The sequence below is a fragment of the Artibeus jamaicensis genome, unplaced genomic scaffold (assembly GCF_021234435.1).
Source record: "Artibeus jamaicensis isolate MK-2021 breed Jamaican fruit bat unplaced genomic scaffold, CSHL_Jam_final contig_465, whole genome shotgun sequence".
In the NCBI taxonomy this organism is placed as follows: Eukaryota; Metazoa; Chordata; class Mammalia; order Chiroptera; family Phyllostomidae; genus Artibeus; species Artibeus jamaicensis.
Genome location: NW_026521843.1, coordinates 19,475,345 through 19,619,523, shown reverse-complemented (window position 1 = coordinate 19,619,523; position 144,179 = coordinate 19,475,345). Strand labels below are relative to the sequence as shown.

The window sequence follows — 144,179 nt, the reverse complement described above, 5'->3', positions numbered from 1 at the left end:
TGTTTCATCCAAAGGATCTCTGTATGAAGGGCTTTGTCTTGTCCATCTGTATTTCCAGCACCTAACGCAGAACCTGCACATAATACCACAAGCCCCAGAATAGAGATAGCAGCTTCAGATGGAAAATTTAGTGAAGACAATGAAAGTAGTACCTTTATACTGGACCTGAAAAAATGGGTAGGATTTCATCAAATATTTCATTTTGAAGCATTGTGGACATTAATTCAGAGGAAAAGGCAAAGCACTAGCAGAGATGCAAATTAATGAAGGTAGCCCTCTTGGGAAAAAATGATCTTTTCACTGACTCCGTGATGGGATAATGTGCTGCTTGTATCCTGTACATCCCAATATTGTGTGCCACAGACTGGGAACCTAAGTTTCTAGCCCTAGGATTGATCCTACTTGCTGTGCCCACACATGGCATAGAGGGCTAGAATGTGATGTGTTCGTTCATTTTCTGCTTGTGATGTACGTCCTAGAGGAGAAAAGGACTCAAGAAGAAAAGCAACATAAATGTGTTTGTGCGGGGAGATTTTTACCATTTTTGGTTTCTTTTTCCTATTGGAAAGAATAACAACAACAACAACAATTGTAGCAGCTTTAAGGTTCTAATCTTTGGATCATGGTGGCCTGCACCTGCACTAACATTGCCACCTCCAGCTGGGTGCCGGGACCCAGGTGTGTCCCATCTACCATCGTGGCTCCAGCACTTCTGGTCTCCTTTGACATGTAAAACCTTCTTGGCTCTTCACTTAAAGACCCCCATAAAACGAACTAATTTACTTTTCCAGGACTACCTCTGTACTTTACTGCATAAGTAACTTTAGCTGAGTACTTAATTCCTTTCTTCTGAAATGTTTCCACCCCTATCTCCACCTGTCAAAGTTCTCTCATTTCTTGGGACCCAATCTCCAACACTGTCTTTCCCATGAAGACTTTACTGTGCATTAATTAAATATACTCATCCCAACAACATGTCATATTTCCCTAATGTCAATTACCATGCTCCACAGTACTATACTCCTTTATCTACCGTCCTGAGAAAACACCAGCTGACAAGCAATTTATAAACTAGGTCTATATTTAGGGAGTTAGTGAAGTATATGGGGGGGTGATGTATCAAATCTGATGGTTGTGTATGAGGCCCAGCTGCTGTGCTTGCTAGAGGTTCTCTTCAGGCCTTAATTTCTGATTCATTGAAATATACCGAGATAATATTAACAGCCTTGAACGCAAATTGAGTAACAGAGGGTTGAGCTCATAGCAGGTGCCAAATAAATCTAGTAAGTTCTTTTCTTCACAACTCTTGAGCCTCCTGGCCCCAAACACAAAGGATGTTCAAAATGAATTTTCAGTTCCTTTTCATGGGGATGTAGGTCATCATAAAGGTTGTCACACTGAAGGACAGTATCAACCGAACGACCCTACTGGAATCCCTAGTCCAGCAAAATTTTTAAAGGACTAAATTTCCCAATCTGTTTCTCTGATAGGGGGAAACAAAATACAAATGACTCTAGGATAAATCTATTGCTTCCAATTGTGAGTGCATGTGTGTGTGTAGAGAGAGACAGAGAAATGAGAGAGGAAGAAAACTAAAAGAAAATGGGAGAGAGAAAGGTGCATGGGGGAAAGGATTGCATTTTTAATCCGTAGTTTCCAAAATCAGACAATTATTTGGAGTTTACATTTATTTTTCTTAGCTCATTTGGCACTGTTTCTTAGTTTGTTCAGTTCAGTTCAAGGTTTAGATGGAAACATATTTGCTCTTTGATCTGCTCTCTACTAACCTTTCTAGCTTTCTTTTAGCTTTATTTTTCCCCTTATTTTGCATTACCTCCCAATCCAATGAAATTACTACTATCAAACAGCAATTTTATTTGTGTTTTCATTTCATAGTAAAAAGTTGCTTAAACCACACAAGTTGATTTAATTGAACAAAGAAATGAAATCCTGAAAATTGTGCGTACACTGAATTTGTTTAATTGAATGAATGAATATTTTAACATTAAAGATTTCTAATATAATCCTTCAGGAATAAATATATCATTATAAATAATTATTTAGGCAAGGTGAATAATTTTACATTGATGTATCTCTTTTTCAAATTGGGTTTGAAATATATATTTTGTTTCATGTGGGATAAATCTGTAACCCCAATCCTATCTACTTGATATTTATTTCCATGATGACAAAATATATATTGGCTTCTGAGAAAATGAAAACCATGTTTAATGAAATAAATAAAGGGTATAAGTCATGAGCTGCACTAATAAATTTAGCCCACAGCTTAGAAAGGGAAGCCGAATCGAGTGCCCCGTTTCATATTCATTTGGGAAAGACCTCAGAACACAGGAAAGAAATATAACTCTATTAAAATCTCAGACACAGGCTGCTAACCAGTTGGATATGAATTTATAGAATTTTTTAGACTTGAATATAGAGAGACTTTTGCCTGCCATTTCTTCAGTAAGATTCTTACAAATGAGGGATGGCCCGTTGCATTGTGGTATACACATGTGCGGCTCAGACTGCTACTCAGGAGTTCACTATGACAATGAAAACCGCACAACGGCATTTCCCTTGACATAAACGCTCATCTATGAAAGAGAGATTATGTCTTCAGGATCACAGAATGTTTGCGTGAATGGGATCATAGAGAAGATTTACTGTAACTTTTTGCTTTTATCTTTCAGGATGTCAAAACCCAGAGGTAATGACATGCCCACGATCAGCTGTTGTTGGTGTCTTTACCACAGGAACTTCAGGACTATGTTTCTTCCTTTATTCCACAGCTGAAAGCATAAAAGGAGAATTCTAGTGCATTCAAAATTCAAATTTTACAGCTTTCTCTCTCCCCTACTTGTTGAGGCCCTGAGCTGTTTTAAAAATTCTGGCACCTCATCCTTCTGCTGGAAGACCCAGAATGACTGGTTGGTTAGTGCAGTTATCACTTGACTGGCTGCTCTCTTGTCTTCTAAAGGGTTCCTATTCTATTCTCTTTGTTCCTCTCTATTTATGGCTTTTTTAAAAATCACTTTGTTATCATAGTATTGACAACTGGGTGGAAAAAAGCTTCAACCTGATAGTTTAATCGTGCCCTGGGATACTCTGACAAGCCAGAAAACCCTGGCAGGTCAGCGTACTCTGAGACATATCAGCGCTAAGAGGTAGCCTGGTCTGTCAGAAGGATGAGGACCTCTAGGATCAAAGGAACTGGGATCCACTCCTAGCTTTGCCATTGTTACCTAGGTCATATGACGTAGGTTAAAGTTTTCCCTGAATATACATTTTGTAGGTTCTTGAGACAACTGGGTGAGACAATATCTGTAAATTACCAGGACCTCTTTGACTTGAGTTGTGACTCACAAACGTTAACTTCATTTTTCTTTCCTTGAAAGCAGATCTAGAGTCCTGTTACTCAAAGTGCAGTCCGCGGAGCAGCAGCGGCTGCACTGCCCAGGAGCTCATTCAAAATGCAGAACTTCAAGACCTGCCTTAGGTTGAATCAGAAGCTACATTTTCTCAAGATCCCCAAGGCACTTGTGTGCCTATTTTTATGCAATTGAAGTCTGAGAAGGCCTGAGTTGGAGGCCCATGGGTACTGACTAACAGCTCTTGGAGTGCTATTGAACTGGAGGCCATTGGGGAGGTGTACAAATGCCACTGCAGAATATTCTGGGGCAGATTCACAAGTTTTGAGCAGAAAATTGTAAAAAGTGTCTTTATCACTTAAAAGCATAATCTCCTTTCAGTTTTTACTCTTTCCCATCAATAAACGCACCTAGAGATACCAGAGCATGTGGTGGCATCTTGTGACAGACCTGTCGAATAGACGAAGTTTCTGGGCCCCAACACCATGGAGACGATGGAGATGGCTCCACTCAAGGTGACTGATCCATCCAACTAGCATCGTTTCTTCAGGAAGTCTCCCTGTGGCATCTGCAAAGTGAATTTTTAAATCTACAAGCATACCATGAGTGTAACTCTTCACGCCTCAGCCCGCATGCACATCAGCACAAGTTTCCTGCATCTACTGTTTGGAAGATACTTCACCTCTGTGTTATAAAATGTATCCCTAAATCTGCTCCTTTGATTTCTAGGGTCTTCAATTTAAGACCCTCTCACAGGCTCAAGCATTTTGAAGGCTGTTAGAAATATCAGATACGGTTCAGTCAAGAGATAGTGTCAGAGGAAATAGCCACGCAGTGTACATGAAAGAAAATCTCACAACTCACTGTCTAAGAAATCCCCCCCATTTTAGTGCTCAAGGTGCTGATTCCATTTAGGAAATTAATTAGAACAGTGATTGATAGATGACTTAAAGCACACCTACTGTGTACCAATACGTTCTTAGGACACAAAGGGACAAGGAGAGTGTGTTGGAGCAAATGTTGGAGCCTCAATGATTGTCATGAGTGTTTCACACTTCTATTTAAGTGCCCTATATTTTCTTTGTTTAAAAACATTCAGCCTTGGCTGATGTGACTCAGTGGATTGAGTGCAGGCCTGTGAACCAAAGGGTCACTGGTTTGATTCCCAGTCAGGGCACATGCCTGGGTTGAGGGCCAGGTCCCCAGTAGGGGTCATGCAATAAGCAACCACACATTGATGTTTCTCTCCCTCTCTTTTCCCCTTTGTTCCCCTCTCTCTAGAAATAAATAAATAAAATCTTTTAAAAATGTTAAAATTCTTGACATAGGAATATTTCAAAGCAAAATAGCTGCCATCATACTCGAAATTACTTAAAGCACTCATTTAAAGTTTGGACTCTGTGAATTCAATTAGCCACCAGAAAGAATTAGGAATGGCAGACTGATGGCACTAACTATTCTCCAACAATCTTAATCTAACCCCAAACAGGATCCTCTCTTAATCACAGGCTCAGGAAAGTGATTAGTATCAGCTTTTCAACCAAATAGGGATGCAAAATTGTAAAACTGCTTTGGATTAATTCCCACCTTTAAATGCCTGTGCCCAGGAACTCAATAAATGTGGAAACAGAGGACTCAGTGAACCCCAGTAGTTGCTGAGAGCGCTTCACCAGTACATCTAGAAAAGCCTCTACCCTCAGGACCTTGTTTGGCTGACCACTCATCTAGAGCCTTCCAGATCTCATCAGCAATTGCAAATGTTACCTCTTTGGGTAAAAGAAAAACTCAGCCAGTTGTAGTGTTGACAAGTGTATCCATGGAGACATTTCACTGCCAAGAGAAGAGGTTGAACTGGATGTGAGGAATTTCTTTCTGCACACATTTCCATTAAAAATAAATAAATCAGGGAATCAGAACCAGCTCTCCTAGGCACATCCCTGACCATCAACCCCAAATTTATTTAGTTGTTGCTGTTGTTGTAATGGGATTGTTTTCTTCTTGCAATAAAACTTCCATTAAATATTTAGCAAAAGTTTTAGATGATAGCATTCAGCCAAAGTATTTGTCAACAGGTTTTCACTTCTTAGGTGTATTTGGAAGATTTGAAAAAATTTTTTTCCACGTGTAAGTCTCCAGAGAATATCTAAAGGCGTAATTATTAGGAAGTTTCTACTCCAAAATTGATTTTATATTAAACTTGAAATTCTCAGGACTCCCTCAGGTACCAGAATATGCAAATGGGCGAACAGGACACCACAGGAATACATGCTTATAGATTTCATGACCGAAAGAAAACACCAGTTTAAATGAAAGGAAATGGACTATTTTTCTTAGGAAAAGTTTAAAGAAAACCAAAAACACTGAAGTTTATTGAGCTTGATGTTAATAATAGTATTAGTACAATTTATTGAATTGAAATTGCAATCCTGGTCTGTCTCTCTGCTAACTTAACTACCTCTATTGCTGCAGCATAGAAGGACATCCAGCTCTTTTTGGTGAGAGAGTATATACATTTACTCTGATGGAAAAGTCAAAGTTTATTCAGGGAAGAAGAGTGTGGTTCACTACAGTGCTTTTACCCCAAGGTGCTGCATTATAGCTGAATAATCTTGATTCTTTCTCAGAACCTCACATTCCTCATTTTGAAAAATGCAAAAAAAGCCCAATGCCCTCACAAGACTGCTGCGCTCACAGGCAAAGCATTTGTACCACATGTGTACCTAACAGGCACTCAGCACCTGTACATTGTCTCACCTTGCTTTCCCTCCACAACCTCAGGCCATAAATGGAAAATGCCTAAGTGGCCTAGAGATTCCCTGGACTTCACCTGGTCATTCACCTTGCCAGTGGCCATCATTATCAACCGCACTAGGAGAGATACGTGGGTATGTATCTTATATTGACTTGATGCATAGGCTCAGGATTCTGTGGCTGCTTATGTAGAAATAAACTTTAAATCTAAAAATAAGAAAATATGGACACCTGGGGGCTTTAGGAAAAAGTTCTGAACCCAAAACCACATCTGTTCTCCAGGCTTGTTTTCATCACCATGTGACTTGTGCTTTCACTTTTAAGACTCAAAATCTTTTGAGACTCAATTTCCTCACCTGAAAGACATGGTTGAGAATTTTTTAGAGTTAACTCCGAGTTTTATAAGGATCCAAGAAAGTATGGAAAGCTAAAAATCTACACAACTACAAAGCAGAGGTAGCAGTAGAACAACAGAAATTGTCCAGCTCCTCTGAGTAATTCTATTGTTATCAGCAAACACGCAAATAAAGAGATTTTTTAAAGTGGATCCTTGGTGACTGACATTTTGCTCATGCTGAGAATCAAAATGTCATGGGGATGGGGAGGTAGACAAATTCCCTCCAGGTGAGACCAATGGGACTGTCAAAGGGTAGGAGTTAGATCTCTGTACAACAGACACATGAGAGTGTTAAGAAAAAAGAAATGAAAATCAGTCACAAGTATATGTAATATGACACTGTGGGTCATAACATAAAACTAGATAAATATTGAGAATTTTGTGAATATGAAAAAGCAATTTGAAAAATAGAAAAATTTAAGGAGGTTGAACTTCTTTTCCCTGATTGGTAGCAGGAATTTGTTACCTCATGCAGACCAATAGGCATAGAGTATTTGCTCATATGAATTTGTACATTGGCTAATTCATAAGGAGACAGGGGCCATGTTGGCCTTGGAAAGGTGTGGATGGCACAAGCAATTCTTCTGGGGTCACCCCCAGCATCCGGGCAGCGGTCTATCTCTGAACCTTCAGCAGCTCTATTAGAAACGGTTTCACAAAGGAGGCCTTCCTTCTCCTTGGACTGACCTTTCAAATGAACTCATGAAGCCTTGCAAATGACCACTAATGGAGTCCTGCTACTTACTGGCAAATGCCCATCAACCTTGCACCCCTAGATTCCTAATGGATGTCCGCTGTACACCATTAAAACTACAGCTGTTACTCAGCCACGATTTATGTTTTTAAGGCATGATTATTTGAGGTGTTAGTGACTAAGAGAGAGTCTTCGTGACTCTTCTGTTTAAATATCTGCATAACTTTCCAGATATACACAGGGGTGGGTTAATAATAATAACAGGCCAATAATCATGAGTGATAAAATAGTTACTAAATAAATAATAATGCAGAAATGAACTCTGTATTTCACATGCTTGCAACCATAAACCTACTTCAGACCACCCCTGTGTGCATACACCTCCCATATCACTCCAGAGTAAGATTCATAAGAGGATGAACCAAACCTGGAGAGAAAAGTGACTACCAGTGGAATAGGAATTTCTCTTCAAATATCTTCTTTTCCTATCATTCAAAATTCCCACCCCAAATATCACGTTTCTAAGGACTTAAAGAACTAAAGCCAAGGTCCATGCAGAGCAAACTTTGCTGAACTCTGGTCACTCTCTGAGAAACAATAGACTATGATACCTTTACACGTTGAGAAAAAAGCTTCCAGAACCCCAGAAGTGACTACAAACTGACCCAGAATCATCTTCTAATACTAACAGCATTTGTTTTCAAAAGACAGATAAAATCTTTATGTCAGCACATGGCATGGGGAGGCAGGGGAACACAGAATTAACACTTTAAATGCCTTGCTTTCTCTCTAGCTATTAGTACATTATTGGGCAAATCACTTTCTTTATTTAGCCTCTGTTATCCCAAGTGTAAAATTGAAAGGTTAAATTGTGGTCCCTCGTGTTCCATCCCACTCTAGGTTTCAATGATGTTCATGCACCCCTGTTCAATAGTGACGAGACCAACCTTAGGGCCATGCAGGGAGAAATTAGTTTCATCTTCAATGATGCAATCCTTAAAAATGTCACCTTTTTCTTCATTTTTGTATTAAAAAGTGCGTATTTATTTATTTGGTTATATTTAACAGGTTAATCCACACCAATGAATCTACTAACCAGATAAAATCTTAACAACAATGTAAGATTTTTTTTTCTTTTCTCAAGGAAGCAGAAGACATACCTTTGGGTTCAGGGTCATCAATGACTCCATAAGACCTAAGGGTTTTCTCAATCTTGCTAAAGTGCAGTAAAGTGCACATTAGTAATATTTTGGAAAAAAATGCCAGCCTAACACTCAGTAATTTGGGGTTGGACCCAGCTGCTAATAATTTGCTCTGTGATCCTGAGTATATCACTTTAACTGCCCAGTCTTAATTTTATCTACTCTACATGGTAGGGATTAGAATATGTTCTATGCAACCTAAATATTCTATGATTCATTTAAACAACTGATAGAAAAAAATGATTGTGATATGCAGTGAAAAGATATTATCTCTATGTCTTCATTCTACCCTTACTTTACCTTCTCTTCTAGGTCATTCTTGCAATGATAGCTGAATTGCTAAACTACAAATACGTTCCCTCAAGAGAAATTCTATAGCACCTAGAGCAGTGCCTGACACATAGTAGGCCCTCAGCATGTGTTGGTTGAACGGATGACTGCAAGGAAAGTACAGATGAACAAAGGGAAGCTTCAACTTTTACATGAACTCCAACCAAGTTCTACACAATCTAAGACAAGAAACTTCTAAACTGGAAGTTACAAGAATTAACCAGCATTCTGAGATGTATGGTTATGTATGTACCTATTATTGTAATATAATCTACAGCTACAGCATAATTCCAACAGAATGGATGTTGTTTAAATCTAAACTAATATCGTCCTTTAAATCCAAGCAGCACAGTGGAAATTTCATATATTAATTCAGTAATTAGGTGAACTTCTGGCCAGTATTTCATTACTGGTTCATTGATAAAAGCAAGTTGCAGCTCTAATTTAATTCTATTTGTGTCTGGAAATCTGTGTTATGCTCTAGTTTGAAGAGTTATTACAAGGGAGAGGGAAAGGAAGAGCCGTGAGTCAATGGCAATAAGACTAGATCCTGGTTCCTTACCTAGAGTGATGTAACCCGTACTTGTTCTCAGGTTCTGAGTGTAAAATGACACCAGCTAAATTTTCTCCTGTATACCTACTTCATGAGTATTACTGAGTTACTGTTGATTATCAACATGAAGGAATATGAGGTCTTTCTAGAAAAAAATCCAGCCATCGTTGATACAAAGAGAATGGTTTTGTGTGACATTGATGCTATGCATCTATAAGAAATGAACAGGGTATTTCTAAAGGAGTATGTAGAAGAGAAGGTAAAATTGTTCAAAGAGATCTGTAGCAAACAGACAGCCTGAGCTGTACTGAAGTATGCGGGGAGAGAGGAGAGAACACTTAATTTTAGAAATTTGACAAGTATGATGAGAGTTATGCAACATTTCTCTGCATTAAATACACAAACCTCAAGCCATGAGTTGATGGAAAATTTTCAGATAAACAATGGCAACTAGAGCAAAAATGAGGATGAATTGACATCTTCTAAAGAAGCCAAAGAACACATTTCCCTTTTGAAAAGATTGGCTGTATCCAGCAGTGCCTCGGGGATAGTACAGATGTATTAAAAAGATGCAGTTATATTTAGCAATTTGCAAGGGTCGAAATAAAAGCTTCTATTCTAACTCACATCTGTATAGTAAGCGCCTAGCAGGACAACAAACAAGAAGAACTGTTTACCAAAGTAAGATGCAGGGCACAGGGCAATGCAGCAGGTTCAGGCTAACGGCGGATTTGCAAAGGACAGTCCAAAATGGAATTCCTAGTGGGACGATCAAATGGGTGGAACCATCAGCCAAGCATGACTGCACATAACAAATCCATCAAGACCTATGATATCCCTGGCAAGACAAATAGCAAGGAGCACAGAGACTTAAATGGTGTTTGAGAATATTTACTATCCGCCAGCCTCCAGCAGGGTTGGGAGGCAACACCATTCAAATTCCCATCTATTCCAACAATGCAATCAAAATACTCTTTTCCTTGGCTAGTTGAATTTATGGCCTACTATTTATTTATTTTTAACTGCATTTTATGGATAGCTATATAAATAAAAATATGTTTGTATATGTTTTCATGTATTTCTGTTTCCACATCAACTAAAATCAGCTTGACAGATTTTTGTGAAATCCGGAGTGTATGATTTTAAATAGAGGTTATGTGGCATGCCTGAAATTTGCTTTGGGGTCCTCTGGGGGTCAGGCAGGCAATCAGTTGCTAGAGCAGCTAAAACAGAAGTGAAATAAGAGGCCCATAAGACTGCCAACGGGAGTAATGGGCCATAAGTATGAAGATGCATTAATATGCCAAGGACAGAAAAAACAATCGGTTGTTGTAAATATGAGTCCCAAACTGATCATCACGAAGGCAGGTGCAGGTTGCAGTCTAGCCACTCCTCACCTGGGTAACTCTAAGTAGAACAGTTCAAGTTAAATACCAATGGCCTCAGTGCTCCTATTTGGTTAATCGTGATTAATACATGTTCCTTCAGCAGCTCTGGGGAGGCATTTTTGCAGAGACTTAATGTGGGTGAACCCCACCCCCAATCCTAGTCAGAGGAAGGAAATGTCAGCCCTCCACCTCACATTGGTGAGTGTGGCTTCAACAGAACATCGGAGCCCTTCTCCCCCACAGATACAAGGCCTCAGGGTCTGGTGTCTGACTCCCTCCTGCAAATGTCCAGAGGCAAGCTGACTAGCCACTAATGACCAGTCAAAGAAATGAGGGCTGAGTTGGGTTCAGCCTGAACTCACAGAGTTTTTGCCTCAAAAAATGCATAAACATTTGCCATGAACCAGATGTGTGCCAAACAGAAGGAAGAGAGCCAGAATGCCACGGAGTCCTGTCCCAGTGGAGAAAAGACTTGGATAGAGAGAAACTGTAGGGAATACCTGATTTCTGGTGGCTGTGGACGGACTAAGTTACCAGCCAAAATAAAGAAATACTTGCTATTATTAAGGGAGCTACAGGTAAGATATGCCCTTTAATCTGAGGGTAGTGGGGAAGATTAACTTCAAAGAACACTTGAGTATCCCCTGAGAAGTAGAATCAGTTTTATACACCTGCCAGATCCAGAGGACAAAAGCCAGCTCTCGATGGTACCAATTATGTAGGATTTCCTCCATGACTAGAGTAGTCATGGACCACTAAGATTCTCATGCAGAAGCAAGGAAAGAATGAGAACCAAAAATATTTCGAAGGGTCCAGGGAATAAACATAGAGTTGCCTAATGATTATACCCTGGGAGGCATGCTTGTTCCATATACCAGACGAACCACCACACATAAACAGCAGTGGAATGGCACGCTCTCACGGACAACACAAAGTATGATTAAATAAGGTGACTTAAGTGAAGAAAACAATTTAAGAAGCACTTGATGTCTGAGAACTGTACTGCTCAGGGACTGATGAGCGCTCCCAACTCTCTAGTAAATCCTGTTTCTATCCTTTGATCTGATATTCGAGACTCTACTACCAGACCCCTGGTGTCCACTCTTCTTCCTCACAAATCTCATTTCTCATCACTCCCACATGCACACCCTTTGGCACAGCCAGGAAAACTATTTGCTACCATTCTCACTTGTGTCCAGTTTTCTATCCTGCTACATCTATAGAAATACTTCTTGTTGTTCAAAAGAATCCCCAGGACCAGGGAAGATACAGCTATTCATTTTTAGCACTTGAACATGTGCTTTAACATTTAACATTTGTGACTTCCATTTGCATGGCTGTTGATTTTCTTGCCCTGTCCAAGTTCAGTAGTGTTCAAAACTGGCTACATATTATTACAATTGCCTGAGAATTTAAAAAATAATACCCCTGACAGGGGCCCCACCCCACAGAAACTGAGCCAGAATTTCCAGGACTTGGTGCTGGACGAAGATGTTCTATTTTATTTGTGATAGTTTCCAAAGCTCTTCAAGTAATTTTTAAAAATATATCTTATTGATTATGCCATTACAGTTGTCCCGTTACCCCTCTTCATTCCCTTCCACCCTGCACACCCCCTGTCCCCCCATTCCCTCCCTTTAGTTTATGTCCCCCCCTTTATTTTATGTCCAGTTTACAAGTTCTTTAGCTTCTATATTTCCCATACTATTCTTGCCCTCCCCCTGCCTATTTTCTACCTACCATCTATGCTACTTATTCTCTGTACCTTCTCCCCCCTTCTCCTCCTCCCACTCCCCTGTTGCTAACGCTCCATGTGATCTCCATTTCTATGGTTCTGCTCCTGATCCAACTGTCCACTTAGTTTGCTTTTGTTTTAGGTGTGGTTGTTAATAACTGAGTTTTCTGTCCTTTCACTATTCATATTTTTTATCTTCTTTTTCTTAGACAAGTCCATTTTAATGTGCAGCCAGGTTCAGGTCTATGTTGGCTGAAATACAAGACAGCTAAAACTTTTTCTTAATGTGGACAAATGTATAGGTTTTCTACACTGGCCTCTCAGAGACGAGTTGATAGAACATCAACTGGCTGTGTAGGTTTTTAGTTTTCTATGACAGGTGAGAGTTGAATCAGACATGGCTGTGAATGAAATGTTGGGCCTAAGAAAACCAAAAATGCATTAAAAGAGGGGCAAAAGGTTGTGCCAGAGCAGTGACTCTCAACACAGGATGCACAGTGTTGTCACTGGGAACCTCAGACACATCTGTGCTGGTGTCCCGGCCCCCACAGATGGCGAGTGCATTGATTTGGTGAGCTCAGACACTGTTGTCTTTAGAAGCTCCCTAACTGACTCTGATGTGCAACCAGGATTGTGAATCACTGCTCTGAGGGATAGATAAGGTTAGGGCTGCCTGGTGCTGGTTGTCAAACGAAGTGAATTCTTCTCGAAGGACAGTTCCCTAAAGAATGGAGAATGGATAAGGATGTTGCATCTATAAATGTTAGTTTAGGGGATTTCATGTTCACGTCCAAGCTCCATATTGCAATAGATTTGCTCGCAGGATGTCTTGGCTGTCCACGGAGGCCTCCTGTTCATAGTCAAGTATATGGACAAGAAAGAAACAAGACCTCAAGAGGTCGTTTTGCCTCTTTCTAGTAGACCAGGGTTCCTTAATGAAAGATGGGGCATTGTGGGATTCTCTACTCCTGCTGTGGTAGAGTCGAGTCTTGTTCTGTGATATTCCCTCCTCTCCAATACCCGTACAGCCTGAAAGCACTTCCCCTTCTTTTTGCCTTCAGACTTAACTACATGACTTACTTTGGCCACTGGGATGTTAGCAGGCAAGACGTAAGACATGGTAAGTACTTGAGAGATAGGGTTTGCTCTGCCATGAACATGGGAAGATCACATCTCAATTTTCTCACAGGTCTAAGAGTCGCTGCTTTGGCCACCCACTGACCTGTGGTGGGAGCCTCTCAGCTCCCGGGACCTGAAGCTCACCGGCCTGACAAAGCCCTGCCTAGATCAGATGAGCCCAGCCAATGCGCAGATGGATGAGCGAAATAAATACTGATTTTTCTGTGGTAAATGTTTGTGGATTGTTGGCTATGTAGCTAGATTGTGGCCAAAGCCAAACAATATACTCACTTTCCACACCTTTCTTCACCTGGAATGTGCTCCTATCCTTGATGTTTTTCCAAATTGGCTCAAAAACTACTTATTTAGAAAGCCCCAGAACATGTGGGAGGTGGTTTTATTATCTCATTCCCTTACTGTCCCTTCAAACAAATATCATATTAGGTTTTCTTTTGAAAGATGCTCCATGAAACACTTCCGTCAACAAAAGAACTGTAAGTCTAATCCAAGGAAGACTCTTACTGTCATTCCAGGCCTTACTAATTGGAGGTGCTACTTGCAGGACTATTTATAATAGTTTGAATTTAGAAAAAAATCTATGTGACTAAAATCAGGACAATGGTTAAGTCACATTTTAATTTTAATAAAATAAAGGGTTGTCTCACATTTTTAAAATATGCCCATGGAATTTGGGTATAAATCAGTATCTTTATCACAAAGCAAGACATAAAATTATCTTAAAATATGGTTTCAATTATGTAAAATGAAAATATATAAAAAATCTAAAATAAAGTATATCAAAATGTTAACTAACGAAGATTTTTCCTGAACAAGTGTATTAAGAGTGATTACTCCCTTTTTAAAGACATTTCCCATACTTTCTAAATTTTCTTCAATGAGCAGATTTTACTCTTACTTTGATGGGGAAAAAAACTGAAAAGGACAAGAAAAGAAAATATTTCCTGAGAGGCTTGGAATTCTGGAAAACACATAAATCAAAGGGGGAAAATAACTGGCAAAGACCCTTCCTTTTTTTAACCTACTCAACAGGCAAAATGAGATAAAACCGGCCTCTTCCCAACTGGTGAAAGACCTCTAATTCTAAGACCTCATTCGTGGGGGACCCCATCTGCATAGCCTTCACACAGAAAGGGTCTCAGGTGTGTTTTCTCAAATCCTGTATACTTCACCATATAGAGTTGTTTCTTCAGATCAGGGGCAGTTCAGTACTAACAAATGGGGCTTTTTGTTTATTTTTGTCTTTATTTCACTTTTCCAATTCCACCAAACTGCATGAAGCCAAAGTTTTACAGGCAGCCAATGTATAATTAAGCAAAAGTCTCAATAAATGTCTAATTCAGCATTAAGTTTTGGATTTTAAAGGCCATTGTTTATTTATATTGTGACCTTCATGCTGTTGAGTGATTGATCCCAATGATATATTATACAATTGAAACCATACCATATCATCAATTTTATGTCTCGCTTTGTTCATTTAGATACTCTCATACTTAAAATTTCATAAGCATATTTTTAAGCCAATGGATTGTGAGTTTCTTCAATGGAAAAATCTCCATCACATTCACCTTTGTTATTCTCACCACCTAGCAAAATGGGCAGCACAGCACAGGTGGGGTTGACATTGACAGTGCTCATTAATCACTGTGTAGGTAAGATCGAGAACACATCTTGCTTTTCAAGGACCTTGAAGGTGGGTGGGGCCAAGTGACTACTTCTATCCAGTAAATTACGCTGGGACATGACACCTCTCATTTTAGAGCTGAAGCAAGAAAAAGTCCATGAACTACCCTCTAAAGTCTCTCCCCTGACTGCTGCAACCTGGGAGCCTTTTGCTGAATGATGCTGCTGCTACAAGATGCAAGCAACTGCTGGGAGCCCTGAGTCACTGCGTGGAAGGGAGCTCTGTGGGAGGACTTCTGAGCCTGCAGCAGATTTGCTTCTGCAGGGAACAAATGTTTACATGGTGAGCCACTGAGATATCAGGATTTATTTGTTCTCACAGCACAGTCTAGCCTACTCTAACACTGCAGGCATTCTTTAAAGTTTATTTGAATTTAATTAGAAGCTTTTCATATTCCACTGTTGAATGTGTTTGCTGGTATAACCAAAAGTGCCTATCTTTTTGTTTTTCTACTAAATGTTTCAGCATTTGCTGAATTTAACAAGGGGGAAAGATAGCTTCTTTTTTTTTTTTTTTTTTTTTTTTTGCAATCTACTCAATAACAACAGCCTTAGAGGTTGCAGAAGGGATACATAAGCTGCTAAGCCCAAGCTCTAGGCCCAAGCTCTAATGTCTCATTCTTAAGCTGCAAAGGAATTTTTCAACCAAATTTCTAATCTATCACTACATATCTGGTAGTGGTCTCTAGTCAGTTTGGGCACTGCACGAGGTAGAAGATATGGGCTGTAACATGGACCATTCTTTGAATGTACAAAAATAAAGAATAATGTTTGGTGAATTGTTTTTTTAAAGGAAATTAGGTAAATAAGAGCTTCAAACTCACTTACACTATTTCAAGCTTGAGAACTGTAGGAACGTCACATTTCTGTATAGCTAGACATCTGTAACTCTCTCTTCCCACTGGTCCTTTCTATAACAACTAGCCTTAGCTAGTGGACCCATTTTTCCAATACTAAACAAGATGTAAAAGATCCAATACATCTGGGGGCATGAGCATATGCAGCTACAAACGAATATGTGTTTAGAAACCCTCCTCTCTGGACCATTGACTTTCCAAGGCCCTTTATAGATGTGACTCCTTTTACTGCAATGGTAGATTCATAAACCAGTTCATAACTAGGCGATTGGCTGAATTCCATGGTTGCTAACTGATTCATTACCAGTTAATGCAGACAAAAAATGATCAAATCACTAGTTCATTTTAGGCTTCATAACAATAAAAAGACTATTACTCCTTTAAAAACATGGTGCTCATAAGCACCTGCAGATTTAGTAACTAAATTAAGTACAATTGTGTCCTTCAGGGTCTGTCTCCAGCTGCCTTGGCATCTGTTTCAACTCCTTGCCTTGTCCTTCTTCCTCGAATCTTTGAGTTCCTTGGGTAGAGGCAGGTCTCAGCAATGCCAAATCTTGTGCTCACTTTTAGAAACTGTAACAGCAGGAACCTGCTGAGTTTCACCTCCTGGGGTGTCATAGATGTTTGCAGCTTCTCAGGTCTGTTCATCATCTCTGCAGTGTCCTCACTTGGACTGCCTGCTAAGACTCGAGAAAGTTAAGTGTTTAATCTTAGCACATGACCAAAGTGATGAAAGCTACTCTCTCTTATTTTTAAATACTTTAGGGATTCAAATTAAAACCACTGAAGTCCAGCTATATTAACAGGTATTGCAGTATAATCATTTCAAATGGGACAACAAAGAGTTTAAAGAAATGACATCCTACCAAAGTCTAAAGCAGGGCACAGCCCAGCACATGGGTTTTTGAAGACCTCATACCCTCAGGCCTGAAGAAATCAAGGTTAAAATGTCATAACAGATAAGAAAAGAAAGAAAAATAAAGCATTTATATACACATAAGGATGTATGTCCTCCCCTCATACATGTAGATGCATGCACTACAATGGCAATTACATGACATTATTCAAAGGGCCACTGTCCTGTTAAAATGGCCCACCTCTGAAATTGTATAACCCAGATGACCTCCTGGTATTATCCACAAAGATTCTACTTCTAAGCTCACTAAGTGGTCTGAGACAGAAACTTGGCAGTTTAATATTTATTCTTCAAAAATAAGATAGGAAATATTTATATAAAACAGTGGTATTCTCAGGACTCCTACATTATCATCCCAAACAATACAATACTAATAAACAACCATCTCAGTATATAAATAGTTATCAAACTATGATCATCTAAAGGTAGTTTGATATAGTCAGATCAGCTAGGCAACACCACCTCTGTTCAGAGATAACTTATTCAGAAAATGTAACACTCCAATTAACTGTTTACCTAAGTTTGCACTACTGGTAAGTGTAAACATGTTGGGGACCACTTTGTATGGTAGCAGAGACTGTATCCCTGCTCCAGCAACGCTTTGAAAAAGGCCTGTAAGTCTCTCCCAGAATTCCAGGAATGCTGGAGGCAGGCATGACCCAATACTAGCACAGAGGGTCCCTGTGGGAAATCAGGCCTAAAGAATGCATTATACCCCTTGAGGTTTGCTTTGCTTTGTATAGCCCTGTTGATATAAACCAGATGTTTAAGTTCAAAGCATAAGGGAGTGAACTCCAGGTCTCATGAACCACACTTTAACAACCCCCTGGCATCAACATGACTAACAGACCCTGACCTGAGGCAGATCTTTGTTTCCTCAATTGTTATCTATAGATAATATGTTTCTATAACTATAGCCTTTGGACATTGATTGATGTCCAAAGGCTATGCATACCTTTGCATGCATACCTTGCACCCCTGCGCATACTCATCCCAGTAAAAGCCATTTCGGGGAAAGGCTCAGCACATTCTCCCCTAGAGGGAATCGCCACCCCCTTTCCTGCCAGAATAGATTGTGTCCAGAATGACTCATTTCATCCCAGCAGGGAAGGCTCTGCAGGATGGGGCTTCTCACACAAACATATAAATATTCTACTTTTCCAGTTAAAAATACTTAATCTGCTATCAAGCACGAGAGCACAATTAATTATTATATAATCGTCAAATAATTAAATCACCTCCAAAGGGGGCAACCTCAAAATGGCTATTTTCTGCATATCAGACAATGGGGTCCTCCGCGCTTGCTTATCCATTTAAGAACTCAAAATTCAGCATCTGTACAGGGTGTTTCCTTTAGACGAGTGAAGGCATGTGGACGGAGCTCAAGAGGGGCTGACTTTGCCCAATTCCCACGCCCACTGACCTATGTAGAATAAACATTTTACAGATAGAGAAACTGAGACCCTAAGAAACTGGCGTAATTTTTCTTTTATCCTTCTAAATTCTTCTGGCTGGTCTAATAATCAAATTAACATGAGCAGGATTAACAGGAGAAAATAACCAAATTTATTATGTATGTACACCTACAGGGATTCCAAGTTTCTTTCTGAGACTTCAGTTTCTTTCTGAGACTTCAGTTTCTTTAAAATAACCAATTAAAAATAATCAATATTCCAAAAGGCATATTTTGGGGTAGTAAACTCTGTTTCCCCTCATTTGCAAAGGAGGATAATAAGAACTATATATATATATATAGATAGATAGATTACAGATATATAAAGATGTATCTCCATAAGTTTAGAAAGCTCATACTTTTATTTGTCTTACACAAAAAAACTTTCATTGCTTTTCTTCTTCTCTTTCCTCCCTTTTCTACAGAAAAGTTCTGCTCTGTCCCCATTAGTGGTTCAACCTTCCTTTGCAGGTGGCTTTCTGAAGTTGCCAGCAGAAAAAGAACAGCATTGAAGACTTATCAGAGAATTAGGAAGGCCAGAAATACCCCAGCTGTTAAAGATGGGGGATGTGAACCTGAGAAGGAAACAATCAACCCCTCTGTGCCTTCTCAGAAAAGCCCAGCTCTCGGAACCCAAACTGCCACCCTGCCACTCTGTCTCAGGCACAGAACATTTGCTTCAACTCGGCAAACCTACATTGAGTGCTTGTTACATATACTTGCACTACCCACCCCCCCCACTCTTCCTTCCCAACTTACCAGTAACAATTTCTTAAAACAATATGTGGAGTAGTAGGTTTCAATATATTATGCATATACACATACCTCCCAAAATAATGCATACTATAAAATTTCGCAATCCTACCATTAAAAATTATACATACACACAGTATTTTTTGTGTGTATCAGTCTGTTGAGCAGCAAATGAAGGCAGAAAAGAATTACACTGGATTTCATAGAGGCCTTTTTTAATCGAGTACAAAGATGCATTGTCACTAGATGCTTGTTTCATTTCAGATTTCTGTCTGCCATACTTTGTAAGATTTTAAATCAACAATGATAACTACAAGGAATCCCCGATAATAATGTACCATACGGCACAGGTCTGCTCACTCTGTGCACGAAAGCAGTCTTGTGGGAGAGGAAACAGCGTTGCAATTAGAGCTGGATGGATTCAATAAACATTAAGCAGTAAACAACATTATTCATTTAGCCATTTCCATCTCAGCAGAACCTACAACTGAAGATCATCCTACTGTCCAACCCCTGAAATTAAGACGAGAAGGTGTTACTGAGAGAGAAGATGCAGGGAATTTCAGTCAGGGCTTTTGGAAATTCCACTGTGCTTTGTGCAGTTGTAAGTTGCTGCTTCTGCCCCTCCCCACAACTCAATGGTAAACAAGAAATGAACCCTGGCAGAGGGACAAAGGAAAGCATTTCACTGAAATCCGTTTATACTTTTATGAGTTACATTTTTGTTATTTGAATAGAATCAGGCTTCAAAATCAGGCTGCAAATCCAACAAGCACACATTTTAAAGTATTTTGCCTGTATTTACAACCTGTTTGATCAATTCGAGCATTTATTTTCATCAAATTGACTAAATTGGTCAAGCTAGTCCAGGGCCCCAGACCACCCCCTGCTTTTTTCTCTTTGGGGGAAGACCTCCATCCCTCCATCCCTCCATCACAAGCAAAGAAACTCCGATGAACTCTCTCTTTGATCGAGTCTGTCTCATTTTCTACCAGTCTCAGGTTTGCCTCCGGGCAGCCTGAAGCAGCAGGAAGTAGGCCAAACTGGCTCTCTCTACCCAATCTGATAAACTAATCTGACAGAGATGAATGCTTTTTAGGGAAGTTTCGGTTTTGGCTTTTTGGAAAATGAATGCTAAAGGCAGCCCAGGGATAAGAATGAGACTGGGTCTGGATCTTCAAGTCACATGGGTCCCTTATCAAAGAAGAGCTGGCCAAACATGACTCTGATGGTAATTAACTATTCTTCAAACACTTTTCAGTAAATCATGATAATCTTAATAATGATGATACATAGCTCCATTTTTTTTTATTTTACCAAAACTAGGCATTTTACACATTCCCTAAAATAGTAGTCAAATCCATCTTGCTTTTTGGCATTTTGCTGATAGAAAAAAAAAAGCTGTTATTAAGCTAATAAATCACCAGAGTTTTTTCCAAGGTTTGGTTTAGGAAATTGCCTCCCTCTGTAAGTGGCAAACTTACTCCCTCCTAGAAACTCCTTCTTCTACAATACTAAAAGCATCCCTGAGGTATGTTAACAACAGACATCTGGCCTCAGGCATTCTAATGCTTTTTAAAGGTATAACTTCCCAGGGCAAGCAGGCCCTTGGGCCTGGGGCGCTCTGGTGACTTGCAGCCTCTGTGGTCACCATTCCACCTGCTCAACCCCAGGCATTTTCACGGCACTTCTAACCTAGCTCAGCAGCCCTTCCCATCTTCTTTGTTTCAATGCCTTGGGGTGTATATGTTTAGAAGAGAACAGTTTATGGATATACTCAGGTCCCCAACATCAGACTAAACTCAAGATTTAGTTTATAAAAAGAGCAGAGTAAGAAACAGCAGAGAAGGAAAATAGTCAAAAATCTGGAAGAGGTGAATGGAAGTAAAGGCCAGGCTCGGAGGAAAAGAGTAAGTCAAGGGAGGGACAGGGAAGCCCTCCGTTAAGACTGGTTCACACAGTAAAGCTGGACAAGCGACCAGAGATCACGAAGAAATAAAGGAAACAAGGTGAGGCAATGGGCTCAAGGGCACAGAGACAGACAGGGAAGTAAGGAGACCTGGGCTTTAATTTCACTCCACTCTCAGTCTCCATTTCCTTTCTGTGAAATGAAGTTTTAAAATGAAATTACCTCCATCATTTAGCCATTATGAGTCTGTGAAGTCCACACAACTGGCCAAAGCCATAAGTACTGCACTGTTTAGAGACCAAAGCATAAGGCAATGAGTTGGAACCAGTTAAGCAGTCAGAGAAAATATAGATGGAAACAAAAGCACTTTGAAACCAGGTAAAAGTCTGCCTCAGAAAGAAAGTCTTTCATATGCGTCCTGTTATCTATATCCTTCCCGACACTGTACTAGGTGTTGTAGATCTTTTCACTCTATGTGGTTGCATCTTTGGATGGAAAGAAAAGGCTCGCTTTTATACAGTTAGACAATAAGATATATATTGTTCAGAAAAACAATGAAATGGCAACAAATAATCAGTGTTAGAGTCATTCATGGGAGAGAGCCCAGGACTTGACCCTTCCAGTATGTTCTGCAGCCACTACCAACCTCCATATACACTGTTTTGATTGGATCTTATGAAAAATCTAAACCAGACGGCAGACTCAAGTATCACACCTGGATAACAGCAAGATACCATTGGGCAAATACCTGAAGTCTAGGTCAGAAGTGGGTCTAGGCCAGTAGAGGGCCATCATTACCTGACTTAGGCCATTGGGGGTATATTCTGCTAAGACTGGGAATAAGCAGAAGCCTTGCGTTCAAATTTCAGGCAGGCTCAAAGGCTCAGGGGTCAGAGATGGAGCTTGGGTCCCCCAGTGGGAAGGTGGAGCTCTGGGGATGGAAACTGTGGCCTGCCTACTTGGCTTTTAGGCTAAGTCTGAGTGCTGATGATGGCTATAGGCATATCAGAGGGCCTGCACACTAATTCTGCTCCTAGCTGACTTGGAAAAACCAGCTTGGATTTCATAGCATCAGCTCACTGATGAGAGAGTTTCACTTTTCTTTCCCTTCATGGTATCCCCTTCTTAGGCGAATAAGAAGTTGTCCAGTTGCACAAATGGCAGCAAAACCCTAGGATCAGAAATATTTAGAGAACTAAGGATTCCAATTACTTTTTAAGTTCATCATATTTCTGTTGGTCCAAGGTCCCATTTGGAATCCTAGAAAATATCTCCACTAGAAACCCAATCAGCTTTCACAAACTACCTACTTCTAAGCTTGTCAGCCACAACATACCGAAAGGAGGCTTTATGAAAAAACTTCTCTCACTTAGTATTTTTTGTCACTTAGTTTCTCTAACCAAGTGAAATATTTGATCTTATGAAACCGAGACATCACGTTGATTTAAAGTTAATAGTGACTTACAATAAGCAACTCCCAGCATCACCCATAGCTGCTCAGGTTAAAGGCCTTTCATTTTGGGATCTGCCCTCTACTGAACATCTCTTTCTCGTACGTCCATGATACTGACCTCATATGGTATATTTCCTCTTATCTGCGAGAGTGACCGCAGTCAGCTACCTGCTTCCTGTGGGTCTGGAGCCTCCTACAAATGAGCTATACCTTTGTGTCTTGTAGGAGCCACTGGTCCTCTGTCCTGATGGTATTACTTATCATAGAGACAGGTTTATAGCTTCCTCCCACTCCCACCTTCACCCCACCCCCAATCCTGGACATTGAACATTGGCACCAAAAATCTGGGAGCTTTCTGCCTGTCCTTAGTTAAACAAGGGCATGGAGAGCATCCACCCTATCTGGAGTCCATCGGTAACTTTAATTCCACACAAGATATAGTCACTGAAGCCTCCCAACTGTATTAGAGGTATCAAAAAGTACAACGTATTCCACCATATCTCCCCTTGGATAGCTAGCTCACCTCACAACTGAGGTATCATTCGATAGCATGGCAAAGCTAATTATACTAGAAGTGGTTAGTTGACTGAGGCTTATGAGAACTTGAAACTGGAACAAAGAGCCTCTAGCCACTCCCTTTTGGATGCCTGAACGTGGAGGTCACATTCACCACTTTCTACTTTTTTAAAAGAGTAAATAACTGAGAAGAAACAAGGAACTTGCAGGACAGAGAGCAGAAAATGCTGGAGATGGAGAAATCAACATTGAGTGTCTGACCTTTGGATCATGTTACATACTCAACACTAGTCATCGGGGAGTTTTTGTTCTTTGTGGTCTTTCAAGTACACTGCCTAACAGGAGATTGATCTTGACATATGCTTCCAGGTCACTGAGACAGGAAAAGGAAAGACAGAAAATTACACACCAGCTCTGGTTTCCACCCCAAAGTGACAACGCGACATCTGCTTACATTTCATTAGCAATACCAAGTCACATAGCTCTAACTTCAAAGAGTGTGAGAAAGTAAAATCCTACCCCATGCCCAGAGGGGAGGAAACTGAATATGACTTCCACATCAACCTTAGGTTCTTTTCCCCCAAAGTATCAAGATGTAACCATCTTTTCTTGGCCTCTAGCTCTTCTCTGAAACTGTTCCTACCATGGTCACCTGTGGTTGAGGTGTTGTTAAATCCAGTTAACACTTTTCTGCCATTGTAGCTTCTCTCTCTCTCTCTCTCTCTCTCTCTCTCTCTCTCTCACACACACACACACACACACACACACTGCTATAAATTATTCCTTAACCTCATCATTTTCTCCAGTTTTAGCTTCAGTAATACCATTGCATCTTTCCAATCTCCTATGCATTTCTTCTCCTTCCCCTTCTTATTTTGTACGCACATCCAAGCTCCCCCTGCCTGCCACCGAAATGTGCTCCTCCTCATTCCTGAGTGAATTATACTACCATTTCCCAGTCACCCAACTGAAAGTCATCTGTAGCTTCTTCCTTTCCTTTTTTTTTACGCTGTATTTTTGGCTACCAAGACCTCACTAAGATTTCTCGCTTGGTTGGCTGTAACAGCCTCCTAAAGTTTCTTTTGTCGTAAACACTAGTTCATGACTCTTACTAGTCCATCATCTGCACAGATGATCAGGGTCATCTTTCTGAGTATAATTGTTTCTTCCTTGCTTAAAACCTTCAATGTCTTCTAAATGCCTCTAGGCTATAGTCTAAAATCCTTCCAGTGGTTTATGAATTTTTCAAGATCTATGCATGATTATTCCACCAGTTTTATTTAGTCTCCTGCCTCTCCCTCTGTGCATTACCTGTATTTTCCAGGATGGTCTCTAATGATTCAAATCTCCATGTCTTCAAGATAGAATATTTAATAAATACTTTCTTTCCTATTCTTTGCTTAGTTAACTCCTTCGAGATTCGGCATTCCTCCCAGTCTTGATCAGGTCTCCCTATTAGTGTTCTAAGAACAACTTGATTTCACCTCAATCTCCGTAGCAGATTATCGTAATTATGTTTTTCTGCTGAACATTTCATCTTTCTTCCCTCCTGTGACTTCCATAGAAAAGATTCAGTTTTACTGTTGTAAATCAGGAAAACAGACACCAAGGTAAATCAGACACCAGGGTCTGATGCAGTATTTCACCCATAATAGGAGCTCAACAAATGCCCATTGAATGAATGAATGAATGAATGAATGAACGAACAAAGTCCCATATTCTTGTGAGAACCAAATTCTGGAACTGTGCATAGGGAGAAAAAGCAAGGAGTAAAAAATATGGCTCATGCACATATATAACTTTATATATGTATATAAACTTATATACATATAAGGGCAGGGCAAAGTAGCTTTACAATTGTTCATATGAAAAATAATAGAATAATTAATAAGTAACAATATAAGAATGTACTCTGCTTTCTGTACTCGCAACTATAAACCTACTTGTGCCCCATCCTGTATGTATAATGTGCCTGTATAACTCCCCCAACAGAACTGGGCCAAATCTCCCAGCAACATACCTTTTCCTGAATCTCTGGGTAGTTCGTGCTGCAATTTGCCTTTCTAAAATACGTCCCTTTCTTTTTGTTCTTTGAGATTCAGTTTGAAGAACAAATGACTTATCTTGTCCTCAGGGTTCATACTCCTTAGCATTGTGCATGAATTTGTTCTTATAAACTAAAGACTTATCTATTGGAGGCCTGTGTTGGTTTCCCTGGCAATGAACAAGTCCTGCCTTCAAGGAGCTGTAGCCCAGCAAGGAGCTAATCTCTCAGCTGAAAGGAAGAAGCACTTGGTAAAAAGAAATGGCTTTGTGGAATGTGAAAGATCTCGAGAGCCAAACCTGAATGTCCATGGATAGATGAATAGGTGAAAAAAAACGTGCTATACATACAATAGGATATTAGCCTTAGAAAAGAAGGAAATCCTTCCATTCGGGACAACATGGACGAACCTGGAGGACACTGTGCTAAGTAGAATAACCCGGACACAGAAGGTCAAAGACTACATGATTCCACTTATGCGAGGAATCTGAAATAAACAAACTCATAGAAGCAGAGAGTGGAATGGTGGTTGCCAAGGGCCAAGGGCAGAGGTGAGCTGGCAGGTATTGCTAAAGGGTGCAGAGCCTCAGTTATGCAAAATGAGTAAGTCTTAGAGATCTACTATACAACATAGTGCCTATAGTTAAGAATATGGTATTGCGTACTTAAAAGTTCTCCAGAAGGGTAGATCTTATGTTAAATATTCTTATCACAAAAAAAAAGAAAAGAAGGAAATAAACAGAGGCTGGAAGGAAACTTTTGGAGGTAATGCATAGTTTATGGCACAGGTCGCAGTGATGGTTTCACATGTGTATTCTCACTTCCAAACTCATCACTAAAGCTTTCTGAATGCTGATCATACTCCCCAAAAAAGTGCTTGTTAAAAATTAATATAAAGAGTAATAATAATAATAATAATAATACTGACCACTTTGTTGTTACTTATTTTAACTCAGAAAAATATTCTTGTTCTATAAATAAGCATATGAATACAGAAATAAATTTTCTCTTGCTTCTCAAAAACAGTCACTGTGTAGTGAAAAGTTTGTCTGACTGAGGTCGAGGTCAGCACACCCAGGTCACCGTGACACTGGCCATGTCCATACCGCTATTGCTTTGGGAAAATCCCTGAAACTGCTCTGCATTTCTTTCTTGATCTACAAATTAGGGGGGTTGGATTAAAGGATCTCTATGGTTTCTTCTGGCTCTAAATTTCTAGTATTCTAGCTCCCCTCTGACAGCAAAGGAAGCTAACATTTACTGATCACCAAAGGTTCAATATTTCATTCATTACATACACACACACCCCATAGACACTTATTGGCATTTTTCTTCTTAGCATCAGCAGAGAAATAACCCCATGTCCCAGGCCCCAGGATAGAGGGAGGAGTGCTGTCTGAGATGAGTATAGTTGCTTCTTAAATGGAATTCCAGCTCTCACACACCATCTGAGCACCTAAATATGTCCCCCACCCACTGAAGACAGTAACCACAGGGAAAGCAGTTAACCCTGGCCCAGGCTCCATTAATCCCTCCTCAATTGCTAGTACTAGAAGTATTCAGGGTGCTAAGGGAGGGGCAGCCCCCAAGTTCAACACAAAGGAATTAAGCAGAGCCACACAAATGTGTCCAAAGCAAGGACTGGATCCATGAGGTCATCTCACAGAGAAGCCCTGTCTCTGATTCTCTCTGTTTTCATATTAATTGCTAACCTCAACTGTGCAGACAGGAAAGAAAGGAGTACCTGAGGATTCCAGGCAGCCACCTGGCAGCTGAGACTCTCAGCTCCAAGGCCATCGTAAGTATCTCTCGGCTAAAATTAGATAAATCCTGTCCTGGAATCTCAGCAGTCAAAGAGGCAGAGAAACCTGGCTTTGAACAGAGACCTTCCAGGGGCCCTGGATGAACACACTAGCGCCTGATTCTTCAGATGTTGGAGATTCACTACAATATTGACATAGCAGGGGGAGTGGGGGGTGCTGAGTTGGGCAGTGATCACAGAGAGGGAAGCTGACAGTAAGATACTAGTATTTTAATAACTCAATACAGTTGAAGGGGGTCCAACCAACTGTACCTTGCATTAAATTCTAATTTTTTTTTTTGCTATGCCTCACTGTAGCTCTGGTATAGACCAATATAATGTCACTATTGGGCAGAAATAATTCATAGAGTAGAAGATGTCTGCTGTATACTCGTTGTGATGACTAGAGTCCTCTCCAGGAGACATTTCATGCGTAAAGACACCAGGGCATTAAACAGTCTGTAGATAATCTCTTCCGGCACAGAGCTACTTATGAATTTAGGATGAGGAACCCGAGACCCTGCTGTTACACCTCATTACGGAAAGCCAACGTGACATGCACATTCTGTGAGATTTTCCTCCCAAAACGATGCGGACAGAGCTGCCAGGACACATACAAAGAGTGCCACTGTGCCTTCCCTAACTGGCACAACACAAAAATGAACATGAATCAAAGCTTGTTGGAAAAAGGCAGGATTCTAATCATCTCCCATTATTCAGAGACGCCTTGCCAGCTGGCAGAGCCAAATCCAGGCATGTCCTCCTCCAGTGTGCATCCTTGGGATGCAGTGGGGTGAAAACAAAGGGATTCACCTGGATTTCAGATCCATTCAGATTTGCAGTTCACTCCTGTGCTCCCAGGTGTGCTGTGGGCCCCTTCTCTTCACAAACCTGGGACAAGAGCCCAAAAACCCAAAGGGAAGCCGGGCCAAGGTAGTAGATGAACTGGTGTTGCCAGAGTGAAATTACTCAAAATCGGAGCAAAAAATCTGAGTCTGAGGATGTAACCTATCAAAAAAATTTTTTTCTACACATACAAAGTGTCCTACTGAAAAGATATTTATTATAATTTTCAAATGTCTAAAATTTAAAAACATGAGTGTCCCAAAATAATTATTAATGAGCTATGCAATAGCCATCTCATAGACTATTACGAAGCCATTGAAATATTTACATTGAGTTCATAATAATAGTAAAATCCAGGAATAAAAAAGACATACAGAATTGTAAATGTACAACATTATGCCACATAAGTGAAAGAGTAAGTATATTAAAAAGTTAAAAACAGCCCAGAAAGAAAAAAAATACCAACGTGCAGGAATTAAGTGTTCTCCTTTGGTTTGGTAAGGTTCTAAGTGACTTTTTTTCTTTGTTCCATTTTTCTTCATTTTCTAAGTGTTTCATAAAATCTGTTGTTTTTATAATGGAATAGAAATAAAAAGACTTTCAGTGGAGTTTTCGGTTACACTCTACATTTCTGCGCGCGTGAGCTGGCCTACAAATTCCCAAGGTGCCTGACGCTGGGGGTTCCCACAGCCACAACCCCACCCCCACACACCTCTCCCTTTCCCCAATAAATCTGGAGGAGTTTAAGGAGTTCCGGTTGCTCTCCGAGGCACCAAAAGAATATTCAGTTGTCACGGGGATACTTTGACGCTGCAGGTGAGCCTTGGATTTGAGAGCCCGAGCACTGGGGAAATGACTATTGGGGAAGTGCCCTTTGTCTATGCCACCGACTGAAGGCCGGCCAATGGCTGGGCTACCAGCACAGATAACCACCACGGAACGGGAGGGGAAGGTGAGTGAGCTGTGGGAATCCCAGTGAACCTGCTTGTGGTTTGCTAACGCTCGCGTTTGTGATGGAGTGGGGAACAGATTGTTCTCTGCAGCGTTATTAAAGGCAGTTGAAGATTAGAAGCAACCTCAGCATTGATCAAAGTTGATTGGTTAAAAAAATTCAGTGCAGCCCTACAGTGGAAGAGGTAGGCATAAAAAAGAATGATAACGCTTCGTGGAATAATGATGTGAAACAGCCTTTGGTGTAGGCTAAGTGAAAAACAGGCAAGCCGTGGAACTGTGTAAACAGTATGCCACCATTTGTGTAAAAAATAGACAAATAATATTTATACATGAAAGTGTTAGCAGTGAAATGGTCTCCTTGTTCCTCTCAGTCATTACTTCTGGAGTTGGGTAAAGCCACAACCCCACCCTGAGGCCTTCCTGGTCATTCACCCATGAGGAATTTCAACGGCGACACTTAACGCTGTTCTGATACTACTTAGCATGTAATTCATTGTGTAGAAGCAGGGTTTTTGAATGGGCTCAACTCAATAGAATAAAATCAAGAAAGTATTCCAGGCTACCACCCCTGATTTCAAACACTCTTCTGGGTCCCCCTTCTCTGATCTTACACGGTGTCATGGGCAAATGCTACAGCCTCCCAGGCCACCTTCAAACATGAGAAGGTTGCTTCTTTTTCTCTCCCTGTCCCACAACTTCCTTGGTCATGCTGCAGTTTCTTACCCATCTAGATAGAGGCAGGGGTGGGAAGAAGACAATTTAGTCAACATCCTCTTTAATAAATGCTGTTGTAATTTAGGGCCTTCTACATTGAGGCTACACAATGCTAGTTCTCTCCTTGGAACACTTTCTGTGGCTTCTGTAGAACTGCTTCCGCTAGGAACCTTGACATGTCATATTGTACCCTCCGCCTAAGGTCTGTTGGCAACCATTCAACTACAATACAGTTTTCAGCAGTAGGCTCTGTGCATCCTCTTTTGGCTCAGATTCTCTCTCTGTGGGCAGTTCTTTGGGCAGCATCTAACACCATTGTTATTCAGAGCACGCACTCCTTCCATGGACACTCACCCACTCTTGTCCACCAGATGGTGTGCGTATCATGTGTTGAGCCAGGAAGCATACCCCTTCTTGCCTTGAGAAAGGGGAATCTCTAGCCAGTTTCTGACCTCAGGTGTCTTCAGATCAGAATCCAGCACCAGCTGCTCTTTCCACAAACTAAAGGAGACGGTGGCATGTTCTCTTAGGAACTGTATCGGTTCCCCTCTCCAGGCACTCTTCTGGATTTCACGAACTTTTCCACCTGTCATGACCTTTTCTATCTCTATTTGTCCCTGCCCCAAACTGTCCACTTCAGTAGGGTATAAATCTAGCCAGTTCTAGTGCACAAAGTAGTCTTACTGCAGTTCAGGCAACATCTGGAAATGATTGCGTGCCATATTCTGCTTCTGAAAAACACCACCTCATCTCTCAAAGGGGTTCTCCTGCTTCCCACTGACATTTATTGGTGGTTTTCTCCCCCAGTTTGATTCTGTCCCACAGGTGAGAGGTCACGGACCTCTACAATCCTATGGAATTTCTACAAAAATAAAAAAAAATCTCGCCTCATACCAATCTCTAGACGTCTCTTAAAGCGCCAAGTGAGAGAGGTAGCAATTGATTAACATAGGCTGTTTTTTTCTATTTTAAAACATGAACATACTCTTTATCTGATAGCCTTAGCTTTAAGTTCTGATCAATTTCCAACAAAAAGATACAGTCCATTTTTCATCCTTGTATTGGCTAATATTGCCTCCTATCATTCCATATGCATTAGTTATGAGTGCCCTCCCTGAATGTAAGCTCTTTCATGCCAGAGAACAGGCTTTATCATTCTTCTGCACCCCAACCCACTCAGAGCAACTGCTACAGACCTGGGTAAAAACCACTTAATGACTATGTAATTAATTATCATGTTATACATTTATAGCTTGTAGGGTTTATAGATTATGTAATTAACAAATTATTTGAATAATACACATGTAATTATTTCTCATATTAAAGCTTTGTATTTTGAAGTTTGATGAAAGTTGACTGAATTCATCCCCAAGGGACTCCACTGTAACCCTGGCTACCAAGCCTTTTCCTTTACAATTTTACAGAGGGACCAGATACATCCTGGTATAATTCAGGCCTCTGCTACCATGAGACATCTTGCTTCTGCTTCAGGGGTACTCCTGTGAGGCAACCTATTAATGACGGGCTCTTCTGATACCTCCAGAATACCTGTGTGGACATCTTCTCTACTCTAAAGGACACCTAGCAATGGTGGTTAGCAACCCCTCCTTGAGTTAGTGTCAGTTCGTATATAGGTATTGAGCTCTTCCTTTCTACCTGTTCCTGAAGCTGTAAGATGAAGATGTGGAAGCTGAACAAAGGAGCTCAGACCATGGGAAATACAGATATGTAAAGTAATCATCTCCCTGTACTTTAGTGAGTACAGAATGTTGCAGAGATGAAGATACAGTCGGTTCTGGTGGGCAGATGGTCTGAGAGGTTTCACAGAGGAAGCAATATAAGAAGTGGGCTTTGAATTAGCCCATAAGATAAAGCAAGGGATCCTCCCAAACAAGAGGAGGGAATGTGCAAAACCACCAAGTCAAGAACAACAAGTCCTCCTCCAACTTATGGACCCCAAATTCCTCTCAAAAGAATGAAAAGATAAACCAGAAGCTTCCCTTATAGAAGCTACACATGGGAAAAGATGACATAAAAATCTGCTCTGTGTTTGTATAGATCTCTTTTGTGTTTATGTCTATTTTTAATCAAATCTCGCTTTTCTTTTAAAGTAACACCCAAATGTTAATAAGGAAGTATATATTTAGATTTTGGCAAAGCTACCAAATTAAGAGAAAACATAGAATATATGCTCTAAGAATTATGTATTTAGAATGGAAAATTTGCCAAATTCTCTTACTCATAATAAATAAGGAAATAAGATAGTTACCAAAATAAATGCAAGGCATATATTTCAGTGTCTCTGAAAATATCTTAGTTTGCCTTTTTTAGAGGCAATCCAAGTTGAGTGTGTTTTCAATTACTTAAAACAGCAAGATGCTGGGAACATTTCTCAGTTAAAGTGTTAAGTTAAAACATGTCAAGGTTCTTCCCAAATCCAGAAAATCACTTCAGGATTTGCACAGACAAATCCACATAATCCTCTTGATTTTTAATCTACCCAAGTCAGTGACAGAACAAGAATTGCCTTTTGTTCTGCATCCCCCAACAATGGCTAAGCATTCTGACCAGTAATTCTTAACCATTGCTGTGGAGGAACCCCAGGCTACAGAAATAAATGAACACACATTCCCAGGCCCAGAGCTGTATTTAGTCTCAACCTTCACCCCATGCTCCAAGGACAGCATATTGCTTTGAAGACTTCTCTCTATCAAAAAAAATTCAATAGAGTGTTTTCACACTCCAGGTAAATACATTAAAATGTAGTAAATACCAAGAAATGTACAATTCAGGAAGATAGCTATAGCGCCCTTATGGTTTCTTGTTCCCTCTGGTATACCTGGACCTACTCCCAGCTGTGTCCATCTGGGAAGCTGAACTTGAGATTGTAATATGTAAAAGCCCTCATCCTAATGGCCAATCTAAACCAGTGCTCTCTACATCAGGAATATCACCTCCTCTCATTCTCACAACTACCTTATAAAGAAGGTACTATTATTTACTATTATTAATGACCCTCTCCAACAGATAAGGAACCTGAGCCTCAAAACATAAAATGTCTGCCCAAGTTTACCATTAATGGTAAACCCAAGAGGTCTTACTCCAAATTCTATGTTTGTTGCCATGTTTTGATGTCCCACTGCCTTTCTTAGAGGAAGTATTTGATTTGTATTTTTTCAACTTAAAGTGTAAAAAGAAAGTTTGAGGTTGAATTTCAACCAGTAATATGTATATAACATTATATGAGTAAACACTATATGAGTTAAGCCCTCCGTACTCCCTCAATAAATACTGTAGTACTCACCAGCCATCATGATTGTTTTTTAAAAAGTGTACGATATTTCATAGCTCAAATGTGTGATGACTCAGAAAACACTGTCAACATAAGTAGTTAGTAACCCAGTTTCATGAACAAGAAAGCAGACCAAAATTAGATGAGCAATTTTTCTAGCATCTTACAACCAGTAGAAAAGGTGAATTTCTACAACAGATAGGCACTTCAAAGCAATCTCTTGACACATATTTAGTTATTACTAATTTGCCAATGGCATCATGCTCTCTCTATGTATTTTTTTAAATTTCTAAACTTGATTCTTAGAGTGTCACTTTATTTTAGTCTACCCCTCTAACTCCACAACATAAATTCAGGTCATCATCCTGCCTTCTAGGTGCTAACTTTTTCAAACATAGTCCCATTTACATGTAATATTTTCTTACAAATACTAATGAGGTAAGTAATAATGAATATTCATCTGTTTTCCCATAAAAATGGAAACCTCACTTTTTCTAGTGTTCAGCTGATCCAGGGACCAAAATGCTTCTTCTTTATGACACCTTTTTCCTTATTGCCAACAATCTTGAAAATGTAATCTACATGTATTGCCCACAAGTTTTCATTTCTCAGTCACATGTCAAACCATTTCAATCTGACTTCCAATCCTACCAACCTCCAGAGACCACGTTTATAAAAGCCGCCATTCACCATCTAATAGGGTAAGTGGCCTTTTCTCTGCTTTTAGCTCACTGAACTCTGCATCTTTTGTGACTACTGATAAGCCTTTCAGTCTAAAAGGAGTTCCTCTCTTGATTTTCTTGACAATACTCCATCCCATTTTTTCTACCCTCTGACTTTTCTCTTTAAATATTGTTGGTACTATAATTCTATCATTAGTCTATTTCCTTTATTCTCTGCTTTGTCTCCCCAGAGGATCACTTTCACTTCCATGTCTTCACCAATCACCTGTATGCTGATGACTCATGAATGTACTCGCATATATCACATTGACCACTATGCTGAGTTTCAGATCTATATTTATAAGTGCCTCTAATTTTAATGTAATATAAGCATCTCAAAATCTTTCCATAAAAACATACTCTTTTTGCTATATTTATCTTAAAGGTAGGCTACTAATAGTACTAATTTTGTAGAATCATTAAGATAACAATAGTTTCTTTAACAGATAAATCCAGAAATCTCAGTGGCCTAAAGCAACAAAAAGTTATCTCCCGCCTCAATTTTTATGGCAGGAGAAATAAAACTTGTGATGCTCTGCTCAAATATGCATTCATTTGAGGGACTCAGGAAAGAAAGAGAAGATGCTATTTTTAACATATTCTGAGCATCAACTTCAACTGGTAGACAAAAATGAAAGAAAAAATATAATTTCTTAGTTTTTGTTTTTACGAACCAGACTTGCAAGGGTATATATCATTTCTTCCTACATTCCTTACAATCATATGACCTAATAAATAATAATAATAATAGTAAAGTCTGGAAAATGTAATCTGACTCTATACAGGAGAATGGGAAAGTGAGTTTGGTGGACAGCTAACCAGCCACACCCATCGCTGTAAAGATGAACACGCAGATAGCTCTTAGCCTAAAATATTATAACACAATGTTGGTTTAACACATATATGCTCAATCATCTAAGCTAGAATTCTCAAATTTATCTTTTATTGTTCACTATTCCATTCTCTACTATCATCAGATCAAATAATTCTGTCTCACAATTATATCTTAAATTTGAACCTTTCTCTCCACTTATATTGCTTTGCTCCATTGTTCTGAACACTTGCTTGAATATAGGGTCACCTGTGGTAGTCATAGTAGAAAAATGCTGATGCTCAGGACCCAATCTGAATCAATTAAATTAAATATTTGTGGCATTAAAAGCTATTAAAGTTATCAGTGCAATTCTACAGGGCAGCCCAGGTTGAGAGTTGCTGCTGTAACCCAACATCCTTTTTGCCACACCCAGGGTGATCTCATTGAAGCACCCATTTAATCGGTACGTCTCTTGCTTAAAAGTTGTTTTTGAACTTGCACTGTGTAAAACAAGGTGTGCAACTTCTTTGGGACTCTCTGAGTTTTCTGGACTTGCTGGAAGTCTATTTTCTTTGCCAGATTGTGGAAGCTCTTTATTATTTGTTCAAATAAGTTTTCCACTTGTTTCTGTTCCTCTTCCCCTTCTGGTACCCCTATAACTCAGATGTTGGAACAAAGAAGTTGGACCCAAGGAAGAACACACAAAGGCACATCATAATTACATTAGCCAAGATTAAAAAGAAGAAGAGAATTCTAGAAGCAGCAAGAGATAAGGGGACAGCCACCTACAAAGGAGATCCTATCACACGGTCAGCTGATTTCTCAAAAGAGACTTTACAAGAAAAAAGGGGCTGGAAAGAAGTATTCCAAGTCATGAAATCCAAAAACCTACATCCAAGATTGCTCTATCCAGCAAAGCTTTCATTTAGAATGGAAGGGCAGATAAAGCGCTTCTCAGATAAGGTCAAGTTCAAGGAGTTCATCATCACCAAGCCCTTATTACATAAAATGTTAAAAGGACTTATCTAAGAAGAAGAAGATAAAAAATATGAACAGTGAAAGGACAGCAAACTCACAGTAACAACCACACCTAAAACAAAAGCAAACTAAGCAGACAGCTACATCAGGAACAGAACCATAGAAATGGAGATCACATGGAGGGTTAGCAACAGGGGAGTGGGAGGAGGAGAAGTGGGGAGAAGGGACAGAGAATAAGTAGCATAGATGGTAGGTAGAAAATAGACAGGAGGGAGGACAAGAATAGTATGGAAAATATAGAATCTAAAGAACTTATGATACATGGACATAAACTAAAGGGGGGAATGGAGGGGGAGTGGGTGTGCAGGGTGGAGGGGAATGAGGGGGGAAATGGGACAACTGTAATGGCATAATCAATAAAACATATTTAAATAAATAAATAAAACAAGGTGTGCTCATCTCAATCGGCCTGCATGACAACCCCCTGGGGAAGCAAGATGTTATCTGCATGTTTTATTTCATGCTACTTTAACTTAATTATTGTGCAGGTTTGATCATGTATTTAATTCATTAATACAGTAAACTTAAGGCATTTCCTCACTTAAAATTTGTTACTGACTCTGAACTCTCCAATTCAGTGGTTTCGTAGTCAGTAGTAGAATGTAAGTAACTGAGAGGATCTGCATGTTGATTCACGGGGGTCTAACACTTAGATCTTTTATGAAACTTCACTAGGACTTCTGGGCAGTAGGAAGTGGAGCCTAGCCAGCCAGCCATGGTGGGAAATCTAAGAGGAAGTCACACACACACAATAGATACGTAAAGAGATATAAAAAATAGAAGTAAAACTACTTCACAGAAAAGGACAGGAATGGAAACTTGGAGTCAGGTGGAGGAAAAGAATACTGCCATTAAAGTTTTGTAACCACATCCCACTATTTTATGATGTGTCTTACAACCAGTGCTGTTTGAAAAGCCTTGAGCCTTAGCCCACTTGGGCCAAAAAAAGTCTACATGATACAGCACAAAAAGATAGAGAGATAGAGTACATGAAAAACACATGAGGATGCAAAAAGATAAAGTAAAGAGGTATAGCTGGATCTAAGCAGAGTCGCAGGGAAAAGGGAAGAAGAGATAGAAACAGTGTTCCAAATTATAAAGTAGATAATGCTCCAGAGTAAAACAAAGACATGAACCCTCAGATTCATGATATAAAAATTAGGCCCGAGTGGCAAAAATGAATCTAAATACAGACTTAAATGCATCATAGTGCAACACCAAAGATAAAGAAAAGATCTTACAGGTAGCCAAGGAAAAACAGACATTGAGCATCTTTTAATACTTGAAAGGCAGTGGAAATATAACTTAAATGTTTTGAAAGAAAAAATTCTTAACCTAAAGTTATATACATAGCAAAACTTTAGAGATTGAGTTCAAAAATATATTTTCAGATTAAATAAAGGTGGGATAATTTGCCATCAGTGGGTTCTTTTTAATCTTTTTAATGCTGAATTTTTTATGTATATTTTCCATTACCATTTAGCCCCCTTATACTCACTTCCCTCTGCAATCACCACACTGTTGTCTATGTCTGTGAGTCTTTTTTCCTTATTACTCAATCCCTCCACCCCCCCATCTTTCCACTCCTTAACTGTCATCCTGCTCTCTGTCCAAGAATCTGTCCGTATTTTGCTTGTTAGTTCAGTTTGTTCATTATCTAATGAACATTAAATATCCACATATGAGTAAAATCACATGGTATCTGTCTTTCTCTGACTGGTGTATTTCACTTAATATAATGTTCTCCAGGTCCATCCATACTGTCACAAAGGATGAAATTTTTTTCTTCTTTATGACCAAGTAGCATTCCATTGTGTAAATGTCCCATAGCTGTTTTATCTACTCATCTACTGATGGCCACTTGGGCTTCTTCCACATCCCGGCAATTGTAAACAGTGCTGAGATGAACATAGGAGTGCTTATGTTCTTTCACATTAGTGTTTTAGATTTTTTCAGCTATATTCCCAGAAGTGGGATTGTGGGGTCAAAAAGCAGATCCACTTTTAATGTTTTGAGGTATCTCCATACAGCTTTCCACAGTGGCTGCAACACCCTGCATTTCCACCAACAGTGGGTTCCCCTTCCTCCACATCCTCACCATCACTTGTTGTTTGTTGATTTGTTGATGATGGCCATTCTGACAGGTGTGAGATGGCCTCTCACTATGGTTTTGATTTGCTTTTCTCTGATGATGAGTGACACTGAACATCTTTTCATGTCTATTGGCCATCTGTATGTGCTCTTTGGAGAAATGTCTAGTCAGGTCCTTTGCCCATCTTTTAATTGAGTCGCTTGCTTTTTAGCAGTTGAGTTGTGTAAGTTCTTTACAAGTTTCGGATATTAAGCCCTTATCAGATATAATGACAAATATGTTCTCCTATCAACAGGATCTTGCTAGAAGAACCTCTAGAAATTATACTTCCCAAAAAAGGAAAGCTATCTCAGAAGAATGAACTGATAGGCAGTAGAAATAGTAAGCAAATAAATTGGGTGGCTCTAAACACATGTTGACTGTGAAAAATAACAATTACATGTCTAGTATGTGAAACTAAAATACTAAACCAAGTAGCATAAATAATAAAGAAGTAATGAATCAAACCATTTTAAGGATATAGTTGGTGAAAACAACAGAATTTTAGATCTACAAGGTCAATAATTTAGTATTTTCTTCTCTGTTGTATACTCAGCACCTAAAGGAGTGCCTAAAACACTAAAAAAAAAAAACCTGTTAAGTTAATTAAAAAATTTGTTTATTTGTTTAATAATTTGTAAGTCAGTTTTTGTCAGAGAAACAGAACTAACAGGAGATATATACCAGCAAGTTCAAAGTCTTCAGTGTAGACCAGCAGGTTGGGGACCCAGGGAAGAGCTCGTGTTGTTGCCGAAGTCCAAAGGCTGTCTGCTCTCAGTAAGGATGGTAACGTTAAGGATTAAAACACTTTCAATATGTTTAATCTATGCGTTAAAATTATACTAAAGATGCCATTTTTAAAAATCACTTCTCTTCTTTAGAGGATGCCATATAACCAATTCATTATTTGGAAAACTAATAATTAAAGGAATGGAGTCTACCAGTTTCCCTGCCTCAACTCTATAGACTATATTTCAGGGTAGCCAAATATTTGATGATAACAAAATGAAAGAAGTAGAGATTTAGGTAATAATCTTCAGTGGCTGCTGCCATCACACATACAACAGAGAAACTAGACACATTTTGTACATGCTTATGAAAGTAGACAATAACATCTATGGAGGAGTCCTACTAGAAATATCAAATTTAACTTTGATCAAACAACAATTTACAGGAGATGTGCAGATCAGAGCAGCATATAAATAACACCTTGGGGATGTAAGCAACAAAGTCTACCCTGTACACAAACAGCCCACTTTTTACAACAACCAAACAAGGGAAATATGCAAGAGAAAATAAAATGGAAAGATGAATCCTATTAAGAGAGACTTGAGAGACATATTCACCAGTTGATATGTATGGACATGGGCCCGTTACTTGAGTCATGCAAACCATTTAAAAAATGAGGTCAACAAAAATGTGAACACGGACTACATAGTTTATTGTATTAAGAAATCACTTCATTGTGGTATATACATATAATATAGCACTTTTAGGTATGACAATGGAGTTGTGGATATGTTTTAAGAGAATATTTATTATTTAAAGATGTACACCAAAATATTAATAATTGATATGATATAATGTCTGGGATTTCCTGCAAAATGATTTAGGGGAAGCAAAGAGGCAGAAAGTTGTCAGGAAAGTTAATAATTTTTGAGGCCAGATAAATAGGAGTTCATTATATATGTATATGTTATAAATTTTCTAATATATAACATTAAAAAATAAAGTAAACCTAGAGAAGAAACTCACTATACCTGCCAAGTTTGTGAAATGAAATATAAGGAATTTGTAGCTTCCTATGTGTGATTAAATAAACTTTTTAATGAAATCTTCATTCTAATTGGCCTGTCCTTATAAGAAGCTAATTGGGCTTATACAAAAATTAGCAAAGAAGCATTCTTAAACCAGAAAAGCCAAAACAATTCTACGAATTAAAGCTTTACATTGTCACAGACCTGTGTCTTATACTAACAACTTCAACACGTTCCCTCTTTCACTCATTTCCCTACTTCTGTGTCCCTGGCTTTCCGTCCACACCCCATTAAAGCAAACACCAGCAGCCTTTTCTCTGTTGATTCTGGTGTACCCATTAACCCTCCCTATCCCAGACCTCTCCCTAAAGATAATCAATGTGAAACCATAAACTATAATCCTGTAATCATATTCTCAATACTCCAAGTTTCTATATGGCATCAAGATGTCTAATTTGTGCATTTTATAATAGAGAGCGGTCAATCCATCTTTTTTCTTCTGCAGAAATACCAGCAGGCTGAAGTGCATAAGAGATGCAAAGTCAAGATGACTAACTATACTTTTTTTCAAAGGACAGAGAAATAAAGTTTATATTTTAGTGACAATGTTATTCATGTAAGGCTTGACACAGTTTGGTGACTCAGGCCCCAAAGAGGCTTAGTGATCTCTTCTGCAACTTAACTGTGCAGGGACAGTACCAGTTGTAGGCACCTGGTTGCTAAAATGGGGACACACTGTCTCAAGTTTAATAGGACAGCTGCTGGAAGGCAGTCCAAGTTAACCACTCATTCTGGTCCTCCCATCTTTTGCTTTGAAGACAGATGTATAACAACAAAGATGAGAAGGGGTTTCTTTTCAATTTTCTAATGTGCTCTAACAAATTCACAGCAAGACTTTAAGCTTCTTTACTCACTCTGCTTACTGTTGCCTTTAAAAGCTTTTAAAATATTCGTCCTCAGCGTTTTGGTCTAAAGCTTGCTCTTTGTCTGAGCTGCATGTTCTTTCAGTGTAGTTTTTCTTCCTAATTACACAGATCACATCTCTCATATTAAAGGAAGACTTCTGAAACAGGAGAAAAGAGCTGCAAGAATGACCGTCCATCTCTCTCTCCTGCTCTCAGTGCCCATGAGGACTTCCCACCCTTCTCAGTGGTTGCTAGGAAGCATAAAGCCCTGTGTTTCTATTTATGAAGATTTCTACACTATTCTACCTAGAGAAGGAGAAAAACAACTCTATCCCTGTATTTATCAAATTAGGAGTTTCCAGGTTGTCTTGAATATAGTTTTTAAGGAATCACATGCCTGAGAGCTCAGTGTGGATTTGTCTTCATTTTTTCTCTCTCTTAAAAGAAACAGATAAAAACGCTTATTTCATACCAGTGGTTCCCAGGCATTTGGGTTTTACCATGAGTTAAAATACTTAATAGCCAGTAAAGTATGAGAAGTCAGAAAGTCCCCTGACGACCCCAGTTGTGATAGACATTAACCCTTTAGGTACCGACTTCTGACAGGGTCTGAGGGCTGCGTAGCCATGGTGTGTGGGAAGGCAGGTACTTAGGGCAACAGATATTTCAGTAATAGTTATGAGCTTATTTCCATATTTTCCAACCAATACCACTATATAATGCTTTATGTATACCAGCCCTGGAACTTACTGATTCGTGTGCATTTGTCTTAATGAGGACCAACACATGCTATCAGTTGTTGTTGTTGTTTTTTGCTAAATAAGGATGTTAAAAAGATAACAACTTAAGTATTACCCAAGTCACTAACATTTCACAAAAGGGAAATTTAAAACCAAATAAGTAAATAGAATAAAATCTTGGAATAAAAAGGCAGTTTTTAATAGAATGCATTTACCTTTATGAGAAATGCCCAACATTGATTGAATTTCTTGTAATTTCTCTAACGGAAGACAATGTAATCACAGGCCTGCCCCTGTCCACGGAGAAACTGTCACCTGAATTTTTTAAGTGGTCAGTTTAAAGTGAAGTAGTGTCTTCCCCTAGAGAACAACATATGAACAGAAAATATGAACCAGGTCAATAACCAGATGATGAATTGCTTTCATCAAAAGATATCATTTTTTGAAGAAATGCCAACTATGGCCCACCTTGTTTTACTTTGTGTTCACAAGTCTAGTGTCAAATTAAAAATGTAGGCCCCCTTCGATCTCAGTCAAAGCATGTTTATTCACTTTTTTATTGCTGGTCCTTTGTAATTCATAGTCATGGTACAACAACGAAATGACTAGCTCTTACAGCAATGCCGTTGTGGCACACATGTGAATTCATGGTCACACCAGATTAATAGTTTTACTCTGAAAAGTACATTCAATATAAACTGATGCTCTTCAAAACAGAATTTAGTGGAGAGTGAGGTATGATGCTTTCTGTCTCGCTACAGAAATTATCTCATTCCACAGCATAAGCATTTTCAGAAACAAAAATCTGACAGTTTTCACATGTTTAATTTAAAAATAGTTTCTTGACATTCATTCAGGCCCAGCTTAAGATTTTCTCATTAATTTGACACCCAAGTAGGGGGTTAGTTTTGCATTAATTGATGTGAAAGTATAAATACATTTGTGTGGAGAAGCTTAGAATTCTTGAAGAGAAGTGATACACATAATTAAAGAAAGTGAACTTCATGATATCCACAATTATATGCATGATGGCTGATCTTATATTGCATTATTAAAAGCCCATGCTCTTTCTTCTTGTTGAATTAATGAGACTCAGAGACTTTTCATTTTCTTTAACTGAATCTGCCCTCAACTAAGAAAACTTTAAGCTATCTCCCACTCCCCACCCCCACAGTGTCCAAGCTGATATTCTAATGCATGGTTTCTAAAACACACGAGTACCTTGGCACTGCCTGTATCTTAATTCAGCAATGGTTTGTATTAAACCAGCACCCATTACCATTGCTATTCCTCCAAATTCTTGGCTTCGCTTTCTAAATTATTGATCTTTCTCTTTCTTCTTTTAAAGTTAACTTTGGACAGAAACCTTCAAAAGGGAACTAAGTGTTCTAAGGGAACTCAAGGGAACTAAAGAGTAATGATTCTCTTCATGTTTAGTGCAATTAGAAAAGGTTTAACAAAACTTTTCCCAATAGAATGACTTCATCGTGCAAGCGTAGAATTACGGGTCAGCTTAGTCATCCTACGACTATTCCCACTGCTTTTGTATTTCACCCACATGCATGCACAAGGGCTACCTCTTTGCTAGTCTTTACCTCTCACAATGAATCATGGTTCTTTTGGATGGGACACATCACCTTTTCTAAAATTTGCCATATACGTTTTCTAAAATTTCATTAGCAACCACACAGTAAAAAAAAAAAAGGTTTCTATGTATCCATGTACTAAATGAAAGGATGAGGAGAGATTTGATCACAGTCTCTTTCTTCAATCCAGAGAATGGAGCCTCTTAATGGTATTTACCTGTGGAACTTCCCAGAACCATGTCTTCCCTACACAGCCTTCTGTCTCACTAGGAGGAGGAGGTGGCTGAATACCAATGTCTTCCCTGCTGTGTCCAAAATCCAGTTTACCATCGTTTTGTCCCACCTCCACAGCTAAACTCAGAAGTGAGTGTTTCCAATGAATCTTTCTTTTTTTCCCTATAATCATAATCTCACAGTTCTTCTCATTAGACATCTTAGTTTTATAACTGCCATTCCCATTATCCTCTTCAACAAGCGCTCCAACTATAAATTAGAAAGCTTGACTCTTTCATTGATTCATTTGGCAATATTTCTTTTAGGTTTGGCACTTTCCTTCTTTAAACCGATTAAAACAAATAAACATGCTATTGTTTGAATTGGCTAAGTTGAACTAAGCCCTCCATAATAGCATTATTTTGTAACTAGTAGCATGCACAGACATAAGTAGGCCTGGCTGAGACAGTGTTCTACCTGAGTTACTGGTCCCCTGGTGCGCCCCTTCCAGACCCCAGGATCCCGGCTGCATGACCTGGCAAGGCCCTCCCAGCCCAGATATCTAACCACAGTAATATTCTCAAATACTTCATTAACTAGGCACTCTAGCAAAGGAAGTTTTATTGTTGTTTCAAAAACGTGAATCCACACATAGAATGAAATTAGAAACACTCTTCAATGGGGCTCTGTTTTAGAGGAAGAGCCTTTTCTGCGGAAAGTATTGCACTAAATACTGGGCATTCAACAGTGAGCAGACAGATATTAAAATCCAGTTGCTCTTCTGATTTTCATCTCCCGCCTCCCTTTAATTAACAACTAAAAGAGATCTGTAGTTGAATGGTTCTCTTCTTTAACCTTCCTTGCCTTGGCTCCCTTTGAATCTTGCCAAAGACTTTCTGTTTGGTTTCTTATTTCGATCCAGTCTGCCCTGAGATGCCCTGAGATTTCCCTTCTTTACATTTAAGAATCTTGCTTCTCTTTAAATAAAGTATTTTTCTATCTGTAATGCTTATAGCTTTAATTGGAGAATAACTATTTTACTGAGGCAGTTGTCTGCATATTACAATTTTTAACCATCCCAAGGACCCTACAAGGTAAGCATTATGTTTCCCACTTTAGAGGTAAGAAAAACAAGGCTTGCGGGCACGCTATGTTATTTATTTAATGGGTATTATAGTTGGGATTCACATTAAGATCTGTGTGACTCCAAAGCCACCACTCAGCCTTACTCCTCCCATCACAGGTAATGAGTCTTTATCAAGAGTACCCCAAAGAAGTTTGCTTCGTCCAATCAGGACTTGTTATTTCTAATTACCCTAAAACTGGAATAATTACACAGGTCTCGTCTGTATGTCTCTAGGCCATAATTAATTTAAACAATTAATATTCAGCCCTTTCCCCTACACTGTTCTAATATTGTGTGTGTGTTTGTAAAAGATACAAACTCGGTAAATAATATCTTAGATCAGGTTCACCAAAAGCAAACATTGAGAGGAAAAATCACAAGCAGGTAATTTATTAAGGAAGTTTTCCCAAGAGTAAACAGCAAGGGAATGAGGAAAGCAGGACAAAAAAAGCTTCAAAAGCCATGTGAAGGGGTGAACTCACTTTCACCATCAGCCGCAATCTGGGTCCGCTCAAGCCAAAAGGTCTAGAGTACAAATCACACACCACAGTTTGTTCTAACTGAAGGCAAAGGAGTTAGGCCTTAGTGGGCCATTGGCCAAGGGCCATTTCAGAGGGATGCAGACTCCCGGGTCCGTCCAGGGTGTGTGAACCGTGCATGCAGCTCTAGAAGCCAGGGAGCAGTTCTTCAAGGGAGTCTCTGACACCAACCATTAGAAAGAAAAGTCCACAGTCCTTTTGAGTAAAAATAGAAAAATCGGGAAGCAGTTTGGTCGGAGTGCAAATAATTGGTGAAAGAATAATGGGAGTTACAGTGGTAAAACTACAAGGCCCAAAGAATGAAAGAGTGAAATTCTGGCTCTAGAAATGAAAAAATGTTTATTACTATTGCAGATGATTTGCTTCCTAAGCACATGTTCGTTTACGAAGGATGATTTTTGCCCATCTTAAAGGATTTGAGGGGCTGCCTTCCCAGACCACACTCATTCCATACCACACAGCCTTCTTCACATCCTCTACAGCAGTTGTCAGCATCTGGAGTAGATTCAGTCCTTCGTTTGCGTACCGTCTGGTTTTCCCCCAACACTGGAATATAAGTGCCTCGAAAGCAAGGCCTATAACTGGAGAGATCATTTCTGGACCCAGTACCTGGAATTCATTAGGCCTGGGATAAATGTTTGTTAAGTGAATATATTCAAAATGATTACCTCTGTTCTCAAGAATATTATCATCTGGTTGGGGGAATGGAGATACGCACGTTGAAATAAGATTTCTAAAGCCTCATGGCTCCCATAAGATATTCTCGTATGGTGCCAAAAAGCAAAGCCTGACCAGCAAATGCCTTTTTTCTCACCACTCTTTGGAATCCAACACAATGCGTTTTGAACTTATTTTATGAAACTTTCTACAAGAGAATTTTAACATCTATGCACATACCAGCAACTCCATTCTATATAGGCTAACTTGTGCCCTGTTACCATGGTGCCCTGTCATGTAGATAAAAATTAAGTAAATGTTAGAGCAACTGTATTCAATACACGGAATCCAGATTTTTCCTGCTGCAAGGCAAGTTAAAAGCAATACAATTTTTCCATTTAAAAAAATATACTTCACTTACAAGTATTGTTCCTACTGACTGTTTTTTTTAAATGCCTTTATTTAACCATTTTCCTGTTCTCAGCTTCCAGTTCAAACTCCTGGCATTTCCCTGATGTGTTCATTTTAACTGCAAACGCCTAATCAGAATTTTAAGGCTAATTAGCAGGTTGGCTAACTTTCAGGAAGAAATACCAGTGGTGTTTTCAACAGGCTGGCAGGATGTCTCCAATTATAAAGATGGAAAAAATAAAAGCAACAGGATGGTAAAATCCATTGAAGGACAGATTGCATTTTATAGGAAAAGATATAATTCATTTAGCTTTGGTCTTTATGTTTTGCAAATGTGCTTTGCACTCCTACCTCCATCCCGTGGGTCTCAGCCTCAAAATTTATGTGCTGGAATAGTTCATTGCCCCGTAAACCAAGAAACAACTAAGTATTTTTATTCCCTGGGGCAAAAAGTGTGTTATACCAGGTAGTTTCAGGCAGCACCACTTCTTACTCATAATTTGATGCATCGACTCTCAGGAGGATACAAAGCTATATCGGCAAGAAGCCTTGATCTTCTTCCTCTTGCTTTTTATATTAGATATTAACCATGTCTAAGTTTTAGTCAAATATGATTCAATGGCAACCAAAATTGTAATGATAAAACCCAGGATAAGGGTTTACATTTTTTATTTGTTTTGATATAAATTTCAAAAAATCTTTATGGGGAGATACCTTAGTACTTAAGTACCAAATTCAGCTTTAAAGTTGACATTCCTCCAAAAAAAAAATAGAAAGGCCTTCTACATAACTGATCTCCAAGCCTTAAAAAACATCATGAACAAATACTTTCTTCAATATTCAGAAACAGTGACTGTTTCTCAAGAGACCAGCCTCACTTGGCATTCCACATCGCAAGCCTCCTTTCCCAGTTCCACAGTTTAAAAGTTTTCCATCCCAGTTTCCTGCAGGCTCAGTCTCTGGTTTCTGCTTCAAGTCCTTGTGCCATGAGTGTCTTCCATCAGCATTATGTTGGAGAGCAGAAGCCAGGCCAGGGCGAGCTCCTCTGTCTGCTAAGGTGATCGTGTATTCTGTGAACCAAACCCCAGATCTCTCAATAAGTGAGTTATTTTTCAAATTGAAGTCTATGGGATTCTCTACCTATCTATGTATCTATCTATCTATCTCTCCCATTTCCTCTCAATATCTCTCTCTCTCACACACACTCACATAAAAGGAGTCTGTAGCGAAATACATTTGAGAGATGCAGATTTAAAACAAAAGAGATCTATGTATTAGGAAACTTCTCAAAGCATATAACATATTAATATACATTCAGAATCTCAAAAAAGTGACAGAAGATGTGGTGTTTTCAAAATTTACTTGACAGAAGATCATCTTTTTCAAAGAATATCCTCTATTGCCACATTTATTTATCAGTCTCTTACTATGCGCCTTGTGTTGCTTTTAATGAATGCATCGTAAGATGAATAATCAGATTTCCTGCCCTAAAGAAGCTTATAATGCAGGGAACAGATTCCATTTTTTTTATAACTGTGCTCTCCATATATGGCTACTTAACTTTAATTACATAAACTTAAATAGTATTAAAATTCTCAGTTTCTTAGTCTCACTAGTCATATTTCAACTGCTCAATACATTCATTATGACCAGTGGCTGCCATATTGATGGTGCAGATAAAAATATTTCCATCATTGCAGAAGATCCTAGTGGCCAGAACTGCTTGAGAACACTACCTTATTTTTATTCATTATACATGAATAAGCATGGTCATTTATTTTTATATCATTTTCTTCCAAAGACTACAAACTTTGTCTGATCTTACCCTACCACAAGTCATCCTATTATTGTAGTTGAGAAATTGCACTCATAAGAAATTATTTCTACTTCTATTACTACTTTACTCTCCAGCGGGCTACTTCTGGACCTACTGTGAGATCTGAACGTAAGAGGATTGACAGGAGTTAACAACCAGACAGTGACCCTAGAATCAGAGATTTCAGAGTCTAGAAAAACCCCTAAAGATGATTCATTCCAATTCTCTCAGCTTTAAAACTTAGAATTTGAAGCTCAGAGACATAGAAACTTGTCCCACGTCACTGAGACACTAAATGGCAAAGGCTTATTATAATGACAGCACACAATGCCCTGAGTCTTAAAAACTGTCCTTCAGGAGGAAGTAGTCATGGAACAGCACACTGCTCGCTAACAACTGCAGCTACGCACAGCAGGGACTCTCCTATTAACATTCCTGTGCAAATGGTATCAGATGGAGCTCTTCTCCATGATGTTGTTATCACTGGCACAGATGTAAATTTTACTGAAATTTAGTGTACATAGTAAACAGTGAACCCTGAAGAGAAACACCCACACAGAGTATCTAAAAGTATGTGTGTGTGTGTGTGTGTGTACATGTGAACATGTGCATAGGATCAAATAAGAGAATGCGGATTTTTATTTCTCAGTGCTCAATTACATCATCATAAATACTTGACATTTTTATAGCACTTGACACTTCCAGTGGTTTGTATGTGTATTAATCAATCTCACAGTATCCTGTGAGGTGGGTATGTTTTACATGTGAGAAAATCGAGATTCAGAGAGATGATAAATCATTCAGTCATGAGTCACACGACTGCTACACAAAAACCCGAACCCATGTTCAGGATTTTTTGTCTCTAAAACTGATGCATTTACATCACATCATAGCTGCCTCTCTGTAAAAAATGTGACAAAAATCCTTGTGTGCCGTCGATACGAATGCAAGATGGTATTGCTGCTCTGAAAAAAACTATGGCAGCTCTTTAAAAAATCAAAACTAGAATTTTCATATGATCCAGCAATTATATACCCCAAAGAATTGAAATCAGAGTCTTGAAGAGATATCTGTACAGCCCTGTTCATAACAGCATCATTCATAGTGACTACAGCATGGAGGCAACCCAGGTATCTACCAACAAATGAATGGATTGGTGAAACGTGTCATATCCTCACAGTGGAATACCGTTCAGCCTTAAGGAAGAAATGAACTTCTGATATATGCTACAACATGGATAAAGCTTGAGGAAATTACACGAAGTGAAAGAAGCCAGTCACAGAAAACAAATATTGTATGATTCTACTTAGATGAAGTACCTCGAGTAGTCAAAATCATGGAGACAGGAAGTGAAATAGTGGTTGTCAGGGACTGGGGGAAGATGGGAATGGGAAGTGATTGTTAAATGGATACAGAATTTCAGTGTTACAAGAAGAGCTATGGAGGTGGACGGTGGTCATGGCTGCACAGCACTATGAGTATATATAATACCACTGAACTGTACACCGAAAGATAATTAAGATAGAAACATTTTGTTATATGTATTTTACCACAATAAAAAAAAAAACAGGGCCAGATCACTTCTACTGAGCACATCATTTATACTCCTGCTAATCTATTTTTGCCTCAAAATAAAGCATGCAAAATAATCAGGTACTGCTCTGACTGGTGTATCTCAGTGGATTGAGTGCCAGCCTGTGAACTAACGGGTCACCAGTTTGATTCCCAGGCAGGGCGGCACATGCCTGGGTTGCAGGTGGGGTCCCCAAGTGGGAAGCATGGAAAAGGTGACCATACATTAATGTTTTTCTCCCTCTCTCTCTCCACCCCTTCCCCTCTCTCTAAAAACAATAAATAAATAAAATCTTTTTATTTTTTTAAAATCAGGTACTAATCTATTTGGTATATGATTGGCATATTAGTAACCCTGACAACATCTCATAGTGGAGAGACATTATCATCAAATGTGGGTCATTTCCTTTTCCATGTGAGTCCACAAACTTCCTATCTACAATTACCTTTGTCTTCAGTGAGTGCAAAGGTCGTAGAGCAACCTCATCGTCCACTAAAGAGTCAGTCCACTAGAATGCCTATCATATTCCAGGACATCACTTACATCCTACTATGCACATACATATCATATATTCTCTGGGTAGATGAAATTGTATGCTCTGTTCATCAAAATTATTAAATGGATGTCCAGGAAAAATAGCAAGAGTCAGAAAAACTTCAAGGGGGCACATTTGAAAACTGATTTGCATACACTGAAGAAGATAAGCATGCCCGTGGGGATTTGAAAATGGAACATTAACGATTATTAAAAATGTATATCTTTACTCCAAAGCAGATATATACACACAGTTGAATTTTACATAAAATTTGAGGTTATTTGCTAGCAAATATGATGATAAAAAAACTTTTCAGCCTTGATTGATTATGGTTCAGTTGGTTAGAGCATTGTCCCATACACCAAAATATCGGGGGTTTGATCCCTTGACTTGGGTACTTATACGAGACAATTAATTGATGTTTCTCACACTGATATTTCTCTCTCTCCCTTTCTCTCTCTCTAAAATCAATGAACATATTTCTAAAACTTTTTTTTAAAGAAAAGAACTTTTTCAGCCTCTTTGAACCAGAAGAAAGGTCCCTCTCTGGGGCCTAAGAGGCCCCTTCCCTATAACACAGCTACAGGTCAAGTTGTAGAGTTTTAAAAACCGTCTTCTTCAAAAGATATGAACTTTTCAGCCCCAAGACAGAAACAACTGCTGATTTTGGATTGTGTAGCCACGTATTCCCCTCACTTCCCAAGACAAACACAGATCTCCAAGTCATCAAAAGGATGAAGCTCTGCTCTCCATCCAGTTTAGAGCTGGATAAGGAGAGAGAGAAAGAGAGAGAGAGAGAGAGAGACCATTAGGGAAAATCCAGAAATTCATAGGAAATGTTCAAATAAAAATTTCATTGCTTTCTGTTACTACAGGTTCATAAGACATTGCATTCTAAAAATAGCGTATTTGGTAGAATTCCAGATTTGAACAATGCTATATAGACTGAATGTTTGTGTCCCCCAAAATTTATGTGTGGAAACTTAATTTCTAACATGATGGTGTTTGGAGGTGGGACCTTGGGCCATGATGGGATCATGAAAACAGAATTCTCGTAAATGAGAGTAAAACAGACTCCAAAAACCTCCTTTGCCCCTTCTACCTGGGAGAACAAAGCAAAAAGGCAGCAGTCTATGGCCCAGGCAGCAGGCTGCCATCTACACTCCTTCTGCAGGTGCTTCAACCTGGGACTTCCAGCCTCCAAAACTATGAGAAATAGATTTCTGTTGTTCATGAGCCACCAGTCTACAATATTCTGCTATAGCAGCCTGAGTGGACCGAGACAGACAAATAGCTTCAAGATCAGACAAGATCATGTACAAGAGGGGTTAAGAACCTGGACCCAGGAGCCAGACAGGGTTTTATTTCCTGATTCTGAGATTTCTCCACCTCTCTTCCAGATCAACAGAGCTAACAGAATTGAAGACTGGCCCTTAAAAACTGCTCATGAACTTCCCTTGCTCTTCCCCCATTGCTGACTGCCTGAATTGGATATGACTTCAGCAACGGTGGACACTGTGCATTGTGTTGGCAGTCCCCAGCTGTCCCAGCCCCTGGATGCTGGCAGAGCCTCGGCCCCCATACGTGGATTCCTAAATGACCATCAGTAGGAGAGCCACACTGCTCACATGTTCACCTGCCAGGGGCTACTGCATGTGCAACAGGCAGGTTCCTGGTGTTGCAAGTCACCTTATACAAGTGTCTATTTGTTGCCCTTGATCTTAGACAAAAGTCCGAGAAGCAATTGTGTTTGTTTGTTATACCTGTTAGCATTATCCTAACAAATATACCTTTTTACCTGTGTCACTACATCAGGGAGAATTCTTTCCAAGCTCACTAAGAGTTATGTGTGACCTTTTAGATCTTTTCCAATAATTCATTTAAGTTTTGCAATGCCTGAAAAAGTAAAGTTTCCTTTTACCTGTGATGTTTCATGGGGGACAATAAAGAGAGTAAGATCAGAGTGTGGCTGGAATTTTATTGATGGCTCGAGGCAAAATAAAACTGGGCCTGCTCTTTTGTAGCAATATTAGATCTGCTGCTCTTTCAGCAGTAAAATCCTGTGTTGTCAGCAGCTACCGAGAGCAGATACGACTCAGAGGACACATAAAAGCATACGTATAAGGTAAGGAGCTATTACATTTAGAAAATCATTTTTTGTGACTTAAGTGCACTCTAACATTTCATATCTTAAGTCATCAAGATCCCATTCAGAACTCAGAATCTCAGAAACATCATGCTCCTCTCTTTATGTCCTAATTGCATGAAGTAGAAAAAAGGCACAAAAGGCGCACAAGCGCTTGCAGAAGGTCACAGATTTTAGATGTGGAAGGGAACGCAAGATCAGTGGGCACAACAGGTTCGCTCTATAGAGCAGGAGAGCACGGTCTGAAAGGGCTGTGAACTGCACCGTAGCATCCAACAGAGTTGGAATTATAATGCAGTTGTCGGCATTGGTTTTGGTTTTCCAAGTACATATTTTTCAGGTAGATTAAGTCCCAGTGCTTAGAATGGTGGAATCTTGTTTGTTCTGTAATGTTGCTCTTTAACTTTTTTTCAGAAAGGGATACTAGGTGAGGATGTATTTTATGATATTTGAGTTTGCAAGAGTACCAGTTCTGCGACCTACCAGCATCTGGTACATGGACGGTATTGAATATATATTGATTGGTTGGGGTTATGTCTGTCAAGCTTCTGGTCCTAAAATAAGGTTTTGCTGTGGCCTCATAGTCCAACTGTCTAGAATTCCCATTTTTTTAAAAAAAGAAAAAGTTTCAGAAAGACAGAGTGACAGAGAGATCAGCTGCAGAGCATAGTATTCACTCTGAAATGCTAAACATTTCTCAGAACCCAAACATGACGTTTTACAGGCATCGCGTAATCTAATCATTGCTTGTGTTCTGAGCACGTACAAAAGACTCCTGGATCAGCCGTAACAGAATAACAACTATGTGACCCATTCTCACCATATAAGCACACATGTAACTGAACAAAATAGATAAAGCAACTGTTTTTAGGCACTGGACAACAGACATCGTAGGTTGTGTTCCTTGAGAGAAAAGAAACGCTAAGGTGAGTTTGGCATTTGCTTCAGCGCTCTGCCTTCCCAAGCTGCAGCTCTCTGGAGACCAAACCTGCACCTCCCCTGCAGGCAGAGGAAACAGGGTGTAGGAATGCAACTACCCAGAAAACGATGGAATGACGTCTTTAAGGTGTTATCAAACTAAAGCTGCCAAATATAGGATCCTGTAACCTACAAAAATCTTGTTTAAAAAGGGGAAATGAGTCAATTTTCAGGCAAACCAAAACAAAATTTCTCACTAGTGGACTTGTACTACGAGAAATGTTACCCCAGGAAAAGGAGAAAGAAAATGGTATGACTTTCAGGCTGAGGCTTAATGACACTAGATATCAACACAGATCTATAAGCAGGACAAATACGGACTTTGACTCAAATCAAACTATCTACCTGTTTTTGGATGGTCCATGAGCTAAGATGTCGTTCACTTATTTAAATGGTTTGAGAAAAATAAATAGAACAATGATATTTTGAAACCTGCATGAAATAACATTTTAAAACCTTTGTGAAATGTTAAAACTTATTAACAAAAGTTGATTAGAACATGGCCACAATCACTGGTTTACAAGTTGCTTATCGCTGATTTCATTCTATGATGGTAAAGTCGAGTAGCTGTGACAGAGACCATATTGCCCACGGAGCTTTAAATGTTTGCTTTCTGGCCCATTGCAGGAAAAGTGTACAGATGCCTGATGTATAACAAGGAATGAAGAGCACTGAAAATGATCAACGTGTAGGAAAATATATAAAACACCTTTCCTTGTTTTTTACTTTATTAAAACGACTAAAGCAAAAGTAACAAAATTAGATTGTAAAATTTAAACATGTAGAAGCAAAAAAATGGCAACAACAGGGAAAATGATCGGAGAGTAAACAGAAGCACAGTAGTGTGAGGCTCTTACATTATACACAAAAGGATACGTGTTGGTCAGCTCAGACTGCTATCACAAAATACCACAGATGGGTGCCTTAAATAACAAATGTTTATTTCTCACAGTTCTGGTGGCTGGGAAGTCCAAGATCAATGTGCTGGCAATTCGATTCCTGGTGTGGACTCTCTTCCTGGTTTGCAGACATCATCTTGCTGTATCCTCACCTGTCTCTTCTAGTATTTTCTTATCCCATCTTGTCCCTTAAGGCTTCTTATCCCACCGTAAGCGCTCCACCCTCTGACCTCATTGCCTCTCTGAGGCCCTACCTCCAATTGCCATCACATTAGGAATTTTGTTTCAATGTACGAATCTGAAAAAGGAGAGACACTAAACAGTCTATAGCAACAACAGTGGCTATATGAATAGTAGGTAAATTATACTTTAAAACAAGAAATATCACCAAGAATAAAGATAAAGGAGTCACAGAGATAAACATATCAATCCAAGAAGGCGTATCAACCTTACATGTGTATGTACCTAAAAACCGGACTTAAAAACAAAGCAAAAAACAGACATGATTAAGAAGAAAGAGATAAATCGACAATTATAGTTGAATATTTCAAAATTCGTCTCTCAATATTTAACAGGACAAATGGACAGAAAATCAGAACACAGAAGATTGAATAACTATAAGTGGACATTCATAAAATATCCCAAAATCAGAAGGATACACATTATTTTCAAATACATATGGCATTATATATAATCACCAAGATAGACCATATGTTGATTCATATTGCAATAATTTTAAAGGATTGAATAATAAAATTTATGATTTCTTGCTTTTAAGAAGTAATTTTTTAATTATAAGAAGTTTAAAGATCAAAGAACTGTTTAAATTCTTCTTGCATCTGGATCCCTTCCTCCCCCTAAAATACAATATTTTTGATAGAACCTTCTTTAATAGGTTTAAGAAGCCCATGCTACTTGATCACAAAATCTATCTAAAAATGATGTTATTAATTGGATTTTAAAAATTAGTTTTCTCTGCCAGGTTATTTTATAAGTCAAGTAATATCTCATAACCTACAAAAGAAAGCCTCATAGCAAGAAAAATGTTTTTAAACAATACATCAAAAGATAAATGACCAAAACTCAAGTGTTCTGAAAACCAGTTGCAGGCATTGTGTTCATGTTATTAATTAATTAATTAATTAATTAATTATAAATGCCTCAAAATTATTCTTTCAAATAATTGAACTATTTCGAAGAAATTATATCCGTCATCTCAAAGGAAAAGGGATACTGGTAAGCCAAATTCCTTCCTAATTTAAATAGGATTTATGGATATAACTCATAGTTCTTTTTCCTGCCATGCATACAGCTCTACAAAAAAGCATTTCTGTCTGAGATAGAGAAATCTATCAGCATAAACCTAGTCGGCCTTGACATGAATACATAAGAGACTGTGTAGGCACACAGCCTGATGTTTTTTTCACTAAGCCAGTCATGTAATGGTGCTTTCAGTACCTATGGCTTGGTTTGGTTTCATTTCATGTCTGTGTTAATGGGAAAGGCCTCTCATGTCGACATCCAGTTTCGGATTGAGATAGGAAATAATTAAGCAAGTCTTGGATGTCCAGGATCAAAGTCAGAGGTGTCGATGATCCAGGCATGGATAGGTGGGTGTTAAGGAGTCCAGAAAACCAGAACACAAGCTGGAGTGGTGATGGAATCAAGACATTGGCAAGGAGAGGATAAGAAATGATTTGGAAGCCATGAGTTAAGAAAGGCTGAATCAGGGCCCTCAAGTCCTAACAGAACAGATAAGAGACAAGTTTAGCAATCACTACAGAGCACACAGTAAAAAAAACAGGTCAGGAGAGTAAATTGTGCAGATTAAGTACCATAATTTGCATTGAACTAGAGATCAGATTAGAAATTAGTTTCTTCAGGACGGAACCTAGAATGACAGGCCGGAAACCAGATCTAAGGTCACACAACAGTGAGTCCCAACAACCCACCCAAAGCATCCACACCTCAGCAAGCAAAATAAGACAAAATAGGTTAGCTGGGACCATAAAGAATAGAATTAGTAAGTCTCACCCCTGGGATGTAAATACACTCATTGAGCTTTCAAGTACAAGATCTGTCTGGAAGTATCCTGCCATGTAATATGAAACATAGAGGCATTTGTTGAAGATACAAGATATAAGAAACATTGTACATGGGACAGTGATGCCTCAGTCCCCTTCAAAGTAGGAACTTTGGGACCTCCCACAGTTCTCCCAGTCACCATCAGCTGCCCCGTCATATTTTCCTGAATCTCACTGACAGTGTAATGTCTCTTTCTTTTGAAAGGTGATTTTAGTTTTGGGAAAAGCCAAAAGTCATAGGGCATCAAATATGGGCTACAGTGGGGCTGAGTCACCTGGGTGATTCCATGTTTTGCCAAAAAACTGCACAACACATGATACATGAGTGGGCGTGTTGTCGTGATGAAGCTGCCAATCACCAGTTGCCCACAGCTGTGGCCTCCTGAATCATCCAAATAGTTTTCATGGAGGAATGTTCAAGCTTAACACAAAGTTTGATGCAGATTTATTGCTGTATTGGCTCAGTCATTTTGAATTGCAAGGCCACAGAGTACACATGTCCACTCAACAGTATCTACCGTCCCCACTGACTAGTACAGTGAAGTCATCATTGTTCACACATGCACATTCCAGTCCGCTCTCCTTGGCTGCTAGGTTACATCAATGTGGCACAAGCCATTCTTGCTATATTAACAATGGTTGGGCTTTTTCTGGATAGACTCATATGTATAGTTTTTATAAATGTAAATCTTCACTTTCATCCACAAATTGACAGCCTGGGAAAGCAGGAAGTTAGTCTTAAAGCTGAGCCAAAAAGTGGCAGAGGTTGTAAATGCGGTGGTATAGGAATGCACTGTTTATTAAGGCAACTGGGCAATACCAGCTGGACAAGAGGCACACACTGCTACATCTCCCTGGTTGTAACTGAGTGGCCTCAATTTCCAGTAATTCATGTTTTCAGGAACATAGTTCTACTTGTTGAAATGTCTTAACATCAATTACTTGTTTTCAATATAAATGCCTAATGTGTTTTTCTATCAGACTAGTTCATTATGGAATAATATACATCAATTTCATGCATAATTGGTAGTTTTATAGCTGAAACATCAAGGAAAAACATCATCATTAAATGTTGATTCCTGATGCAAAACAAAATCATTTTTAATTCAAGCCCAAGCCCATGTTTATCAGGCCAGCAAGAACTGAGCATTCTGCAATGATATCCCACTGCTTCCCTGAGGGGTCTTCTCCTCCCTAAAACACTCTCCTCTCCTACCTGCTGGCTGCTGCTTGTAGCAGAGTTTTTAGATACAGAAGATTCTTCCCTTCCTTGTAAAAACAGAGGTTGGACTCTAAACAGGGGTCAGTAAGATGACCTGTGGGCTGTATACATCCCACTGCCTCTTCTGGTACAGCTCTCAAGCTAAGAATGGTTATTCCATTTTTAAGTAGTTGCCAGAAAGAAAAAGAAGAAAACTATTTCCAGGTGTGAAGATGAGGTGAAATTTAAACTTCAGTGTCCATTAGTAAATGAAGTGTGGAACACACAAGACTCACCTGTTTACACATTGCCTATGGCTGCTTTCATGTCATAACAAAGTCAAAAAATGTTGCCACAAAAACCACAAAGCCCACAAGCTATATTTACTACCTAGCCCTTTAGAGAAAAAGTTTGCTGACCTCTGAAACATCTAAGAAATTGCCTTGTTGCCTCATAGGCAGAGCAACAACATCTCACCCAGCAAATGCAAAATGCCTTCTGCTTCTCATGCCTAAATCAAAGTCAAATATCAAAGTCAAGGCTTTGCATTAGTACAGAAGTCCTCCACAAAAATACCTCTATTTTTCTTTCTAAAACTTCTGCCACAGTTCTTCAGACTCAGCCACTTGCTAAAAAATAGTTTTTCCACTTTTCTCCTTCTTTCCTTCCCTGTAATCAGGGAGCCCGCCACCCTGATTACCCTATTGAATCCTCTCTCTTCTCTATCCTCAAGCCCATCCAGATTTCTTCACATCATCAACTGCACTGAGGACTTATTTTCCATTTGTCTGTCTCTCCCATTAGAGAGTGAACTCAGTAAGGCTGAGGTTAATACATACTCTGTTGACTATCGTAGAGTGCTCTTTTTAAAGGATTTAGTACACTTAGCACTATATGTGTATGAACATACGGGAGTTGCTTAATTAATACCAAATAAGCAAATGAATGAATGAGCAAGCAAGTCAAGGCTACATGAGCTAAAGAGGAAAGGTTTAAGTAAGGATTTCCTGAAAGCATGCTAACCCCCACCAAAAAAAGATGTACTTTATTTGAAAACTAAGACTACAATTTATGGAATATTGACCAGCTACCAGTCACTGTGCTCAGTTCTTTACCTCCTGTGGCTCCTGTAACAAATTACCACAAAATGACTGGATTAAAAGAACAGAAGTGTTGCCTCTCACAGTTCTGGAGGCCAGGAGTCTGACATCAAGGCATATTAATAGGGCCACACTCCTTTCTGGAACCTCTGGGGAGGTTTTTTCCTTGTCTCTTCTGGGTTCTGGAGGCTGCTGGCATTGCTCTGCTTGAGACTCCATCACTTCAGCCCCTATTTCCATCTTCACCTGCCCTCCTCTCCTGTGTGTCTGGGTCTTTCCCTTTTCTGTCCCCTAAAAACACTCATCATCCGACTGAGTGCCTAGCAGGTGAATCCAGGATAAGCTCATCTCAAGATCATTAATTTACTCATATCTGCAAAGACCCATTTTACAAATGAGGTCACAGGCACAAATTTCAGGGATTTAGACATGGACATATCTTTTGCAGGCTACTAGTTAACCCGCTACACTTATATCAGGATGCTATTGCATTGATGATTTTATCAAAGCCCTCTGAGAGCCTTGACGGTTCATGGTATTTCTCAGATAAGAAAATTCCAATAATAAAGTGGAAAGCTGAGCAACTGAAACTCAGTCTGTTAGGTTTTAAGACTGTGCCCTTAACCACTGTAGAATTTTACTGTCTGCAAAGACAGAGCAACATTCTGAGCTGTTCGACCTATAGGTTGAACATACCAGAGTCCCAAGCCACCAGAAAATCCTCCTCTTTCTCTTCACCTGTTTCCATCCATATGGTCTACCTGCTGAAAGAGAGGCTCTTTCACTAGCCCTGTTTTTACCAGAAAACTCCCAATTTTGCTGGGGGCTGATTTAATACTATTAGTCACCTCTCAAATTTAGCTCCTGTTCCTCTTTGTAAATTTTGCTTAATGCTTCATAATGTTCATGACAAATTAATTCACTGCTTATCCACCACTGGTTAGTGGTGTACTTAAGAAATTGTAAAGTGAATATTTTATCTTGCTCTAATAATCCTATAAATGTGTGGACTCCTTTTTTGAATTGGGATAAAAAACACTAGGCATTTCACATGGTGACAAGGTAGTTGAAGGGTGAGGAAATTCTTGTATGATCACTTTGAATTAGACATGCCGTGAACCTCAAGTGAATGTAAACTGTGAATTCCTTCACGATCTTTCAAATTGCTTGACCCAAAACTCAAAGTTAGTTCCTTGTGAAAATCACCCTCCTCATAACATGACAGAATTATTGTATTTGCAAAGGCAAACAACGTGCTCCTTGCTGCAGCTGGACAGGGACTGTTACCTGTCAGGCCAGCTCACAGGGAAAATGCAGCCAAGGCCCCAGAGGGTCAGAGGACAGCCACCTGCAAATTTATGTCAGTTTTTATGCTTAGGCCCCTTCACTGCAAACAAGTATCACACTTTAATACCGCTTCACAATCAAAGACAACCTTTGACTCGTAGTCCTGTAGAAAAGGCAGAATGAAAAAGCGAGCTGTTTCCTCAGCCACGCCAGCCACCTGGAGGGACGTGGGCCTGCATCCAGCACCATGTCACAACTGGAGATGACCATGGTCATGGTCATCGAGGTCTCTGCCTTGTTCAAGGGTATGGATAGCAACAAGGAGGGCCTGAGCAAGGAGGAGCTGAAAGCACAGTTGGAGAAGGAGCTCCCAGGCTTCCTGGAGAATGGAAGGAACAAGGAGGCTGTGGACAAACTGCTCAAGGACCTGGATGCCAGTGGTGACACTATGGTGGACATCAACGAGTTCATACTGTTTGTGGCTGCGATTGCATCTGCCTGTCACGTGTACTTCAAGCAGAAGGCACTCAATGGATGCCCTACAGACCCACATTCCTGAAAGGGGCGCAGGGAGCAGGCCCCCAGTTTCCAGAAAGCTCTTGGCAACAATTATTCTCTGGGCTTAGAGAGCTGATGGCTGTCTGATTAATAAAATGCTTGAGAAGTGAAAAAGAAGAAAAGAAAAGCAGCACTCACGTGAGACTCAAACCCTACTGTGCGCTTTAGTGAGGAATGAAAAGGCCTTTGTGTTCCGCTTTTCCCTCTGCTGCAGCCTGAGCTCAGAAGGACTCTGAGGACCGCACACCGACAAGGTCAGGCGACTTCCGCCTGCCCTGTGGTTTCATAGTTTGCATGTCATTTAATCCACACAACCACCCTTGAAAGCAGGCGAAATGCCTTCATTTCAGGGTGGAGGAAACTGAGGCTCGGAAAACCTAATGACTTACCAAAGCTCACACTGCTTAATTAATTAGCAGTGGTGTAAGGTAAGTCAAAGAGATTCTCAAATGCCAGGCTAATCTAAACCCACTGTTTTCCTGCTCCTGCCTGAATATCTAAACAAATGCTTTTAAAATAATGACATGCTAAATCTCACAATCAAGTTACTATAGAATTCTGGTAAGTCTGCAGTGACATGCTGTTTTCACTCCAGACGACCAGGATATGACATTGTCTCCTCCTATTATGGACCCAGCCGGCAGCCTGACTGTCAAATACCCACTGCTGCGATCAGTTTAGCAAGGTCGGCTACTTGATTGCTATGAATAATTGGATGCCATTAATAATGGTCAGCTCCAGGATACAGGAAGTGGTCAAGCGTGGTAATTGTATTTTGAATTCCAGCAGATTATTTCCTAGGGGGCAGGAAGACAGCCACTATATGGGATACAGTTTTTTTTTTTAAGTACAATAGAGATAATTGCTTCCCTAAAGGTGAGGAGGACAAGCCAAGGGCTCCCTTAATAATATGCATGACCAACCCTAAAAAGAAATATAAAGATCAACATTTTGTAAGATATCACTAATACCAGGGGGCCCAACTATTACTAAATGTCTTTTTTTATTTTAATTTTATTTTTTAAAATACATTTTACTGATTATGATTACGGTTGTCATATTTCCCTCCCTTCACTCCCTCCCTCCTCCACCCTGTCTATTTTCTCCCATTTCCCTCCACCATTTCCCTCCCTCCTCCACCCTGCACACCCCCTCCCACTCACATTTCCCCCCTTTAGTTCATGTCCATGTGTCATAAGTTCTCTAGCTTCTACGTTTCCCATACTATTCTTACCCTCCCCCTGTCTATTTTCTAGCTATCATCTATGCTACTTATTCTCTGTACCTTTTCCCCCTCTCTCGTCCTCCCACTCCCCTGTTGCTAACCCTCCATGTCATCTCCATTTCTGTGGTTCTGTTCCTATTCTGGTTGTTTCTTTAGTTTGTTTTGGTTTTTGTTTTAGGTGTGGTTGTTAATAATTGTGAGTTTGCTGACATTTTACTGGACATGTTTTTTATCTTCTTTTTCTTAGATAAGTCCCTTTAACTTTTCATGTAATAAGGGCTTGGCGATGATGAACTCCTTTAACTTGACCTTATCTGGGAAGCGCTTTATCTGCTCTTCTAAATGATAGCTTTGCTGGATAGAGCAATCTTGGTTGTAGGTCCTCACTTTTCATTACTTGGAATACTTCCTTCCAGCCCCTTCTTGCCTGTTAGGTCTCTTTTGGAAAATCAGCTGACAGCCTATGGGAACTCCTTTGTAGGTAACTGTCTCCTTTTCTCTTGCTTGCTTTTAAGATTCTCTCCTTCATTTTAATCTTCGGTAATGCAATTACGATGTGCCTTGGTGTGTTCCTCCTTGGGTCCAACTTCTTTGGGACTCTCTGAGCTTCCCGGACTCCCCGGAAGTCTATTTCCTTTGCCAGAATGGGTACATTCTCATTTATTATTTGTTCAGATAACTTTTCCACTTGTTGCTCTTCCTCCTCTTTTTCTGGTACCCCTATAATTCAGATGTTGGAACGTTCAGAGATGTCCTGCAGGTTCCTAAGCTTCTCCTCATTCTTTTGAATTATTTTTTCTTCATTCTCTTCTGATTGGATGTTTCTTTCTTCCTTCTGGTCCACTCCATTGATTTGAGTCCCAGTTTCCTTCCCATCACTATTGGCTCCCTGTACATTTTCCTTTATTTCACTGAGTGTAGCCTTCTTTTTTTCATCTAATTTGTGATCAAATTCAACCAATTCTATGAGTACCCTGATTACCAGTGTTTTGAACTGTGCTTCTTAAAGGTTGGCTACCTCTTCATTGCTTAGTTGTATTTGTTCTGAAGCTTTGATTTGTTCTTTCATTTGGGCCATTTTTTTGTCTTGACATGCCTGCTATGTAGTGAGGGGCAGAGCCTTAGGTGTTTACCAGGGCAGAGCAACCCAGTCACTGCATTGTGACACTGTTTGTGGGGGATGGATCTGAGAGGGAACAATGGCGCTTGCTCTGCTCTCTGCCAGATTTCAGTCACTTCCCCCACTTCCCCCATGCAAAATGGGCCCTTCTGGTGCCCTTCTGGTTTTAGGACCCTGTGGGTCTCTCCAACAAACTCTCCTGGGAGGCTGGGAGTCTCTCCTGGCACCTCAACCCACATGGGTGTTTTCAACCAGTGTTTTGAGGCTATATTTCCCCACAATGGGACCCTGGGTTGTGTGGTTTACCTCATTCCCCAGTTTTGCCTGGTTTATCTGCATGCAAATGTGGGACCACTCAGTCCATCAGCTACCTTGTATGCCTCGCCCTTTCACAACCTGCTGCCTCACTGGGTCCGCCCACTACCACTTTGCCATGCGCAACCCCTCTCTACTCAGCCACTCAACTCCGCCCCTCCTACTGGTCTGGATGAATATGTCTACTTTAACTTCTTGGTTATCGTACTTCCATACAGTTCAAGTTTCTGTCAGTACTGATTGTTTTTTGTTTCTAAATTGTTGTTGTCCTTATTTTGGTTGTACAAGGAGGCACAGTGTGTCTACCTACACCTCCATCTTGGACAGGAGTCTCCTTTACTAAAGGTGTTTGATAGTTAAGTTTATTATTAGTGTGTTCAGGTTAACGCTAGAGGTTTACATGTTACTGGGAAGAAGGGAGAGTCACTACCTAAACTTGTAAGCACCAGTGAGGTCAGATCAATGGCTAATTAGGAAATCTAATCCAGTTGGTACTCATCTGAAAGGTTAAGTATAAATCTTTTGTTGTTCAATGTGTATTAAATGTTCATAATATATTAAGGGCTAAAATACTGCAGAATAATTATATGTAACAATATTATAATTTTTTAAAAGCCCTATCAAAAGAATGAAAGCTTTTTAAAAGATCTTCCAGAACATAATAATAAAAATGAGAAACTAAAGATATTGGTAAAAGGCACATTTTACAACCATGTGAAAAAGGAGAAACTGAAAAAAATTTTTACAGGATGGTAACAGACTAGTATTTGGGTAATAAATAGACTAAAGAGCAAAAAAATCAGAAGAATATAATAATGCAAAAGCAACAGGGCATGCTTTATTCAACACCCATCCACTATCAGATTCAGGTTTTCATATGGAAATTGTTTCTTAAAGCAGCAGCAATGGGAGCAAACAAAATTAAACTTCAGATGTGTCATAGCAGAGGTGTAAGTGACAGAGACACGGGTGGGAGCATGGCATCATGCTACAACTGCTTGAAAGAGCTGAGTAAATATTCAGCTCTTACTTCAATTGGCAACTTTCTCATTATTTGGACCTACTAGGAGTTGGACCATTTTTTAGCTTTTTTTCAAGGGTACTTAGTGTTCACAGCAACTCTGAAGTAAAAACCAACATATGGATCATAAACATGCTATAAAAATCTCATAAGAAAACCTAAGGAGTAAGTTTTCATGATCAAGCGTTAGGCAACAGTTTCATAGATATAATACCAAAAGGTAGGTAACAAAAGAGAAACATATATTTGATATATATATATATATATATATATATATATATACCATAAACTATATATATATTGCATATATATAATTTATGTGTTTCTCTTTTGTGTATATATATAAAAAGAGAAACATATAAAATGACTATATCAAAATAAAAAATTTTTATGCTGCTAGTGATACCATCCAGAAAGTAAAAAGGCAACCCTCACAATGGGAAAAAATATTTGCAAATCATATATGTGATAAAGGATTTGTATCTTAATACAAACAGTTAAAAAGCAGATATAACCCAAATATCCATTAACTTATCAGTAATGTGTGGTATACCCATATGGAGGAATACTATGCAGCCATAAAAAGCACTCATACATGCTATACATGTTTGACTCTTTGAAAATATTATACAAGTGAAAGAAGTCAGCCACAAAAAGCCACATACTATAAGAATTCATTTATGATAAATGTCCGGAATAAGACTATTTACAGAGATAGACAGTAGATAAGGGGTTGTTTAGGGCCGGGGAAGAGACAGGAGGGAAATGGGAATTTAATGCCAATGAGTATATGCTTTCTTCTAGGGACAAAGAAAACATTCTGAAATTAGATTATGGTGATAGTTGTACAACTCTATACTAAAAAAAAAAAAAACATGTAAATTCTACTACACTTTAAATGGATGAGTTGTAGGCATGTTAATTATATCTCAGTAAATGCAAAGCTATTTTATAAAACAATGAAAGCAAAGAAAAATAGCAATAGGTATCGGCTGTTTCCCTAGTGCCCAAATCATTTTATTTTAGACTGAAGGTCCGGAAGGAGAGAAGCAACTTGTCCAAGGCCCCACATTGAGTCAGTAGCCAAGCAGGATCCATAAGATTTTTTGCTTCAGAAGATTCCCTAGGCCTCAGTGCATTGGGAAATGTCTACCCTTTATCGTCTGCTCTTTGGGAAGTTGGGTTGGGGGTAGAGGGAGTATCCTTCCCCCTCGGTCACATTCATCCACAAGCATGTCCATCCGCTGCGTACACTGAGGACGTTGTAATCTACAGGAAGTAGGCAGTTCCAGTCTAGCAGCTGTCTCCTTTCCTGCACAATATTGAAGAACTACTAAAGGGTTCCAAAACCTGGGTAAGGTCCAAATAGTTCCCTACAAAGAGGAAGTTTGCAAGCTTTTACGTATGAAAAAAACTATATAAATAGGTGATGGTCCATTCAAGAAATGGGAACCCAGAACACAGAATTCCCAGCTCTTAATTATGCCTCACAGGATAAGTAGGAGACTGAAACCAGGGTTCAGAGGGTCAACTCTTCGGCTATTAAATTATTGCCTTTCCCTTATAAGGAACATCCATGTCCTTCAAGAGCCACCTTTAAGTCCACACAAAGCTAGAGAAGCAAAAAAAGAAGAAAAGATTCTCATCTCGGTTGCAATGCTTCCAAAACTTCAAGCATCTAACTTGATGCTTGAAGTAACAGAAGACTAAGAAAAGGCCTTAGATAACAGTGGTTTCCTCACTTGTGCAATGGAAAACATGAACACCACCTACCTAGAGAACTCAGTGGAAATGAGGTACAAATCCCGGCACCAAAATGTGGCAGAGATGTGTGTGTGTATACCTGAACACACTCACACTTCAGGGAGAGAGGGTGGTAAAGGGGCTCAGGGGATGCAATGGCTGAACATCAGGGCCTGGCAGCGATTTAAAGGTTTGTAGAAGAGATCAGAGATGATACATCGTTCTTTATGCCTGAAGAGGAAGCATACAAAAGTGGAAAAGTGGAATGTGTCTGTTTATTTTCACTAATGCACTCCAGGCTTAAAAAGAAATTTAATAGTTATAGCAAATTTTCGTTCCTATGCTGGTCCTTCTATTTGTAATAAATCTGTGTTTTTAAAGTTACTAGTGCCAGTTTTTTGCTTCTACTTTAATTATTTTTTCATATCTTTTCATAAAAAGTATCATGAAGAAAGCACTAGCTAGCCTTGAGATAGGGTAACTTACTGGTAACATTTCCTTGCCAACTTTCAACCACTGGAAACTAGCCTGCATGAGAGGAAGAGGAAAGGTAGGAGAGGAGGTCGGTAGTACACAGAGGTCCATGTTTCATTAGTCTTCCCAGAGGCTGTGGGAATTGACTAATTACCCTACTCTATGGCTCTATAGGACAGCGTAGTCCAGCTGTGCCCTATTTTAAGAAAAGCTAAACCGATTTATAAAAATCAAAGTTTATCAGGAGTATAAATAATGACATGAACCAGAAGACATGTACATAGAAGGATTGGAGATAAGGTAACATTTTTAAAATAATGATCCTCTAAACATTTAAAATACGAGTTCACTTATACAATAAGAATCACTCTTTTACCGAAACTCATTATTAAAAAACCCAAATTTATGAAGGCAGATGCATTAGGAGGTGAGTGGTTAAATTCATTAAAAATGTTTCATTAAATAGCATGCCACCTCCAGGTACTAAAAATATGATTCGATTTGCCAGCAATTGATTGAATGCAAATTTAGGGAAACACAGCTATTGTTAGAGCTAAGTATGCCTCTATTTGTCTTGTTTCTGTAGGTAAATGGGGAAATTTAAGATCTGAATAATTAAGCAGCCATTCTCAGACTAAAGTGTCGAATTAGAGTCTCTGAGTTTCTTATCCATAAAATATCTGCCTATGATACTAATACACAGACATAAATTCCTCTTGCTAATGGCAGAAGCCTAGAAACCATGACACTAGACAGTAGACAGTTCCAACATTATTTCAGCTTACCTTTTGGCTACATTTTATTTGCTTTAACAATGCAGAGACTGGCATTTAAAATCTAATGTCTTATGTACCTAAACTGAGTTCAGTAAAACTTAGCAGAATTTCTATGAGAAGCAGAAGCAGGGATAGGACCCCAACTCATGCTATGATATGAAGGAAATTCTTGAGAAAGTATAACAGAGGGTAACCAACGGTAAGTCCTCTGATTTTAACTGATAAAAGCAAAATGAAATAAAAAGATTCCAGGGACAGGCTACTACACACTGGTGCTATTCAAACAAACAGGTTTCATGTTCAAATGGAACCTCACAATGTATCCGTACCTTCAGCCTGCCTTTGATCAACCTGGAACTGATTTTTATAAGAGCTCAAGATGAATTCATTGGCCAACTTGCTTTTCTGCTTTGGGAGGCAAAACATAAGACAATCGACTTCTTCTGTCTACAAGGCCTGACTACTGAATGGCCCATAGGAGATCACAGCCATGGTGTCTAGAGGTGTGCAAGCATCATCACCTCCCAAAACACACTTTAAAACACCAGTTCAAGAAGAGAAATGCACAAGAGACATTCCATTAAGGCGGATCATCAGAAGCCCAGAGAACTTGCACCTTGGAGCAATAGGGCTGAATGTCTGACCAATAAGAAAGCAATGTAGCCAATTTAAAATGGAATATGTGGCCCTATTCCAGACAGTTCCAAGACAAACAAAACACTGAGTTTCATATAAAATTCTAATCTTGACTAAGAACTTTATCTTAGTAAAGCAGTCCCTGACCAATAATCAAGTCTGCAAAGGCTGGGTAAAAGGGAATATATTTCTTGATGAAATAGGAGCATGAGACCAAATAACACAAGGGAATAAAATTGCTTCTAACAATCTATTTAAAGATTCCATTAAGTAATGCTCATTCATTTTGAATCTTGATAATGGAGCTACATAGGAGTTCCACATGAATATAGAATGATTAAGAACAATGCTGTCAGACAATGAGTATTAAAGCAGGTTATGCTTGTGGAAAACAGATAAGAGACCTTTGGAGAAATAGAAACACTGAGACTGAATATACACACTGGGTAATTCTATGAGAGGGGGGCTCTGGCTGAATGGAGATCTGAAACACAAAACAGTGCTGTGAATAGGGACGGCCATGTGTGTAATTTTTGTCAGGACAAATTGGCTGATTAAAGCTGTTAGATATTGTGATGACACAAAAGGAGAGCTGGTGAGAAAATTCACGAAGCTCAAATGAATAATAAAACTGAAAGTGAATAAAGATTATAACATCACTTCAAAAAACAGAGCTAATCATCATGTTCTTTGTGTCCATAGCAACTTTTATCTTAGCCTTTCAAAGCCTTTTGCAGACTTACCGAATCATGACTTTTATGGTTGCAAGTGACCACAAAGATAATCTAGTCCAAACACATGTCCAGGCTGCTATCTCCTCTACAATGTCTCCCCCACACAGTCATACAACCGATTGGGACACTCCAGTAACCTCATTTCCTCCTGAGTTCACCATTTCAGATCCATGTAAAGACGATCTGAAATATTTTCATTTGTCCTTTTCTTTGCATTGAAGCATAGAGCAAAATTTCTCATCAGTCAGAGCTGTAAATTGGTGAGTAGGGCAAGAAAACAGGAGAACAAGAGCACAAAATCTGTAAGACAGAAAATACGTAAGTGGTGACTGACTTGCAGACCTGAGAGTTTGGAATCTAAGTCTATTCGATGTTAGAGGATTAGGAGCTGAAAAAAAGACCTTTCTCAGCTCAGGATCCTGAAAGGTCTCAGAAATTGTGATAATTCTGAAAGTGAAGTACAGATTGTGGTTATAAACGTGGGGGGAAGGGGGCTGAAACTCTGTATGAGGAGAAGCCAGACCTCCATAATGCTTCCCCATCCTGTAGAGCTAAACAATTGTCCCACATAGAAGATTCATGTATTTAATATTGTACTGAGGGCCTGCTATGTGCCGGGCATTGTTCTAGGAACTGTTGCTATGGAAATGAACAAAACACAAATTTCTACCCTCAGAGAGTTTATACTCAGAGTTGAAGGGAGGAAGGAAGGAAGGAAGGAAGTAAATCACAGATGGAAATAAATCACAAAAGAAAAAGTAAAGCAGGAATGAAAAACAAGAGGGTAGTATGAAATATCTGGATCAATTGTAATATGACAGGAAAATACTCAAGATTTCTCTTGGTGGCAAAGTAACAGGTATCACTGACTTCACTTTGGTTTTTGTTTATTCATAATTAAATAAAGTATGCTAAAGATGTCAGTAAAAAATATTTAATTTTGTTAACCATTCAAGGCTACAGACCCCTTAGTTTCTTTTTTATTACTTTTTTTTAAAGAATTTTATTTCTTTATCTTTTAGAGGGAAAGGGAAGAAGAGAGGGAGAGAAATATCAATGTATGGTTGCCTCTTGTGCGCCCCCTGCTGGGAACTGGCCTGCAACCCAGGCATGTGCCCTGACGGTTAATCGAACCAAGGTCCTCTGGTTCTCAGGCCCGCACTCAATCCACTGAGCTACACCAGACAGGGCTAGACCCCTTATTTTCTATTTACTGATCTCAGGTTAAGAATTAAGGATCTCTGCTCTAAGGAGGTCCCTGAGGTAGAGAGATTAAGGGGCCAGTTTACCCATCCCCAAATTGATAAGATGCACTATCGTTCTAAGTTCTTTCTACGGAGTTTAAAACATCCCTGGAGAAATAGGATTCTTTTGATGAAGTCTGGAAGCTTTAAATATTCTGAGGTTATGTTGGGTTAATCCGCAGAGAACTAGATATTTCCAGAATCACCTTCATTAAAACCCCAAAACTATACAGTCTCCTGGAGAAGACCTGCTTCCCCATGGACCCATAATTCTGGCCTTCGAAGAGACCCCCTGCGGGATCCCTGTGGGCTGGTACAACTTCCACATGTTGTAGTGGCACCAGGCTTGCTCTCATCACAGCTTCCAAACCAGAAGAACATTTATTTGCACATCAAGGTATTTAGGAAGAAATAAAATTAACTTTTTTTTCTATTGGGAAGATTCTTGATCTGGGCCAATTTTCATTTGTAAATATCAGGCCATCGTAACCCACATAATATTACAAATAGTCATTGGGGGCAGATGTTTAATGCTGTTACATGGGAAGTGCAGAGGTCCTACCACAATGGGTGACCCGCTTTCTGCCTAGGACATCGGGACACCCACCTATTGTACCTGTGCACTGGAAATAATTGCAAACCTCCTTTCCACAATGCACCAGGCCTTTTGTGATCTGGCCCCTGTTGACTCCCTCAATCTCATTTTGGGCCACAATCCCTCTTCTTCACTGCATTGAGCCACAGTGGCCCTCTTTTTGTTCCTCCAACAGATCACATTTTCCCACCCAGAGCCATTTCTTTTACTGTTCCATTTCTTGGATTGTCATTTAATGTGTCCACTTGATTGGGCTGAGGGATGACCAGCTAGCTGGTAGAACATGATTAAGAACGGCTCTGGAAGAGATTCATGTTTGAATCGGTAGTTTAAGTAAACAAGATTGGCTTCATGAGCGGGCATCATCTATCCAGTGAGGGCCAGAACAGGACAAAATGATGCCCAAGCACATTTGCTCTCTTTCTCCACTTAGCACATCCATCTTCTGCCCCTGCACGTGGAGGTACCTGGTTTGCAGGCCTTGGGACTCAGACCAGAACTCACACCAAAGACTTTACTGGTTGTCCAGGCTTCAGGTTTGCTCTGAAATTACACCAGTAGCTTTCCTGGGTATCCAGCTTGCAAATGGCTGATTGTGGGACCTCTCGGCCTCTATAATTGTGTTAGATGATCCTTCACAATAGATTTCTATCTATCTATCTATCTATCTATCTATCTATCTATCTATCCATCCATCCATTTTATCGGTTCTATTTCTCTGGATACCCTAATACCCCTTTTCTCATCATTCAGGTTTTAGCTGTCACCACCGTAAGGAGGCCTTCCCTCCTCACCAAACTAAGACTACTCCATCCCCAGACCCCCTGTGTATCACATTACCTTACTTCATGTTCTTCAGAGCACCAATCTTGTACGAAATTCTATTTCTTGGCTTACCTTGCCCTGTCTTCTCAATGAGAACACGGGCCTTATAGTCTCTCCTACTGCCATATCCCCAGCTAGCAGAAGAGCCCCCAGCATGGAGTAAGCACTTAGTATATATGTGTGTGGTTCAAGTTAATGTTAAGTAACTATACTTACTTCACAATGAGTCAGTGGTGTTGCCTGTGGGCCAAGTTCTTATAGTTAAACCATGAATCTGACATGAAAGGTCAGCATGTGTGTTCACAGCCCCAGAAGGAAACTCCTTTCTGGAACTAAAGTATAGCAGGAACACTCAGAATACTTTATTCTGTACCATTTAGTTAGATCATTAGCCATCACCACCTAGCATGGAAAGGTGAGAGGAAGAAGATGCAGTAGAATTACATGCTAAACTATAATATAAATATATTAATTTGATAGAGCAAAATGCCATTTATACACTGACACACACTCAGAATCAGAAGGTATCATAGAACACACATGAATTCCGGAGGCAAGCAGACTCAGGTTCACTCCACAGTTCTTCCATCTCTGTTATGGACTGAATTGTGCCCTCCCACCTAACCTCAAATGTTGAAGCCCTCTCCCATACCCCTACCCCATGATTATATTTGGAGATAAGACAATTAAGGAGGTAATTAAGGTTAAATGAGGATATAAGGGTAAGGCCATAATCCATTGGTATTGGTGTCCTTTTAGGGACATAAAGAGACAGCACCTTTCTCTCTCCATGAACACACAGGAGTGACCATCGGAAAGCCAAGAAGAGAGGTCTCACCAGAAGCCAACGCCGCTGGCACCTTGGTCTTGGACTTTGATCCTCCAAAACCTCCAGAAAATAAATCTCTGTTGTTTAAGCTCCTATACCTGGGGTAATTTGTTGTAGCAGCCGAAGATGACTAATTCAACTTCTGAGCACTGCCACAAAATAAACCTTATTTTGCAGGGTTGTTGGAAGGCCTAGGGGTCGTTTTATGCAGTTTCAAAATAGGTACCCAGAGGTCATGGTGGAGCCCACTGTGGTATGCAAGTCCACACTGGTTACTAAAGATACTTGTCTACAGAAATTCAATTGCACGTTATTCCTGAAGCTTACTAGCATCACCTGCTTGGGCCTCTGTTTCCTCATAAGTAAAAAGCAGAAACTGGCCTACAGTATTTTAAAGACCCCTCTGAGTCTAGGTTTCTATGGTCTGCTCCACCTTGAAAGATAAGGCGACTGGGACACTGTCTGTGTATAACTGCTTTGGGGATGTTTCCAGAAGAAGACATCGATCCGCGTGAACTAACCCATCCTCTCTCACCTGACCCCCACTGACCCCACCTTCTGATCAGTTGCACACATTTACAGGTTAGCCGCCCAGAGTGAGCAGTACAGTCTGAAGCAAGGAAATCGGGACAAGTTTATGGCTCCCGGCATGCCCAGAACTTTAGTCTCTCAGCCATACAACCTGTTCTGGAGCTACAGACTGGAGGGTGATATTAGCACATAACTCTTGGGCTTCTGTTTATTTTGTCGTGGGGAATGTACTGTGTCAGGGCGATAACTTATCTTTCAAGGCTCAGATCCCCATCGTTGCACCAGAAAACCTGTTTTGATATAATTGAGCCCACCCCTGTGTGAACTCAGTGCTGAACACACAGGAGATTTAGATTGCGTCAGATCCCAGTGGTGCATGCAAAGAGTCCCAGTGCGTGGGAAAGGCTTACAGAGAGTTTATGGGTGCTTACATCTCAATCCTGAGTGCGTGACAAACGAGAAAGGCTGGATTTGCTGTGCGTGTTCACTGAAATACCCCGAAGGATCTGCTTTTCTCTTCTGAAGATAAGATGGTGTTAACTGGGGGGTTTTTTGTTTTTGTTTTTTCTGAAGGCTTGAACTTGCTTATGAAGCATTTGGTCAGACAACCAAACGGATTTGTGTCCTTTCTGATAAAACACAGACCCATGTCCTACACCCTGCGGAAGTCTCCAGTCTTCCCTTGATGTGATCTCAAGTCAAAAGTGTGACTATATGAAAAAGCACATTTAGTCCCTGACATGTTCCCATTATTGAAGCTTCAACAGCATGTCCAAAATGGTCTCTCATATTTATTCCGTTCCCTTTTCTTAAATCAATTCGAAGTAAAGAATATTTTGTTGCTCATCTTAACCCAAATAAAACCCATGTTATATCACAATTATTGAAATAACATTTAACTTCAATACTTGTGTGTTTATTTGTCTTGTGTGTACATAGTTCAAATGTTTATTAAGAACATGAAGGTTTTATTTCTTTCAAAAAATGGTACCATTTACTAGGCTCTTTCCCTTGAATGACTGTTAAGCAAGGGAAAAAGATTCATTGGCATAAAAACTCTAACTGTATATATATATATATATATATATATATATATATATATATATGTTGTATTATAAAAAGTAACATTATTCATGACACAAAACTTTAAACAATAGAGAAGCATAAAATAAAAAGTAAAACTTGATTTATTAACCTCTGCATTTCTATTTTAACTCTCCAGTAATAGCAATTGTAAACAGTTTTTTGTGGATCTTCTCATAATTTTGTTAAGCAAACAAAACTGTGTGTCTATGTATATAAATATATCCAAATATACATGTATAATTATACATGTATGCATATATATGTGGATTTATTTATATGTACATACTACCTATATCTATGTCAATTAATGTTCATGAATATGCTAGAAGACAATCATACAAATTAATTTATAGAATTCAGAAATAAGGTCCTGCCATTTTTTAAATCATGGCTGGATTTCCTCATAGAAAAAAAAATCAGACATTGCAATAGAAACTATTATTCTATCTAGTATATATAATAGCTACTTGTTATTTATTATTTATTTGCTCACCCAGTGCCTAGCACTAACCCCGTTAATCACATATATTATCTCATTTAAACCTCACAATATCTCTATGGGACATGTGTTATCCGGGTTTTAAAGATGAAGAATGAAAGTTTAGTGGATTTTAATAACTTGTCCAAGATCAAACACTGAGTACAGAACTGCAGAGCCAACAAACTTAATGATTATGTATTTTTCTTAGATTTGTAACCTGGAAAACAAATAATAAATAAAATGCATATTCTCAGGGAAGATATGAGGAGACCAAAAAATAAACTACTTGCTAGTCTAAGGGCAGGGAGAAAAGAATTTTTACTCACATAGGTATTTATCCAATAAATTGAAAAAAGAATTTTTTAAAATAAATTGTACCATACAATTCCCAAGCACCTCCTCCAGGGGGCAGCAGAGTTGCAAACTGAAAAGCTTTGAGGCTAGTAAGTAGTGCTTTTCAACTTCGGGACTCCCCCTTTTCTAAGTGCCCACTTCCCTTCTAACTCGTATTTCCACGTTCTCATTCCTTGAGCTGAAGAAAGCCAGCTTGCTGACCTCTTCCCCCTATACCACTATCGTACCCAGTTCTCCTTCGCAGGCAGTCTTGTCATAGGTCCTCCTCACTCTCCACCCCAGCCCTCGACTCCTTCTTCCCTTCTGCCCAGATCACCCCCTTGCCAGCTCATTGCATATCCTTGTACACGGCCCCATCCCATGCTAGGTAATCTGAAGAGGTAAGTCTATGCACAAATTCAGGGCTACTGAAGGGTTAACTACTCCTGAAGGAGGAGCATCACCTTTGCCTTTTTATGTAGGCTCCTGAGATGCCTTTAGTTCAGCTCCAACATATAAAGAATTTGGATGCCATCACTCCAGTCTCTAAAAGAAAAAAAATGGATAATGTTCTCTGACCTCACCCTCACTCTCTAGGGGAAAAGTCCTCACCACAGGGCAATACGGAAATCTTAACACTCCTGGGAGAAGAAAATTCTTCTCTACTTCAGCCTTTCTAGTTCATCTAAAGGGTAGAGAATATCTATAGTCAAGGGGTGATAAGACTGCCAAGCCATAGGTTTGAAATGCTGCAGACCGGAAAAGCAATAGGAGGCAGGGAAGAAGAGGCATATGCTACAACCATGGAGAAGGGACGCACATACTTGTAAAAGTTGCACCCTCGAGACACAGCCCCACTTAAAGACTGAGACTTAACCAGAAGTTCGTATGATCCTTGTCTCTACCACACAGGACCAGCCCACCTGCAAGCCTCAGTACAATCACAGTGGATAAAGCTAAAACGGTTGCAGTACACAGACTCTTCCTCAGAAGCAATACGGAGAGGAGCTCTAAAGCTAGGAGAGGACATAAAAAACAAGGACACCAGGTGAATTTAAATTGCTACCTATAATTACCACAAACATTAAACATAGCCCAGTGCCTGGCCAGATTCACACAAACCCTCATACTGAAGACCTATTTACCTCAGTAACTGGTACCCAGGCAACATGCCCAACTTTCAACTACAAGTTACAAGGGATGTCACAAGATGAAAAAAGGCACACTCTGAAGAGACAAAGCAATCTTCAGAACCAGGTTCAAATATGACATGGAATTATAAACAAGGACTTCAAAATAACTGTGATTAACATGTTAGAGGCTCTAATGGAAAGGGTGGTCAACAGTGCAAAGTGGCCATGTCAGCAGAGATGTGGGAACCCTAAGAAAGTATCAGAAAGAAATGCTAAATATCAGAAACACAGGGACATACATGAAGAATGCATTTGAATGGCTCCTCACTGAACTTGACACAGCTAAAGAAACAATCAGTGAACCTGAAGACAGGTCAATGGAAGCTTCCCAAACTGAAACACAAAAGAGAGAGAGAAAGAGAACAAACCTCTGAGAACTTGGGTACAATATTAAAAAAGAATAATATGCATGTAATTAGAATACCAGGAGCAGAAGAACAGATAGAACAGAAGAAATAACTGGAGAATAAGCAAGAACTTCCCAAAATTAATGACAGACACCAGACCTCTCCCTAGAGAAGCTCCATCCATGCTCCAGGAATATGGCCCTATGAGTATGTCTTTAATTCCCCCAGACAAATCTCTTGGTCCCTGGTAATGAAGCTGGTAATGAAGAGATTTTAAGGGGAGGAAAAGGTGTCTGCATTAGTTTATTATGACTACTTTAACAAATTATCACAAACTTAGTGGCATAAAATAATACAAACTTATTACAGTTCTGAAGGTTAGAAGTCTACAACCAGGCAGGGCTGGCAGCTCCTTCTGTAGATTCATGGAGAGAATCTGCTTTCTTGTCTTTTCTAGCTCTGGGAGGGCTTTTGCATTCCTTGGCTCATGTCCTCTTCCTTGAACCACTCCAACCTTTTACTTCCATCATCCCATTGCCTACTTCTCCTCTGTAGTCAAATCTCATTTTCTCTCTCTCTCTCTCTCTCTCTCCCTCTCTCTCATGCACACACACACATACACACACGTACAATTACATTTAGGGCCTATCTGGATAATCCAAGATAATATAATTTCCCCATTTTAAGATCCTTAACTTAATTATATCTGCAAAGTCCCTTTTGCCATATAAGGGAATATTCACAGGTTCCAGAAATAAGTACCTGGATGTCTCTGGAGGCCATTATTCAGCCTAACAAGGCACCCTTTAAGATTCAATCAGAGGAAGGAAAACAAAGTGGCCACAATATACTTCCATGGACCTGGCATTGACAGGGCTGAAAATTATTATGGAGCTTGACCCAAAAGTTCACATTAGTTACTAAGGATACTAAAGAATTCTAAGACAAAACTCACTCAAAGCCTTCCAGTTAAGCAGTATGCACACATAAGAAATGTTGGTAAATGCTTGCCTCCTTTGTTTTACAAAAATAAAGAAGTCAGCTGGCATAGTCCTTTTTAATTCTGTCCAGTTCTATAGACACTAATTGCAAAATAGATGTAGTCTTACAAATTTTCAACATCAACTCATAGGAAGGGCTTTGATTATCCTCCAACTTGAAGGTTTATTTTTGAAAAGGGAAAAACACAGTTTATTTTCCCATGGAAGTTGGCAAGGTTTGCCTTCTTTCAATGAAACAATAAGCTTGAACTTTTAAGAATTTATTTTAGAACATAAGATGTTTTTGATATCTATCCCTGTCACCCTAGATGATGGGCCCTGTTATTATTAGAAAGAGGCCTGGGAAAATGAAGAGAAGGTGGTTTGTTTTTATTAAGGGGGTAGGGAGAGAAATGAGAGGTCATTGGGATAAACATAGACAGACATGGTGTTTATGATACTTGAACTTGTACCACGGCACCAGCCAAGAAGAAGGAATGCCAGCTAAAACCAGCTTCATAATACCCTTAATGCATGTATCTATTGCTATCCTCCCTGAACGTGTAGAAAAATTATCATAAGAAAATAAACATGGTATTAGTCTTGGTTCAGTATTCTTACATTTCTGGACTTTTTTTGGTACTGCAGTTTATATAATTACTCTAAAATGTTTTTTTAATCACGTTCATGGGGATGGGCAGTTAGAAAGTTTTTGAAGTAGCCACTGTAGACAGGCGAGGCTTGCCTCTGGAGACAGGATAGAGACGGTGTTGGGAACTGGGGTTTGGAGGACCAGGGTAACCAGCAGCTGGGCCCCACGAGATAAAAAGTGTCTTCTTTTCATTCACCTTTTCTAACTTGCATATTTCTCCTCTCATTTGACTACTTCCTCCTTTCTCTTCCCCTCCCTTCCCTTCCTTCCCTCTCTCTCCCTCTCCATTTCTCTCTCTACACACACACACACACACACACACACACGTGCACATGCGCATACACACGCCTCTGTCTTTCCAAATTTTCTTCACTCCCGCAGCTGCAACTTTACTTCCTAGCTCTCTAGCTGGATAATTCCAAATCTAGTATCCCCGTCACAGTCTCCGCTCCAACATAAATTCCATTTTGGGAGTGTTCTGCCTCTGTGAGAAAGCATTAACAAAATGCGTTTCCTCAAATACTTCCTATCAAGTTATCTTATGAAAACCCTTGAAGTTGGTATTAAAGCCTGTATTTTCCTAATGGAGAAAAAGAGGTGAGGACTCTGCTCTTTTCTTTTTCTGTTTGTCTGCCGTTAGCACTGCCACTGTGCCCCCCCTTTTTTTTTAATAACGCAGTCAATTGCTTTGGCTGGTTCTAATTGATTTGGCTCATTTCCAAGGAAACAAGTGGGAAAAATATCATAGAGCTTAAGCTAAAAAATAAATGGAGCCTAAATACGTGCCACCATCTCAGCAGCACCCACCTCATCCCATTAGCCCAGGCTGGCGCTTCGCTCCTGGGAGCACTTCCAGCTAACGACCCTGTCACTCTGTGTCCTCAAAAAACAGAGCATGGTGGTGGCACCACTAATAATAAACGCAGTCAGGCAACCACTGACTGACAGGTGAAAGATGAATTGGAAGTTTTAGGGCATTCTGCCCACTTGCCCAGACCAATATGAAGCAACAACAAAGTTTTCAGAGATCAATAGTTTTCAGTGTATCAAGGATTCATCCTTCACCTTCAGGACTTCTGGCTGCTTGCTTCTAGAAGTGGCACTTTTAGAAGATTCTCCCCTGTAGAATGCCAGCTCACATATAAAGAATGAGTCTAGCCAGGTCCTTCTGCCCAGATCAGCGCCTCTGGCCACCTTGGGAGACTGACAGGTGTGGCAGAGACTTCAGCTCAAGTCCCAAACCTCAAGTCTGCCTTCCACGACCCAGCATGCTGGCACTAAACCCTGGCTCCAAGAACGTCGCTCCGTGCAGATGCCAGGTCAAGCCCCATACTGGCAGGCAGCATGTGTTTCTGTTGGCTTGGCCTCCTCGGAGGCAGATTGCTTGTCACAGAGGGAGTGTTGATTTTATGACAGACTCAAATGAGCCACAGGGCCCAGGCCCACCTAATGCATTTAAAGCAGGCTGAGTGCCAGGTAAGACTGTGGCAGAAATAATGGGAAAAAGCCATGGACAGCCCCCGTCCACTCTTGGAACACAGCCAGGCAACTGCAAAAAAAAAAGGCTTCTTTAACCAAAAAAGTTATACAGAAACATTTTCGTAGTTTATTCCTTATCCACAAAAGGACTGAGAAGTGAAACAGAACTACTTCAAGAGGGTAATCTCTGCGTCTTTAGGAAATGGGTGCTCCACACCGTGTTCCCAAGTTACTCGAAACCTACTCTGTGCCAATAACTGTATCAAGAGCATTTTCCAATTTAACCCTCACAAAACCCTGTGACATCATAACTGCTTTTGTTCTAATTCTGTAACCGAAGAAGCTGATGTCTGAAGGTCACGTGGCTGGTGATAGACTTGGTGTTCTTAACCTCTCTACAACACTGCCTCTTAACCACCTACAACCTTTTAGAAAAAAATTGGACACTGAATGTCATAAAAATATAGGAAGCTGCAACTGTAAAGAAAAAAAAAACAAGCAGTAGTTCAACTTTATAGGGGCATTAAGATAGTTCTGACTCACTAGTATGTCCTCGGGGCTGGGCACATAGTGGGGATTGTGATGCATTCTGGTTTTGAATGATTGTCAGAAGGTGGCTAGGGAATGGTGGGTTCCAAACTGTTGATAAGAGCTTCACTATTCTAGTGGGAGTGTTTTTATAGCTACAGAATTAGAACACCTCGAAGAGAATGCTGCTGCCTCTAAATACATTTAGCTGTGGCCCACGTTGGTGTCCCTCCTTTTCCATCTCCAAGCCACCCATCAGCACAAGCTTCTTCCACTTTCTCATCACTCAGAGGAAGCACCCAACAGCTCCACCATCCATCCTCCTCCAGGAATAATGTCCATTTCCAAGCAGGCTCAAGTTATAACCTAAACAGTAGGTCCCTCCTTATCTGCAGTAGATATGTTCCAAGATCCCCATAGAATGCCTGAAACTGTGAATAGTACCACCCCCTGTCTGTGCTATGTTATGTTTTCACTTAATGAAAGCACTTACGGCTTCCTTTGGCACATCCAAATGTGCCAGCATCAGTACTCTTGAACACAAGCCCTGTGATATCACAACCATCTATCTGATAACCTGGACGGTGACTAAGTGACTAATGGATGGGTGATATTATACAACACAGATATTCTGGGCAAAGAAACGATTCACATCCCTGGCAGGGAGCAATTGCAAAGATGGGATTTCATCATGCTACTCAGATAGCATGAAATTTAAAAGATGAATTGTTTATTTCTGGAATTTTCCACTTAATATTTCCAAACTGCTGTTGCCCGTGGGTTACCGAAACTGCGGAAGGTAAAATCACAGATAAGAGGGGACTTCTATAGTAGTTTACTAGTCCTCAGAACACCAATGATGCCCCTCGATTATTCAGTCCTATTAGAGCCATTTGCATCATGAAAACCGGACCTATGTGAGCGATGCCTGTATGTGGGTTCCGATGATCTATCAGTCCACACAACAGTGAATTGTAGATTTGTGTCCTTCCACCTGACACCATGTTAAGTCCTTTGCATTGGTTCTATGTGCCTGTAGGGTGGTGGTAGAGGCCTTACTCCCTCTCAGAGGAGGGCATTGAACCTGGGAGTCTAAGTTTCAGGCATGTAGTAGCTAAAGGAGAGACCCTGAGCCTCTTCCTCATGGAAGCAGAGATATGCCAGTCCCCAAATAGTAGAGAGAACAAAGCTCCAACTGCCAGCAATGGCAAGAGGACACAAATGTGAATGGTGGGGACCTGCACAGACATCTTTCCAAGGGCTCTGACTGACAGAAGGAGAGCGGGGTGGGGGGCGGAGTGGCATTCGAGATTCTTGCTATATGAATATCCAGAGGACTCTTGGCTCTCTCAAATTAAGTAGAATGACTTTTCAGGTTTTGTCCACAGTGGTGATGTTGCCGACATCATCCACACTCTTTTTCATCCTGGCCAGATAAGGTGAACTGATGATGTTAGCAAAAATACTTTGGAATTCTTAGAACTAACTCCCTGGATTGAAATTCAAAATCAGGCTTTTTAGGTAATAATTTTTTGGGATCTGGAGTCTGAAGCATCTCCCTTTCTGCATTATCCCAGGAAGGAGTTGGAACGAGTAGGGAACGGGTTGAGGTGGGAAGTGGTCATTTTTTACAATTTTCAGAATATGCATCATGTGAAAATCATTGGAGTTGAGGCAGGGATGCTGAAGAGTGCCTCACCAATGAAAAATTCGGGGTAACAGCACGTGAGGCAGAGGGACAGAGGCAGAATGAGAAAAGGGGAGGCAAGCATAAGATGAGACCGGTGAGCTAGTCAGACATTGATTACTGGGACCTTTGAGGAGTGTGAGAAAGCATTTGGATTTTTTCCCAAGTGCAATGGCAATGTGTCGGAGTGTTAAGCAGGTTATTAACATATTAGTTATCAACTGAAGCACATTAGGGCAAAAAAATGTTTTCTAGCACTAAGACACAAGATAGCATTAGTATTTAGGAAGCTCCTGCTCTCCAGATAAGAAAACACACACACACACACACACACACACACACACACACACACACACACACAGGCTGCTACAAGCTTCCTGCGTATCCTGTCCATCTCTCTCCTCCTTTGGGCTTGGAGGCTCAACATTATTTTATTGCCCCCCAGGAAAGAATGCACAGCTGAGAGTCCTCCAGGTTCAACTAGGAAGGTCCTTAACAATGCTTTGGTGGACCAGACCCCACTGGGCTATGTCTTTCCTTGGGGGAAGGTATTACGTCTTCCATATCTTTTACCTCGTGATGTTCTCTGAGGGGAGGGCAATTGGACTTTTAAGAAAAATGCACAACTGAACAAATGCTTTTTGAGTAAGTTCTAAAATCACATTATTCTGAGTTCCATGGAAGAAACGAAGTTATATATGACATAATCCCTGCCTTTAGGAAATTGTCATTGCACAGGCTGTAGAAGATGCATGATAATCATTACTACCTGGTCCTAATCAGTTTGTCATAAGGTACATTGATACCTGCCAGAATATGTTTTCAAGTCCTCGTTCTCTGAAATCCAGAAATTTTACTAGTGTTCTGACATATGCTATACAAGAGTCACATTTTATTCCATATAAAATTTAGCAAAATATCACTACAGAGGAATGATAATAAATGATACATCAGAATCATATTCTTATTCCTTGTCATTTTTCACTTGATTTCTTTCACCTAATTTTAAATTCATTACTCGCATTAATTAAAGCTAAACTATTCAGCAACTCTGGGAACATCTACAAAATAAAATGGTGCGTTTGTATTTTTAGAGCAGTTTCCTCTGAGTAATTCCAAACTTTTAAGTGTGATAGCTTTCAAATATGACACTAGCTAACACAATATTCATTTGTCAAAGCAAGATTGCATTTCAAATAGGCATATAAATTGAGTTTGTATTCTTTAAGATAGGAATCTATTACACAGGGGATCATATGAAGAAAGAATGCAGCATTTCAAATTGAGCATTTCAAATTAAAACCATCAGATACAATGTAAGCTGCATGATTCTTGTAACCATAACCCACCTTCAAGAATGAGACTAATGGTGGCCATTGAGAGGTGGAGTTTAAAAAGCTGAGGATAAAAAAAGGAGCGGTGAGGACCCCAGGAAATGGTTTAATCAAGACTCTTGCTTGATTAAAGTCTATGAGAAGACGCAGAGATCATTAGTTTGGAGGCGGCATCATCCTTAGATGGAGAGGCACTTTTCCAGTTTTGTTTGCCCGGTAAAGGTTTCTCTGGAGGGTATTTTCCCAAAGGGGGGCACCTAGAATCCTTCTCCCTAGTGTAGTGCAGGTTGCTCAGATAAGTCCATTTCCTGTTGTGAAAGTAAGCTTCTTACTCAAAGAATGAAGTTTTAACAGGACAACAACAAAATGGTCTCAAAGCTGTGAGCTTCCCAGATTTCTACATGAGTGGTAAGCTGACTGATCTGGAAACTTCTAAGGCTCCTTCCCAATCAGTCGTTCCAAGAATATGAATGAACATCAGCACTCTTTGCAGAATGGCAAAGGTCTCACTACCATGAATATCTGTTTAAATCTAAGTTCAAATTACTTCAGAGACTTTATCATTAACAATAATACTATAATGCATATAACATAACATAACATAACATATAATATACAATATCATTTAAGTACACTAAGTTATTCCCAAACTCCAAAGGAACTCATTTGCTTTTACTGTACTTCTCTATACATGCTTGTTTCCTCTCTATGACTTCCCAGTCCTGCTTCTGAAATGGGTATCCTCTAGCTCTTTCTACTGCCTTTTGAGATGTGTCTTGTGTACTCTTGACCACATCATTAAAAATACCACTGACCGTAACCTACCTGTCTTCTCCATCCTCACCTTTCTATTGCATTGAATACCAAGGGCTCCTTATCTGTCCTGTCTTTACTCGCAATTCCCCAAGCTTCTGAAGCAGGTGTTTGGGGATGAGATTAATATTTGAATGGGTAGACTGAGTAAAGCAGACTATATTCCCTAATGTGAGTAGCCCTCATCCAATCAGTTAAAAACCTGAATAGAACAAAAAGCTGAGTAACAGAGAGCTCCTCCATGCTGATGGCCTGACCTGGGACATCAGTCTTCTCCTTGGACTGAAACTTACATCGTTGGTTCTCCTGAGTCTGAGTCTCCAACATGGAACTCCTCAAACTCCAAAATCACATGAGTCAATTCCTTGTCTGTCTGTCTGTCTGTCTCTGTTTCTGTCTCTGCCTCTCTTTCTCTCCTCCCCCCCCCCAATTAAATATATACATATATTTTTCTATTGGTTCTGGTTCAGTAGAGAACCCTGACTAATACGCCCATCTCTTCCTCAACCAAGAAGCTTCTGAAGTGCGGGAACCCTTCCTTGTGATTCCCTGCCTTCTTTCCTCACATCTAGTGCTTTGCGTGCTGTGAGTGTTGTATAAATGTTGGTAACTGAATCCTCCAAGAAAGAAAATCTACTGTTGAAATCCCTTACTGAGAGAGTGATGTATTAGTGTAAGCGATATTGATTGCCATGCTCATTAGAGCTCCCAGCAAGCCTCAGTATTTCCTGTGGACAAATAATTGGAGCGGCCTTGGTCACAATAAAAAAGAGGGAAGAAAAAGCCTTTTTGCCCAGCTGAGGACTGCTGAGTCATTGTTCCTAAGGAGGCCCCCTCTGTGTCTGCGATCACTGCAGTATTTCTGACACTGACAGGAGAGATACGAAGAAGTAAAAACCAGATTTCCATCGGTCAAATCAAAATTAAGGCAAAAATTAAAGAGCTAGAGTTCCAGAGACACTGTGGATTATATCATTCAAACAATAAAACTTCATTTTTTTAAGTACATGAATGATAAAAAGAGGAGGAATTGAAGAATGGCTCATACAGCTGGACAGAGGCTCACTCCAAAAAACATTCAAAGAGCAACAGGCCTTGATCAAAGAAAAGAAAAAACGAAGCAGACATGATAATCTCTAAAGGCAGCCTTGTTAAGGCATGTGACACTCCTATCTTCATATATGTCGAACACAGGGTTACTAAGTCACAGCCTGGGCCACTGTTGGGTCTAGTCTTCAGAACTCGAGGACAAGCAGGTAAGTCCATTCCTAAAAATGACTTATATCTGGCCAGGCTGGCCCACTGAAGAGGCAGTGGGCTAGATAAGAATTATCCAGACCCTGGCACAACAAATACTGTTATTCATGGGATTGACTCGAAACTCAGGCTCTCAAACAACTTCCAGGAGCGTCCAGCCTGACCTCTCAGGGACTCTGGAGAATTTTCCATTCCCATTTCCAAAAACAATACCATTGACCTCTGTAGACAATAAACAACTGGGATTCAAGGCTGAAAAAGAACCACCGAAACATCCTGGTACAAGTATGAACCTCTTGTTTCTTGGGAAATCAACCTAATATTTAAATATAACCTGGAATTGGCACAGAATATGTTTATAGTCTAAATGTTGATTAAATCTCCCCAAGCCTCACAGGTTCTGATCTGCGAGACTGTAAGCTCCAGTTTCTGTAGTTTGATAAACATGCGCATTCTCTCCAGTGGTTCAAGTGCCTCTGTGAATATTTTACACTAGGGAAGCAAGACTGATTGCCTTTTTGTTTTCAGGTTATGGAGCCTGATTCTACATTTACACTTCCAAGTGACTCGACATAGCTTTTTCCATCAATTCTGAGCAGTTCATTGAAAATAAGTTCAAATCTGATTGAACATTGACGATCTCGAAATCAAAGTCAAAATAAAAATCCAGAGAATAAAGAAGGCTATTAACTGGTTCACATACAGGGCTTAATGGTTTACTATAAATCTGTCTATCCCATTAAATTATCCATTTATTCTAAAAAGAAACACTACATAGGATACAGGGTTGTGTTCTCTCAACAATAAAGTTGTTCCCCACTTGTTAGGAAGAGTTAAATATCCAATTAGTACTAGGGGTGGACTTAGGCACCAAGCCACAGGAAAGAATACCAACGTGTAGCTTAGAACTCTATCCAGAGGGTCACTATGATACCAGACCATGGTCACGAGGAAGGCATGATCCTTTTGCAGCAGAAGTGTTCAGAGAGCGCACAGAAGGGTATAGTGTCTGAGTGTGTGCTGACAAGCTCAATTTCAAAATAGGTGCACAGAAAACCAAGCTCAAAAGTTAATCTGGGGCTGACCTGAATAGGAAATAAATCCAAAGGTAAAGTGTTAGGCAGATTCAAAAATGGAGATTAGCAAATAAGGGTAAAGTAAGTGGGAGTCAAATTGCTACACTAGGTGGGGCTGGCAAAGCACATTTTCAACAGTATGAATAGCATTTGGATAGATTTACTTGGTTGGGAAGCACAGGGGGAGGAAAAAAAGTACAGCTTGAATAAGAATCACAAATATCTAAGCCTGTTATTACTTTAAACTTCAAGTATTAAATATGTATTATTCTAGAGTAAAAACACATTCCCACAAAGACATTTTTTAAAAGATTTTATTTATTTATTTTTAGGGATAGGGGAAGGGAGGAAGAAAGAGAGGGAGATAAACATCAACGTGTGGTTGCCTTTCAAGTGTCCCCCACTGGGGACCTGGCCCACAACTCAGGCATGTGCCCTGACCAGGAATTGAACCAGCAACCCTTTTGTTCACAGGCTAGCACTCAGTCCACTGAGACACACCAGCCAGGGCCACCAAAACAATTTGGAAAAAGAAGAACATTTCTCAATTTCAAAACTTACTACAATGGGACAGTATTCGTGACAGTGTAGTACTGGCTTAATAATAGGCATGTAGATTAATGGGATAGATTTGCAAGCTCGGGAAAAAAATCCTCACATTTATAGTCAATCTAATTTTTACAAAAGTGCCAAAATAATTCCATGGCAGAAAGAACAGTCTTTTCAACAAATGATGCAAGGATAACTGAATATTTATATGCAAAAAAATGAAGCTGGACCATTACTTCACACCATACAGATCTTCAACTAAAATATAAAACTCATATAAAAAAAACATAAGGGCAAATCTTTATGGACTTGAATTAGGCAGTGGTTTCTAAGATATGACATCCAGAGCTCAAACAACAACAACAACAACAACAAAGATAAATTAGACTTCATTAAAAAACTGGTTCAAAATACATCATCAAAAAAGTTAAAGAACTTTACAAATGAGAGAAAATATTTACAAATCAAATATCTAGTAAGGGTCATGTATATAAAGAACCCACAAAACCAGTAACAGAAACAACTCAAATGGGGAGAGGATTTGAGAGTAGAGATTTCTCCAAGGTATACAAATACCCAGTAAGCATATAAAAAGGTGCTCAACACTGCCCTGGCTGGTAGCTCAGTCAGTTAAGCATTGTCCCAATATACCAAGATTGCAGGTTCAATCCCCTATCAGAACACATACAAGAATCACCAATGAAATGTATAAATAAGTACAACACATTGATGTTTCTCTCTCTAAAATCAATAAATAAAAAATAATTTTGTAAAGATGCTCAACACCATTAGTCATTAGGGAAATACAAACCAAAATGATAGTAGAATCATGGCAGAGGATCATGGCATGGCCACGCTTTGCTGTGTATATCTTTGCACCCCCTATACATTGCCACATATTGCAACACCAGCAGGAAGCCCATGACACTCAGCAGCACAAGGAAACACACACCTAACTGTGTCGTCCCCGGTTCTGCTCCACCAACCCCAAGACAACCATCACAGCCCCAGTCAAGGCAGCATGGGCTCACCAACTCCTAAAACTATGAAGGAGAGAAACCTTCTTCAATCAGAAGAAACATGGTCTCCCCCCCAAAAAAATCGTCTGGCTTAATGTTGAGAGTATGAGAAGCCAGACTCTGCTTTCTGTCCTGATGCTCAGTCTATAAGCAGGTACAGTCCCAGGAAGTAGTAGTACACAGAAGAGCAGGATAACTAAAGCTGCAGATTTCTAGCCAAAAAACTGGAAGGGAAGCCTCAGGAAGCTAGTAAGTACTAGAGAGATCACAGAGAGGTACAAGCTCCAGAAAGCAACCCCATGAAGTTGTTCATGACTGCTGGGCTAATTAGCATGCCAAAAGCGAAGAACTGAACTACAATACAGATCCACTTCCCAAATCTCACAGTGTGCACTATGAAGTGGCCAGTAGAATGAATACGGAAACCACAACTTGATGAAGGCTATTTGGAACTCACAGCCTGAACCCAACTGGGCTGATTGCATGCTAACACAAAATTTTGATATTCTCAATAGGATTTAAATAAGACTAGAGTTTCCTAACATAGTGGCCAAATGTATAGGATACAATCTGAAAGTTACTCTGCATGTGAAGAACCAGTAAAATCCAACCAGTAAGGCCAAAGAAAATCCAGAGCCACCAATGCCAAGGTGACATAAAAACTCTGAACAAAATATGAGCAAATAGAACCAAGAAACATGGAACAATAACAATAACACACAAATAAGTCCCATAATAAAATACAGGATATCTTAGGGATGGAAGACTGATTTAAAATGTGAAAATCAGTAAAAAAAAATAAATAAAAATAAATAAATAAAATGTGAGAATCAGTATGTTCCACCATATAAACAGCCTAAGGAAGAAAACCATGTAATCATACCAATTGAAATAAAGCATATGACAGAATTCAACATCTATCCATGATAAGCAATTCAAAATAGAAGAAAATTTACTCAGTATAATAAGAGCATCTACAAATACCAATAAAATACTTATAGATAACATCATACTTCATAACAAAGGGCTGAAATCTATGCCCTGAGATCATAAACATGGCAAAGATGTTCACTCTATTCACTCCTATTCAAGGTAATAAAATAAGATAATAAACAAAAGACATACAAAATAAGAAGGAAAGAAGGAAGGGAGGAAAGAAAGAAAAGGAAGGAAGGAAGGAAGGAAGGAAGGAAGGAAGGAAGGAAGGAAGGAAGGAAGGAAGGAAGGAAGGAAGGAAAGAAAGAAAGAAAGAAAGAAAGAAAGAAAGAAAGAAAGAAAGAAAGAAAGAAAGAAAGGAAAGAAAGAAAGAAAGAAAGAAAGAAAGAAAGAAAGAAAGAAAGAAAGAAAGAAAGAAAGAAAGAAAGAAAGAAAGATCATTGAGAGATTACACACAGTCTATGTTAAAAGGCCAAGAATTCTATCACCCTCCAAAAAATCCAAGTGCTAATAAGGTAGAGAGGGAGGGAGGGAGGGAAAGAAAAAAGGAAGAATAAAAGGTGAAGAAAGGTAATACAATGGGAAAAACAAGAGATGAGATATCAAGAAGATTTGAATCCAACTCTTAGAATACCCATGTATTGTTAATTAATACTGAATAACATATAAACCACTTTTTAAATCTTTAGACAGAATTAATGATACCTATATAGAAGGGTTCAATGGCACAAGGACTGTGACAGACTTACATACTCAACCATCTATTTTATATCTCTGCTTAGATGTCTATCTTGAACTGAATTTGCCCAAAGCTGAACTCTTGATTCAAGTCTCCAACTCAGTAAAGAGCACCTCCAGCCATTCGTTACTCAAACCAAAACCTTGACACAACCCTTGACTCCTCTCTTTTCTTTATGAACTACATCCAGTCCATTTCCAAGTGTCCTCAGCTCTGCTCTACATATATACCCAAATCCTGGCATTTCTTACCACCTCTCCTGCTACCCACATAGTACATACCCAACCACATGCACTTCTTGGCTGGATTCCCGGAGCCCCCTTCCAGATACCCTTGCTTCTACTCCTGCCCCTTTCACTTCAACTCCACAGAGCAGCAGGAGTAATTTTTTTAAAAGGATCTAATTAAAATGTAAATCAGATCCAGTAATTTCTCTGATCTAAATTTTAATTGGCTTCATAACTTAATTAGAATAAAACCCAAAGTTCACTAAGAGATTTGCTGTTCGCCTCCCCACCACACACACACACACACACACACACACACACACACACACACACACACACACCCCCCTCCTTGCTGTCCCTCTGTCTGCTACTTGCCCTGCCCTGTGATTCTCATGGCTGAAGTAGATAAAGGTTGGTTCAGACCTGAAACATATAATTATGGCAGTGAAATGTTCTGGTAGAAAAACAAATAAAACCACAAATACAAAATTAGTTTCACATTCACTTCAAATGAGATCAGAAATTACAGCAAATTATTGGAGCTCTGGGGATCACTTTGGGATAATTGTTCACGGACTTTGGAGATACCTTCGGCATTTTAACAGGAAGGCTTACGTAGAAGCGCTCCCTGATGGCACAGCATCCTCCCCTTCCCCGTGAGAACACCTGACAGGGCCCGGCAGCTCCCATCACTCAGAGACCTGTGCACATGAAAGCCCCAAAGCTTCGGCTTCCCTTGCTTCACAGGAAGTCCACTTCTACCTGTGGCTCACTCTTCCACTCTTTCAAGTGTCTGCACAAAAGCCACCACCCTCTTACCCTACATCCCATTTTCTCACGACTCTACACATTTGGACAGCACCTGGGTTGTTATGCAGTTGTTTACTGCCTGTTTTCCCGACTACAGCCCTACTAGACTGAGCTCCAGTATTAGGGAGGGGCCTATTTTATCCCGGATATCACTAGTATCTAGAACAGTCTGTGACATAATAGTGGGCTCTCACAAAAATAACTATTAATTGAGTAAATGAGTGAATGAATAAATGAATACTAAAGTTGAACTATTATATAGCAGCTTAAACTAATTATGTGCTTGAAGTGCTTTTTCTTTCATGGAGTGGGTATCTGCCTTAAATGCCTGAAAACAAAAATGATGTCTTCGCAAATGTGTCTACTTCTAAAACTTTGAAATAAATTAATGTTGACATTGTGAGCAAAATAATTGTAACTTTAATAAATCTCTTTAAAGCAGATAATGCTAGCAGGCATCGGATATCTTTTTCACACTGTAAAAATATTATGATGGAAACTGCAGACATCCTGATGATCAAAACAGCACTGATTAATTTATGTCTCAGTTTCTTGGTAATCTACTAAATTTAGTAAATTAATTAATATACTTACAGAATGATTAATAAATACAATTCAGGAACCATGGTAAACTTGAAAGTGATTGGTGTGGGTGGAAAAGTAAAAATACTATCTCTTTTTAAAATCTATATCAGATAGAAAAGAATTCATAACACATTTCAAAACCATAAAATAATTATCATCAGCTTGAGCGACCGATAATACAAAAGTCAACAAATTCTTACTAATGATGCCTCCTTGTTATACTATAATAAAGCACACTGTTGTTATAATTATTTATCTTTATTGCTTATCCCACTTCCCTGTGGGTAACCCATGAATAGCTGCATAAATTTAGTAGATGTGAAGAAATATTTGTTATTAGGGCATACTGCTGATTTGAATACTCAAGGAATGCCTTCAAGATTTGGACTAACTTTACTTATCTCAATATTCCAGTCTTGGGATCTATTGGGTTTCTGTGCTGTAAGCATCTTGACGTCCATCGTACGTAGACCCATTTGCCATTTCCTGGGAAGGAGATACTCTCTGGCTCCCACACATTCTTATCAAGGACAATCTTCCAGATTCCCTACAATCCTGGACCGCCCCCAACCCACACACCTAAGCAGCACCTTCAGGAGCTTCAATACTTCTATAAATTTCTCCTTCTTATAATCAGGTTACGCTATTACCAGAAGTCTGGATGTTTAGAAGACAGGGTGGAAGACTCATTAAAAACCAGAAATTAAGTTGAGATATCAGGAAAGTAGCCTAACAACTACGATCATTCTTTGTTCTTTTCTCCTTTCCCAGAACATATGGGTTGTTGCTGAACTGGGTCAAATTCAAAGGACTAGGCATTAGCACTTACAGGTCAGTTATTCGAGGTTGGATTTTTAAAATGGGTAGCTTTCAATAGCTCTGACAGGCCTGCCTTCCTAGTATGAAAGGCAAAGAGTTATTATTATCGCACTTCAACTAGATGGGCTTTCCATGGTTCTTGAAAGTATAAGGCATACGCTAAATTTCAATTTTAAAAACTCAATTAAAGACAAAGCTTATGTAACAAGGGCTTTCAGAAGGTAATAACATAGATCTTAGCCTGAATTTCCTTTGGGATTTAGCAGGGTGCACCTTTGCACTGTCTTAGCAGGGAAGATTCAAAATGCTCCTCCTGCCTCCTGGACTCAGTCCTTTCTGCCCTGACTGCTCCAGTCCATTGTCTGTGTGTGTTCGATGCATGGGAAAGGCCTCCAGTCCGTCCGCATGCAAATCAAAGGAAGATCTGGTTTCTACCGACAAAGCTTTGATCACAATGCTAAAAGACAAAGGTCTCTACCCTCAAAATGTCAAAACTAGATGACCGAACAAACAAAACTGCCAGACACGTGATTGAAAATTCTCACCTCTGGCATCCTGTATATTTACTTTAAATTGTGGGGTGAATACAGTGTCTCCCCTGCCCCAAATTCACATCTACCCGGAACTCCAGAACGTGGCCTTATTTGGAAATAAAGTCTTTGCAGATATAATTGCTTAAGATGAGGGCATAGCAGACAAAGGTGGGCCCTAACGCCAATGACTAGTGCCTTTATAAGAGAAGAAAACACAGAGAGAAACTCAAAGAACACCGAGAAACCCGAGGCAGAGATTGAAGTCCACAAGCCAAGCAGTGCCAAAGACTGCCAGTAACCACCGGAAGCTAGGACAGGGGCAAGGAAATATTCCTCCCTAGAGCCTTAAGAGGGAGCACAATCCTGCCAACACCCCGATTTCAGACTTCTGGTCTTCAGAACTGCATTTCTGTTGTTCTAAGCCACCCATGGATGGTAATCTATTGTGCGAAACCTGGGAAACTGCTGTAGCGACGTACACAGAGGATTCCAGAGACGCTCCAGGAGGATTTTTCTTTAAAAATCGAGTTTGCAAAAGCAAAAAATAAACCACAGGCTGGATCCACACCCAATGGAAACTGCTGCCTTCTCTTTGGAATGGTAGAAATATGAAGATCCCATTCCACCGGAGAAGGTTTCTCCATGCTGTTTGCACTCGGAGCAGCATTGGTCTTCGCTTAATTCTTTCTTACTTCTCTTACCTTATTTAAAGAAACTCAGGTTGTGCTACTAGTTATTATTTTTCTAATGTGGACAGCATTTTTGATTTGTCTTCAAGGTTTTGTTTTCAGCTCTCCGCAGCAGACTGTGAGAGCGAGGCTGTAATTTGATGAGCTCAGATCGTGAGCTCAGGCTGGCTGGGTGGTTGTTTGCACAGGTCATCGTTTCCTGGGCAATGCTGCAGAATGTTCCAGACAGTCTAGAGTTAACCAGAGTGAAATAAATCACAAACAAAACAACCCTCCTAAAAATAAGGTGGAAAAAACGTGAGGGAAATAATTAAGTCAAATTTGCAAGTTTGTTTACATATAAATTAGACGGTGTGAAATTGAGGGCTGCTGGCCAAAGGTTAAGAAATTGTTATCCAATTTGTAACTTGCAGTTGGCAGCAAACAGGAAAAAACAAAGACAAAGAGTCAGCCCTCAAGATCCCCCCTGCGTCTCTGCCCAGGGAGGTCTGCTCACTGCCCATTGGCCATCTTCCAACCTCCTGCACTTCCTGCGTCCACCCCTCAGTATGGCCACACACTCCGAAAGCCATTTCAGTCACTTGTTCTGGTATTGGCTTCTCACAGAGGCCGAGAGGAGGAAAATTCTGTTGGCTTTATTCATGTGGAGCTTTTTTTAATGCCAGAGTACTGAATGAAGCTTTCAAAGGGAAAAAAAGTAACAAAAAAGAATCAATAATGTATGGTGCACACAATTTACAGCTGCAGGAAGGGAACAAGGAAGGCCGAAATGCTCATAGAAGAGGACAAGGAATGAGAACTGAGGCCGGAAAATGAGGTGGGAACGAGAGTGTCCATTCCAGTCCATTCTCTGCTCTGACCTCTTACCTTCCCCTCACTGGAGCCCTTCCCAAAACATGGAGCTATGGATTCTTGCTAAACTCCTGCTGGAGAAGGAAGGACATATGGGCTCGTTTTCTCATACTTAGTCATAACTCAAGAATGGCTGCGCTTGGACAGTGATTTGGGTTTGGATACACGCTGGATCCTCACTCTTCCCTTCCTCTCTCTTCCTCTCTCTATTTCTGTGCGCTCTGGCTTCGCCCTGTAGCTGCAGCTCCGCAGACAAAGCTCGGAGGATGCCCTGTGCTCCTGCGTCTCTGATTGGAGAGGAACAGCCAGTGAGAAAGCACTTCCTGCGTGAAAAACCCGAAGAGACTGGCCACTGTTGGGTTTGTCCTCCCCACAAGTGTTGGGATGGTTAAGAGAGAAACTGAGGCATTTAAAAAAAAAAAGTTTTAACGGTTTATTTGAGCAAAAATTGATTCGAATCAGGCAGTGCCGAACACGAGTGGGTCAGGAGCACAAGGAGGTCCTTTTATATACAAAAGGTACAAGCAAAGCCAGGAAATGATTGATTGGTTGTTGTGTATAGCCTACTGGCTGTTTGTGATTGGTTGTCTTTAGGTTTCTGCTTTGTAACTTTGAGGCATTTACTGGCTTAGATCAGAACCACTCAGTCTCATGGCCAGTTTAATTAATTTAACAGGACTTAACTATAAACGGAAAGGAAAAGGAACTTGGGAGAAGAAGACCCGGGTTAAAGTCCTGGCTTTGCCCCTACAGCTCTCACTCAGTGGCCTTGGACATACTCTTCACCTTCAAATTCCAAGCCCCTCCCTAGAAAATGGGACAATACAAGCAACCTCACCAAGCATCAAAAGGATAAAATACAAGGGAATTTTCTAAATCACATTTTTCTTTTTATAATGTATTTTTTTGTCATGAGGGTAAGGGAGGGAGTCCTAGCCTGTGGCAGAAGAACAACAAAGTTATTGCCAAGCTTTGCTCAAGCACAGTCTCGTTATCACTGTGAAGATGAGCGCAGCAGAAAACACAAGGTCTATGTTCTCTTTGACTCCCACGGTGTATTTTTACTTTAAAACTTGAAAAAGTTGTCATTGTTTTAACATTGGACAATTTTATACACACATCTGGGTCCCTGCCGTCTCTGGCATTTGAGAAGCAACTTTCCTAAACAACGACCACCAGCAGAGCTGAGCAGAGGTTGCCCTTTTCAGAGAAAACATGGGTTCTCCCCTTCCACACAGCCCAACAGCACCCCTCTTACCTCCTTACATGGAGGCTCGGGTGGGTGTCATTCTTAAGAAGGTTTCTTTGGTAGTTTTCCTTATACCTGCCTAGTGGGCTCACTGTGGTTGGTTGAATAATGGCTCCCCATGAATGCGCATGTCCTCATCCCTAGAACCTGTAAATGTGTTATCATACGTAGCAAAAGAGAATTTGTAGATGTAATTAAGAATCTTAAATTGGAGAGCTTAGTCTGGATTATCCAAGGGAGCCCAAAGCAATTAATTGCAAGACCCCTTAGGGAGGCATTTCATCACTGTGGCCCAGACCTCCAGGTAGGCAAAGACACTCCTGAGGAAGACTGTTCCAAAGTTTAGAGCTCATCCCTCCCAACCTAACCAAGGGCCGATCCTTTGTTTAGACAGTGCAGAGTGTGAACACCCCAATACCTTTACTACACAGGCCACCACCCTAAAATGCTCCTGTTTGAGCATCTGCATTTCATTTAGCATTTATATAATGCAACTGTCACAGCAATAGCATTGGTATGAATATGCTGAACATTTGGAAGAACCAGTTTAAAAAAACAACTAATGTATCCTGTAATGCTATTATATAAATCACATACATTTTTATATTTATTAATTTGATGACTAGTTCCCCCCTTGTTCTATCACTGGTTATACCTTATGATAAACATGTACTAAACTACTTAGTATAGAATTTAGCTGATGGTTAGATAAATCTAGTTCTTCAGGCCAGTCATTTTTATCGGTATTACATCCTGAGAAGGATTTACTTCCACCTTCTAGTACATTTGATCATCAATATCAGTACTATAGGATGATTGACGATTGAAGGACTGTTGAAGGGGTGGTACTTGGATGAGCAAGCAGAACAGAGAGGACAAAGTGAACAGGGGATATGTGTGAACCCAAAACTATAAAAGGTGATGAAAAGTCTATATGATGACCATGCGAGTGAGTGGCTAAAATAATGTAAAGAAGAGGAATTCAAGTCATTCAATACCATGGCCATAGAAGAATCATGTAGGTGGATATTAAAATCCAAGGCAGGAATAATATTTAAAAAGTTGGCAGTGATCAGGACCAAAAATTATTGAGAAATAAGAGTGACTTCATGGACGGGAGTGGCAAATGGGAGACAGCAGACAGTGGCAATGGGGGTGATGGTGGGGACCATGGGTATGCCAGGCTAATAGGACCATCAGCGGTTAGGGAGTCTAAATAGGAGGAAGAGAGAAGAATCTCAATGTAACAACAAAAAACTGAGGGGCAAATATATCCCACTTCTGGGGCCAGTGATATGAGGGCTGAGGGAGAAGAAGACAACCTCACATGTGGAGGGGCAAGTTCCCCTGCACAGGGCCATTTTAAAAGAACACAGACAGAATGATAAGACCAACAAATCTAAAAGGAAAACAAGAAACAAGCTAATTTTCAAACAAATGAGGGAATGAATAATTTTTGAATTAAAGTAAACAAATGTGGGGGGAAAGTTTGCAAGAATAATTAGAGTGAAACAAAGCCAGTCTCAGGAGAATGCACACAGCATGATATAATGGGTTGAAAACATATTGTTCAGAGATACATGCATGTGTTTCAAAATTATTTTTAAATGCTTTGGGATGCTAAATAGATTCAAAATAAGTAATTCTGGAGACAAAAGGAGAATAATTGGATTAGGGGCAAGTACACCAGGGTAGGACAGGAGGAGACTTCAAATTATCAGTAATCTTTCTTAAATGGTGTGGTAGATAGAGAAGTGTTCATTTTAAAATTCTCTGTACTTGTTGGATTTCTGAAAAAAGTATTAACTATAAAAGGTTAAAAATGTGTAACACTTTGTGTCTATTGGGTGCTTTCATATAATTATTTCATATAATATATAGGATAACCCTATGAGATAATGAAAGTAATTGTTAATATTTTCATTGTATTAGTAAAGAAACTAAGGTTTACTAAGTATGCTACCAGTGGTAAATAGAAGAAAGGGGCAGAATAAGCTTCTTAGGGTCCAAATCACCTCACTCACTTCCATTTGGTAATATTTGGTCAGTACTATAGTCTGATCAGAGTCAAGGGCACAACCACCTCAAGTTTATCCTTGTCTCGCCCTTGTATGAAATCACGTTGTGTTAAATCAAATGGAAACAACAAAAAAATACATATTGAGGGGTTGCAGCTATGTTCGAGGTTATGAAAAAGTTTTTTTCCTAGTTTTCTGAAACTTTATATATTAGCAATTTCTCTCCAGCATCATAAAATCAATGTAGAAGGTATCAGTTCTTATTCCAAACCATAGAATCAATTTTTTTTCTCCAGACATAAAATCTCAATTCAGCTACTCAACTGAAAAGCAGCTGGGGCATCAGAAAATCTTGGCAATCAGAAACCTAAATTGTGTTCTCCACGTTGGCCCTGGATTTATGTTGGACTTTCTTAGGACGCTTTGTGTACTTCTGTCTAACTTTATCCAACTGGGACAAAAACACAGACAGCTGACCATTCAAAATGTTAAAATAAAAGACACTGTGTGATCATAAAGCACTATTAATGTATTGTGCATAGTGTGTTGTATTGTTGCTTTCTTTTTCTTTATTGAATTTATTGTGGTGATGTTGGTTAATAAAATGATATAGGTTTCAGGGACACAATTCTGTAACTCATCATCTATATATTGTATGTGTGTTCACCACCCCAAGTGGTTTCCTTCTATTACCATTTATCCCCCTCTTTAGCATTGCTGCTTTCTTAAACCAACTACAGTTGGTAAGGTGATCACAAAGAGCGTTGGTAAGAGTTTACTTGCACTAGCAATGCATAAGCTTATCAAATATCTCTTGTTCTACATGTTATAATGATTGGCCAATTGTCAGATAAGCCACTATAGTATGATAGTTAACAACATGGGCTACGCTAATCTTCATTCCTGACCTACACAATGACAGTAATACTACTTCCTAGAATTGTGATGATTAAGTGAGATTATATACCTAAAACCCCAGGCACAGTGTTTGTTAGGCCCATTAAAACTTAACTGTTCCATTATTTTACATATTGCAATATTAATTGATATTCTTATTGCATTATTGGCCTATTTCTCTCAGATTTTGGATTTTGAGGATGATAATTATAAATTGTCTTCCTTGCACCACTTTTCTGGTAAGTCACCACTCCCCAATCCACCCACGCTATAGCAGCAAAACCTGCCATGTTTCCATAATGCGTCCTTCACCACAGTTAATTGGTCCAATTGTTAACACCTGACCCAGGCTGGTTTGATTGTTTATTCCTGGAAATTATGGAACTGGAAGGAGATGGGAAAAAAAGAAGAAAGTGGGACAGAGAGTGAGAAAGTGCAAGAGTAAAGAACAAAAGGTCTCTTTCTCAGTTACTGTACCTGCCACATGTAAGACTGAGAACATATTGGTGCCCACACTCGCGCTGTCCTGAGGACCCGGTGCTGAAGAGGGAGGAAAATAAGGCAGAGAGGCAGACAGAAGCACAAAAGAGAGATGTGGAGAATGGCGGTAGCATTCAGGTCCCTAGTCCCAAGGTTATTCCTGAGAGGCAGCCACATTGATGTTTTTGGATACTATGAGGCATCCAAGTATTGCCCTCTTTAGCTTAGCCAAAGTTTGATTATGTAATCTGCAATCAAAACAAGTCCTAATGCCCATTTTTCATCCCATTCTTCAATCTCTAGTAAGAATATTTGTCTGTCCCCTAAGTCAATCCTCACACATCCTCCTAACGTCTTCTATTACATCAGATCAATTGTTGGCCTCCTGCTGTAACAGGGTGCAGAGCATGGGTCCCTGATAATAGGGGGACACCCCTGTAATCCTGCCTTGAGGCAGGATTGGAGGGGCAGGAAGAGAGCAGGAGATATACTCACAGAGACACAAGTACAGCATTTAAGACACATTACATAACAAAGGCAAGTTAGCAGCTATGACTTCCTGAAGGAATAAAGGTTACTGCCCGGGGGAAATTGTGTGCATGACTGTGAGACAGTGCAGCCACTCATGACATAGCTGGGGTCCAATGCCCTCCCTGGATACCTGTGCATCAATGGGAACTCATGCCCTGACTAAAGATGGCAGCTAAAAGAGGGTCAAAGACACCGGGGACCTGACAAAAATGGTGGACAATAATGCACCATAGGAAGAGCTGAATATTAAATCATGCAGGAAGTTTTGAGCCAAGCATTTAAAATTGGAATAGGAAATCTGAAGGGCAGTGAGTCGGGCAGTGAGTCAGCCACAAGGTTTGCAGAGAAGTCTGCCTAGGAGGTCTCCCTGGAGACAACAGCAGCAGAACTGGCAGTAATGCAAGAGACGTGAGAGATGCTTAGAAATGAACTGTGACCAAAAATGCTAAGCCACAGATTTCTGCTTCTCTGCAGGACATATGGAGAAGTCAGATGTGGGGGCTCTTGTTATGGGACTTTAGAGCTTGGTGCAAGCTGTCTCCCTCTGGGCTTTTGGCAATTGGATGTTCTGGGCTTCCGGCCCTGCTCCCTGCACATGACAGGAGTGCTCATGGGACCAGGAGATGCAAGTCCCACAAGGGGCTTAGACCCTTCAGAGGATGGGAGCCCACTCCTGCAGGCAGGGTCCCATGCTGGAACATGAGCCTCCCTGGGCTCCACCCTCTAGAGCAGTGTAACACAGCACATGGTTTCCTAAACTGCCACATGGAGGCTGAGAACAGCACCCCCAGATCCTGAAGGAGAGCGCTACTGAGGACGACAACTCTGAAACCCGCAAGTACCCATTCAGAGAAGATGCAGATCTGCTTGAATGACTGACTGATGGACAGAAAAGGACATGGGGAACTTCCTTCTGGTCATGGTTTTGGCTCGTAGCCTTTTGGGGAACAAGGGAAATTTGGGGCCTTGTGGGAGGGGAGGGCTCTGAGCAGGAGTGCTCTCAGCCCCATCACGGTTGAAATCCTGTTAATAAAAACCTGTTTCCTTCAACACTAATTGTTGAGTCATGTAGATCCAAGTAGCCAAGTAGCCAAACCCTGGTTTGCATGGTTGCACTTAAGGACAGATCCCTGCCCTCTGACTCCTACTCCTATTTATTCTTTGCATTAGTTCCTCCTTCTGATTTCCCCTGATGTCAGATCATGGAGAGCAAATTAGAAACAGCTAAAGCCACAAATCTAACAAGTTGGAGGAAACCAGCAGAGAACAATCATCTCTCAGTGAATATATGTCAGTTCACAAAGCAGGTCAGAACATGTGGGTACCTCCAGTCCAGCTAGTGAGGCCGAACTCCTAATCTGGCACTCCGTGGCAAGGCAGAGAGAAAAAGAAAGGATAAAGTCTGAGTAGGTAAACACCAGGAAGGGCAAACAGAGTGACAGAGCACACGCAGAATAGCTTCAGACGCCAAATAAGAGATATCACTGGTGGTTTCTCTCCTTTTAATTAGAGATGAGCTTCCCCTGCAGGCCTCTGACATTTCTACCTGTATGAACACTTGTGGGCCTCAGGTTGCCTCCAGCCTGCAAGTATCGTAATGCAAATACAGGGCAGATAACAGGCAGCCTCCTGGTCAAGGCCTGCTGGGCAAGCTTCATTCATGCCTTTTCCTCAGCTGACCTCTATGAATATGCAAATTTTTGAACACCAAAATCCTGAAGTCAGGATTAGAATTAAAGGCGATTAAAAAACTGATTGTATTGTCCTATCTGAGAGACTGGCTTAGAATTGAGGATACAAAGACAAATCAGACAACCCCTAGAACTGTGTAAAGGCCACAGCGTCCATCAAGCCTGTTTGGTTACCACCCCAAATCCCTTTGAACTTGCTACCCGGAACAACGTGTTTATCCTTATTCCTATTCTTTTCTGTGAAGATAATACTCTTGATTTTCAGGGTTAACATAAGGATTGGAATAACGCACATAAAATGTCTTAAATGTAGTAGATGCCCAATTAATAGTACTTATTATTAGCATGCCTGTTGGTAAGCCCTCTAAATGGTCTTGAGTAATAAGTATCAAACTAAAAATTTAGGGTTGCATTTATCAACATCACCCACCATTCTCTCATTCCAGTTGAGAGATAAGGAAAAATGGTAATCACATATTTTTAGAAACAAATGTTTTTCATTTTAGCTAGTCAGCAATGTAGCTCTATCTCTTCCAACAATAATGCTAAAAACTTGCTGTATATGTTCCTTGTGTTCATCAGTGCAAGGTGCCTGAAATCTGAGTTTTAATACCTAATAGAATTTAGCCTCCAGGAATCAGAAATTGCTGGACCTGATTCTCCAAAAGGCACTATTGCATTCAAATAGACTCGTGGCTCTGCACTGCCTTGGCTTCAAATAAAATGAATCTTTTAAAAAACTCATTGCACACAGAAGATTAACCACGTTGCGAAGTCACCTTCAAGTCAGGTACACACCTTTACTTTCTGGTATCAGTTCATCAGTCATGGAAACTACAGCACCCAGGTACCACATTCTCCTGAATATGCTCCATGCAGTGTTATTTTCTGGTCAAAGGTTAATTTGAAGCAGCTTGTGTCGTAGAGGAGAAAGAACTGCAGATTTGGAATGAGGAGAAAGGATGTGGTCCCAGCTGAGCTACTATGGCATGTCATCATCATACATGTCCCCACCCAGGGCCTCCCTTTCTACTTTAATCAAATGAAGGGGTCAGCCAACCAGCGATGACAAGCATGTCTCACTTCCACCTCTCCAATTGGCCACTGAACACGGTAACTATCTCATGTCACCGAGGAGAGTGTGGACGACCCAATTTGGAGGATCATGCTTTCATTCAGTTTTTTTATAAATATTTGCTCTTATGTCTCATATTTTCTTCATTAGCTATTATCTTTATAATTCTATATACCCACCAAAAACATTATTCAGAGAGACAAATTCAGTTTGACTAACTGCTATAGATTATCTTTCAAGGTACATATTTCCTCTCCCCGCCCTCTTTATACACACTCCTGTATTGTTATCTATTTTTTTCTCTTTCAGGAAAAGAGTTGATCTCTTCTAGTTGTCCGCTAGCATGGTTCACTCATGTTCCTTAAAGCATATGCTCTGTTATTAACAGTCTGTAGGACACACTCAGCTGAGGGCTCTTTAAGAGCAAGGTCTGTGTCATCATAAAGTTGGTATCTGTCCCAGAGTGCACCAGTGGGGGAATGAGGATTAAAGAAAGGAATGGATGGGTAAGCAGGTAAATGAGCAGATGCATGAATTTCATCAGATTTCATGGGTGGGAGACTCAGTTACCAATTAGATCATTCTATTCAAAAGGTCTTTTTCTGTACAACTAATAGTCTAGTTGTACATTTAGGAAAAGACATTCAGAAACATTGGGTACACAAGATTCTTTTAAGTAGGTAAAGTTACACAGCACATTTTTTTCACTTTTCTGGATTTACCAAAGGGTGAGTGTACCTTTTATTTCTGACATTTAGACCATACAGTTTGAATTTTCCAATGGTAAAGAGGGTTCAGTGGCAGTGATGGATGACACCATATGATAATAAGGCATTTTTCACAAAAACATTGAGTCGCATCTAATTAAAATTTTCCATTTTTTTCTAATGTTTACCAATTTGATTTTTCCAAGTATGACTATTTCCCAATGTACAATTGGCAACATCTGTCAAATATACATGGTTTAAAGAAGACAAACACCCTCCAGGTGGCAATCACCCCAGTGAGAGAGAAATAGTCTGGAGGAGATTATCCTGTGTGTTCTGCTCCTGTGTACACCTTAGTTGCTTTGTAAACTGCCTGAATTTCTGTTTTCTTTTTTCTAGTCAAAGTGCATCCAAAAAGAATCAATTGAGGGGCAAAAAAAAAAAGCCAAGTTTTTTCCACATTTTCCTCAGACAAGGTTTTTTATATTTTCTCTGCTGGAATATTGCTTCACTATTGGCCTTTGTTGGAATTTGTTTGATTGATTTCTATAGCTTTCAGTGCAGCTAAAGGGTCACAGACATGCATGTAAAAGGCCCCAGAGAAATTTCCGTTGGGGTCTACCAAAGCTACATTAAGGGGTAGGTCACCAGGCAGCTGACCAGAGCACCGATCAATAAGAGGTATAAAAACATCACTGGAAATGTAATTAAATGAAGACACTTGCATTTACCAGAAGTCCTCTCCTGGAGACTCTAAGTAGTTGGAAAAAACTTCTGATAAACCATTTGGAATTAGACTTGAGACCTGCAGGTGACATACCCCAGAACCCTAAGGATTCAGTATTACCACTGAATTTAGATGTGTCCAGTTGGCTGTTTGTTTTTGTTTTTTTGAGTGTGGTATGAATGTTTGGGGTCACAGATGACCACAGTGGAGAGGCTGAGTGCCATTAACAGAAAATATCTCTCTCCCCCTTCCTTCATACATTCTCTGCCTTCCCTTTAAATAAATAATTACTGGCATCTGGAAAACATTATTTCTGAGGGACATCAAGTTATTGACTGAGCTACGGGATTCATGTGTTCTGCTCAGGGGAATAAGGACGGGCAGATAACTCTAAGCCTCAAAGTATTAGCAAGTTGTAGAAGGGTGGTCCAGGGAACAGTATCCTTCAAAGTCTGGAGAAATGTTAAGAATGCCTCTCAGCTTCAGGAGCACACTTCCAGGAACTAGACTACTCAAGAGCCAGAAGTGATGCAGCATTGGTTTACATAGGGCCACAGCTTGATAAACTCAGAGCCTTTATTTTCCATGGTGAGATCTACAGCAAACAGAGAGATGCCCCAAGTGGCGCTGCCTTCTGACCCATGCACCTGAAAAGGCTGAAGATATCTTTTCAATAATGAACAGAGGCTAAGCAATTTGCACATAGGCCTATTTACGGTATTGTTACCATAGGTAGTTAGCAAGTTATTAATAAGGAAGGCAGCCAAGGGAAACAAACATTAAGCATAATACTGAAGCCTCTTTTTTCACCAGTAAGCTATAGCTTCACAGACTTCAGGGGATCACAGCACTGCCCCACCAAGGACTAACACCCCTCCCTTCTTCACTCCAGTACCAGACTGTGGGAGCAGAGGGAGGTATGAACATGTGCAATGAATGTCAAAACGGTGCAGGGGCAGGCGCTCGACCATAAAGGCCTGTCCATCTAACCTGGAAAAGGGATCAACTGGCTAGGAGTTGGACCCATCAGAAGCTGCTGAAAGCTTGGGTAGTAAATTTGTTACTTTGAAAAAGCACCTTATCCATCCCAAGCACAAGATAATATAACCCAACTTAACAAAGCAGCTCTCTCTAGCTCTGAAACACACACCTGTCCCATTCATTCACACGTTCTCTCTGCAGTAACCACGTGGATCTAGCAGCTGTGCAGCCGGCAACCATGCAGACTCCAAACACAAACACAGACTCCAAGCAGGAGCCTGGGTAAAGCCGTACAGCCAGGAACAGCACTAAACTACCTGGATAGGCACTGAGTCTGCTAAGCAGCTTCCGTGGGCTCCAAAGGACTAGGCTTAATATGAAATGAAAACTCTAGACACTGACCTTTGTTTGGGCCTTGATGAAGACATGGTTGAACTTTTTCCATGCAGGACAGACAGAGATAGGGCACAGGGGCAACATCCTATTCCCACCTGAATACATCTTGCCATACCACAATCTCCCACGCATGGATCTGTGCAATGCTTTTCTCGAGATCCTGTGCAAGAGCCCCACTTCCACCAGCAACAGCGTCTCCTGGTTGCTTGGTCCACAGCCTCAGTGGGGTCACTTACTGTAAAGAGATGAAGCAAGCTAGCAGGAAACTTTAAAAGAAAAGCATCTTCAGCTGGGTGTTTTTTCCTGCCCACTGAAAATAATCAAATCCCAAGGGGTAGATAAGCCTTTCAGTCTTCTGGGAATTCTTAAGTTTTACCTCTGGACCTAGTTAGTCCATCAGGGAATAATGCATTCTGGTCTCATTAGCTAGACCTTCAAAGAAATAAGTTTGCTGATTAAAAGCCTTAATGTTATAACCTCATAATGTCTTGTTCTACACCCTCCCCCACTTTGTTCCCATTGGCTGCCAAAAAGACCTGAGCCTAATTTAACTTCCAGGTGCTGAAAACAACACTAACCTACATTTTTAGCACATGTATTTCTCCCCACCTGTATAGTTTATTGCTGTTCTTGTTATTAATTGCTTATTTCCTGCTTAAAAGTGTTGTAGCAAACATAACTTTTCATTTGTACATTTCTCAAATCATTTGTGGAAGCAAATAAGGCACATATCATAAATTATAAATAGAAAAAGATAACATTTTATCATTCATCAATGATATTTAACGAGTACTCTATCCTGAATTTCTCAGTAGGACTTTGCAATTATGGATAGGCAAGACCTAAGAAATTTAGAATGTGAGGGGGTCTTTTTAATCGCTCGACTTACCGATACAACGAGGGGTCCATACCTGGCCCTTGCAACTGTGGACAGTACCAAGTGCTCCAATGAGACACAGTTTGAAGGCTGAGACAGGAAACTTGAGGACAAATAAGGAGTGCTATATTTATAAAACAATTCCTTTTTTAAGTTATGTTACCTCTAAGATATAATTCATAATTTTAAAAAAAATCAATAGATTCAAAAAAGCGTTACAGAAATTTCAGGATAGGATAACAGAGTCATAATAGACTGATAAGGAAAACCAGAGATATGTTTCTGAGGCATCACAACCACTTGGAAATAACATCTCACAGGACAAACATGATTTCTACAATGCATTCTCCGTGGCACTTTCTCCAGAAGGGAAAAAAATTGAATTGTAAGATCCGAGGATGAAACTGAGAATTTGTTTCGCGTCCAGACACAATGCAGTCTTGGCTACGTACTCAAGTCAGCTCCCAAGCCTGTTCTCCGAAGCGCTATGGCTCAGGAAGACGGTAATAGAGGTGCCCTGAAAGGGGAGTCCTCTGTGATCAAATATGTTTAGAAAATGCTGCAGACCATGACCTCTGTCTTTTTGAGATTCCAAAAATATTCATTAACGTATGAAAGTATTTGAGAAAGTTGTTTCACTTTGCTTAACCTGAATTTTCCAAAGCTTTTTTGAGCAAGAAAGGCAGTTTCCATGGGATCCACGCACTCAAGTTTGAGGACCTACTGTAACAAATAGTTTCCGTTTCCTCACTAAAGTGGTCTCGGGGCTGCCAGAGACTCTGCAGTCTCAGAGTCTGCAGAGCCCGCCCTCCTCACCTGCCCTCCTCCGTGGGAGCAGGAGTCCTGGAGAGCCAGTGTGTAATCCAGCATCCCTTCCTGAGCTCCTACACCCACAGGGAACCTGTATTATGCTAATTCACAGATGAGGAAACTGGGGCTGAGAAGACTTAAGGTCGCACACCTAGAATGTGGCGAAGGAGGGTTTGACCCCAAAACCATGTTTTTAACTCCTGCCAGAAGGAAGAGAGGAGAGAGTTTTAGAAAACCTTCTTAAGGAGGAGGGTGTATACATACAGCTGCATCTCTCAGGGATTATCAGACTTTACAAGTGTTGTGAGTAGTGGGCATTCTTTAGCCATTGGGTTCTGAGGGAAGGCACAGTATGTACGACTGGCAGGCAATTTTCCCCTCAGTTACTGTGCTGACTAATCTACTTACAATGTACCTATTCTATGATTCCTTTTCAAAATTCCCCTGCCTTTCTTCACAACCCCTTTTAAAGGGCAGTTCTTCCCCCACTAGGTTCCTGGGAATTTCATTCTTCCAAAAGCAGCTCAGATGGCACTTTCTCTGAGACGGCTTCCCTAATTGCTCTCCTTCCCCTGTCGTTCCCTACCTCCCTCCTCCGTGACCCCATTGCACAACGCACACACCCACACCGCACAGCTCGGTGTGCAGAATCCTTGATGGTTTCCTGTCTTTCTCCCACTTTATACCACAGCCATGGCATACCTGCTTCTGTGTCCGGCACTGGACACGGAGCTTGCCAAACTGGAAGGCACTTTATAAATATTCCTTGAACAAAGGCACCCATACATGTGCTGATAATTAAATGGCCTCTTTGACTATGCTAAGTAGTAATCTGGGAGCATTTTAGAGTTAAAAATGCACAAAACAGAAGGAGAAAGTGATTCTCCTTTAAGTAAATATTATGGCCCTTCTACTGATTCACATAATGAGAGATTATATAATAGCTGTTAAAAGGAATAAACTAGAACTACAAGTATCAACATGGGTAAATCTAAAAGTGTTTATCTGAAGCAGCACATTGTAAAATGATATATATGATACCATTTGTGTACATTTTTTGAAACATGAAAAACAGTGCTCTGTATTATATTCATATATAGTAATGGTAGCTGAACAACAGCATTCATGGAATGATCAAAATAAGTCAATGTAAAGGTTACTTCTGGGGCAGAAAGGAGAAAGAATCAATGAGACACTCATGAGGTTTGGCTGTATGTTTTAATTCTGAAAAAAAAAAACTTAAAGTAAATATGGCAAAATAAATACACTTGACCTGATGGGTAAATGGGATATTTTTATAATATGTTTCCCTACAATATTCTGAATGTTGGAAGTACATTATAATAAAATATTTATGTGTCATTAACTCTGCCATCCTATAAAAGAGCATGATCCTGGGCATATAGTAGGGAAACCTTGGCCAAGTACCTCAGTGATTAAATATTGGTCCCTGATACACTAAATTTGTGGGTTCAATCCCTGGTCAAGGCACATACAAGAATCAACGAATGAATGCATAAATAAGTGGAACAACAAATTGATGCCTCTCTCTCTCTCTCTCACCCCACTCTCTCTAAAATAAGAAGAGAAGGAGAGATCAGAACTAGGGAAGAGGTGATCCTTCCGTAAGAGCGAAAAACTGAAAGTACAGGGATTTTATGGTGGAGGGCTCAGGTCTGGAATTGTAACACTGAGTTCCCTCGGCAGAAGCACAGCGCAACTGAGGCACCTATTCCACTGTTGGGCTTGGGGCTGCATTAAAGTAAATGTCATTATCCCAGTCCCAGGGGCCCTGAGCATCCAAGGGGGTTTTAGGAGATGCCGTCACCTACCCCTGTGCCCAGTGCCTTCTGTTCATCTGGTACCTTCTGCACAGCAATAAAGGGCCTCCCCTCTGCAGAGCTGGACAAAAAAGAAATCAGCTGCCCTTCTCCAGGTCGGAGGCAACCAGGACACCTGGCTCAGGAGCAAAGTTCACTGGGCAGGGTGCAGGTGGATAACTGGATGATATTCAGTTCCTCCTGCCCCTCCTTTCATTCCTCCACAAGGAAGCCCCAGGATGCCACTAAAAACATTTATATCTTCCAGCCCAATCCACCGGACTGTCCCCCTTCCCCACCAGGAAATGGGGGCAAGTCTTCACATTTTTCAACGTTTTTCTGGCTTAAAGCTTTGTTTAACCCTCAAAAAGTGTTTTGCAAAACATCTTATGTTTTTACATTGCAACTCGGTAACATTACTAAAAATTCAAATTTAATATCCTCATTAAAATCACAAATTGATCCTCATTTAACCAAATCTCTAAGTCATCACTGAAACACGTGACCACATTAAATGAAATGGAAAAAATCTTCTTAGTAGGTTCATTTTACATCGTAAATCAAAACACAATATTTAAAGTCATGGTGAGATTATTTATTACCCCAAATCACAACTCTGTGGGGCTATAACGTTTATCAAGCACTTATCTCTGCCAGGACTGTGGGTTGCTATAGACACAGAGATGAGTAAGCTACCCATACCTTATGAAAGGCTATTCTCATGCAGCTTATAGCTTTTAAATGCATTTGATAGACCATATAAACAGTATCATTTGAATTTATAAATGGAAATTAGCTATTTGCTTGATTGGATAGGATTGAATGATCCCATAATTGTATCTTTTACATTTTTGTTATAATTACTCTCCTGGCCTGTACTGAATAGAACCCAACCTTCAGTAGAGTGGCAATGAGTCTGGAATGTACTTCAAATTGATTAAAGAACTGTAATTGCCACTTACAGGAAAGCAGAGGTTTTTGCAGCTACAAATATCGGTAAGTGTGTAGCCACCAATCACTCACTATTACCTAAATGATGAAGGTTATGGACAGGATAATGTACCAGGATGGCTGAAACACTTGATCTGATGCAAATTCAGTAAAACAGAGGTCAAGCTCATAAATGTATCCAGGAATTAAGTATGGGTTAATTTCCCCCATTGAGAATTTTATAGTCCTGGAATCAATAGCCCGTTACTGTCAAACACTATCTTATAAACCACTAGCTGAGCATTAATGAACTATACCTCTTATTTTAAAATCCATGTGTAGATATAATTTATATAAAAGTACAAAATGCTCCAGGTACAACGGCCCGAGACATGCATTATATCACTGAAAATAATACAAAAGTGTCCAAACTGACAACACAGTACCTTCTTATAACAGTAATGTTTACTGCTTCTTTGGGAAGACAACCAAACGCAATGATTACAAATTGTCAGGAGGACCTTATATATGTTTTCTCCCAATTGATATAAGTAACCCTTCTACAACACCCCTAGTACATGGTCATTTAATCTCTGCTACAGTAAATGAGAACTTCAAATGTAGCCTTTTACATCATCTAGCTCCCCAAATATTCACAATGCAGTGAACTGTGATGGTGAAATATTTAGAATTTAGAGCCAGAAAAACTTGGATGGGAATCTCACACTAGTGATGTACTCTTAGGCATAATTCTTAGCCTCTGTAAGTCTCGGTTTACCAAACTGTAAATGGAGGTAATAATGCCACTTTATAGAATTGCTGTGCAAATTAAGTAGGGAGAGTATATAAAGCACTGAACTATGAATGAAACTTTATAAGCGCTTAATAGATATTCTTATTTATAAGCATAGCGCTTATTCGTTTGTTGTTCTTCATTAGGTGACTGCTCTGAGACATTGTCTCTACTAACCACACCTTCCTTCTTAAAACTCCCCCTTGCCTTGTTTTCCACTGTATTGCTGTGGGGGAGCGAACATTCTTCCTCTACTCATTTTAGGTTCTCCACTAGGGCTCTATAACTAAAGACAGGCTAACAAGGAAAAAGCATACAAATTTACTTACCAGCAGTTTACATGGGGGCCTCATAAGGAAATGAAGACCCAAAGATGTGCAAAACCCAAGCACTTATATACTAGGTTGAACAAAGAAACACAAATGTGGAAGAGTATGATTAAAGTGTATGAGAAGACTACAGGAAGATAACGGCTATTTTAACAAAGTCTACTTGTGTACAACGCTCTCGGCCTTGACTCCTGTCTCTGGCAATAAGGATGTTTCTCCCTCCTGGCACAGGGAAAGCCTCTTTCACATGGGACTTACATCTCCCACTTTCAGGAAGAAAAGGAGAAGTCAGAGTGTTCTTCTTGCACCTTCTACTTTTCAAAGGACTTTAGCTCAAATATATCCCTGTGCTGAAGTGGCATGTATTAAGGTGATATATTCTACCACCCTTCATTGTTTTCTCCTGCTTTCCCACCTATGGCCCTCAGCCCTCTATCTCTCTCTTTTCTTTGTTAATTTCCCTTTTCCCACCAACCACACAAATGTCATAAAAATTGACCACGATGGAAATTAAGATCTATAATAGCCACTATTCCAACCCTGTTCCTATAAGAAGTGAGATTCTTACTTGCTGGGTCATCTCCTATTCTGTCTTTTTATATGCAGAAGCAATGTAATGGGCAAAGAAATAAATCTAAAGAACTCATAGAGTATAAATTAATTTACAAGAAAAATAAATAAATCAAGGAAGAAAAAAATAGCTGAAAGCCTTGAACAGACAATTCATTGACTGATGTGTACTAAACTCTTTGTAATTTTTAATCACTTTAGTAATAAAGACACTGTTTAGTAATCAAAAATATACAAATCAAACATATATTTTATGTATTTATTTTACTTTATTTTATTTTATTGATTATACCATGACAGTTGTTCTATTCCCCCCTTCATTCCCCTCCACCCTGCACCTCCCCACCCTTCCCCCCTTTAGTTTATGACCACGTGTCTCAAGTTCTTAAGATTCTATATTTCCCCTACTATTCTTGCCCTCCCCCATATCTATTTTCTACCTACCGTCTATACTACTTATTTTCTGTACCTTCTCCCCCCTTCTCCTCCTCCCACTCCCCTGTTGCTAACCCTCCTTGAGATCTTCATTTCTATGTTTCCGCTCCTGATCTAGCTGTCCTTTTAGTTTGCTTTTGTTTTAGGTGTGGTTCTTAATAACCGTGAGTTTGCTGTCCTTTCACTGTTCATCTTTTTTATCTTCTTTTTCTTAGGTAAGTCCCTTTAACATTTTATATAATAAGGGCTTGGTGGTGATGAACTACTTGAATTTGATCTTATCTGAGAAGCACTTTATCTGCCCTTCCATTCTAAACAAAAGCTTTGCTGGATGGATCAATCTTGGTTGTAGGTCTTTGGATTTCATGACTTGGAATACTTCTTTCCAGCCCCTTCTTGCCTGCAAGGTCTCTTTTGAGAAATCTGTTGACAGTCTGATGGGAACTCCTTTATAGGCGACTATGCTTCTAGGATTTTCTCCTTCATTTTAATCTTGGCTAATGTAATTATGATGTACCTTGGTGTGTTCCTTCTTGGGTCCAACTTCTTTGGGACTCTCTGAGCTTCCTGGATTTCCTGGAAGTCTATTGTCTTTGCCAGATTGGGGAAATTCTTCTTTATTATTTGTTCAAATAAGTTTTCCACTGGTGGCTGTTCCTCTTCCCCTTCTGGTACCCCTATAATTCAGATGTTGGAGCATTTAAAGATGTCCTGGAGGTTCCTAAGTCTCTCTCATGTTTTCGAATTCTTGTTTCTTCATATTTTTCTGTTTTGTCATTTTTTCCTTCCTTCTGGTTCACTCCCTTGATTTGAGTCCCAGTTTTCTTTCCATCACTATTGGTTTCCTGTGTAATTCCCTTCATTTCAATTATCTTAGCCTTTATATGTTCCTTTAATTTGTGACTAAAATCAACCAGTTCTGTGAGCATCCTGATCACCAGTGTTTTGAACTGTGCGTCTGAAAGTTTGGCTATTTCTTTGTTGCTTAGAGTTATGGGCTCTGGGGCTTTGAGATCTTCTTGAGTTATTTTTGGTCTGTTCGCGCCCGTTAAGTATGAGGAGCGGAGACTTAGGTGTTCACCAGGGCGGGGCTGCCCAGGTCACTGGGTTGTGATGCTGTATGTGGGGGCAGGGTCAGAGCAGGGTAATAGTGGCCCCCTCTGTTGCTTCCCACCACTGGGGCCTGCGTGGTCTGTCTCACTGCTCACTCTGTCTCACTGCTCACTCCTTTGCTGGTCCATCTGCGTGCGAATGTATAACTGCAGTCAGCCTGCCGCCCTGCAACCTCGCTGGGCCCGCCCGTTGCTCACTGAGTCCACCCATTGCAACCCCACGCCTGGGATCTGGGCGCCTGAGTCCATCTGACTGAGTTTTCCTGTGCAACCCCACTCTGCCAGCTGCTGGCTTCGCCCCTCTTACCGGTCCAGCTAAAGAATTTGTTGTTATCAGACTTCTGAAAAGTTGAATTTTTCTGTGTTTTGGCTGTGTTTTCAGTTGCTAAAATTTTATTGTCTCTAAACTTGGTTGTGTGAGAAGGCACAGCGTCTCCACCTATGCCTCCATCTAGGCGGAAGTCCTCCTATTTTATGTATTTATTAATATATGTGTATGTATACATACATACATGGTGTGTATATGTATTGGTATATAAGTCAAGATAAAATGAAATCATCACATTTATACTTCACTGTGGGAGTATAATTCTGGAAAGGAATTTCAGCCTTAACAGTCAGACTCTGCCTATAATTTCACTTCTAGAAATCCATCCATAAAATGTGTAGATAATGATATGAATTGAAAACAATTTTGACATCTGACAATGAGAGATTAAGTATTCCTGATATATGATGTACCCATAATCACTTATCTAATAGTACTGAAATAATAAAGAAACCTGAAATAATACAGAATAATTATTTTTAAATTAGTGTGAATTTTCAAAAAGTATATTACCAAACCATATATCCCAAATATGTAAAAACTGGAGATATCATATGTATATTCATATTTTTAAAGATCTGAAGAAATACCACAAATGTTAGTCACAATAGGGATCAAAGGAGACTTGGGATTATTTATCTTTTCTCTTTTCTCTTTCTATATTCCTTTATATTTCAATTGTTTACTAATGTGTGCATAATTTTCATGGTCAGGAGTAATCATTTCTGGCAAAAAGAGTAGCATGCTCTTTCCCCAGAACTCCTATCTCTTCCACATCACGCCTGTTAGCCCCCTGTTAATACCTGGTCCTGAACCACCTTCCCCATGTTATTCGCTCTGGTTTTTGAGAACTGAAATTGTTAAGTGTTAATCAGATATTCTGTTTTTAGCATAATAAAATTCTGAGCAGCTCCCGAGAGTTGAGTTGTTTTATCGCTGCTGCATCTGTGGTTTTGCTTGCTTTATAATCTCAGCAATATACGCACAATTCATAACTCCAGCCTGGCCGGGTAGCCTGTTGACTGTTCCCGTAAGAATATCCCTCTGCTTCTCTTGCCTTCATCCTTACCCATCTCTTCCTAGTGAGCTCCACTTTTACATATTTGAATATTCACCTGAATACTTCTTTTCTTACTTTCTTACTATACCACATTACTTTTCTCCCCCAACTGTTATTGATTTGCTCATTGATTCAGTTACTGAACTTATCTACAGTGTTTATTAGGAGGTATTCATGTGGAAGGCACAAAGAGGGGAAAAAAGCACCCCTTGCCTTCAGATATACAAACCAGTGGGAAGTCAAAGAAACAAGCAAACAATCACAATATTTTACACGATTATTTTTTATATTCTGTTTTTTATTTATTTTAAGTATATTTCATTGATTATGCTATCACAGTTGTCTCCTTTTTTTCTCCCTTTTATCCCACTCTTCCCTGCAAAGCCCCTCTCACCAGCATTCCTCCTCCCACCTGTCCCCTGCTTAATTCATGTCCATGGGTCATACGTATAAGTCCTTTGGCTTCTCCATTTCCTATACGATTCTTAACTCCCCACCCCACTCCCCATCATCTACTTTGTACCTACCAATTATGCTTCTTATTTTACATGATTAATTTAATGAAGGATGGTGTAAGCTTTGGTTTAGGCACCAAAGCATTCCCTAATGCAAAGACTCAGAAATGCAACCAAAGCCACATTTCAACTGATTTAGAAAAAAGGAGAAGTTGAAAAGACACATGATGGGTCTCCAACCAAAAGAAAGAGCATCTCTGAAAGCAAGTAGGCCAGAAATTGTATCAGAAACACAGATGGAGGTGAAGGAGATGTGGGGGAGGGAAGAGGCCCTGGGAGATAAGATTTGACAACTCATAGAAGCCGGCTTATAAAAGAGTGTGTTGTGTTTTCCTATTGTCCTATTCTAAACATTCATCCCATTAAATCCCACCAGTGGTTGCTTTACTTTGCTTCTTGCCCACAGTCCTCCTAGAACACGTACCCAGTATCTAAGTTTGCTCTGTTTAAACCTGAGAATTGTTCGGTTAATCCTGGATTCTGCTGCCTGTCTTTACATCACATGCACTGTTATCTGTGGGTATGATCTCATTTCAGAAATTCTTCTCTGTCTCAGGACTTAATTTAAACCTTGCTAGATTAGCAGTTCAGCCAAATACATGTATCATATATCTTCAAATTCTGGAGTTATACCTGTACCTTCCCAGGAAACACATAAAATCTGGGGGTTGTAGATTATAGTTAAACAACCAAATCAAATTAAACACTGCAAATGCTGAAGATAGTATTGCTCCATATCAAATATTTCTCCATATCAAGGCAATAAAACAAAGTGAAATGGATGCAATATAGTCACTAATACTGCAGCCACATGCTTTTAGCCTGAGAATAATTCAACAACCTCTTAAGAAATCCAAAATCATGGTAAATCATCTCTGAGTTAAAATTGTGCCAAGACTTTATCTATAGAGCTGCCTTTTTAAGAAATTAAAATAGTCTTTTGTTCAGATCTTTTATCTAAATTTGATGTCACTTACAATTGCTTATTTCCCAGGTCAATGAGTGGTAAAAAAGATCCAGACCACTACCAAATATCAGGAACTTTACACTATAATTTCTGTTGCAGCTGTCAGAACACACCACCATCATGCTCAGCAGCCAGACATAAAAAAAAAAGCAACATCGGTTCTGGCTGGTGTGGCTCAGTGGATTGAGCACCAGCCTGTGAACCAAAGGGTTGCTAGTTCGATTCCCAGTCAGGGTACATGCCTGAGTTGCAGGCCAGGTCCTCAGGTGGGGGGATGTGAAAGGCAACCACACATTGATGTTCCTCTCCCTCTTTCTCCTTCCCTTTCCCTAAAAATAAATAAATAAACTCTTTTTAAAAAAGCAACATCTGTACCTGAAGCTAACCTAATATTGTATGTCAACTGTAATTAAAAAATAAAAATTTTAAAAACCAACATCTGCTAGAGTTTTCTGTAGTGAACAGTTCACAGACTTGGTTATTGAACCAAAAATGTTTAAACATAAATAGCTATTTTAAATTTACGTGTTTACTCTTCTAATGCTCAGTCATTGGCAAAGATGAAGAATAAATTAAATAGAGTATGTTTGCAATAATAAAGCTTTCATCAATTATTTGACCAAACTTGATAGGAACTGTCTAGCTGAACCACTTTACTTAGAGGTGATATAAATTAGGATACCTGCAGACAGATACCTTTCCAGCTGGGCACTGGCTGTTACTAATATCTGGAAGAACAGTAGTAATAACATTTGTATTTCTAATTGAAATAAAAAAATAAATATCAGTCAGTCTAGATTCTTATAACCTGTAAAACTTGGTTTCTAGAATGTGGGCTGCCTGCTCTTACAGGGCTCTGGCTATTTCTCTAGCTTGTCACCAGGGAAGATTCCCCAAAAAGGCCACCACCATGCGAACACATTTGAATGAGTGATTAGTGAGGCTTTTGTTACCATTAAAGATGTAGAAATATTCATAGCATAAAGAATTAAAAATTGTGCTATCCTAACTGTAACTGATTGATTAATTAATTAATTAATTAAATTGTTCTACCCTGTTCGAGAGGAGTAGGAGATGAGGTAAAAGGAATAATCTCTTTAGGAAGTAGTTTAGATGGCGCTAAGCTACCACTTCCGGGGTTTCACAATTAATACCCAGGTCCTCCATCCAGCCATGCTTACTTAAGTCTCACCTGTGCGCCAGAAACACAGTCCTGCTCTGTTCCCATGATCGGTACTACCTAACAGCCAGTTGCTGAGGTGTCTTTTTTCTGGCCCTGACACTAAATCTCTCTAACCTGCTCAGAAAACACTGTCTTGCTTTGGGGCACTATCCAAAGCAAGCTGAGGCTCCCCTTTAAAATGTTAAGGTCCTTTAATTATGTAACATTTCCTGACTACCCTCACAGTCCACCTTATTCAAAGCACCAGCAGCCAGAATTTCAGGCAAAACTGTTTGCAAATAAAATAACCAGACTTTAGGCAGCAGTCCTTGAAAATTCAATGTATTTCAATGACAGCAAATGCTACACAACCTGTTTAGCTCTTGGTGGAAAACGAATGGTATGACTTGATCAATAGCAGGCATTTATATTTTTACATGAATTGTGCCTTTCCAAATAATACTACACTGTTGATGCCTAAGATAGGACATTCAATCTAGTGGCTGAGGTGAGCCAAGTATTTACGATGTTTCACCACAAATCTCTTTCTTCAACCCTTCCCCACTGTCGGGTTTGTGGAAGATACTAGAGATGGATGAGGCTAAGTATAAACCTGATACTTGAAGGATGTCCTGTGTACATTCCACTGGGATTGAGCTATGTAACGCTACTTATTTACTTGTTCATTCATTCGCTGCTCATCTCCATAATTAAAACTTACAAAATGCCTGTTTATTACATGAGAGTCATTTAAAACACTTAGAAGAAAGGATACAGGAATTCCTAAAATTTACTTGGACCATAAGACCTCATTTAATTCCCTGCCAAAACATATACTTACCGTTTCATCAACACAGCTAACAAGTTGAAACTCATCTGTGATCAAATAAACCACCTATGAAACTGTGTATTTTTGTACTACAATTACATGAAATAATCTCATTAAAAGCCCCTAATAGGTTTTTAATGCATATTCCATGAGAAGAATAAACAGTAAGTATAAACATTGAAGTCTACCCCACTGGTATGTCTGAATATGTTCATGTCTGTGTGGCTTTATTAAAGGCAAAGTGTTCTGTGTATCTTAATGTAAAGATAAAGAGATTGTGAAGAATTTCATTTCCAGCAGTATGGTGGTTAAGAGCCCAAAAAACTCTGCTTCTAGAAACAACTTAAAAAGATAGGTAAATTATTAAAATCTTTCAAATGGGTAACAAAAACTGGTAAAACATTCAGAAGCCAAAAACTAAATAGGAACAGGAATTCATAGGAATGAGTGAATTACTAACACCAGATTTTATCCTGAGGCATATCAAAACTGGTGAATTTGAACTTCATTTGCCATGGCTTCCGGGAGTACTGGGGACAGAAGATAAAGCCAGGGCCCTTCCAAGTCAGGAAATCCCACAGAAGACTCACACATGGCCGTCCAACAGCCATGGCCTCAGAGAAAAGATGAACTTGGAATAGACCCACATTCTTCTTGTCTCAAAGGTAGCAAGAAAATAACTGCCTATTGAATTTTAGTGTTGAGTGGTGAAAGAAAAATATTTTTGTAAAAGTCCTTAACTATAAGTCAGTCTTCATCAGTTTTATAGTCCAAATTCACACTACCTGAATGGTCTGAAAACCTCAGCAGAGAATTTTATGTGAAGTTCCTAAAAGTTGGCCATCGGAGGAGTATTGGCTGTTGCCAAAAGTGCCCGCAAATCGCAAAGAATTGCCTCAGATAAAGAGTTGATAGTCAAAAACTAAAAAACATACAAGGAAACAGCAAATAGAAAAATCAGAACCAAAATGATGAGGGTAGAATTAGCAAACACGTGTAAATATAAGTTATTAGCTAACTTTAGTATCTATTAACAAATAAGATATGAAAATATAAGTAAAAAGCAAAAACTTTTAAAAGATCAAGAAGATTTGAAAAAGAACAAAATAGAACTTGTATCTATTTCTAAAATGGTAACAATAAATGTAGAAGGAATGATGTGATTAAAACATAATTGATTAGAAGCCAAAGTATCAAACTAATTGATTCAGGCAAGAATCATCAATGGATGTTGTAACTATTTCATAAACATTAGCTAAAGCACAGGATTGTTTACTTATATAATCTAAAATTTTCTAACCACTGACTGCTTATTAATCACACAGGGAAAAATAGAACTTTTACATTGGAGAAGACTGGCTAATGCCAACCAGATGATTAAAATTAATAGAATCAATAATGAGAAAAGTTGATGCTCTGATATCAGACACTGAAAAAAGACAATGTAACTCACAGAACATTACCATTAAAAATGCAGCTGGACCCAAACTGAGGGACATTCCACAAAATAACTGGCCTGTACATTTTTTAAAAAATGAGGATATGTTCCAGATTAAAGGAAAATGGGATGTGTGACCTACATGGACCTAAACTCAGGGGAAGAATATTGCTATAAAAAGGCATTATTGGAACAATGTTTGAAATTAAACATGGTAAATGATGGTATTGTGTCAATAAAAAATTTCATGACTGTGATAATTATAAACACTGAACTATTGTGCGGTAAAAGATCATAATATTTGTAACACCCTCACATTACCCAAAATAAAATACATATGTTGAAGAATAAAGCAAGGAACACCATGGAAAGTAAGTATTTTGAATCTATAGCAGTTAATACACCATGCTAGCAGCAGAATAAAAATAGAACAATGACACAGAATAAAAGCACCCCCACACATATGACCCTCACATACATGTAATACAGATGCATAACAAAGATGACTTGGCCCGTGAGTGTGGAAAGAAACTTTCCCATTAATAGCTCTGAAATCATCAGGTCCGTATGTGGGGAGGAGGAACTGGACCTTCACATTATGAAAAGTCAATTCGGGGTACAAAATACTTAAATGTTGGGGGGCAGGGAGAAGCAATACTAAGTTTTTATTTAAAAAATAGAAGAATGCATTGGAGTAGGGAAGGATTTCTTATACAAGGCAAAAAGTTCAAATGGTTAACGGAAAAGATGGATAATCCAGCGTGAATGGAACTGCTGGGAAGGAGAAACACTCTTTACTCTGAGAACGCTAACTCAGGACGCCGTCAACCTGGAGCTCCCATAGGCCACCAAAGGGAGAGGGCCCTCCTGAGAACACCGCACCCAGCACAGAACGAAGGAGAGCAGACACAGGAGAATCACAGTCCCGCCACCACTTGTTGAGCCCAAGATCTAGCAGTGAGGGATATTGACCTGTCCTTGAACTTTTCAATAATATGAACTAATATAATCTTTGTTAAAGTTAGTTTCAGTTGTATTTCTGACCCTTTCAATGAAAACATATTGGTTAATACTGTTAACCAGCGACTGTCTTAAAGAAATATGTTTATAAAGATCTTAAATTTTTAACTTACATGATTCATATAAACTAATCGAGTAGCTCCATAAGCCTCCTGACAAGTGGCAGCACAGTTAAACGGATTGGGCTCACTAAGCTTTTAGCCAGGGGTCAGGGCAGAAATGAAAGGCCTAGAGTTGGGACATGAGGACCAGGATAGGGACATAGAGGGAGAAGAGCATATAAGTATTTCCTGGAGGAAAACAAACCTGGGGTATCAGTGGAACAAGTCTTGTGGGAGAAGATGAGAATCAGTCTATGGCAGAGACAGCAGGAAGCAAGCAAATTTAACACAATTCCTTTTAAAGAAGAACTTGGCAGGTGGCTGGTATAATATGGCCCTTGGCTCCTTCTCCAGATTTGTCTCCGAACAGCACTACTCTCTAGCTCCTTAATTCAGCCATTTCCGACCACTAGTGGTGGCCCAAATAGGCCTTGTACAGTTTTTCCTCAATACTCAGCTCTATGCCAGGATGCCCTTATCTTCCTTCATTCGGCCTTCAAAACCAAGCCTCGGTCTCGGATGATCGATCTCTGTGATCCACTAAGACCTGGACCTCTGGATGATACTTCCTTGTTTTCAAATTTGTCACTGCTCTATAAAATAAGCTTCCTCAGTAAAGGGATGTTGTCTGATTCACTTTACTATCTCCAGTGCCCAGCACAATGTCTGATCATAATACATATTTCAAAAATACAAACTAATAGCCCTGGCTGGTGTAGCTCAGTGGATTGAGCACGGGCCTGCAAACCAGACAATCGCGGTTCGATTCCCAGTCAGGGCACATGCCTGGGTTGCAGACCAGTTCCCCGCAGGCCAATTCCCAGCAGGGGACACATGAAAGGCAACCATACATTGATGTTTCTCTCCCTCTCTCCTTCCCTTCCCCTCTAAAGATAAATAAATAAAAAATCTTTTAAAAAAATACAAACTAATAAATTTAATTGAATTGCATTAAGAAAAATTAAAGATGGCCAGTAACAAAATAGTACTACAGGTTCTATAATTTCATCAACCCCACATAAAAGACTAAAACAAAACATCATCATACTAAAAGTTCAAATACATTGAGCATGTACAATGGCCATAGCAGTGGGAAAGAAATTTCTCTACATTATCACCCAACCCCCTAACCATCCCCAAATGTAATGCAGTTCCCCTTCGATGCCCTTATTGCTCTCCACCCTACGTAGAATCATCTTTTTGCCAGAACAAGGCATTCTCTGGGAGCTGAGTTCATCTTACAAATGCAGCATGTGCTCAGCTGTCAAAATGCTTTTGTTTCCTATCAGGCCATTATTTGCCTCCTCTGTATTATAAATAACCACAGAACAATGACCAAATGTCTGTGCATACCACTTTGTTGTGAGGCACTGCATGTCGCTGAGCTTTTTACTGAATAGTTTTAGTGACTATGACTTGACATAAGGAAATGACAATTCTTTCAGGCTCTTTAAATTTTTCCTAAGTAAAAGAGCAGTTTCATTGAGACCGAATACTGCTTAGTATGGATTTTTTAAAATCTTAGAGGGGAACTAAGTAGCTTAATTCAAATATTTAAAGTGCTAAAATGCAACATGTAGTGGAGGAATTAAAATTAGTTAGCATGGCTTCAGTGGATAAAACTACAACAAATGGGTAGAATTTATCAAAAGACAGATTTTAGCTTAAAATAAGGAAGCATTGTCCTACAATTAAAGTATCCAAAAATGGAGGGGGCCCCATTCCAGAGCAGAGAACTTAGCAAGTGTCATAAAAAAATTCCCATAAATTTGATGGCATATAAATATTGCTTCATTAATGTTCATGGCATTTTGAATATGTAACAAAGCCATACATAGGTCTCCCGATTATAGAAAAAGAAGTCAACAGGCTTAAATCATTTGCTCAGGGTCACATATTGTCTGTTGTTCTTTTTCTAATATAACACTTATTTATTGTTTGGGGAGATAATAAGCATCCTGCAATTGCAGGTGATGTTACTTACTACTATTTAATTCTTGACCTTGTCAGCAAAACTCGGATTTTTAATAGCTAAGAGTTGGTCTTCTCAGAACCTTTTGATAGGTAAGGCTTTATGTTCTACAAATTCTTAAGCATGACTTTTTAATTTGTTTCGACCAATTTTGAATCAAAAAAAGTTACATGCTAATGATTAGCCTGAAAAGTGCTAGATTATCTGTGGTAAGTGTTAAACCATTACAAATCCAATGGCAGATGGGAAAATAAATGTCACATTTTTCATTATGTTTCTTCTGAGATTCATTAGTAATCACCAGTGGTAGGTGCAGTTAATAGTCCAATCTTTTAGATAAGAAACAAATGCTCTCATTGAATTGCAAAGCAGAAGGAGATACAATTTTCCTTCTATTCCTGAAAGTTTACAGGAAACTCTCCCATAGAAGGGTCATGATTTAAAATTGTGGACACTGTCAAACATGCTGTTGGAACATGCTGACGTATTCATTGCCGCAACCTCTTTGGAGAGCAATTAGGCTCTATTCACCAAACTTCTGACCCTGCTAGAACTTTATCCTGCAGATACTCTCACATTTGGATAAAATTATGTTGGTTCAGGGATATTCACTGACACATTTTTAATAACTAAGCATGTGGAACAATTTAAAATGGGTATCAAAGGGAGACTAAATCAATTAAAGGGCTTCAGTACAATGAATTCATGTGCAACCTCTAGAAAGAATGTAGTAGCTCCACACGTACTAATAGAGAGTAACCGCGGGATATACTTATAAATTAAAATAAATGTAGAATTATGAAAATATGCTCATTTGTGTCAAAAAAAAGAGAATATAAATTCTATGTACATACCAGCCTATAATGTATCGATGATTGCAAAAATACTAATAATAATTTTCTCCAGATGGCGAGATTAAAAGCTTTTCATTTCTTCCACATTTTCTAAAATAATTACACATACTATTCAAAGTAAGAGAAAAATGCTCACAAAATATGTGTGCTTATGGTAAGGGTGCCAAGGGGAAGTGTCTGACTTTTTGTTAAAGTTTTTCAAAGCTGAAAATTTTGCTCATGTAGTCATGAAAAATGAACATTATATTGACTTCCACGTATGTCACGTAAAATTGATACGAACAGAGAAAGAGAAGAAAAGCTATAATCAATCTCCAGGTACAACAGTTTGTTTCCTGTTAAGTGTCTTTTCCAAAAGCAATTACTAAGGAAGAAGTGAAACCGAACCAAAAAAAAAAAGTCAGCAGAAGCCCTCTTACACCTTCCATGTTAAAGTTGGAACTCAGACTGGTCAAGAATTCAATAATCGCCTCCGCCTTTGGAAACAGAATGTATGATGGCAGGAGTGTACTTTGTATTGTGGGGAAGGTTCACACTAAAAGCAAAAAATCTCTACTCACTAATTTCAGTCTGCCAACAATGTTAACAACCCATGGGTCAAACAATAAAATGAAAGGATACACTATTCTGTAAATCCACCACGCTATTGAAATAACTATACCACGGAAACAGTCCCAATTTGGCTTCATTTTTTGGTAAGTGCTATGGTCCGAATGTTTGTGTTCCCCCAAAATTTGTATTATGACATCTTAACCCCCAAAGGTGATAGCATTTATAGGTGGTTTGATTTTAGAACCCACCTGCAATCCATTTAATTGATTTTAGAAATAGAGAGGGAGGGAGAGGGAGAAAGAGATGGTTGCTTCTTGTGTGTGTCCCCTGGCCAGAGATCACACCTGCAACTCTGGTGTTTAGAGAGACTCGAACACCTGAGCTCACCTGGCCAGGCCCTATAGGTGGGCCTCTTTTTCTAAAAGTGATTTTAGAGAGAGAAAGGGAGACAGAGAAAGATAGAGAGAAACATCAATTCCTTGTTCCACTTATTTATGCATTCACTGGTTGCTTCCTGTGTGTTCCCTAACCAGAGATTCTAACCAGCTGAGGTTACCTGGCCTTTGGGAGGTGTTTAGGTCATGGAGCTAGAGCCCTTGTTGACGGGATTAGTGTTTATAAAAGAGATCTTGAGCTCCTTAGCCTCTTCCACCATATGAAGTCTGCCACTCAGAAGAGAGCCCTCACCCAACTTTACTCACACCTTGACCTTGGACTTCCAGTCTCCAGAACTACAAACAAAGACATTCCTGCTGTTTTTAAGTCACCCACTCTGTGATACTGTTATAGCAGGCCAAATGGACTAAAATAATACATTAACCTTTTTTCTTCAGGATTCCATCTGCCATGTTAAAGCTTACTTATGAGAGTAGGTTGAGGAAAGAAAGTATGGCCGAGAGGGTTTTTTTTAATGGATGGATTTTTTATTTTACTGATGCACGAGAAGGGAGAAAACATCACAAACGGGGTAAAACGCACGGGGTTTAGCACAGTGAGGAAGGGGTGCTAGATAAACCTAAAGGAATTGGAGGCCAGTGGGGAGAAAGAATTGCCCCAAGTCATATTTTAAGACTCTGAGAAATGGTTGCTTCCCAGGATAACCTCAGCCCACGGCCATGCTCACGGACACTGGCAGGTGTGAGGAGTGCCCAGTTTTTGTTAAGCAGGTAGAAGGCCAGAGCCCAGCTTTCCCTGGGGAAGGAGAGGATTCCCATGTCATTCCTTGGATATGCTATAAGGTGAGGTCTAGCAACCTATATTCTTCTAAAGCTTCCTACGTGTCCTGAGGAACATTGTGCATTGTTTCAAATGCCTTCTCTATCTTACTTTACTCTGAAGATTCCTATAGTGTACACTGCATTCTTTGTTGGACCTGGTGCTATTGTTTCAAGCCAATTCATTGTTCTGAGAGCCCAAAGCACGGGGAATTATCTGAGTTTTTCACCAGCTAACACTATATAAACAGTTGCTAAGCAATTAAATCATTTTTATCGAAAGACAAATCTCAGTAACATATCACTTGATTACACCTAAAGGCAGAATGCATGATCAATATTTGTAAGCCTTTTTTCTGTCAACTGTAATTTTTGAGTACCCTGAGAAAAATAAGCATGTAATTTTGAGTTACCAAGAGAATAGATTAACAGGATTTTATAAATGAAAGGGTTCTTAAAAGTCACTTAGTCCAACACACCCTCTAAGGCCTGAATCTCTACCACAGCCCCACTGACAAGCGATATATTCCAGCCTCCCACAGACAGAAAACAGAAGGTTATTAGTTAATGCAGAAAGGAGAATATATAAGCTTATGAATGAGAAACAAAATTATAAGCCTTTATGTGGAAGCGATCTCAGTCACCCAGAAAATTACAAGGCTGGAGATTTGCTCGTGCTTTCCCGGTGTTAATTTGACACATAAATTCTCCCTTGGCCTAAACAAAAGGACAGCATCCAAGCATTAGATTACCCACACCCAGATGGGGCTTCTTTGAAAATTTTGCCCTCATCCTTATGCAGAAATAGCACAATTCCTGTAAAATTTACAAATTGCAAACAGTTCTAATGTTGGCAGCACTGAGATAATAGGCACATTCCTGTTGCACAATATGTCTCTTAAAAAAGAGAGACAGATGTGCAGGGGCAGAGTCTATACCGTCCACGACAATTTAGTGGATTAAACAGGACTCTTCTGCAGCAGCGAAGGTGGCCATGGCCCCTCCTGGATAACCCCAAAGGTTGGGGCAACATAAAGCAGGCGAACATGTACTTTCTTGCTACCATTTCAGCACATAGAGAGAAATACACTCAGTAGCCACTAAATGTTATGTTTCCTAGGTTCCAGATATCAAAAGAGGCCCCAAAAGAGGCCAAGTTCATCCAGTGTAGAAGCTGTCAGCTCACAACTCTGCAACTTACAGTTTCTATGCAATCTAAGGGAAAACTACAAAGAAAAACATAAGCCTTAAAGCAGGGTTTTCTTCGTCATTAAAGTTGACTGTATCCACATGGCCTTTCTCCTTTCTCCACTAAAATCTGATGTTGGGCAAATTACTTAACCTCTCTTTGCTCTAGGTTCCTCTTCTGGGAAACAATAATCTTCCTAAAATATGACTCATAGTGTTTCTTCCCCATGGCTAAAAAAATTTAAGAGCTCTATGCTAACAGCAGAACAGAGTTCAAAACTAGTTTCCTCCTTAACCCATTCCCAGTTACTCTCCCATCCAGCCCTACTCACCACCCCTGGCAATGTCTTGAGCTTCCCCGCCTTCATACTTTTGCTTAGGGTCCCTTCGCCAACCTAAAATCTTCTCCCCTCTCCAGGCGACTTGCTCTCTGCCTACTGCACTCCTATAGATTCTTTGAATCGAGTGGAAGTCCTCTGTTTCTGAGCTCATTGCCCACAGCATTCATCTGGTCCTTGTTATGAGCTACCTGATCCTGCGGCAAGTCTTGGCGGGCTGCTATTTTCCCAGTGAGGTGTTTACTGGTTGAGTTAGGGCATCTTCCTTTGGGACTTGGATTGCTAAAGAAAATACAGGATGCCCAGCTACATTTGAATTTCAGATAAACAACATTTTTTTAGTACATGTGTGTGCTGTGCAGTATTTCAGTTTATCCAGGGTAGAGGATTTCAGCTGCAATTGTGCCACTTAACATTCACAGAATTTCCAGGCAAACGAGAAAACATTTTCATGCAATATGAGGAACATACCTTAAAAAAACTGTTTGTCTGAAATTTGAATTAACTAAATGTCCTGCATTTTTATTTACTAAATCTGGCTACCTTATTTTTGGCACCTAGATCACTTTAAATGCCCTGTATAAGACTCCAGAGTAGCAAGTGCTCAATAACCTATCCTGATTAGTCAAGCTACTGTAATATAATCTAGACAAACTTGAGAATGACTATTACAGAACACAACATCTCTACACAACATCTCTAGCACTTGGCCTTTGGTCCATCCCTCTTCCAAATGACCAATTCTTGACCGACCTGACCCCTCCTCTGGGTTAGTGGGATAACCAAGAATCTGACCTAGGCTGCATTAGTCTCAAGCAGTTGGAGCGGAACATGGAAGCTGGAAGTACTGGTTCCGATGCAGAGACCGAGAAGAACAAATTCCAGGCCCCGGGCAAGGCAGGATCTACATCATGTCACCCATGGGTCAAGTACAGATCAGAAAAGAAAGGTCTGCAGCAGGAGAGTGTGTGACTGGGAGAATCTCACAGAACACTTGCAGCCAAACCAACAAGAGGGAGGGCATGCCCAAGGCACTGAGCACATTTGAACAAAATCCTTCCCTCAGGTTCCTTAAAGTCAACCTTTTATATACTTACCATGACTTTTCCCTGAGCCTTTCTTCACACTGTTCTGTTAGTTTTCTTCTGAGAAATTGAAATAGCAGCATCTTTCCAGATTCATGCTCCACCAGAGACGGTGATGGGAAAAACAGATTCATGATCTTTAAAAGAATAATACCATATTCCCAAGGTGGCCCTGTGCTGTGCGAGCTGAGTTTCCTGCAGCAGGCACAGGGGTCAGATATCGTCAAAAGGTCTGTGATATGTCATGGGAGACTGGCAAGAGGTCACAAAGGGAGGGGGTAGCCACAGGGGTGCTTTTTAGACCAGCTATGGACATCTCCTTTGCCATGAGATTCCTGAAGTCCTTCCCAGAGCACGCTGTAGTTGCTTCATCCTTAATGGTGCCCTGACTCCCTTCCCCATGGAGGCTTTCTCTCTGGTTTCACCAATAGACCAAAATTCTTCGCAAAGAACCAATGGGCCACAGAGCAGTGGTACCAACTGACTGACAGACCCTCTGCAGGCAGCTGGTACCCTGGATGCCACCCAAAAACCTCACACTGAAACCCCAGCCCAGCCACTTCTTCATCAGGCCCCAAGAATAAGCTTGCCTAACCTCTCTGCACCTCACCTCCAAAATCTACAAAAAGGAAGTTATAAAACCTCCCTATATGTGGGTGCTGCCTACTGAAGGAAATAATATTAAACACCTTAAAATGTAATAAGAATTCAAATGTTGGTTAAACATCCCCAACAATTCATGGAGATAAAGGGGTCCATCCCTAACTTTACAAAACTCTAAGTATGGACGACTGATGAATGAAGATAATCTTATAAAAAGAACTTCTTACAGAAAAAGCAGACATGTAAGTAGGGTTGGAAACCCAAGGAGCATGTATAAATTAACAGATCCAGATGGCATGCAAGGTAAAGTATTAATAGAACTGACAGACACGCCTACAGGGTCCTTTCTAATTTTGCCCCAAAGACTTATGTGAAATGGAAATGAGTAGTAGAGTGCTGAGAAATTGGCGTTAAATCCTTGTATCTTAATAAAGAACTGGGAGAAAGAATGATCAGCAAGTTAATGAGATTTTCCTGATGTGACTAATCTGAGAGATGTTGCAAATATCAGTGAGCAGAGATAAAATAATACAAAAAACATAAAATAGGCTTGGAAGCACAGGCAAGCTACAGCTGTATGAGACTCAACTTAAAAAATGCTAACTCAGCCAACTGAGAAGCTTGCTTGCCATGCCCAAAGGGACCAGAGAAAACAGGGATGTAATAATGATAAAAAACACTGGTGGGAAAACAAGAATAGCAGATTAGAAAAAAGTTTGTATTATGAACTTTGCTAGGGAGAAGAATGAACACCACTGTTTGGCTACATGTACAAAATTCTACTATTCCATTGAGCAAAACAAAACAAAAACATAGCACGAATCTACTGAAATTGCCCTAAAGATGATGCACAAAGTCGGGGGATTCAGAAGGTCACAGAGTTTTGTCTATAGTGAAGGGAATAACTGACAAGAAATAAAAGTGGTATGAGAAAGGATATGATCATTCCCAGGAAGAGAAACAAGGGCCACTGTGTGGTTCATAAAATATGGAAGCACATGAAATTAGTCTATAAATAGTGAAAATGATGTGTAATGGGGGATGGCATTTTGTCTGAATCGAAATTAAGTAAGAGGAGGGATTTGGGGAAAGAGAAATGAAGTGTAATAACCTGGTAAACCCATGAAGAGTGAAGCCATGAATCTAATGCTGTCCAGGGAGTTTGGAGAAGTTCACGTTCAGACCTTTAAATCAGTTCGGACCAGATGATAGAGAGAGTGTCCTTCCCTCCTGCTCTTTGGCCCTGTTGGTGCAATGGAGCAAACGACCTATCTGGCCCTTCCTGAGGAAAGGTTTATTTATGATAGGAAGAAACATGTCCTGCTCTCAGAGGGAACATCTCTCAAAAAAAGAATGAAGCAGAAATCCTGGCTCCCTGCAGTTACTGCATGTCCCAAGACCCAGCTTCAGCAGTGACCCAAATCCCAAGCAAATTCAACTTAATATACGACACTTCTATTAGGAAGCAGGACATGTGGCTTCAACACATTTCTTCTACTTAGAATGTTTCTGGCAAAGGTCAAATGGTGCAGGAGACTTAGTGATGTGTTCCAGAACTCCAGAATAAGGAATCATTGCAGTACTAAAAAATGAATTCAGTGCTATGATTATGTCAAAAATGACAGAACTATAAAAGTTATACCTGGGAGTCTTGGGGTATAGGGAGAAAAGGCCAGTGGCTGCGTTAAGTTTGGAAAGTAAGAAGGAGCCAGGGTCTTTCTATGGTCAGGCAGGGCAGAGGTGGGTAGAAAAAACTCAAAATAAATGTGAAGGAAAGTGAAGAGAATAGCTGACAAAAAGGGAAAGACAAAGGGGAAAGAAGGAAGCTGGAAATGAAGTGGAGAATGAAAGACCCATACCAGATTTCCCTCTCAGTTATTAACTGAGAGATGACCTGGAAGCTCCCAAAGACTGTAGGGAGTGGGACCCAGGGTGCACCCCTTGGAGTTGGGACACAAAGGAGCCAATGATGCTTAAACTGTTTGCAGCTAATAGCAAGTTGTAAGGAAATAGCTATCTCCATTGGGGAAAGCGGCCTCAAAGATATTGAGGTAAAATCAGGCACCCTTTGTTAACTAACTATTCTTATTTTGAGAAACTCTTCATGACTCGTTGAGCCCTGGTAGAGGGAGACAGTCAAAATGAAAAGCCAGGAGACATAGAAACTAGGTGCTGTTTGAGTTTAACAAGCCATAAAAATAAGTATGCTCAGAGGCACCTCATTATCAAGTGAATTGGTACGTATGAAATAAAGCTTAAGCCTGTGCTAAAGGCATAAACAGACGGCTCACCCTCCTGGTGTAGCCATTCCTAAAGGTTACGTAACCACCTCCCTCCCAATCTACTATCAGAGTTCAGAGAGAAATTCTCTGAGACCACTTAACCAAGAGGACATTTTAGCCCGGCTTACAGATAATTCTTTCCAATCTATTGACACCAGAAGTGGACAGCTGGAGTGAGTGGCCCTTTGAGTGGTTTTGCCTGTGAGCCACTTGGCCTAGAAGTAGAAAAAACATACAGTAAGAATCCATATTGCTTCATGGACACTGGTCAATGGTTCAGCCACATTGTCAGAAATTTGGAAGGGTCAAGTTCCTTGGGAGCAGGGGGTGTTCAGGAAAAGGAGATTTGTAGTGATGAACAAATGGCCTTCCCTGGGAAGGAGGCTTTCTGTTATAGAAAGAAATCGAACAATTTCTTGTTAGTGTCTTTCCTCTGCCAACCCAGGCTTGTTCATCAGGTTCATGAATGAGGTAGACATGGAGGCAGGAATGTTAGTTATGCATGTGTTCAACAATATGGACTTCCTCTGTCCTCCAGGATAAGCAGAAGAGAGCAGGATGAAACAGGGTACAACATGAGTTTGGGGAGTTACTAGATACCACATGAAGGAAGGCTTTGAAGCCCAATTTAAAGATATTGATCTTTACCTAGGAGAGATGGGAGGCCAAGGTAAGCATATCAAGTGATAGGAGAGAGAGGAATGGGTAAGATACTCTGGGTGCAAAATGTTCTGGAGAGGAGCAACAGTAAATACATGGAGGACCATTAGGAGGTTCCAGTAGCCCAGGCAACAGGTGATGAATCCTGGACTCAGGTGCTGCAGTAAATAGATAAACACAGGATAGACTGGAACCAGACTTAGAAGTTAACACTATTGGGATCTGATCGGGTATGGAAAGTGAATAAGGGAGGATGGATGTAGGAGCCCCTCACTAAGACAGGAGAACACTGGAAAGAGACCCCAAAAGAAGGGAATTACCCTTTTGGGTAGAAATCATGGCTATTTCTTCTAATATCCACCCCCATCCCCACCAATCAACTCAACAAATTTAATCAACTTTATTGTCAGTGATCCCAAAACAGAGTTAGGCTCCCACCCTCAGAAATATCTGCCCACTGCTCAGTGACACCTAATCTTTTAAAAAATAAAAAATCAAAGCCTAAGTCACCACACTCCACAGTTAGAAGTAAAGGGCACTGTCTTAGTGTCCTGGGATGCCACCACAAATTACCAGAAACCAGCTGGCTTACAACCAGAGGGACATAGTCTCCCACAGTTTGGAGGTGAGAAATCAGAAATCAAAGCGTGGACAGAGCCACATCCCCATCCCAAAGGCTCTGAGGGTGCTTCCTTCCTTGTCTCTTCCAGGTTCTGCTGGCTCCCGGCCATCGGGCTATGGTAGCATTATTCCAAACGCTGCTTCCTGTTCACGTGGCCTTCTTCTCCCTGTGTACCTCTGCATCATCTCCTTTTCTATCCCTTATAACAGCACTGTCATTAAATTAAGGTCCTTAATTGCATCTGTAAAGACCTTATTTCCAAATAATGCCACATTTACCAGTATCATGGACCCACAATTAAACCTGCTACAATTGTAAAGTGTGAACAGATTGCTTATATACACTTTACTTAGGCACATTTAGATGACTTTCAGCTAAAACAGCATTCTCTACTGTGTGTTAGACAGACATAAATTCCTGGAGATGTTCAAAATAAAATTTTAGCAGGGTCAAATAAGTTCAGGAAACACGGAATGCTATCTGCCTTCCTAGTGATTTATTATTTCACGTAGACATTAAAATTTCTGAGAAGTCCTGCATATTTGAGCTGTTCAACCTTGAATTTTCAGAACTTCATGACATGGCAACTTTTTGGTTTTGGTTACATAGTACTCACGGGCATCTGAAAAATTGGCCCATGGAGGATATTCACAGATAAGAAAAAATATAATCAATTAATAATCAGTTAATATAAGTGGCTTGGAAATAAACCCAAGTTTCTATGGTCAGTTAATATTTGACCAAGGGGTTGAACAACAATTAAAATATAGAAAATTTAAAAAATACTTCACAAAGGGGACAGAAGCATAAAATAGAGTAAAATTAGTCTCTTGAACAAATGGTGTTGGGAGAGCTCGACAGCTACATGCAAAAAAATGAAACTTGATCACCAACTTACACCATATATATAAACTCAAGGTGGATAAAAGACTTAAATATAAGTTGTGACACCAGAAAAATCCTAGAGGAGAACATAGGCAAAAGAAATCTCAGATATTTCATGTAGCAATATTTTTACCAGTATGTCCCCTAGAGCAAGTGACATAAAGAAAAGAATAAACAAATTGGACCTCATCAAAATAAAAAGCTTCTGCATGGCTAAAGAAAATAGTATTAAAATAAAAAGAAAACCAACTGTATGGGAAAACATATTTTCCAATGATGACTCAGAAAAGGGTTTGATCTCCAAATATATAAAGAACTCACATAACTCCACTCCAGGAAGGCAAACGACTCAATTAAAAAATGAGCAAAGGACTTGAACAGACACTTCTCCAAGGAGGCCATACATGGGGCCCAGAGATATATGAGAAGATGCTCAGCATCACTAGCCATCCGAGAGATGCAAATTAAAACCATAGTGAAATACCACTTCATACTGGTGAGATTGGCCATCATAAAGAAATCAACAAACAAGTTTTGAAGAGGATGTGGAGTAAAGGGAACCCTAGTATATAGTTGGTGGGAATGCAGACTGGTACAGCCACTGTGGAAAACAGTATGGAATTTCCGTAGAAAACTAAAAATGGAACTACCTTTTGAGCCAGCAATTCCTTGTTGGGATTATACTCTAAGAATCCTGAAACACCAATTCAAAAGAACCTATGCACCCCAATGTTTATAGCAGCACAATTCACAATAGCAAAGTGCTGAAAGCAACCTAAGTGCTCATCAGTAAATGGATAGATCAAACACTATGGTACATTTACACAATGGAATTCTATGCAGCAGAAAGAAAGAAGGAGCTCTTACCCTTTGTGACCGGAAGGATGGAACTAGAAAGCATTATGCTAAGTGAAGTAAGCCAGGCTATAAAAGATAAATACCATATGATCTCACCTTTAAGTGGAACCTAATCAACAAAACAAACAAGCAAGCAAAATATAACCAGAGACATTGAAATTAAGAACAAACTCACAGTAACCAGAGGGGAAGTGGGAGGGAATAATGGGGGAAGAAAGGGGGAAAGGTTTTCAAGATCAAGTATAAAGGACACATGGACAAAACCCAAGAGGGGTAGGACCAAGCATGGGAGGTGGGGATGGCTGGGGTGGGGCTTAGTTGGGGGTGGGGGGACGTGGAATGGAGGCACCTGTACTTGAACAATAAAAATATATAAATATAAATATAAATTTTTTTAAAAACAGAATAAGTGGCTGGGGTTTCTGGATTCTTTTGATGGGAAAGAAAAATGAAAGAAGGTCTTGAACAATGAGGGGAGGAGAAGGTGTGGCCACTGAGTCCAGGAGAGGTGTGTGATGAAACATATGGGCTGCGTGCTGGGGAATATGCAGAAACATGAAACCGGAGGCTCAAAAATCATTTTGCTCAAAGAATTCCTTATTCACTTCAAACTGTGAGAAAACAACACAAGCTGTGAACACAGAGGTCTGGGGGTTGATTGCTTGGATTTTTTCTTTGTTGCTGTGTTTTGTTTTGTTTTGTTTTTCAGTCAAGTAAAAGCATGTATAGCTACTATGTGATTTATAGTCACTTTGTTTTGTATTTTCTCAAACATGATGATTTTCTTGTAGAAGGGCATGTTTCCCCCGGGTTTTATTAATTGAAGTGCCACTGTAACTACATTTCTGACATTCTGAACTCTCCCTGGAGTTGCTGCTCAAAGCAGTGGCCTTTCTTCACTTAGCTCCTCAATTGCCAAACACCTTTAACAGAGTGATGTCTTGGTAGATGAAAATCTGGGTGCTTCCTTGGAATAGGAGCTATAAAAGCTGCATGTCCCTGTCATTTGGCCAACATGAGCATGTGAGCCCCAGTTACCTGGGGAATTGGTCTCCCAGCAGCCACAACCTGACTGGGGACCAAGGTTCCTGAGAAAATACAGAAAATACACAGAAATATACAGAAAACACTCCCCTCCACCAGGAGTTCCTCCCAGGTTGTTGCACTGCCTTCGGGGCTGTGGCCCCACCTTCGGGGCTGTGGCCCCGCCTTCGGGGCTGTGGCCCCGCCTCCTGTGCCGTTCCTTGTGCAGCAGAGGCACAGCAGAGGCACCGCAGAGGCACCGCAGAGGCACCGCAGACCTCCAGGCTTCTGGCATCATTTCTTTGTCGGCCACACCAAAGCTGGGAAGGAAAGTGCGCACTCTTGACTCTTCATTTGCCAAGACTCTCACACTTCCTCTCAATAGAGCAGTGACTGAGATAGGACTCAGTGATGATGGGTACTGGGTCCTTCCTCTGTTCCCCACCCACCTCCAGATCTCAGCCAGAGATGCTGCTGACCAAGATTTGTGTCCCAGCCAGCTTAGAAACACTATCCCAGAGTTTTCCAGTGTGGAATGTCTGTACAATTAGGAAAACACAAGATCATTTTATTTGATGCAAAAATAAAAATAATTTATTGGCTATGAATTTGTCTTAATGTGCATTGGGGGGAAAAAGTCACACAGAAAATCTGTGATTCCATGAATGTGATTGCTTAGGATCAGACTCATTTTTTAATACTTTGCTAATTCAAAGTTTATTTAATAAAAAAAAACATCAATAATCATAATAGGTGGTACATACATGTGAGAGGTTTTACCTGACCGAGATTCAGGAAGCTGCATCATATACCAGGCACCACCACAGAACCTGAGATAGTGAGAGGCACTTTAGGGGAAGCCCCAAGAGCAGCAATTCTCTCTCCAACCTTGCCCTAGCAAATAAATTCTGCTTTGAGATCAATCTCTGTCGATGCAGGAGAAATTCAACAGGAGGGATTTTTCCATTACAGACAAGTTCTTATTGCAGGAGGTCTGGCAGTGCCTTTCTTTCTTAGGGAAGAAAAAAATGAAAAGCCAAATTGCCTTAAAACAGGAGCTGAAGTTGACAAATACCAGGTCTTAGGGGAAAAGAGCAAAAGATTTCCTTTTGGAAGGTGTAACTTCAAGTAAGAATAACAATCCAATGACTCAAATGCAAAGGGTATTTCCCTCTGAACACTTCTGAGTAACTTCGGAAGATTATCTGCAATGCCCAATGGTCCATAAATAGAACAGTCTCTGCCCTTCTTTTAAATGCCCTACATTTTCTTTTCCCACATCCAACACCCAACTCTTCCTTTGCGTATGCCCTGCTGATGCTCTTGCTCGGATGTTCCAAGGGGAGCTAGACTCGTTGATTCCTCGGTGACTCCAGCAGGCCTCGCAGGCTCCAGGATCTCCCCAATTTTAGCTCTTTCCCCCTGATGTCAGTGGGAGCTTTTTTAGAGAAACACTACTTGTGTGTATCCCACTAGAAAACTTTTGGTGAATTATTCTTACCCAAAGGTCAAAGTTATTCATTCATTGGCTAATATTTTTGAGTGTGTGTCATATGCCACACACTGCTAAGCAACATCCCATGCTTAGGAATACTCGCAGAAAGCAGGCACCCATGTGAAGAAGGACTTGGACTTGGGCAGAACCTGGTGCCTACAAGGCCACTGGGAACATGCTTAAGGATATTCTTCTTGTTCTTACCTTCCTGGAAAACCCCCATGAAGTTTTCAAGAATATATATATATATATATATATGTATACACATATATGTATATATACATATGTATGTATATATACATATATATACATATATGTGTGTGTGTATATATATATATCCCATGACACATTTCAAATCCATCAGATTATTTGTGTATAAGGCTATCCTTTCTAACAATATGAATTCCTCAAGGTAAGAACTTTGCACCTCTCACCTTTATATTCCTAGTGCCCAGCACACAGAAAGCATGAATTTATCTCCTTATTAATTCACATTAATATGTGAATTGCTAAAATAATGTCATGCAATCCAAAGCTCAAAAAGTAATGTATTAATTAGTCATTGTTTTAAGCAACTCCATCCTGTTATGTTTGAAGAATCACAACTATTTTTTAAAACAAATAATCATGTTTTAGATGTGCCCAGTTAAAGTAAGAAAAAAAGAGGGCAGGGATTGAGCTCAGGGTGGACTCAAGAATGGGATCAACAGATGAGCCATGAGTTTGGAAAAAGAGAACAATCTCAATGAGAAGAAATTTATTTTAAAACACAAGGGATCGAACAAAGAAGCACCATCTTCCCTAAGGATGTAACAGTTTATTCCTTCAGACCTCATTTGAATGTGAAATGATGCTTTATGGAATGTTCACTAATTATACTTCCTTCAATATTATGCTCATTGGAATGGAGGGGAATTTCTAATCCATTCCTTCATTAACTTATTTAATGTTGCATGGTGCACCTATTTCTGGGTCCTGTTCTGTTCTAGAGGCTGGAAATGGAGGTGACTCTGACAGACGAGGTTCCAGCTCCTTTGGAATTTATAAAGTCTTGTGAGCAGATAGGGGACAGACATTTAAAACTAGAGAGAAGGCAGAAAGGAGGCAAGAAAGGAAAGGAAGAGAAGAGAAGGAAAGGGAAAAGAATAAAACAGAAGGGAAATAGCCAATAGCCTTAGTGCTATGCAGAGATTTGAATAGGAAAAGTGGAAGGAAGTGATCAGTAGCTATTTTAGATGCATTGTCAAGAAGAGACTCTCAAAGACCTAAAAAATGATAAGGGACTGGCCAGGGATGGTCGGGAGTGAAAGCATTCCAGAAAGAAGAACTATCTAGTACAAGATTGTAATTCTTTAAGTGAAAATAAAAAACATAGTTTAAAAACAAACATATACATAAGAACTTCTGATTATTCAGACTTCAGTTAAAAGTCCAGAATAAGACTTTCCTCACTGACATGAAAACTTAACCTGAAAGAAAAATGATACACAGATTTTTGAAACAAAACAAAACAAACAAACAAACAAAAAATATATATATATAATCCTTTAGGTTACCTGGTTAAATAAACCTAGTCTGGCTAAAATATGTCACCTTGAAAAGAATATTGTAACTTAACCTTTAAATGTTCATCTACATCATTTTGACATCCTTCAATTTTTCTGGAAAAAAAAAACTGTAGCTTCGTTTTAAACTGACCTCCAGCAGGATACAGCTATCCTGGTTCATTACTAAAATAAAAACCATCAGGAATTCTAGCCAAGGATGCAGAATGCTGGGCTTTCTTCATGGGTTAAGACATCTGGTGAACTTATTTTATCTCATGAATCATCACAACCTCTATAGATTACACTAATCATGACATTTAAAGTTTCCAGTTCCATAAACAGACCGGGGCACTGAGTGGCCAAGCAAAAGCGTTGACTTACAAGCACTGATTAAAGCACCGACAAACACTAAAAGAAAACCTGGGCATTGGGCCACAACCCTGCATCTTACCCTAATATACTCACACCTTTGTTCTCAATACAAGCGACATGGAATTAAGGAAATTCTAACGTGCTCCTCCTTTCATTCTAAACAAGACTTTATTTTCATGGGACGGAGAGGATTACAGAAAATGAGGTCTGGATTGTTCTTTCAATGTGCAAGGCATTTTAGGATAAAAAATTCAGTTAAAACAAATTCCACAGGGTCTATATCGCAGTTACATCTGTTTACTGTAACTTCCTTTGTAGAAGGCATTTCCTGTAGCTATAAGAAAACAGGATTGGATCAACTTGCAGGGAACGCAAAGAAGTAAATGCAGGGGAATAAAGTCAGCAGCATGGCTGAATAAGATGTCCCCCGCTGTTTCCCTCTCAATATCAATAATTCCGTATCCATCCATAGATAAACGTGCTTTGTGGGACCTCTAGCATCCACCACTACACTCCGAAGAACCTTCGAGGAGTCTCTTCCACCTTACGTGTGGTCTAGGAACTGACTCCAGACCTCTAGGTTATGGTTTGGATGCACTAGGAGGATGCTGTCTTAGACAATCACTCGCACACAAGACAGCCTTTGCAGAAGTCCAGGTTTCCAAAAAAAAGTTCCAGTGTACCACTGGAAAAAAAACAGTACATGTTTGGACACACTGGAGGGTAAGAGGAACAATTTGGCTACCCACGTCACACCTTCTGCAAGGTTTGCCTAAACGGGGATCACCAGATTCGATGATGGAATAAACACCAACTTCAGGTCTTTCTTAAGCATCAGTTAATTTATGCTCCTCATTCCTGCCACCGAGATCTTCATCTCAGCTCTGTGGTGTGCCCCTAGTATGACAGTCCCCAGATGGCAAGCTGTGGCTCACTGTAAACCTTGGGACACTACTTCAGGAAGAGGGCTTCCCTCCTCAGCTTTGCTCCAATCCTGTCTTATTTTTGTTTTCCAACAGAAAGTGTTTGTACAATGGCAATAGCAGAGCCAGATACTAAACAGAAATTGCAGTGGGAAGAGATTGCCCATTTTATGGTGAATGGCCTCACCCAGGAGAATGGGAAGCTAACGCTTTGAAGCCCAAATTCCCTGATGACCTGAAGGTTACAAATTATGCAGGGCAAAAATCACCCGACATGTGGCTTAGAGGGTCCAGGGTTGAGCTGGGAGCTGATTGGTCAGAGGTCATATAAAAAGATAATAAATCATTTTGGGGGGTATTGAAGAGAGTTCTGAGGTCTGTTCTGGTGTCCCTTGTCTGGTTTCCTGATAAAGTAGCCAGAGGGTCCTTTCATTTTAGGCCTTAAGACCTGAAACATAACTTAGGTCAAGATGTTATCTTTAGCCTGCCAGAGGTCCAAGCCTTGTGATCATTAGTCAGGTCTGGCTTGTTGTCTCCTGCTGCCTTGGGGGTTGCAGATTATTGGGAGAAAGGCTAGGACTCAGATACATATACGAGGTCTGTCCATGACAAATCCAACCACTGTTAATATAACAAGAACAGTTTGCATGACATTGATATAATTTAGCAGCCAAGGAGAATGGACTGGAATGCACATGCGTGAACAATGATGACTTCACTGTACTAGTCAGTGGGGGCAGTGGACGCCAATGAGTAAGCATGTATTCTGTGTGGCCACCACATTCAAAATGACTGAGTGAGTAGAGCAACAAATCTGCATCTGATTTTGCATTAAGCTTAAACGTTCCTCCACAGAAACTATCCGAATGATTCAGAAGGCCGGAGCTATGGGCAACTGATGACTGGCAATTTCATCATGATAGCACACCGACTCATGCATCACGTCTTGTGCAGAGATTTTTGACAAAACATCAAATCACCCAGGTGACTCTGCCCTGCTACAGCCCAGATTTGGCACCCTGTGACTTTTGGCTTTTCCCAAAACTAAAATCACCTTTGAAAGGTAAGAAATTTCAGACCACTGATGAGATTTAGGAAGCTACAACTGGGCAGCTGATGGCAACTGGGAGAACTGTGTGAGGTCCCAAGGTGCCTGCTTTGAAGAGGACTGAGGCATCATTGTCCTATGTACAATGTTTCTTGTATCTTCTCCAATCTATTGTTCATATTACATGGCTGGACACCTTCCGGACAGACCATATATATGAGGAGAGAGATAGAGGTGACTCAGAGAGCTACAATTTAAAGCTAAATTTAATCAAAGTCATAAGGACCCTGGATTTAATTTTTAGAAGGTACAGTAAATAAAATTATCATATTGCAAATGAGAGGTTGTTCCACTAGCAAATAAATGATCCATCACTTCTTGTCTCTGCCACAGGATATTTGGGTATACCATTCAGGGAAACAGCTTAACTCAGTTATTTATATAACCAGTCCTATATAGCAAAGCCTTGTCAAATGTAAGAGCATTTAAAAGCTCTGAGCACTGTTTAATATGAGTTCTGGGTTACTGAAAGGATTGCACTAATTTCTAAAAATTTTCTTCTGTTTGATCCTGACATTACTTAATTAGGAATCTTCTGCATGGGTGAAAAGCTTAAATTCCACCTCAACTCTATATTTGGGTTTCATTCTATGTTTGGGACAGCTGAATATTTGCCTTAAGATCATCTCTCCAGATCAGAAGCTAAAGTCCCCAGACTTTAAGAAGATCATGACTTTTGCCATGAATACTTATAGAGGTTTAAGCCTTCTCAATATCACACTTTACTACACTTGAGAAAGCCCTGGCTGGTGTGGCTCAATGGATTGAGTGCCAGCCTGCAAACGAAAGGGTCGGTGGTCTGATTCCCAGTCAGGGCACATGCCTGGGTTGTGGGCCAGGTCCCCAGTACGGGGCACATGAGAGGCAACTACACATTGATGTTTCTCTCCCTCTGTTCCTCCCTTCCCCTCTAAAAATAAATAAATAAAATCTTTAAAAAAAAAACGACCCTTGAGAGACTAAGGAAAGCCAAGTTCAAAGATGATGATTAAAATGTAAATCACATGAAAACCTAACGACTTCCTCATTTAGAGTTAAAAAATGGCAAATCATAAATCATCATGTTCATAAGTTCTAGGAGAAAATAATGAAAACTATTCTACACATATTTTATATCATCTTGCATCTTCTTACAACATAGCTCTGAGTGCTAGGCAACTTTGAGATATCTTCAATAAAAGTACATTTAGCCCATGAGAACACTAATAATATATATCTTAAAAAGTAACATTTCATAAGAAACATGCAGTTCTACCAGATGTAGCACAGTCTTTGAGTCCTTTCTGCTCTCCAGCAGGACTTTGAAATGCCTTTACGACTGTGGGGCCATTGCTACTCCTAGTTTCACCAGATAAGGCCTCACTCTTATCATTATTACTCAGAGGTCTGATGGACCACATGGAGTTTGCTGGATTCAAACACACAAATAGAAATCTCATTTTAAAGCACCAACAAACACAAACAAAAAAGGTTGCATTGTGTAATAAAAAACACCTTTTGACAAAAGAGACAATGGTTGCTAGGCAACCACCTAGCACAGGCTTTGGTGTTCAAGGTAGCAAAGAGGTGACTGCACAGCCACCACCTGCAGGTTTGCCTAACACCCCAAAGACAACTCACTGGGAGGAGATGAAAACAGCCAGAGCTACCACGTTTCTCCCCAAACTGTATTTCAGCCCGGGTTCTCAATTGTAATTCGTTGATTTTACAAAATGAGTACAATAAACCTTATTTGGAGTGTATCCAACATTTAAAAGTCAGCTGGCATTTGCTGCAAGACTGTGAGGGCCGCCTTCTGTGCACCCAAAAGAATATCCTGCACCCGGGCTTCCCTCAAACAGGGTCACTGGAAGGGAAGATGCCTGCAGGGGAATTTCCTGGGGGCTTCAGCTGTGTCTCCTCTGGTCAGACAAAGGTGAAGCCACTGATTTTATCTCATCACAACCTCTCTAGGTCACACAAATCATAAGACCTAACGTTTCCAGTTCCTTAAGCAGACCATCCGAGGCACAGAATGGCCAAGTGAAATGGTTGGCTTGCTATCACTGACTCAAGCACTGCCCCGCCCAGACATCCTGTTATCTGCTCTCATAGGATTAAACTCTTTCAACAGTCTAAGAAAGTCTCATCAGAATTAGTTCAAGAGTTTGCTGCCCTATGATATTTTTGCCCCTTCAAAGATCACAGCTGAGAGGGGCGTCTGAAGAGGAAATTCATGGGGTGGAACCTCAGATGGAGCGACCCCTGGGTGTGGAGAGCAGCACCCGCCAGATCACCACCGGTGAATCCGGCAGAAGCCTGGTGCGGTGGTTTCGGGATCATCACCCTGCAGGTCTACAGAGTAGGTCGGCGCACAGCTCAGTGCACCGTCTACAGGCAACGTGCCTGGGTTAAGGCCTGGCTCTACCGGCCTGTGGCCTTTGGGAACATACTTACTCCCCTAAGCATCAGCTCCCTCGTCTGCAAAAAGGGGATAAAAACACTCACCTATCATATAACATTTGAGTGTTAATAATGAGTATCGAGCCTTTTGCATGGTCACTGACATGTAATAGGTACATAATAAATGTTTATTTATTAATATTACTATGAAGGTCAATAGTAAATAATGCTCCATCTCACTTATTTAACTAAATACTCTTAGGGTACTTATTAGCTAAATATCCAGTGTAGGAATACTTTGTTCCAGCATACGATGAAATGTAAGAGTGAGTGACACAGGACAAGAACACAGAAGGGGCACTAGATCAATGTCACAAAAGCCATAAATGTAGACGTACACCTTTCTTCCTAACACAGCATCACTTGAGGCCATGTTATCAGAGCAATGCAGATATACAGGGTGGGGCAAAAGTAGGTTTACGGTTGTTCATATGGAAAATAATACAATTATTAATAAATAATACTACAAGAATAAGCTCGATGTTTTGTATACTCACAACTGTAAGCCTACTTTTGCCCCACTTTGTAGATAAACGGCTCCAAAACAGGATAACACACATCCTGTCCCCTCTGGGTTCTTTGCATTTACGTAGATCAGGCTACATGAAATTGTGTACTGGTAGGGGACCAAAGAATTCCAGGTCTTTGGGCGGCTACCTAAAGGAAGATTACAGGTAGAACTAACAGGGAATTTTTATGTATAGTAAATCAAGAGCCACAGTGGACCTGGAGGTGACCCTGAGGGCTCAGCCACAAGAGCTCAGGCATCTGCACTGCAGCGCACAGTGGAGGGTGCTGGCGGGCACCCACTGCATTCTGGCCTGCTCTGAGCAGCTTCCCGGTACACGCAGGGCGTCCGTGCCAGGACTCTAACGCCATATGCCTCAGCGCCCTTCAGCACAATGACTTTCACTCTCCTTCTGTGGACAATCACCGTGTACATTCTATGACCTACTTTAACTTCTGAAATAGATTTCTGACTGCCGGGGGAAAAAATGGAAAGCACTGTAGTGGACAAATCCTGTGATGTGCTACCCAGGTCCCTTCAGAAAGACAGGGATTTCCTCTGTCACCACTGGGCGTGCTGCTGGCAGACAGCTGCCACCAGGCCAGTTTCCGATAGAGACTGCCTCACTGAAGAGAATGGCCTCGCCCAAAGCACTGTCCCCCTCTGGGGCAGCTGGGGGTGACGCACTGAGAGAGACAGTTAAGGCCTAGTCCTCATGTCCCAATTTGGGACATTTCTGGAGGGTTGCTCCAGCTCTCGTAGACCTTATCCGGGGTGTCCAACCAGTGGCCTGCGGGCCACATGCAGCCCAGGGTGGCTATAAATGTGGCCAAACACAAAATTGTAAATTAACTTAAAATATCGTCAGATTTTTGCGTGACCATGTGTCACAATGCACTCAATGGGTGGCCCAAGACAACTCCTTTGTTTCCAGTGTGGCCCAGAGACACGAAAAGGTCGGACACCCCTGGGAGTGTCTGGCGAGTCCTGCATGGAGCCCACAGCACCGTTCCGCTGCTCCCTCCGCCCTTTCTGCTGCCTGCCCCTTCCCTCTGCTCCTCTCCCCCAGATGAGGGTCTCAGAAGCACCGCTGGTTGCCTTGTGCACACTGATCTCCCTCTCAGAGTCTGCTTCGTCGTGGGAAGCCAACTGGTGACATGAACATAACTCAGAGGCTGCACACGCCATGTCTTCAAACCACGTTAACATAGGTCATCAGCAGCCAACCGAAACACTGCTTGCCCTTGATTAAGTTCCCATCCTGAGCCAATAACCAATGATGCAACAGCCAGAAAGATAAAGTTGTGTGGTAGGAAACACCATTTGCAGGGAACCAGCAGCTCTTAGAGGGTGACAGGTTTGACGTATCCGGTACCTTCTCTTCTCAGTCTCAGGCTGGCATCGAATGGTGTGGCTCAGTGGGTTGGCTGTTGACCCGCAAACCCAAAGTTCACCAGCTTGGCTCCCAGTCAAGGCCCATGTCTGGGTGGCTGCCTGGGTCCCTGGTCGGAGGCATGCAAAGGCAACCAATCGATGCTTCTCTCACACGTGGATGCTTCTTTCCCTGTCTTTCTCCCTCTTTTCCCCAATCCCACACTGAATCTATGGGTTTGTCTCTTTCCACAATCTACAGAACTCAGTCTGCGTTCTAATTCTCTTCCCAGCTGTCACTCCGGCTCTGCTTCTTGGAGATCCTTGCCTACGCAGGAACTTCTAGAATAAAAACATCTACACTTCACTTTCAGCTTGGCAGGGTTTACCGCTAATCAAGAGAGGATAGCAAAAAGGAGATACATAAAATAACAAACATAATTAATGTGTTAAGAAGCATTGAGGTTTTTAGAAATCCAAGTTTGTATATTACACTAATTAAAGACACTCTGTGATACTTCTCATAAAACTTTAAAAATCCCTTCTTCCTCACATTAGTAATAACTGCACTTTCAGAACAATGATTTTATCATTTTGTTACAAATGTGTGCTCATTATAAAAATTCAACTGGTGCAGACAAGTCTAACGAAGAAAGAAAAAAATGCCCCAAATCCTATGTCCCTTATTAACACTATTCATTATTGTAACTCTGTCTATTCATACATTCAGAAAGACAGATTGACTTTCATGAAAATGGAATCATAAGATGCATTTATTTTAACTTAAAAAATTATTTTTATTTTATTTAGCCAAAAAATGAAAGCGAAGTAAAATTGAAGTAATCGCTGAATATGAAACATTCCTCCACTACCTGAAACGTGACTCTTAGGTCAAAAGATGATGAAAAGCTTGATGTTGAACTTTAACTACGCACATGTTTCCATTTTAGTTGCCTCCAGTGGATCAACCTCCTGTTATAAAAGGTAAGGATGGAAGCGGCTCGCTTTCTTCCTCCTCACTCCATAACTCAGATTTATCATTATTTTTAAATCATCAACAGTCGCAAGCACTGCTTCTCCCATAATCTCTGTTTTCTCCTTTTTCAATTATAGTAAAAGTTTTAGCTGAGCATAAGACGCCCTGCTTAAAAAAAAAGTCCCCCTTGCTAAAGTCCTTTGCAGGCAGGTATGACTGTGTGACCAAATTCTGGGCAAGAAAATGTTGAAGAAGAGATGTATACAATTTTAGGGCTACGCGCTCACAGAGAAGGAGCGTGTCCCTGCCTGTGTCCCTTGCCCACCTGTCCACAGGCTGCGGCACAGGCGTGATGGTGGCAGCTGAGGCATCACATGGGAGTATGAGATGAAAGCCAGAGATGAATGATAGCGAAACAACAAAGTAATAGTAGCCTCGGTCTCCAATCCCCTCAGCCACCAAACCAGCCCCAGACTTGTCTGCCCACACTGTCCTGTGAGGAGGAAACAGGTTTCTATTTCCTTGAAGTCAATTCATTTTTAGGTTTATTTTTAGAGCATCTTATCAGCAGTCTATCAGTAGAATTCATCTAATTGATCCATCATTAGATTATACAGTTATCATCTACCCTGAAACCATAACTCCTGGAATTAGTATTTCTTAGTTCCATCACTGTCTGTCCCTTTTACCATGAGTTCTGGAAGGTTTCTTTATCTCTTTGATTTTATTCAGAAGTTTGTCTTGGTGGTGTATCCACACACTTACAGCTTAAAATCCCACCAGGTTACTATCTTACAGTTCTGTACACTGTACGTG

At 40.0% G+C, this 144,179-nt stretch overlaps 1 protein-coding gene across 1 annotated transcript; it reads left to right on the top strand.

Annotated features, from left to right (window-relative positions):
- The first annotated feature begins 59,254 nt into the window (after window positions 1-59,254).
- LOC119050424 (protein S100-P-like) lies at window positions 59,255-59,566 on the top strand. The gene has a single exon (XM_037146751.2). It carries the CDS (start codon window positions 59,255-59,257, stop codon window positions 59,564-59,566), a length of 312 nt encoding a protein of 103 aa, XP_037002646.2.
- Window positions 59,567-144,179: the final 84,613 nt, after the last annotated feature.

What these genes read in the sequence shown, in the direction of transcription:
- LOC119050424 (XM_037146751.2), top strand. Translation starts at nt 59,255, where the DNA reads ATGTCACAACTGGAGATGACCATGGTCATGGTCATCGAGGTCTCTGCC.